At 43.3% G+C, this 144,179-nt stretch overlaps 1 protein-coding gene across 1 annotated transcript; it reads right to left on the reverse strand.

Moving 5' to 3' along the window:
- Nucleotides 1–22,662: 22,662 nt before the first annotated feature.
- On the reverse strand, nucleotides 22,663–78,189 carry LOC147619463 (THUMP domain-containing protein). Its single transcript, XM_086773143.1, has 7 exons — nucleotides 78,033–78,189; nucleotides 77,842–77,958; nucleotides 77,059–77,388; nucleotides 25,178–25,332; nucleotides 24,526–24,649; nucleotides 24,307–24,447; nucleotides 22,663–23,203 (listed from the first exon to the last, which is right to left on the reverse strand). Exons 1-7 carry the CDS (start codon nucleotides 78,099–78,101, stop codon nucleotides 23,114–23,116), a joined length of 1,026 nt encoding a protein of 341 aa, XP_086629269.1. The 5' UTR covers nucleotides 78,102–78,189; the 3' UTR covers nucleotides 22,663–23,113.
- Nucleotides 78,190–144,179: the final 65,990 nt, after the last annotated feature.

The following is a 144,179-nucleotide window of genomic DNA, read 5'->3' on the forward strand; positions in this document are numbered from 1 at the left end:
TCCAAAATATTCCAAATTTGGGAAGAAAGAGCTGGACAAGATGGAAGAGGCAGGTATCATCGTTCCCATTGAGCACTCCAAGTGGTTGTCACCTATAGTAGTGATTCCAAAAAAGAAGCCCAACAAGATCAGGATCTGTGTAGACTTTAGACCCCTAATTTGTGCACAATTAAAGATGGGTTTCCCTTGCATTTCATAGAGCAGGGTTTTGAAAACGTGGCCGACCAAGGGTTCTTGAAGTGCCAGGTATCGGGTCTCCGCCTCTCTCAAAAAAAAATCCCTTCAGAGTAATTTTTTCCATTAAATAAAAAAAACAAAAAATGTTTCTTCCTCCTCACCGACACTCACCTCCTCATCACAACTTGAACACCCCCCCCTTCTCATCAATTCAAGCCAAACAAAAAAAAAACCCTCCTAGTTTTTTTTTTCCATTAGAAGGTAAAAAATACCCCTAGTATTTTTTTTCTTCCAAAAAAAATCCCCCCTCTCAGTTTCCTTTTTCTATTACAAAGAAAAAAGAAAAAATAAAATAAAATAGAAACGCAAAACTTCTCTCTCTCTCTCTCTCTCTCTCTCCCCCCCCCCTCCCTCAACCCACCGACCACCCTCTCACCCCACCGTTCTCACCCTCACCCTCACAGACCACACACTCCCCCACTCCCTCGTCTCTCTCTCTCTCTCTCTCTCTCCCCCCCTCACCTCACTTACCACCCTCTCTAGCACTCACCCCCTCACCTCACCCTCCCCCTTATCTCTTGCCATCCCACCAGCCCCCCCCCCCCCCCCCTCTTCCTCACCGCCGTCAACTCCCCCCCCCTTGGTCGCTCACCCGCCCCCCTCTCTCGCTCGTGACCTCCCTCATCCGCCGTCACCCTCCCCTCTCCTTCTCTCCCCCTTTGTCACCCCACCTTCTTCCCCTCTCACCTATGCGCAACACCCCCCCCCCCTCCCCCCCTGTGCGCACTCACCACCCCCACCCTCTCTTCTCTCCCCTCGTGGGTCACCGCCCCCCCTCTTGTCGACCACCCCTCAGCCCCCCTCTCTCCTCACCCCACTGACCAGCACCCCCCCTTTGTTCACTCACCCGACGACCCAGACCTCACCGGCCCCTCCCCCTCTCGGGTGCAACCCCCCCTCACTCTCTCGTGCGCCAACTCCCCACTCCCCCTGACCAAACCCACCGATAAAAGAAGCACAAGAATTCGGCACACCAACTCAAAGCCCGCATGACTGCAAGCTACCCTCACATGCCAAGAACCGCTCAAGCCATCGGCAAACCCGCACTCTCTCGCTGGCAATCTGGCCACCCCTCCCTGCAATGCAAGCACCCATCGGGCACATCAAGCATGTACCGGCAAGCTCAAAGCATGTTTGATAATCGGCACTACAACTATGCAACCAGAGCACCAAAGGTACAAACCACCACTAGTATGAAGCAACGAGGGAGAAGACACACGACCACCGACATTCAAGCAAGCGCATCTTAACGTAATGCCGATGTTCTCCATTTTTCCCGTGCTAACAACCAATAAGTAAAGAAAGTGATAAGGGGAGCATCGGTCTGGTTGTGCCTACCCCCCCAAGGTCCCCCGGATTGTTGCCCAATGCTTTAGGGTCATGGGCATTGTCTAACATGGAAGAGCTAGGTGTTGTGAACTTCACGCCATGCCAACATGGCATGACCCATTAGTCACCTAGCCCTCCTGACCACTCCCCCCCTTCTCTCTCTCACTCACGCCACCCCCCTCTCTCCTCTGTACTATGCAGCTTCCCATGGCCAACCTGATGTGCTTTCGCTGCTTTTGGAGAATGGGGCTATGGGGGATGCCTTGAATCATCACAATCAGACACCATTGATGTTTGCTTGTTTGCAAGCATGGAAGAGTAGTTTGCATTGAGCTGTGGTGGAAGGGGGAGCTAATTTCCTCATGTTTTGACGCATCCCATGGGAGTACTTGCAGGCACTACACTACATTACACACAGTGGGCACCTCCATTGCCTTTAGATAATCTTGAAGTAGCCTTAGATTTGGGAGCACACCTTTGCATGTTGCAGCTCGAGGTGGATCATCTGAATGTGTTAAAGAGCTTTTGGCATAACACAGCATGTATAGTTCTTCTCAACCCTTTGACTGTAGAGCCCTTGGTATGGCCATCTCCATGATAGTTTATGTGTGGCCTTGACACTGAAGAAAAAGTTCTGTTGGAGGTTACCTTGGCAGATGTTAATGAGGCTTGGGAGAAGTAGATCTTTTTCTATTAATGATAAGTAGATCTTTTATGTATTGGCCATGGCCAAGTTTCATTTTGTATCTTTGTATGCTTGGACTTTGTGCCGAAATTTTTGTCCGGATAGAAGTGGCCAATGATGGTTATTGTTTAGTTGGTTTGTGCTTTTGTTGTGTCAGAGTAACCTTCCTGCCGGATGCTTTGCCTGGGGGATGACAGTGGTAATACATGTAGTGATGGCTTGCTGGATGAAGTGCCCAGGAGCTCTTAGAAATAGCTTGCTGGGGATGAAGTGCCTAGGAGCTCTCAGTTCGATCATTTTTCCACAGCTCGCTTGTGTGGATAAATTTGCCCAGGAGCCTAGTTGAATCATTTTTATTTATTATGTATCTCTCCAGAAGGTTTTCCTTGAAGGATCACTGTATGAGGTATGCCTAGGAGCCTACTTGCCGGATGTTTTGCCTCCTAGAGGCTAGCTTGCCAGAGAACCACCCGTTTTTTTGTTTTTTTTGTGGCATTCACCAAGACGGTGAATTGAGGAGTAGTGGGTGACCTATGGACAAGAAGCTAGGTCCTCCACGCTCCATCAAGAGCCTCCCACCATCACCTCTGATGGCTCCGACTGCCGTCACACCGTGCCGATGCCCTCCGTGGCTTCGATCGTTGTCACCACCGCTGGTGCCCTTCGACATCTTTGACCGCCGTCACCACCGATACCCTCCAATCGCCGCCGTCACTGTCAATGCCCTCCAATGGCTCTGACTACTGGTGCCCCTCCAACATCTCTGACTGCCGTCACTGCTGTAGTGGTGCCCTTCGACATCTCCGATCGGTCGCTGTCACTGTAGTGCCCTTCGACATCTCCGATCGCCGTCATCCCCGGTGCCCTCCAACATTTTCGATATGCATGGCCAACTCCGATAGCACTCATGGAGGCAGCACCCCTCTTCCTTTCTTGAGGCGCAGGGCAAGATCCTCTTAGAGATCCTCTTGAGCACCATCGCCCTTTTCCCGACGAAAGATCTTCCCTCTACACTACATGATGAGGGTTGGGTCTTCGAGGAGGAGGACACCCAAGGAGGAGATAAGGGGAGCACCCTCTCGGCAGTTGAGGGGACTCTCTCTTGTACGAAATTCATTGTAGCACATTCTGGCAGTTGAGACTCTCTCTTGTAGGACATTCATTGTAGCACATTCTAACAGTTGAGACTCTCTCTTGTATCACCTTCACGCTAGCACATTCGGTGGAGAGAACATTATCTGGTGTATGACATTCTCTAGATCCTATATTATGGAGTCTTTGGTGGTGAGTAGTGCGGAGATGGCTGATTCCCGCACATCTCGAGCAGTGGCCAGCTCTGTATATCTTCTTACATCTTCCTTTGTTGCAATCCTAGAAGCTGTGGCTTGAACATTAGCCTCCTTAATTTGCCTTTGCCACTCCTTTGCCAAGCTTTTGGCTGCTAGAGTTAATTGCTGGTGTACATGCTCAAGCACCTGTTGATGGCTAACCAGTATTTGATCTATCTCCATAGACTTTGTCCTTATCACCTCATTGAGGGCTTTCAGTTTCTCAGCATGTGCCTCGTTCAATTGCTCTCTTTATGTTTGAAGGCTTACCACTTTGTTCTGCTTTAGCAATGGATTTAGTAAGTGTGTTGATCTTCCTTGTATATCCGTCTTCCTTTTCTAGGAACGTGGGGCATGTGCTTCCTTTAGCCTACAGTGTATATTGTTCTTCTTTCTCCTTTGGTATATGCCACTTCCTTTTGCAATTGTACCTTGGCTTGTTCTAATCTTGCCTTGAGCTCCTCATCCTCTTTGTTGGTATGGACTATGGTCTTGCTGATTAAATTGTTATTGCCCTCCAAGGTCTCGAGCCTTGCCTCTTGTTCTTCAACTGTCTTTAAACTCTTTAGGATCACTTCTCTAGGTGTGGGACCTACCCCCAACTATTTTCTCCTTAAGCGCTTTCACCTGGTTAGTGGACTCCTGGACTTGTTTCCATAGTTTGGCATTCTTGTCATGCGGCATGTGAGCAGTAAGCAAATGACATCTCCATACCCTTTTCTCTTGGGACCAAATATATGTACTTGTGGAGGCTGAGCCTTCTATTTGGTGCACTAGCAGTGTGTCGAGGCCTTCCATGGTCTCTTCTAGGAAGCTACTAACGTCAAGATTATGTAAGAAGGATCCTTCTTCTATTGTGCCCTCTCGGTCCATTTGCCTCGGTCCATTTGCCTTCACTTACTAGGACTTGGAGTCTTGTCAGTTCTCTTCCTCTTCTCAACTTCTTGAACTTTTGGTTATGCTAAAGTGGCCTCTTCATTCCTTGCACCCTCGTCTATTTGTGGCAATTGTTGTGCTATTGGAGCCTATGTTGCACCAATCTCCATGGAGGTGGGCTGATATGAGATTACGGAGTTGCGGAGTGGTGAAAGGTTTGTGAATACCATATGAGCAGGGTTGGAAGGTGGTGTGTGCTGTGTTGACTCTGGAACGGCACTTGCTGTCAAGGTGATATTCCCTTTTTTTTTTTTGCTTCTTGTTGCTCTAGAACCTGTTGAAAGGATGCGATGTCCTGGGACTACCTCTTCTTCTATACGCTACATTTCTGACTCTTAATTGTTGGAGGCTGCCCCACATCTTTTTGCCTTTCTTTGATTTCTTACCACCCTTTAGCTCTTGAATTAGCTCCTTAGTCTCCTTTAGGACCGCCTGTCCTTGCTGCAGCTCTTTTGATTGCTCCATGGATCCTTCAGCGTACCCCTGCCTCCTGAGTGCCTTGGGGAATGGGAAGATTAGCTGCATGGATGAGTACTTTGGTTAGGAGATATGGATTACACACCTTGGATTGGTGTGACTTGAGGTGATTCTCCATTTCTTGGTGTATATACCAAGCCCAGTCCTCTTGTTTCTCCTCATTGACCTTTGTTATGTGATCAAGAGGGACCATGTTATATCTACCCACTAGCTTTACTTGCATGAGAATTGACATTGGTCTGCAGGATTTCTCTTGTGCTTCATCCCTTATATTCTCGTATTTCACTCCATTCGAGTTAAAGGAAACCCTCTTCCACATGTCCTCCCTTATATTCTCGTATTCCACTCCATTCAAGTTAAAGGAAACCCTCTTCCACATGTCCGCCATGGGTATATGATCAATTGTATATGGACATGTGTCGATATGGGTGGAGGTAACTGCTGCAAAGATTTCCGTATCATTTTCTCTATGATTAGGACCTACTCAGTGTGGATCCATCTGCCTTTGTGACTATACCTCTCTTGGTGTTTCTATCATAAGACTTCACAAATTTTGCACATAGTGTTGGGTTGATGGTGCGGGGGAGGACCTCTGCCATTCTGCCAAGTCCTACCTTCTCCAGCTTGTGTTTGACATCTATATCTTCTAAGATCTTCAAACACTCCGGGCTGTGATACTGGAACATAATCTTCATGTAAGCTGTCTAAATGTCTTTGTGGATGATGGTACCTTGGACTCTCTATGCATACGGCCCAAGGTAAGTGAAATTGGTGCCATGTGGTGCTCTTTTCCTCTTTTCTATTGGTGACCTTGTGGACTAGATACCCCTCAGCCTCCTCTGTTATGGGCTACCACACCTCTAAGAGGGAACTCAATGCATTCACCTAAGGGAAGATAAATAGAACACAACTACCATAGGGAACTTATCGATGCTTTAAACTTAAGTCCCTTGAGGGCTCCAAGATCACTTGTTAAGCTCCAAACCTCCAAGCTCCACCTCCACGTTGTTATGGGCTACCACACCTCCAAGAGGGAACTCAAATCATATCGTTCCTTGGTTTGATAGATCAAGACCACGAGCAATTTTAAGAATCTAACACTGGCCACTATTGCTGGGTCCGAGATACGGCGCCATGCTTGTATCCAATTCAGCATCTATTTTCTTTGTTCCCTTATGTTTGTAAATGTAGCTAGCATGAAGATTGGGAAGTTATAAACAGACATGCGAATCTTGCTGCTTGGCCTCTTGAAATCCCAGAGGTGTCCATCTCCTCTTTAGTGGCATATACAAGAGGGATCAACTCATTGAGTTGGTGCCTTACACATATACATGGCTGTATTCTAGAATTGTTAGGAATTCCCTTCTCCAGTCTAGCTGTATTCCAAAATCTTCCAACTTAGGGTGTGCATCATCTGTGATAATTGTTGCATAGCCCCCTCTTGTGTGGTCTGGGTGAGCTTTCCACCACCTGAGGAAGCAATAACTAATCATAAATGTTACCACTCTGATCTCCAGTAGGTCAGCCAATTGTGGATTGGCTAACTTGGTGTGTCATGCCACGTTAGACCATAAGGTGCCCTCTCTAGCCAAAGGTAGCAGTTCTTCTAATTGTAGGCGAGGTGCTCGGAGAGGGTATGGTACATAATGTTGCTTTGTTGGTGTGACATCAGAGTAGGCCTTTGGTAGAATCCTTCGAGTTGGCTCAAATGGTGTTATTTGCATCAACACCTTAAACATCAGTTTTGGCCTTAGTAGTGGCTTGCCAGCTCTTATGAAGCCTTCATACTCTGCACCAGACAAGGACTCCAAAATCAGTAAAAGCTTCAATATTGTCTTGGGGGAGACTATGATGTACCTCCTGAGTTTGCCATGGGGGAGACAGATGTTAATTCCATTTTGGATTAACAAACATGATTTTCCAATTGAGGACATTAATAAGTGTCATGAAATGGCACTATAAAAGTTATACATTATGAGATATTGGCCACCCAAGACCTAGTTAAGTAAGTTTTGGGCACCCAAGTGTGAATAAGGGCCAAATGTATATAAGGCATTTTCTCATAATGAAAAGACAAAATCCCCTTTTGTGCTATAGAAGAACTCTTCCTTGTGTCTTGAGAGAGATTGAGAGAGAGAGATCATTCTAGCATTGTTCCTCTTCTATGCTTGTATGATTCATGCTTGTGTGGAAGAGTGAGAGAGAAGGATTGCCTTATGCAACGGTGCGAGCGACTCTACGATGACAGCATGGAGGTGGAGGTTGGAGCATAACAAGTGAGCTTGGTGGTTGAGATAAGAGAAGAGAATAGAAGAAAATTCAGCCATCTATCTCTCTTATGTGCTTGTCTAATCTTGTGTGTGTGTTTTCTTACAAGGAGCTCAAGCTCATACTTTCCCCTCTGCATTCTTCTCACTCCTGTCCCTACTAGAATAGCATATACTACTGAGGGAGTGTAGATGGGAGTTGAATGATGTAACCCTACTACTATCAGTTCAGGACTTTCAATAATGTACATGGATCCATTAGAAGTTATTGCTACTATTAATAGCATAGGCATGCTCTTCACTAATGAATGTGCAGAAGTGTGTTCCCCTTGAGGGAAATAGCATATACTCCTAAGGGAGTGTAGGTGGGAGTTGAATGATGTAACCCTATTTCTATCAGTTCAGGACTTTTGGTAATGTACATGGGTCCAATAGAAGTTATTGCTACTGTTAATAGCATAGGCATGCTCCACACTAAAGAATGTGCATAAGGGTGTTCCCCTTGGGAAATAGATGGACCTACTCTATTTATGTAGTTGTATGGCACATAATTGAGATACCCATCACCATAGGTTCTAGTGAGAGATTCAGACATAATGTAGTCATGTGAGGAGGCAGAGGTGCAATTGGAGGTGCAATGTCCACTAGTTTACCGTAAAAGTAAATTCAGGAAACTCACTTGAAACTTATATTTCCTAAATTCCTCTAGAGATTTCTTCCTTAACCTCTATCTTTGCATTTATATTTATGGATGTTGAGCCAAAGCTAGATGAATGAGGTTTCATGGGTGGGGGATCACAGGTGTGGTTCCATATCCCCCTGCCTAGTCTCTTTCAAGAGTTACTCCACTTCCGGCTCATTATATCAATTATATTATGCTAACAGGTTTAGTTCCACTGCCAGTTGTGGGAGAGTGAGAAGCTATGTCTGATCCACCAAATTGGGAGCTACCTTCTAAGGTTCTACCACACAAGTTCATAGAAACACTACCCAAATGAGTCTAAACTAAGCCCAACTATATTAGGCTTAATAGTTTTAGTTCCATTGTTGGCTATTGGAGAGAGAAGCTATGTCTGATCCACCAAATCGGGAGCTACCCAAGGCTTTGATCAATACAGTTCTTAATAACAGCACTTTTTGGCTAGTGGAAAGCTAAGATTTACTCTTCTTCCGACCTCTTCTTCAAAGTAACCAAGGTATCCACTTCTCCACAATTCAATTGCACCTTTGTCAGTCTCAACAAAAGAAAAAGTTAAATGGTTGATCAAATTCAAAAATGGACTGAAATCTTGGAAAGGAGTTACTCTTAGGTCAACAAAGTATTTTCTTGTATACTAGTCTAGAATACCCAAATGTGGTAGTGACAAATTCTACGTGCTCTAGAATTCCAAGGATGCAACATAGTTGGATGTACACAAGATTTTCTTCCCAACCTTGATCCCAAGTAGTTCTCATTGTTATTAGTAACCTACTAACAAGAGGGTGGTTCCTCCTAGCTCAATTGTGATACTCTCATAAAATTTCTTATATGCATGCAAACAATGGATCTACAATCATGCTATTCATGAGCTTAGGTTTTGAAATGAAACCCTAGCAATGGAAATACAAAAAAGTTATATTTTGGGCAAAAAACAATACTTACTAAAAATAACAATCTCAGGAGACTTCACCCAAATGAATATCCTCATGCTCTGTATGACTCAATATAGTTCAAATCCAAGATTCCTAGCCTTTAATGGCCGGAAAAACTTGTTCTAGTCATAAAAGATGGAAAGCACTAGTTCATAAAAAGCTGCCCTAGGGGATCTACCTTCATAGAGTGCTAGAAATATATGTTTTCCATACAGTCTGAATCTGTGGGACTCTTATTCTCAATGAGATTAACTTATAGGCTCACTCCCACACTGATCCGATTACAAATACACTAATTGGAGCCAAGTCAAGGTAGCAAGCCAAAAATAGCTAGTATACCAAGGTTGTTCAGAACAATATCAAACTTATTATGTAGATGCTCCAAGGTGTCACAATCCTATGCTTAGTTTACTAAAGTAGGTTCACAATGAGTGTTCTAGAGCCAAGCATAGAAAACTTACTTCACTTGGCAATTTCTAATTAGCCCACGTAATCTCTCAAAATCTTGTCTCCAACAAAATTGAGTTAACAAGTAGGGGCTTTAGGGTACAAACTAGACTAACTTAGTGCAAAACCTTGTTTGTAATGGAATCTTAGGTTAGAAGTTATAGCTTCAACAAAAATACTCTTTTCCAAGGATTTCAAAGTTCTATAGACACATAAAAAAATTATGTTTTCTACTCTAGATGCAGCTTTTTTACTCTACATGCAACTTTTTCTTGTTCTGTGAGGTGGCAATCTTCATCTATAGGGGTAGCTATCGTTTCATCACATGACATTCACCATAAGTATAGTTTTAGTAATAGAGGTTCTTCCATTTTTAAGTTAGGTTAGCCTAGTGTAAAAATTAGGCACTCGTATATAAGTCATTTTTGACACTAAGCGAGGTATTATCTTCTTTATTCTTACTTTTATGTATGATACTAGATCTTGCTTACTTGATGGATGTAGCTAGTAAGCTTTGTTTGTAGATCTTCCTCTTTCATCAACTTCTTCTTCTTCCCCCACCTTTTATAACCATCACGAAAGCTCTCTTGTTGCCTCCTTCTAGGTATAGAGATCTCTTGCTTCACCCCATTGCTTCACCCCATTGGCAAAGGAGCATATTATAGTGTGATAACATAGTGAGGATGCACAGTATGCTAGGGCCCCCACATTTATATAAGCCTCATTCTAGAAGCGTCTTCACCACGGAACAAGGTTCACTAAGTATTTAGTTCTTCTCCATTCGGACGAGGAACATGGAACATGGGGAAGGGTAAAGAGCCAAGGACTAAGATGTCGTAAACATGCCAATAACTTTAAAGCAAGCCTCAAAGCCAGGCCAACATATTGGAAACCACACAACCCAACTCCATGGGACAAGAAATCCAAAACCCTAAAACATAAGGTTTTATGCAACCACTCCCTTATGTTTTATTGCCATGTGAATATATAGAACACATGCTTACAATTGTGTTTGAAATGGGAAGGGGAGTTCCTATAAACATAATACTTAGAGGCTCTAAGTTGGGAAAAAAAATGAAGCTAATCCGCATCTCAACGATGATGACCAAATTTGGGAAATTGGAGATCCCATTCAATACCTAGAGAAGTTTGATCAAATTTGTGAAGCCATGGGAAGGATTGATGATCCCACCAAGATTTGTTGACTCAAACTTGAAGGAAAAGTAGGCCAGTTAGCTTAGGTCTCTAAACCCACTTGAAAAGGCTAGTTACAAGGCCTTGAGACACACATTCATTGTGGGAGCCCCATTGGACAGATCAATAACCTCAAGCAAGAGGAGGGTGAAACAATATGGGACTACATTACTAGAAGGAAGTATCTCCACAAAACATGAAACCCTCCAATCAAATCCTTAAGATGAATTATCACTTGGTCTTAAGATAAAGAGGCCTCATGTGACCATCTCTACAAGTCTAAACACTAGTTAATGTGAGTGTTGCCAAAATGAGGCAATATACCTAGTAGATAATCTACAAAATAAGGATGTAGACATCATCCACCTGAACCAAGAGATAGGAGATGCATCATATAAAGGATTAATAGCTAAGGGTGCCCAACAATCACTAGCTAGAGTCCTAGTCAAGGACATGAGCATGGATGAGTTGGGAAAAAAATTTCTCAACCGTTTAGGTGGCCAGCAGTGGTCTCATCACAAAAACCCCAAGGCCACCCCTAGCCAATTCCTTAAGTGGGACACCAACATTTATTTCCATGGAGAGATATGGTTTAGTGTGCAATCTGACACCAAAACCATACACGCATGGAGTGTCCAATGTTAGGGCTTAGATAGCAATAATTTTATGCCCATTGGCAATGCCATGGGAACCATTTGTTACCAGAGAAATGTGGCATCATAACCTATGCTCTTGGTGCTAAATTAACCACTATCCCTACTACCCATACCAAATGCTTCTCAACTAGTACATAATCCAATGCCTATTTTTCATAACCCTATATTGAGAGAGATATTACAGAGACTACTGCCACCAATGTCACACCACCACCCAATAGATTCCTCTTGGAACCACACCAATACAATAGTACTTGATGACTTTATTAGTGGACTCCAAGAATCTAGAATAGGAGAGCTATGAGTCATATGAGTAGTCTGATTCACATGGATATCTAGATCAACCCTTAGCCATTGACGATGCCTCCTTTTTGACCCTTATCTCATTCCATACGAAGTCACATGTTACAAATGTGGATTTAAACATGCTTTCAAGGATTGTCCCAACAACAATCACCCTAGTGGCAGGAATATCAATCACTTTGGCTAGCCTAAACTTGTTAAGCATAATACAAGGAGGACTTATTCATGTAGTCCCCCTAAATGCTATCGCAAAGCTCCAAACTAAGATGAGGGAAGTTGCCAAGACTCTAGACTAAGACGAGAGTAGTTGCCAAGACTCTAGACTAAGATGAGGGTAGTTGTCAAGACTCCAGGCTAATACGAGGGTATGTTCCAAGACTCGAGACCAAGACTAAGGCAATTAGTTGCCAAGACTCCAGACCAAGACAAAGGAAGTTTCCAGAAGGAAACATCCAAGGTAGCTAAGAAGTAGAAATCTAAGGCTTTAACCTCAAAGCCAATAGCTAAAGAGCGTGAGCCACAAGCCCCAAAGCCTGTAGTAGCTCCTGAAAAGGCTAAAGGGCCAAAACCAAAGGTTGTAGCAGCTCCTGAAAGGCCAAAGGTTTAAAAGAAGAAAACCTCAAACCAAAGGTGCAAGCCCCAAAGGCTGTAGTAGCTCCTAAAAATGCCAACACTCGGATCTCGTAGGCTGCTTCCGGCTTAGACTAATTGCCATATTCGACCAAAATGGGAATCTTATTGGCAACGCCCTTTGAGAGATAGATATAAGTCAGTCGTTATCTCAGCAAAAGAGATAGCATTAACCTCGGGGATCTTACTAAGGGCATCAGCAAAAACTGATTTGTTGTTCCCCTATGGTAACGGATCTCAAAGTCAAACTCTTGCATGAGGTCAACCCATCTAGCCTTCCGACCCCCTCAGGTCAGGCTGATCACAAATATACTTCAATGAATGGTGATCTGTCCAGACTACAAATCGAGACCTATACAAATAGTGTCTCCAGATTTTCATCACATGGACAACAACCAAAAGCTCCTTTTCTCTAACCTCAAAGCCAATAGCTAAAGAGCCTGAGGGGCAAGCCCCAAAGGCTGTAGTAGCTCCTGAAAAAACGGCTAAAGGGCCAAAACCAAAGGCTATAGTACCTCTTGAAAAGGCCAAAGGTCCAAAAGAAGCAAACCTCAAACTAAAGGAGCAATCCCCAAAGGTTGTACTAGCTCCTAAAACGGCTAAAGGTTCTTGTATGCAAAAATGCAATGTATGATCACTTGTGAAGGACAATGACATCGTGAACATTGAAAGTGATTCTAATGATAGCTTCAAAGTTTCCTCCCTCACATAGTCCATAGGCAATATCCGTCTAAAACTAGCTCTTACCAAAGAGAATAAAATCGATCGGGTATGCAAACCTTCCAAAGAAAGTGAAAGGGTACCCCAACCCCGTGTTGGAGAAGGAGCGACTGAAATGAGCCCAAGCGCTTGTAAGGAAGGTTTTAGGGTGAATAGTACTTGAGCAGGTGGTCCAATACAAACCACTAACCCCACCTGAGTGTATCCCTGACCCCATTCCAGAGTCAATCAAAGAACCAACATTAAGGGAACCTCAAAGTGTGCCAAAGGTTATAGACAACCCCATGACCATTCTTACGAAGTTGGAAAAAGAGCCAGTTTTGGAGCCTTTATCTTTGGAACCTCAAAGTGTGCCAAAGGTGTTATAGACAACCCCATGACCATTCTTACGAAGCTGGAAAAAGAGCCAGTGTTGGAGCCTTTATCTTTGGAACCAATCCAACCATATTCTACATTGCTAGATACAGTGAAGGAGAACTTAGTAGGAGGTGAAAGTCGGCCTTCAATGGGTCATCATAGTAACCATAATATTCTCTCCAATGTGATAGCAAGTGACGACTTCATTTCAATCCCATCAAAGGAACCAACTCTCAGGGAAGTATCAGTGCACAAACCCCTATACAGGATGCTCCAAGTCCACCTCCGAGTGAGTACAACCAAATGAGTATAAATATCACACAAGATACATAGCATGCCTTATAGCCTTCTTATTCTTAGAAGTATGAGTCTTGATGAGTCATCTTTTTTTACAAAGAAGTTCTCAACTTTGGAGAGACGTATCCGCCGACTAGATGACTGGGAATCTAAGAGACCACAGACCTAAGGAAATTCTCAACTTTGGAGAGACTTATCCTACTGGATGATGACTAGGAACATAAGAGACCACATACCTAAAACCGAAGAGGAGGAGGATGAGCCATGCCACCACATTGAGTGCTCTTCTTCCATACCCAAGATAAAAGAACAATCAAAAGTGATCATGAACAAGCTGGGACACTAATTTAAAAGATATTAAATGAATGATGTCTACCTATCATTTATAAAGGCATGAAAGTCTCTGCAATCTTGGATGATGCTACTGGTGTCACCATAATCACCAAGGATTGTTGGGAGGCCTGAGAAAGCCCACCACTCATAGGCATAAGCCTTATGGTCAAGGTTTGCTGAGATGAGAACACAAGCCTAACCTTTGGGCATCCTTCTTGAGGATGCAAAGATCTTAAGGCTACCATTCATTCATGGTGATGGATTTTTTGAGAAGAGGGTCATACACCATGATCCTTGAAAGGCCATACATGAGAGATGTAAGGTTGGTTCTCACAATTGGGAAACTAACCACATTTATATATGTAAGGGTAATCTCCTTAAAAATAAACTTAAAACAAGGAAGGCTCGTCGCATATGGGTCGAGGCATTATCACCAAACGAGTGACACAACCACTTAGACCATGTCATCTGTAGATCTTGTAACAAGATGCTATTTAGTGAAGATGAGAACCAAGAATATGATCACCTCCCAAGGCATGCCCTCTCCGAGGATTGGATTCACATTTTGGCAACCATGGACACTCTTCCATAGAAGCTTGGGACAAGGTTTGCATGATTAGTAGAGATGGTGCCAAAATTGTATTCCATGTTTGTGCTCAACGTATTGAAACAGAACTAACGAGCAAAACCCACTTGCCCTTAAGCTAGAAAGACCACCTAGCTACATGGCCCACCTTAGTTGACATTGGGGCTTGCTATAATGTGTTGCCTTGGGACACCGGACCTCATTAGCCCCTCGTAGCTTCCCACAGCAAACCATTACCATGGTAAAGAATTCCCAATCCATGAACATCAGTTGTTTTGAAGTCGACTTAAAGTATTGGAATAAATCTCTATCTCACAAGTTTTATGTGACCCACAAGTACAATGAAAGAGAGAAAATGAAAGAGAGAAACACCCTTGAGAGGGGATAGATTGTAGCCATTGATGATTGCGTAGTCAATTTTGGTAGAAAAGAACCACCACACTCAAGCTTTCCCATGGAATGGTTTTACCATACTCTTGGTGCATCCCCTTGGTATATGAGGGTACTCCACATACCTACACACATCCCAAGCCTTGTCCTCCACTTATAAGCCATTGCCCTCAGGTAATTGTAACACGCAACACTCCTCTTACCTTGTCTCATATCGACCACATACCTACCCACATCCCAAGCCTTGTCCTCCACTTATAAGCCATTGCCCTTAGGTAATTGTAACACACAACACTCCTCTTACCTTGTCGCATATCGACCACCCCCTCAAACCATTATGGAGATTCAAAACCTTATATCGGCAAACATGAAAGCCACCTCCCAAACGTCAACCTCAATAACCCTTCAGGGAGGTCTCACCAAGAACATGTCAATACCCTAGACGACCCCCTTGTCTGGCTAAGGAAAGTATAATTCCCAAGCAAAAACTTGGCATCCCACCACCATTTAGCTAGAAGCCTATGAGTGGAGATCTTTCAAGCAGAAGCCCATGCAATAGAGTTTTACCCAACCCTTGAGCCTCGTTGGATCCCCATTAATATGTTAGAAGCTCAAGGCTTCTATGGTGGAAACCCAACCCTTCCGTTTGGGGGTCCCAAAAACCTCAGGGACTAACCTCATAGAGCACACCCCATTCTGCAAAGCTAAAGAGAGTCAAGTAGCGGCTCAAATGCTAGCTTGATCTCAACAGCACAATCGACATTTTATTTGTGGGTCCCAAGTAGGTTGTTGTTAGAAGCACAAGGCTTCTACAAGGAAGGGAACCCATTCCAAAGTCAAGAAAAGACACACCACAAGCCTCTGTGTAAAACCACACCATCAAACGGTAGGCTAAAGATGGAATGGAGACTAAAAGCCATGTCTTCAACACCAACCCCAAAGCTTACGCAGAAATGGAGAGCGGTGGGTGTTCCACCTCAACTCATACCAACACCACGTTCTTCCAAGAAGTCAGAGGAGTTCATGGATGTGCCAAGGAGTAAGAGACAATACTTTTCCCATGTGCAGTGGCCTTACCCATCACTATTCTCGTTAAAGAAGGGCCACCCATGGTACCAAAGCCCAAAGAGAGGCATGCACACACTTTTGTGGCCTAAGCGACCCAAGGCTCAAAAAGACCATCATTACCCCCTAACACCCATGTGCGCCATGCCGCAACACTAACTCGGCTGGAGCTGGAAAGACAAAGCTTAATCAAGCATGCCAACAAAGACGATGGTAGTGATGTCAAGGCTTGGTAAGTTGAAGCCTTAAAATCCCATTGTACATTTGTAACGTAGCACCTGTACATACACATTTACTCGAGAATGATTAAAAACTTGAAACCCAAAACAAAACTAAAAATGATAAAAAAACAAAAACATGCGCATGTACCTACATGCACACAGCACATACACCCACCCATGCTGTATGTACACATTCTTGGTTGCACATGATAACATATCCACATACATGCACGCCCCTCTAAAAACTATCCCCCCTCCCCCCTCTCAAAACTGCCCCCCGCCGTCATGCCGTCGCCATAGGCCCTTTAAATTTTTTGCCTATATTTTTTGAAACACCCTTTCCCTTGGAGACACACACACACACACACACACATGCGCATAAATATTAAAAAAATGGTTGGGTATGCCACATGGCAACACAAGCCCAGATTGCCATATCATCATTCCAAAAAAACTTGAAAAAAAATAGGTCTACGTGTGTGCCACAGGGTAATGCAAGCCCATAGTGCCATGTCACCTTTAAAAAACTAAGGCTGTGTGCCATGTGGCAACATAGGCCATGCTTTTGCACATGGCACCAAGTGCCACATAAACTTGAAAAAAAAATAGGGTTGCATATGCCACATGGTAACAAAGGCCAACATTGCCACATGGCATGGGGTTCCAAATCATCACCAAAAAATATTTCTTTTAAAAAGCAATAAAAATATTTAAAAATAGGGTTATGTGTGGTACCATGTGGCAACGTAGGCCATGGTGCCACATGGCAATGAGTACCATGTCATTACAAAAAACAAATCTATAAAAAAACAGGGTTATGCCACATGGTAATGCAGGGCCACGGTGTCATGTGGCACATCACCACTCAAATAAATCTTTAAAAATATTTTTTATTACTTTATTGAGAGAGAGAGAGAGAGAGAGAGAGAGAGAGAGAGGGGGGGGGGTATAAGAGAGAGCATGAAAACTTCTCCCGAGAACAGAACCTAATCAGAGAGAAGCAACGACAACACCACCACAAAGCTGACAAGAATTAATTGGGCTATGCATCTCTCTCCAAGGCATAAAATATTCCTCCAATCATGCTAAAATCAATTGAGTTAGAGATGCCCCAAAGGTTAAGGAAAAGTCGCATGCCATGATTATTGTCTGGCAATCCAACATTTCAACTTGAAACCGTGCAAGCTCTATAATGCTTCACTTCTTTCCGCTCGCCACTGTCATACTTCAAGAAAATAGGGCTGAGTAGCCACCAACATTTCAAAAAGAGGCTCAAGCAATGCCTGGCTCCATTTGGCCCCATGTCCGTGTGCAAGCCACCCGTAGCTCATTACTTACCAACGTACATGCCATACAGGGGTGTCCTAAATTCTTCCATTCTCGTGGATAACCCAACCTCATTCACACCTGCCTTATCGGCCAACCTTGCTACACATCAACACTCAATTCCCTATCTCAAACCATGTGTAAGAAGAAAGCCGACAAATAAGTGTGTTAAATAAAGCAGTGTGTTGGATTTTTCACCGAAACAACACAAGCAGAACTTTTGCCCAATGCCCATATGCATGACTTCTGTAATATACACACGAGCTACATATGGTCATGTAGTGTCTAGACATGTATAGATGGTCATGAAGCCTCTTTCTCTCTTAAGACCGATCACAAATTAATCAATGAGCAATAAATCATCCAATCTCTCAAGTATCTCATGTGGAGATACTTGGTTTTATAGTAAATGTAACCCCGCATTGTCTTTCCTTCCTCTAGTTTGAGATTATAGATTTGTGCAATGGGGCCATCTGGCTCCACTAGGTGAGAATCCCCCACAATGAAAGTGTGTCTCAAGACCTCATAGTTGGCCTTTTCAAGTGGGTTTAGAGACCTAAACCACTAGCCTGCTTGTTATTACGACATTGTGTATTCTCTTGTGGATCCCTTGGGTTTGAGATATTCCTAGCACAACAGTCATTGACTCTTTACCCCTCTTTACCCTTACCCATGTTCCATGATCCTCGTGTTTGAACGGAGAGGAATTGGATCTTGGTTTCATGGTGGTGAATAAGCTTTTATAACGGGCTCCTATAGACTCATGTTTACACTATGTGTGGTTGTTATTAGGTGTTTTATGCAATCCCAACTCAGGATCAACACCAAATGTTTGAAAAACATTGTGGTGTCTGACATGGTTTGAGCACTTACTAAGGGAGTGAACCTTGAGGTTTGTTGTCCTACTCCCACTCCTTTAGCTCTGGACTTATGAGACTGTTGACTCATGCCTTCACACTCATGGCTCACGTGTCCAGACTCATGGCTCACGTATCTAGGCTCCAAGCTTACGTCTGATTTTTGTATGTGAGGCTATGGGCTCATGTATCCTAATCGGAGAGATGGTTTGGCCTAGCTTTTTGAGGTTTTGGGAGCAATTAAGGTTATTAATCTTAATTAATAGTGGTTATGCCACTAGTTTTAATCAAAATCAACTATGTACACAAAGTTAGTGAATTCCTTAAGCTCATGGTAAGACCACTTTATAAAGAACAACGTCATCTCACAACAAATAGGTGTTCATTCGAGTGGGTAAGATGGAAAAGCACATTACAGTAGTAGGTGGTATGTCGGGGGGTTGGACCATGTTAACCTACAAAGTAGTTAGCATAGCACTGGAAACTGAACAAAAGCAGCACTTTAGAGAATTGCTCAACATGGGTAACAAGTAAGTTCCCAACGCAGTTATATGCACTCTTTCTATCTTTAGCTAGGGTGGGGAGTAACATCTTTAGTGTTGTTGTCAAGGAACGGCTTGTTGCCTTTCCTTTTCTTGTTTACTAGCTTAGTATAGTTAAGATGTGTTTTTGTGCTTGTGTTATTTGAACATGGTGTTATGTGGAAAGTATTTTTTATGTTAAAAGCTTGTTTTTTGTTATTTTCTTATGCATTAAAGGGTGGGAAACCTTGTCAATGGGTGTTTTTGTTTGATTTTTCTTTCAATCTTGTGACTAGACTAAAGGCTAGTCTTCAAAATACAGTCTCTACATTAGTTGGCTTGTCTTCACCATCCATAAAGTTTATCCACAAAGTCATGACTTTTCTTCTAGCATTCCATCTAAAAATGTGTTAGTTTCTTGCAGTAGTTCTATATGACGTTTTGGAGCAGTCATGCTTTTTGGTACCTTTGGTTAAACAAGGCTTTTTCACTAGAGTCTTCTCACACTTCATTTTCTAGTCTTCTATCCTTAACTAGCAATGCATCAGTTACTTTGTCCAAAGTAAGATCTGATTGTTCTTGCAAGTTGTTGGATTAAGGATCTCAAGGTATTGAGGTGCATTGTTATGGTGCATTATTAGGGTTTCATTTTGTATCATATCTAATTTTAATAGTTGTAGTTTCAAGAAAACCTTAGAATTTTGAACAAACTTCACACCAAACATTTTTCTAAATTGTCCCACACATCCTTAACACTCTTGGTTAAAGTCCACATGATGAATAAATTGATCAGACATGCTAAGAAAAATGATTAAAAGTGCACGATTATTTTGAAACTCAAAAAAGGATGAGACAGCTTGCTTTACTTGAATTTTGGGGAACACGAGCAACCAAAAAAATTGTTGTTTAATAATCAAATTAGCTTCGGAGTTGTGCCAAGGTCTAAGTCAAATGTTGTGGTCTTCTATTTAGTCTAATGTTGTAGTCTTCTATTTAGTCTAATATATTACCTTAGTCAAGTGATGTGGTCGATTTGGTCCAATTGGATGGTTGCCCTGTGCCAATCCATAATATAACTGCCATGGATACACTATAGAGATAAGTTTGATAGGCTCCTTAGACGTATTGAGAAGATCAATTTTAGATCTATCTTCACTACATTGTGCACCCTTTCTACTGCATGACATATTCCTCAGTCATATTGGGATCATCAATTTCAGATCTATCTTCACTACATTGTGCACCCTTGCTAGTGCATGACATATTTTGTCTCAAAGTCTACCTAGATCGCACCCTACTGAAGCACACGGGTGGGTAGATGGTATTAGTTTATAATTCAACTTCAACAATAATTTAGCATTGTCCTCGATCTCTCTTGCTTTAAGTTTTTTGTCTTGTTGAAGAGCTTGCTATTTGTGTGAACACACAAGTTGTATTTCCTTTACAACTACCACCTAAGAGGATTAGTCGAAGTTTAGAGTGACCCCTCAAAAGAACTTACTTAAGGTTAGTCACGTGGTTTTCTCTACTTGAACCTTGCTACATAGTTAGTGCCCATTCAATAACTCAAAGTAGAGTCAACATCTAGACAAACTCTACAAGAATTGATAGCATTATACTACTATAATTGAGTCCTACTCAACAATAAACAAGAGAGACAATCAAAAGTTGTGCTTCATGAATTCTAGAGTGAATCAACAAAAACATTGGTTAATCAATCCCTAATCAAAAGTACAAATTATAATACAATTGGCACAAGATGTTTTTCTTGTATAGTTTTACATAATGCCAACTATCCATGTAATGTTTTATCTTGTGGTTCACTTAGGCAAGGAACAAATAGGTTCAATGCTTGACTTGGAACACTATCCCCATCATTAGAGCTTTGATGCTCTAGAGGCATTGAGGTGTTGCATTCTAGGAGTGCTTATTAGTTCATATGTAGGCAACCCCATGTAGATTTTTATACTTGAGGATCCGTGATCACCAAAATCATAAGATGGAGTGCTTCAAAAACCTAAAATAAGAGTTCTTCTCCTCAATTAAACCCAAAGTATCAAGGTGTATTGCCCAAGAAAATGTCAAAGCAATATTAAAAGAGTATAGTCAATGTTGTCTCCCAGTAAGATGCGGTGCTCAGTCCAATCCATCTGCCAAGTAACGTAGATCCTTGTAGGCATCTAGAGGAACATCAACCCAATGCAAAATTTGTGAAGATACCAAAACCAACCTTCAAGGTATAGCATGTAATCAAGTGTTTGGTGTTCACATCATTGACCACTCAAATTCACAATATTTTCCTAAAGTTTAGTTGATGTGGTACTCTAGTGGTACCTTTGATATACTTAAGCAATACTAAACCCTACACCCTTCTAAAGGTTTTCTTGGGTTTGATAAAGAACCCAATCAACATGCACTGATGATTTAATTTTTAGCCTAAAATAGATGAGACTTTCCAAGAACAGGGTCTTGTCTAAAAGCAAAACACCTTGCAATTGGGCTTTTGACCTCCAAGTTACAACCAATTTGCGATTGAACATTACGATATACTTTATGATCTTGCCAACGTGACATGGCAATGGGCATGGGTGTGGGTGTGGGTGTGAATGTGTGACAAGGTAGTGCATGTGAGTGTGAATGTGTAACATGGTAGTGGTTATGGGTGTGGATGTGAAGTCACCAACTATCTGTTTTCCATCAGTCAAACCTGTCCTAATCTACCTTCTACCAAGCTTCAATTTATAAGGACGATATTTTCTTGTGCATGGTCCCATTCAATAAAAATGCTCAACATGATACCATCCTCTACGTAGAATCTACTAGCTCTTGGTTGAAAGATGTCTTATGACACCCACAAACTTTCATGCAGGCACTCCTTTATGATTGAAAGTCGTCAATGCATGGAGGCTCTCCTTCAATAAACAGCCATCTTTACATCTCCCCACACATTGCAAGGCCTACTTCATTTTCTCGCCATAATTTGAGAGATGCCATCAATGGATCTCCATCATAAGAGGGCTACTGATTGTGAGGGCTTACATATGGACTTGTCGGTGGAAGAATCATAGATTTCCAAATACTTGGCCACTCAACTCCATAGCTCCTATTCTTGCAAGGCTTTTCAGAGTTCTGTCTTCCATAATAAAACGAGAAGCAATCAACATTATTTGGTCTATGGATTTATGCATAAGCAGGAGATGAAGGTTTTGGCTCTGTTCCCTTAGACCTATTCAGCTTAGCTGTCCTGATACCATCAATATTTATCCACCTTCTTGCTTTGTATCATGTATAACTCCATCTGCAAATGTGTTTCGATGTATCCAACACTGAATTAGCAATTAAGGAGAATTAATATCAAAACATATGTAGCAGTAAATGTGTGAAGGGTTCCTGTGTTTGAAAGTCTCTTTGTTATCTTATTCAGTATATTATTCAAAAAAAACTGAAACAAAGTTTTAATGTTGGCAAAAAAGAAACACTAATTTTTTAGTTAGTTATGCCATGGCGTGAACATAATTTGAAAAAAGCACTAGCATAATGGTACTACCTACCAGACTTTGCATTGAAATTAGCTCATGGTACTGCCTACCAGGCTTTGTATTGAAATTAGATCCTTCAACTTACGAGGTGCAAGAATGGCCTTGCTACACTGTACTACCATCAGCTTTGAGACCAAACAAAACAGGCGGGGCATCCTGTACAAGTTATTGAAGGAAAGCTACACTTTCAAGTTCCACAAGCCAGATAAGTTAGGACATCCGCAAGGCTAGCTATGCGTGCAGGCAGGCATGTGTGATTCCCATCGCCAAACCAGTCACAAACTAGCTAATAAATTGTGCCAGGAGGAGAGACAGATAGATACTAGAGCTGGACAGTACGTAACCTTGTAATTGATAATGCCCATAGTACATAATGGAGTTCAAAATGATCTACATGAGCTCAAAGATTGAGATGACTTGGAGAATCTGCTCATCTAGAAGTTGCACAGGGTGAAATTGGTGTTGAATTGTGAGCCTGCTCGTGAAAACAGTGGAAAACCTCATATATTGTGCTTACAAGCCTTGTACTGATTGTGGAGAGTTACACCTGCCCATTATGAAGTTGGAAGGTGTCAGGCTAGTTCTATGTAGCAGCTCAATTTCATGGCCCATTATAAAACTCATCGGTTTCAAGGCCCCGATACACATGGAGCACTTCATTATTCAAGGCCCCAAATGGCCTCAGCGTGTTGCTCCTTAAAACCTCTACCTGAGTACAAAATTGCAATGCTTGTAATGGCTTAGCAAGTGAGTAATCGTTCATGGGATTAGTGACAGATCTCATGACTCTTGCTTTGGAGTGGTCAACTGCCTTAGGTTGTACTTAGCATACTGTTTGTAGTTGCTCACCACTCCAATCGCACAAATTGTCTGCAAGAAAACAGTGGATCTTCAACTTAGAAAATGTTCACAACCCAAATTCACATCTACACTAGTGTCATCAGCACACAAACCACAAACATGGTTCGACTTATATCACTTGTGAACCAGCACAGGTCAACTCATATCACTTGTATACAAGTAACATCGACCCACCCAACCCAGCCCCTCCCCTCCCTCAAAATGAAAGAATCAGCCCAGAGAGAAAGTGAGCTAGCAATGTTAACAAATTAATGGCAGAAATTAGGCTTCAGCATGAAACACGTCAATAGTTCATTCGTCTGATTCACGTTAGTATGTTCACGTGTAAGTTTTTTGTGTTGTGCTTTGTGGGGTGGAGGTTAAATACCAAAATCTCCTAGGTCTAAGTTACCCTATCCTTCCAGCCTTGAAAAGAAGGGCATCCTCTATTGTTGTGGAGCAAGGGTAGTGCATCTATGGGAAGCTAATATGGAACATCTTGGCCATGGTCTCATCCATACATTTTGGAAGGCCTAGTTAGGATTTAAATGCTCTACACATGGACCAGCGTCTACTGAACATGACCATGTTTTGAAGAGAACCCCAATTGAACCACTGACAAACTCCAATCCTTGACACCACGAAAGATGGGCATTACAGAAGGCCATTGGCAGATGCAGCGGTGGCCCAATGCACCTATGCAAGTCTACATAGGCTCAACAGCAGCAAACTGGCACCATGACATCAGAATGGGCAGGCAAGATGCACTTACAGATGTTGGGCAATCTGCAGCACATGGGCTTCAAGTTGAAAGCCCTGGGGCCATCATTGGGCACCCACATGTAGACAGATTGGGTGCCTAAGTTGGGCACTGTCGAGGCATTAACTGCCCGTGACCTGCCCGTAAAGGGCATATTTTTATCACTTCCAACTCACGCCAGTCCATTTTCCACTTCAGCCTTCCGCAAATCCTCACCACTTGCCCTTCGGAAATACTGCAGCCTGGATCCTTACAGTCACCACTTACCCTTCCCGACTATGCATGCCAATATCAACCAACAAAAAACACACATGCATACATACTCATATTCATTTACTCGGTCGCATGTACACTGCAATTATCTTGGTTGTACCTTCACTACTTGAACTATGATGGTTTTGTCCGGATTCTTAAGATCCACAGAGTGAGGCTGTGCAACTAGTTTTGCCACCGCATTTATTACCTCCATTCTGTCTAAACTTGTGTTAGCTCGTGCTTCATAAACAACTGCAAACTGCACACCCAGAGAGATTATTAGTCAACCTGAAAACCTGTAAGCCAACTGTATTCACAGGCTTTAGGCATTTCCCACCTTCAGTGCTTTACTTTTTTCTGTAATCGGGAAATGCTGTGATAGAAAACGCTCTGCCATCTTCCTCACTTCGTCTGCAGAAGCATAGCATGTGACCTCTACAGGTAGAAACCTTAAACAATACCTGTAGCACACCAAAACTATAATAACAACTTGAAAACCACCAAGATGTCATGTTGCATAGGCAGCTTACCAGGGGTCAGATCCAATAAATGATAACGCAAAAATATCTTCAAAGGTTGATTGACAACCTTAATTTAGGTCAATCACCTCTTCGACAAAAAACAGAGAGAACACATACATGCATATGCACACACACACACACACACACACACACACACACACACCATGTAAGAATGTATGCCCACATGCATTCATACATATATACACGTGCGCATACATCATAGAATGTGTATACATTATGCATGCATGTGAGTGCATATGTATGCATAGGTATGAATGTTACACGCACATATTGTACGTACATACATGCATATGAGAATATATGAATATATGCATGTGAGTGCATACATATGAATGTTACACACACACATATTGTACATACGTGCCTGCATATGTGAATATGTACATTCATGCAACTAGGGACTCTGTTTCTACAAATAAAGACATAAAAAGGCACAGATCCACCCACCTTGTGAGAGGTTTTCTAAAACGTATGCAGTTCTCCATGATCGCTTCCACAACTTGATTAGGTCCCCTTGCAATCACGCCACTCCCTGCATCGTCCTGCAGCATTCGTATGAAGACCACACCAGAACACCCGGTTTCTAGACTTGCGAAACGAGCCTACAACCACCACACCAAAAAACAGGCTTGTATCATACCATAACTACAGAACCCCTCATAAAAATAGGTTTAAATACAGCCCACAAATTAACAGTATCATACAGAGATATCTATTACAACACACCTTGAGTACCACTCATGCACACTGTTCCTATAGCATGATCTTCAGCCCAGAGCTAGGGAAGGTACAAATGAACGCATCTTAATTTCAGTGCTCATTTCAATCAAAGCAACAGGCTCGAGTGCTGTCTAACTAATAACGCACTACTGTTTCTCTTGGAAAAATTGATACACTTTTGCAATAAAAATCTGCTCGAGTATCTACTTGAAGAGAGACAAACATCCCAAGGCAGATGTGCCCCTCTGAACCCCATGGCATCATGATTAAGATGCTATAGCACCATGCAACGGAATTATGCGTAATGAAGGATCCTGTTGCACAAAGTCTCACACCGCCTTCTTTATCCTGAGTTTCGCGAGTCTTTAGCAATCCACTTATTCACTTCAAACTTTAAGAGATGAGAGAGAGAGAGAGAGAGAGAGAGAGAGAGAAAGAAAGAAAGATTTTATTCACGTCTTCCAAAAGACCGAACTCGGCCTATGAGACAAATCGGAGTACCTGAATCCAACAAAATGAAAAAGTACTGAACAAAAAAAGCTGAATCTGGGTGTGCAGGGGATGGAGCTCTACTACTAGGAGAAATGCAAAGCTATATGCATGGAGTATACAATCATGATATGCAACCTAGCTAGCTCCAGCCTGTACCATACTGGGGGTGTCCACAGCTCCCTGAAGAACATGCCTGGGTGTGCTCTGAAGCGAGCCAGTCGCTCCGCATACACCTTATTGGGTCCCAAATTACCCACTGAAGGGCCCCCTCCTATTGCTAGGAGTATTTGCTTTATTATCTTGGAAGAGAGTGAATGCATTCATTCATTCATATCATAATCATTGGAGTCGAGTGTTTCCCTTCAACACAAGGAGCATCTACGCATGAAGCATTCATCCCTACATCAACAAAACACAGAATCCACAACATTCAGCTAGTTGAAGTACATCAGTACCTTGCGTTTTCAGCATACATATAATGTTCAGCATTCACTCATGTCATCGTTTTGCTCAGCCCTACCAGTGAAGGTGAAATGCATTCATTATTCCATTTCAGCATATATTCACAGCCTAGAACAGTCCCAATCAGCCCCTTCTCTCAGCCTCAGATTTGCAGCCTTCCTACATTCCATTGGAAGAGTGCATAGGCTTGAGATCGGTCATCATTGGTGCTTCTACAGCCGTGTACAGTTCAACCCGACTCTTGGTCTTTCAAAGGTCTTGTGTTTGGCTTATCTACAGTCCAAAGTCAGTCCCTACTATTTATATGCCTCTCATGAGCTGGTCGACTAGCTGAAAGCTGGCCGACTACATCATGTCTTGCATAAAATGGATAATGTTGATAATAATATGGTAAAAATGACAAATAAATGCTATAAAATATGAAAAAAATACTGGATGATATTATGAGTCTTCTGCACTGATCTAGATGGCCTACATGCATATGGGATGAATGATATGCAAAATGCAAACATGTTCTGATGCAAACCCTAAGGCTTCTATTGACTTCTATATGCATGAATGATTCTCTCCAAGTGGGTTAAGGGACTTTGACTGACTGACTGACTGATTGACTCTCTAAGGCTGAGAAATGACCTACGTAGCTCGTGCCTGACATATCCTGTACCGAGGATTACAATGGGATCACGGCGTGCGACAAATATCAAATCCTAAAGGTTTCTACTATTGTGCAGTGTTGCACTCATGATGAGCCATCTTGTCACCACGCACTACAGTGCAGAGTGCATATGACATTTCCTCTTGCTTAGCTTGGCGACAAGTTCATGGCTTCCAAGTAGTCCGCCAACAACTGGGGATACTCTTGAAAGAACTCTGTCTAGCCAAGCTGCTTCGTGGATACCTCGATCTTGGAACTTCGTATAGAACTGATGGAGTCTTCAACTAGAACCATGCTTCCAACGATGAAGAAGGATCTGCTCACGCTCAATGACTTCTGATTCATCTACCACGTCTGGCTGCTGTTCACCTGAAACATCAAACACTTCTGGTCCAACATATGGTTTTAGCCAAGAAACATTCAAAACATTATGCATCGTGCAACTGTTAGGCAACTTCAATTTTATGGAGACATCACATATCTTTTTAACTATAGGAAAGAGTCCAAAACTACGGAAAGAAAGCTTGAAACAACGTTTGTCCCCTTGTTTCAATCTCTGTTTCGTGATGCGCAAAAAGACCCTATCCCCTTCCTTGAAGTGGACATCTCGTCTAGACTTATTTGTTTGTCTGTGAAATGAATACTGGCCAGGCTCATAGGGGAGATCATCCTTAAGCAAAATGTCTAATTGAGAAAGGAGATCTGCCAATTGAGGGACTGAAGAAGAAGATGAGACAGTTGTTATCGATGAGATAGAAACTGTCTAAGTATAAATCAATGCTCCTTTCTCTCCCTTGCAGATAGCTCGTCGGACCTAGAGATGAGAAATCAAAGGAATGCCAAGAATGCTCCTATCCCCAAGAATTGTAACAAGCTCAGGAAAACCTTTAGAGATAATAAAAGTGTCTTGCCTCCAATTGGGAATAGGTTCATACTGACAAAACCATTGGATTCCTAAGATCATGTCACACCCCAAAAGAGGAGAGACGATGAAATCTAGCTGGAATGAGACCTTTTGAACCTGAAAAGAAAACTGTTGTGCCCGTTAAGATATGTGGGTGCGGAGATGAGGTGTAAACTCGTCCACCTCCAAATGATAGGGCACTAAGGTACAGCTCATGTTGGTAGCCAACTGGGGAGAGATGACGTCCTCAGAACTGTCCATGTCAAAAAGGACTATGAATTAGCGGCCCTTGGCAGATGCATAAGCTTGGATCACGCTTTTCTATGTGGTTGTAGCCTCACTCTCTTGCTTAGCATCAAGCACCACGGATGGCATGGGATGCATAGAAGGTAAGAGTTGAACCGCATTGGTGGTAGCAGCAATTCTGGAGGAGAGGAAGATACTACGGCAACTGTGGCAGAAGGCTCTTTGGAGGCTTGCTCCGCTTGCCATTTTGGACAATCCTTCTTATCATGCCCAATGGTATGATAGAAAAAACATCTGTTGTCTAACTAGTACTTGCTTTGCTCCTCTGGAGGAAGATATCCTCCAGTGATGCTTGCTTTAGCATTTTCCTCAAGGGTTTTCTTAGGCTTGGGTTTCTTACCCCCTGAACTAGAGCTAGAACTCTTGTCTATCTTAGTGTCTTTAGAAGATGAAGTACCCTTCCCCGGTTGGGGTTTGGTACTAGACTGGGGTTGTTTAGGCTTGCCTCCATTCATTCTCATTTCTTCATTTTAAGCAAGAGTCAAAGCCCGATCATATGTGCTAGTTTCAAAGTTACTAGCTGTGAACCGGATGTTAGAATCTAATCCACGAATGAATTGATCCATCTTGGCTTGCTCAGATAACCCTAACTGTTGTGCTAAAGTTATAACCTTACCGGAAAACTGAAGCACAGGTGACCCATTCTGTCTGTGTCCATAGAACTCATCTGCTAGGTTGGTCAAATACTGGGGAGAGAGAAATCTAGTCTTAAGGTCATGGACAAAGGTATCCCAGCGAAAAGCTGTGACACCTGTGATGTGGCCTGTACGGATACTAGACCAATGCTGCCACCAAGTGACTGCCTCACCCATGAGGTGGGGAGCCGCTACGTGGACTTTGTCTTAAGGATCTATTAGCTTTGCCAATGGAAAATAAGCATTAAACTGATGAATAAATTGATTGACAGCTAAATGATTACACTTACCATCATACTTACTAAAGTTCGGATGACGGTTGTCGATGTCGTGGGATTCTGACTGGCGGCGCCTATGGGTGGGAAAACTGAAGAGAGGTGCTGATGGCCTATGGGCGGGGAAACTAAAGAGAGGTGCTCATACTTCAGATGTATGGCCTCCTTTTCCCATTGGTGTTCACAATTCAAGTAACATGTGCTCTCGATCGAGCTCTCGTTGGTGCTCCCGAGCGGCAAGTTCAGCCTGACGCCAGTCTTCTTCAAGCCTGCATTGGACTTCCTCATAATCCCATCTGTTTGCTTTTTCTTTGCACCATCTGGCTTCATCCTCTCGTCTTTGTTATTCCATCTGAAAGAAGAGGGTGACGAAGTTGGGGATAACTGGAGCAGTGGGTTTTACTGGTATTGCCTCCAAGAGTTGAAGACGCTCCATAAGAAGCTAGTTTTGTGATCGGAGTAGAGCTATGGTATCTGTAGTAGGCGGAAGAGCAAGGTCTTCTTCGGGGAAGACGTCTTCTTGTTGATGTGTACTCTCCTATGTAGACATGTTACTGAAGTCCGTGGTCGTGCTAGAGCAAAGTATGACCATCCAAGCGTGAGACGGTGTGTGTGGACAAGCTGAATCTGATACCAATGTAACATGCAGCAGAATTATGCGTAATGAAGGATCCTATTGCCATAGTCACAAGGAATGGGCATTTTAGGAATCGAGAATGTCGAGAATGGCAGCATCTTCTAGTTCCCATTCCCGTCCCATGTCACTCTATAGTCACAAGGAATGGCCATTCTCAATCTTTTCCGTCCCCGTTTCCATTTCGCATCCCATGTGACTATGCCTGTCGCACAAAGCCTCACATCGCCTTCTTTATCCTGAGTTTCAGGAGTCTTTAGCAATCCACTTTATCACTTCAAACTTTAAGAGATGAGAGAGAGAGATCTATACACCTTATTGGGTCCCAAATTACCCACTGAAGGGCCCTCTCCTATTGCTAGGAGTATCTGCTTTATTATCTTTCAAGAGAGTGAATGGGGACTGACTTTGGACTGTAGATAAGCCAAATGCAAAACCTTTGAAAGACACAGAGTCGAGCTGAACTGTACACGGCTGTAGAAGCACCAATGATAACCAATCTCAAGCCTATGCACTCTTTCCAATGGAATGAAGGAAGGCTGCAAATCTGAGGCTGAGAGAAGGGGCTGATTGGGACTGTTCTAGGCTGTGAATATATGCTGATTGGGACTGTTCTAGGCTGTGAATATATGCTGAAAATGAATGAATGAATGCGTTTTACCTTCACCGGTAGGGCTATAACAAAATGATGATGTGAGTGAATGCTGAAAACTGTTATGTATGCTGAAAACTCAAGGTATTGATGTACTTCTACTAGCTGAACGTTGTGGATGCTGCATTTTGTTGATGTAGGGCTGAATGCTTCATGCATAGATGCTCCTTGTGCTGAAGGGAAACACTTGACTGCGATGATTATGATATGAATGAATGAATGCCAGACTGAGCTATTTATATGCCTCTCATGAGCTGATCGGCTGGCTGAAAGCTAGCCGACTGCATCATGTCTTGCATAAAATACATAATGTTGATAATAATATGGTAAAAATGCCATATAAATGCTATAGAATATGGAAAAAATATTGGATGATGTTCTGAGTCGTCTGCACTGATCTAGATGGCCTATATGCATATGAGATGAATGATATGTGAAAATGTAAACGTGTTCTAATAAAACCCTACGGCTTCTATTGACTTCTATATGCATGAATGATTCTCTCCAAGTGGGTTAAGGGACTTTGACTGACTAACTGACTCTCTAAGGCTAAGGAATGACCTACGTAACTCGTGCCTGACATATCCTGAACCGAGGATTACAATGGGGTCACAGCGTACGACAAATATCAAATCCTAAAGGGTTCTACTGCTGTACAATGTTGCGTTGATGATGAGCCATCTTGTCACCATGCACTACAGTGCAGAGAGCATGTAACATTCCCTCTTGCTTAGCTTGGCGGCAGGTTTATGGCTTACAAGTAGTCCACCAACAACGAGGGGTACTCTTGAAAGAATTCTTCGTCTAGCCAAACTATTTAATTCCTCCTAGCAATGTTGCACTAATTGATGAGCCAGTCGAGCCTAAATTGGCGAATTGGAGTCGTTATCTTATCACCATGCACTACTATGCAGAGTGCATGTGACAGATGCTCATGAAACAAAAAGTGGTATTCACATACCAGGAGATCAAGCAAGCATGAACCAAGAAAGTAGGATGACTGTGGCTTTGGGTTTGTATGTTTATGCATGTTTGCATCGCTTGCATAGATCATCTTCCAAGAAACTCAAGAATCTTGAATACATATTGTTGGAAATCAATGTTGCACCCTCGTTCCTGTCACTATACGAGTCATCGGTTGCTTTATTTTGTAAGCTCCCCTATACGAAGAGTAGCCATTGTGTTGAGCACTCGGACACCCAACAATTCCCAATTTAGACATTGGATATTGGCCATATGTGGCCGGATGGTTAGGAGACGGCCTATGTAGATTTGGTACCCTGCCAAGTATGATGCATGTTGTCAATAAACTAAAGGGAGTGATGTGTGTCTATGTGAACTACCCCACTCAACAACACAAATGCACGAGCGGGAGACAAATATGTAGCACAAAAAATTAGAATTGAACGCATGACTGTAAACTCAGTTTGTGCATATATGAAAGCCCAAGAATTGGAGCAACACGGATTAAACAGACTCTTTATTATGAAAAATAAAGAGTTGTGATTCACTCTGATTTATGGACAGTGTACTAAATACCATAAAAATGCCCAAATTCAAGTGTACGATAAACACTAAACCAAATACACCTGTGTATGCAGTTTGTTGTCTGTTTGTTGTCTGTACAGAAGTTTGAATTACACAAGGTAACCCCTTCTCTTGTAAAAGTATGTGTGGAGATGACTCCTTCAATGTGCTTCAGAACTGGTCACAAATGTGCAAAGTACAAGCTTGCAGAGAGACTCAAGAGAATAGTAGACCTTTCTCACGATTTCTCAAATCAACTACCGCTTCCCTCAGTCCAAAAATCCACCAAATAGAAATATAGATGTATCCGGAACCCTGCATGTAGCAACGGATCCTGGAGGATACACTCCATGAAAGACCCCCTTTAGACATAAGAGTAAGTCAAGAGTGATCAATTCCTTCCCAATCCTGCCTTGACACAACCAAACTCCCACCAAGAGACAATGACTTACTGGTTAGTCCACCACATCAATCTTCCCTATATGATATACCCTCTTACTTCCTCCCATAATTCTAGGGCTACCATAAATATGGCAATCTTGTCCCAAATAGAGATCATGAGACTGTTGTAAGTGTAGCACACTAATCCACGATAATCCTACCTCAAGTAACCCTGTGTCTGTAGCAACTCTGTAACTTGGTAGAACACAATGCTGATCAATACACTTAAATACACCAAGATTTTGATGGAAACATGCTCAATACAAGAAGTAATTTGCTGAATTGACAAGAGACACACAATGAGCTGGAACGGCCGGTCCCTCCCTCAAATAAAGTATATTGAGCCTCAAGTAACCCTGTGTCTGTAGCAACTCTATAACTTGGTAGAATACAATGCTAATCAATACACTTAAATACACTAAGCTTTTGACGGAAACATGCTCAATACAAGAAGTAATTTGCTGAATTGACAAGAGACACACAATGAGCCAGATCGGCCGGCCCCTCCATGAGCCCTCAAGTAAAGTATATTGATCTTGGGAGAATCAAGTACATAGTGTCATGGGCATTACTGACCAGATTTCCATACCAATGCATAGAAATACAGTATTGCAAACAAGTGGTTGTCGGTGTAGATATAATATGCGGAAGCTTCGGAGAAGGATCGGTACTTCAAAACTCAGAAAACAGCACTCTTTTCGCGACGGAATTAACGCACAAACTGAAAGACGATGTGCAGAAAATAGAGAGAGAAGGGGGGAGATGGAGAGGACACAGTATTGGGTCCCAATTACCCTCTGTAGGGCCCCCACCACGGATGGTGTATTTGCTTTATTAGAATGATGTAAATCTGAAACAAATACAAAGTACTTGACCTTTTCTTGGCTGGAAAACCTGCCCTTGACCTTCAGTCCTTCACCCCTTAGCTTTAGCAATGTTCTTGGCTGTCCTGGCCCTTGGTTGCTTGGAGCTCTTGGTGAATTATGAGATGACTACAATGAATTATGGGCTGGGCTTTTATACTACTCCCTTCATGCAGTCGGCTGGCTTCAGGACAGCCCACGACTAGGTATTATTAATAAAGTGTTTTCACACTTGTTTAATTGCTGTCCAGCCTGCACACATATTCTGGGCAGCCCCCCTGGCTGCTGGGCATGCAACGCATGGGTGTGGGACTGCCCCCACACCTGGCCGCCTGCTGTTTAGGGCTTTACTCTCTGTCGGCTGCCTGTCCAGAAGCTCTGGAGCTGGCTGACAGCCCCTCCAGCCCTTGCCTTGGCTGGTGGGCAATATCTTGGGCCCTCCTGGCCCCTTGGGGGTGGTTCTATACCTCCCCCATGCCCATACTAAGTATGCAAATGCAAAACCTTCTTACTGGGGTAGCCCTATGGGCTGGCCCCTTCTCTACATGCAAACCTACATGCCTACAGAGGCCTGGCATCCAGTTGCAAACCAGATACACAGAACATCTGACATCATTCCAGAGGGAGACTCACAGCGCGGACTGGCACTGCTTCTTGTGCAGGACAATGCACACCTGACCTTGGACTCATGTGCAGGACGATGCACACCTGACCTCGGACGACTGAGATGGATCCCTGGCTGACTCGTCTCGGACTGGGCTCACATGGGACCAGTTCACCATCCCAGGTCCTGCACCTTCTGTACAGAAATGTCTACGTGGCATCCAAGTGCGGGATGCACGTGACATCCCCTTCTGCTTAACTTGACGGAAGCTGCATAGCCTCCAAATAATCCGTCAATAAAGCCGGATAGTCGTCGAAAAATTCCTTATCGAGCCATACCGCTTCATGAGTTCCTCGGTCCTGAAACTTCGTGAGGAACTGTCGTAGTCTTCGGCCTGAGCCATGCTTGAAACGGTGCAGAAGAATCTGTTCTGGAACCATTACTTCTGCTTCATCAATGATGTCTGGTTCCGCTTCGTCTTTGACCTCTGAAGGGGGTGGACCTGCATATGGCTTTAACCAACTAACATGAAATACATCGTGCATAGTCCAACTCGGAGGTAGCTTTAACTGCATAGACACCTCATTAATCTTTTTCCGGATGGGGAATGGTCCGAAGCTCCTGAAAGACAACTTTGGGCATCGCTTGGCCACCCGCTTCAATCTTTGCTTCATAATCCGAAGATACACCCAATCTCCTTCCGAAAACTTCATGTCCCTTCGGTCTTTATTGGCCTGTCGAGTGTAGGCCTCTTGCGCTTTAGCCAACCTGTCTTTAACGGACTCTAGGATCTCCTGGTAAGACTCCGTCACTCTGTTCGCCTCGGGTACTGAAGACGAAGTCCTGGTTAACAACGACTGGAAAGGCCTTCCAAACGCTGCCTCATATGGAGTCCTACCAATAGCTGAAGAAAAAGAGTCATTCAGAACAGCTTGAACTAAAGGCAAAAACGATTCCCACTTACCTTGCTGATCGTGGACATAACACTTCAGCACATCAAAGGCCAACTGGTTGTATATCTCTGTCTGGCCATCTGTCTGTGGGTGGAATGCACTGGAAAAATTCAACTTAGTACCAAAATTATCAAACAATGCCCTCCAAAAATGACTGGTAAACTTGGCATCTCGGTCTGACACTATGGTCCTAGGAATCCCACCAATCGGATACCAATGCCGAATGAATAGCTGGGCAACATCCTCGACGGTCACATTGGCCCTGCAAGGAATAAGCATCACAAATTTGCTGAACCTGTCAACAATAGTCAAACACTGTGTATTACGCTTACTCGGACTGGGAGGCAGATTTGTGACAAAGTCCATCGAAATGTCTTGGAAAGGACCCTCAGGAATTGGCAAAGGCTGTAACAACCCTATCTTCTTTCCACAAGGAGCTTTCACCTTTTGACAAATGTCACAGCGTTGTACATATGTAAACACATCACGCCTCATCTTTGGCCAATAGTATTGCCGTTCTAATTTCTCCAGAGTCGAATTCATGCCCCTATGACCACCTGTAATGGCATCATGGGCATCATGGAGAAGAGCTGCCCGGAATGATTTCATGACACACAGTCGGCCTTTGTAGTAAAGCCAACCATCGCGTATCAGAAAATGGCAGGGTCCTGTGGCATCCAATGCCTGTTCCCACTGAGTACCGAATTCCTCGGAATCCGCGTACGTGTGCTTCATGTCTTCTAGTCCTGTACCAACAAGGTCCAGTCTAGTGGTCTGAATCGCAGATACTTGTCCCTCCCTGCTCAAAGCATCGGCCACTGGATTGGCCTTTCCTGGAAGGTACTCAATCATGCCACCGAACTGCTGGAATATCTGACTCCAGCGGTGTTGTCGATCACTCCACTGTGCACTTGGCATCGTCTGAATCCAGCGCAATGCCTGATGGTCAGTGCGGACCTCGAAGTCACGGCCATACAGGAAATGTTTCCAATGTTTCAAGGCCTGAATGACTGCTAGGAGTTCACGATCATAGACGGAGTAATTCTTTTCGGCGGCGGGCAGTAACTTACAAGACATGTAAGCTACTGGATGACCATTCTGTTGCAATACACCTCCAATTGCGATGTTACTCGCATCGGTGATCACCTGAAATGGTTCGTCCCACGAGGCAAGGGCTAAACAAGGCGCTTCTGACAGAGCCACCTTGAGGTTCTGGAATGCCTCCAACGCTCGTGGAGTCATTCGAATCTTTTGCCTCCTTGTTTTCACTCCCTTTAGCAGATCGGTGAGGTCTGCCGAGAGATCAGAAAACTTGTCAATGTGGGTGGAATATGCCTGGCATATACCCACAAATGATCTAATGTCATAAGCAGTCTGAGGTATATGCCTGGCATATACCCACAAATGATCTAATGTCATAAGCAATCACAAATGATCCAACGCTCGTGGAGTCATTCGAATCTTTTGCCTCCTTGTTTTCACTCCCTTTAGCAGATCGGTGAGGTCTGCCGAGAGATCAGAAAACTTGTCAATGTGGGTGGAATATGCCTGGCATATACCCACAAATGATCTAATGTCATAAGCAGTCTGAGGTACTTCCCAGTTAACAATCTCGGCCACTTTAGCCGGATCAAGTCGAATGCCTTCGGCACTGATTATATATCCCAAGTAATGTACCTGGAACAGATAAAATTCTGACTTTTTTTCATTGATATAGAGCTCGTTGCTTTCCAGCAACTTAAGGACTCTCTCCACATCAATGTCATGCTGTTCAACTGTAGCTGAAAATATGAGTATGTCGTCCAGAAATATGAACACACACACTCCAATCAACTCCCGGAAAATACGCATCATCATGCGATTAAATGTAGCTCGGGCGTTCGTCAAACCAAATGGCATGACCACAAATTCATAGTGGGCCCGTTCTGTACGGAAAGCTGTCTTGGGGATGTCCCCCTCAACAATCCGAACCTGGTGGTACCCACTCTTTAAATCCAATTTAGAGAACACCTTGGCTCCATTCAGCCTCTCGAGAATATAGTCGATTCGAGGCATCTGGAATCGGCTCTTGATAGTCAGCTTGTTGAGTGCACGATAATCGACACACAACCGAGAAGACCCATCTTTCTTCTTGACAAATAAGATCGGTGCTGCAAATGGCGACACGCTGGGGCGGATGAAGCCAGCTTGCAACAATTCTTGGAGTTGGCGGTCCAACTCCGATTCCATTGCCTTAGAAAGGCGATACGGAAACTTACTCGGGGGTTCCGAGCCTGGGAGGAGGTCAATCTTGTGATCCTCCGGTCTGGACGGGGGAAGCTGGAAAGGGAGACTGTCCCGAAGAAAAATCTTCTGGAACTTTTCATGGAGAACCGAGTACTTCTCGGAAGCACTGGCCACCGTCTGGGCTGTCTGGACGTAAATCATCGCACATTGTGCGCCTTTCCTGACTGCTCGCTTAGCCTGCAAGTGGCTTATGAGCGGAAAGTTTGGAATACCTGGCTCACACTTAATGGTCACCGGGGTGTTTGACACATTCCGATCAATCTGGAACGTGTGCTTGTCCCACTTGACATCAGGAAGAAACTTGTGAAACCACTGGATACCCAAAATTATGTCTGCTCCTACAAGAGGGGCAACCATAAAGTCACGCACAAACTCTATGCCCTGAATCACTAATTTAGCACCTAGAGCTTCATACTTGACGCTCGTTGTCATACCTGTGCTAAAACCCTCAACTTGTTTGTCCACCGGAGTTAGCTCGAAACGGGCACGCCTAGCGGCCTCTTCCGTGATCACATCCTCCGTGCTGGCGCTGTCAAACAAGACAACGACTCTCTGGCCACCTATGTAACCAAAGGACTTGAGCAATTCGTTGCGCTCATACTCCTGGTCATGGGCGCCCTTCTGCTTATCTTCGAGTTCCCGGCTAATAATTGCTCCAACTGAAGCACCAGGGGTGGAAGAACTAGGGGTAGCCACTGGGGTCTGTGTGGGAGCTGTGCTCACCACGGAAGCTGTGGAGGCGGCGGCGGCCTTTGGAGGCTTCTTCGGACAATCCCGAGAAGTATGTCCTTTTGTGTGACAAAAGTAACATCTACCCTCCTTTCTGTACTGAGCAAGCTCCTCAGCACTCAACTTGCCACCTGTCTTGCCTGCCTCCGCTTTCTGGTCTGGAGTAAGCTTAGACGCATTGTTCGAGTTCTTGGAGCCAGAGGCTCCCGGGCTCTGTCCTGGGGAAGACCCCGTCTGGTTCTGGCTTTTGCCCCCCGAGGCGTTAGCCTTGGGAGAAGCCGGCTGGGAAGTCTTGGGCTTGCCACCATTGTGTTTCATTTCTGCACTCTGCGCAAGCGAGAGTGCATCCTCAAAGGTGGCTGGCCTAAACATACGCACCTCCCATTGGATTTGCGTGTCCAGGCCATACAAAAACTGCCCTTTCTTGTCCGTATCAGATAAGCCTAATTGCAGACACAAGGTCGAAATTCTATTGGCAAACTGAAGGACTGGTTGCGCGTTCTGACGCGCTCCCCTAAACTCGTCTTCGAGTCGCTCAAGGTAGTGGGGCGGTAGAAACCGCTGCTTAAGGTCACGGACGAACTCGTCCCACACATAAGCTGCCATACCTGCTCTGGTGTGGGCATGAGCCTACTGAGTCCACCAAGGAATGGCCTCACCTTCCAAGTACCAACTAGCTAAGACCACTCTGTCAATATCTGTTTTCCTAACTGCGGCAAAGTAAGCTTCAAATTGATGTAACCATGAATACAGAGTAGTGGGATCGAGTTTACCATTATACTTACTGAAATTCATTTTCTCGGGAAAATGATTCGAGGGCGCCGTCGGTGTCAATCTGGCGTCCAAAGCTCTGAGGTAACGCTCGTGTTCCACTCGTCGCATGGCTTCGTCTTCTCGTTGTCGAATCTCCAATGCACGCATCTGCATCTCAAGCAAGGAGCTTGGCTGCGGCTGTGACCCCTCGAGAGGGTCCCTGTGACGAGGATCTGGTATCTGGGGTACGGAAGGAGAGGGAGGAGGAGATGGAAAACGCGACGCTGGAGAGCGAGAACGCTCCTCCAGAGCCAAAATCCGCGCCTTCTGCTCGTCCAACTTGGTTGTCTGGTCTGCGATTGCTCGCATCATCTGCTGGAACATGTCTTGTACACTCAAGCCGGGTGCCCTAGCTGGGCTGCCTGGTGCACTCTGGTCCCATGGTTCTGGTTCTCTCTCGTCGCCAAAGCTCGCCATAGCAGGAATATGCAGTTCCTTTCCGGAACGCAATCTAACCATCGACTATCTGTGTGGGAGACTTCTGGAGGCTTCCGGAGGCTAAAAACCAACCGTCCTTCGAGGGACAGGAGTCACTCCGAAAGGGGTAGTCCACCGGCGTCTAAAAACCAACCACACGAGCGAAAAATTTTCTGGTTTTCTTTGCTGAATCTTTGTCCTTGAAGTAGGCTCTGATACCACTATAATATGCGGAAGCTTCAGAGAAGGATCGGTACTTCAAAACTCAGAAAACAGGAATTAACGCACAAACTGAAAGACGATGTGCAGAAAATAGAGAGAGAAGGGGGGAGATGGAGAGGACACAGTATTGTGTCCCAATTACCCTCTGTAGGGCCCCCACCACGGATGGTGTATTTGCTTTATTAGAATGATGTAAATCTGAAACAAATACAAAGTACTTGACCTTTTCTTGGCTGGAAAACCTGCCCTTGACCTTCAGTCCTTCACCCCTTAGCTTTAGCAATGTTCTTGGCTGTCCTGGCCCTTGGTTGCTTGGAGCTCTTGGTGAATTATGAGATGACTACAATGAATTATGGGCTGGGCTTTTATACTACTCCCTTCATGCAGTCGGCTGGCTTCAGGACAGCCCACGACTAGGTATTATTAATAAAGTGTTTTCACACTTGTTTAATTGCTGTCCAGCCTGCGCACATATTCTGGGCAGCCCCCCTGGCTGCTGGGCATGCAACGCATGGGTGTGGGACTGCCCCCACACCTGGCCGCCTGCTGTTTAGGGCTTTACTCTCTGTCGGCTGCCTGTCCAGAAGCTCTGGAGCTGGCCGACAGCCCCTCCAGCCCTTGCCTTGGCTGGTGGGCAATATCTTGGGCCCTCCTGGCCCCTTGGGGGTGGTTCTATACCTCCCCCATGCCCATACTAAGTATGCAAATGCAAAACCTTCTTACTGGGGTAGCCCTATGGGCTGGCCCCTTCTCTACATGCAAACCTACATGCCTATAGAGGCCTGGCATCCAGTTGCAAACCAGATACACAGAACATCTGACATCATTCCAGAGGGAGACTCACAGCGCGGACTGGCACTGCTTCTTGTGCAGGACAATGCACACCTGACCTTGGACTCATGTGCAGGACGATGCACACCTGACCTCGGACGACTGAGATGGATCCCTGGCTGACTCGTCCTGGACTGGGCTCACATGGGACCAGTTCACCATCCCAGGTCCTGCACCTTCTGTACAGAAATGTCTACGTGGCATCCAAGTGCGGGATGCACGTGACAGTAGACTTGCAACTCACACAACCCTCTCAAGTGCCCATGTTCCTTACCATCAGCTCTCTATTGTTCCACCAACACATGGTAGCAACAATATGCAAGAGAGCACGTAGGACGAGAGAACACTACACAAGGTATGTGATCTTGTGATCCGGTTCCTTCTTCCTACTACTTGCTTCCATATTTAAGCATAAAAGCTTACCAATTGCAAGTAGAGTCGATGGCAGCGGAAGTCTTCGCGATTGGAGTGTTGAAATCTTCGATTCGTCGCAATTCTTCGCGACAAAAGTCTTCAAGAGGATGAAGGAAACCCTGGGAAAGCTTTCTCTATGGTTCAACTTGAGAAAGAAAGGCTGAAATTAGGGTTTTCAGCAAAAAGACCAAAAATTACAACAAGAAAGAGAGTTGTTTTGCTGAATTTCAGTCATTGGGAGTGCGTAGGAGAGTGAATAGCACCCGAAAACGCCCTTGGAAGCTTGGGAAACACCTTGGCAAGCTTGGATATAGAGTTGGGAAGGAGAAAGTGCAAAAAATACAGCCCAAAAGCCCTCATGGAGGCGCCTTATTCTAGAGAGAGAGAGGGAAGAGTGAGGTGGTGAGTTGCCCACTTTAGGTGGCAGGCAGGTGCTTTGTGGAGCAAGCTAGAGAGGACACAAGACTGGTTACTCCCTTTGTACAAAGGGTTTTGTCCATCTCGGGACATTAATGTGTGGTCTGGTCATAATTTATAAGTGAGTTTTGGTCGCCCAAAACTTAATGAAGTGTGTACACACTCACTTATAAATTAGTGCTAATTCCTAACGCTAGGTTTATGACCAATACTTACCACCTATCACATGCCACATAACCATGTCAGCAAACAGTTTCACACGCACAGTTCACGGGCGAGCGTTCCCTTACCCAGAACTACACATTGGTCAAGCAAGCATGAAAACAACATGCAATTTCAATTGCAAGCAAGCACATAAAGATGCTATGCAATGCAGCATTGGTATGGACAATCCCCGTTCATGAGACTATACCAAAATAGACGTACTCCAGGCAAGTACACGAGATACCAGACCCAATGGAACATCAATCCACCAGGCATTTCCGAGCATGTACACAGAGGCACAAGCCCCAAAGCATGCAAATATGTCTGAAGCACATGCGGGCAATCTCTAAAGAACTCTTCATCTACCCATTTAGCATCAATGGGAAGATAGCTCTTAAACTTCACAAGTTAACGCCTGACAACTGTGCCTGCAGCAAGCTTGCGTTCCTTGTGATACACAATCTGCTTTGGCTGCAAGATCTCCTCAAGTTCATCCACTTCTGGTGGATCCTCAATGACCGTTTCACTGGGCTCCGGCCCTACATACTTGCGAAGGAGACACATGAAAAGCATTGTGTATGTGCCAATGACTAGGCAATGCCAATCTGAAAGCCACTTCATTGATCTTCTCAATCACTTGAAAAGGCTCACAGTACATGGTTGCAAGCTGATATGCACCCTCTTTGCCAGGCCTCTTTGCAAGTCTTGCTTTCTCAAGTTTTAGCAATACCCAATTATTCTCTCTAACATCCAATTGCCTTCTATGCTTGTCGGCAGCATTTTTATGCTCGTCTTGTGACCTTGCAATGGCTGTCGGCACCTGAGCAAAAGCAATATATATACCTAGATGAATCCAGGAACATGCCCAAATTCACCTTTTAGGAACGTGCATGTTATATACTCATGGTAGTCAACCCACAAGACTATATAACTATCAACTCCATTATGCATAGTATGGACTAGATACTACGATATCCCCACTAACATCATCAGAGCCCAATAGTGGGTGTAGAACGCAATATCCAAGTCTCTTACATACTCATCAATTGCAAATATCTCATCCTTTGTGCGAAGAATGGGTGGCAAAACCACCTTACCATAAACAATCTCAAATGGAGCCTTTCCCGTAGATGCATGCACCATGTTGTTGTATGTAAATTCCACAAGCTGCAAGTACTTCTCCCAAGAAGACTTGGGATCCGCCACATAACATTTCAAGAGATCCAACACGGCTAAATTTGCAATCTCACTTTGCCCATCCGTTTGAGGGTGATAAGCTGATGAGAAGTCCAATTTGGTGCCCATTGTAACACGCGCAAGCTCTGGGAGTCTTCTTTCAGCCCTAAACACTCCTAGAAACATGCTGATGCAAAACGCAGATATGAAGAGAGAGTAGAGAGAATTATATGCTAGAAATTCATTATATTTATATAGTTCAAAAAGGTACTCTTCTACAGCCCTAGGCTGTCTTCATAAAAAGGGTGATAAACACCAAAATCTGTCCTAGACTAAGGACCCTAAGGATCCACTCCCTAAAGGAATGAATGGTTCAATCTATGAGCACACTTTGCCTTTTATAGGGTTCTTGGACACTTGGTATACTGGCCGACTGCTGGTCGGCCAGTCATTTATGCCTTAAATGCTCTTCAGCGCTGCTCGACTGGATCTCTTCCTTAATCATGATGCGCCTGCAGCCGTCCTGTCCTCTGGTTCAACCGATAGCCTGTCTTTGCTTCTAACGCACTGTCAGGACACGCTCTTCATGCCCTCTAGGCCTTGCTCTGAGTCCACATTTGTCCTCTTCTGTATCTTGTGCTCAAAATCCTAACTCTATCTGGTTCATACTCTTTATTTGGCTGCCTCTTCTGGACCAGCACTTGAGAATGTCCATGGCATCTTTCATGCACATGACATCCCCCTCTGCTTAACTTGATGACGGGATTCCAACCTGTTCTTGGATGACTGTCATCATCCCAATCTTATTCCCGAAGTCCCTCTGTCATCCATCCATCCTTGGCAACCCTTTTCTTGAAAGCCCGGCCCGGTCTCCAAAACCACTGTCTTTGAATAAGATCTATGCATCTGTTCCATCTAGTCCACAATCCATTCCTGTCCTGACTTTGAAACTGTCTTAGTCTTCATTCCTGAGAAATGAGTCTGGCACTCTCACATCACCCCTTGGAGGGTAATCCTCCCTTGGGACCATTGCCTGAGAACCTATCTGGCTCACACGACTGCCATCTAAAACCGGTCTATGGACACATAAAGCGGTAATTCATTCACAAATAACCTGGACTTATTGAGACACACATTCACAGAATCCTCGCTCCCTCGCTCAACAACACATTGGCCCCGAAGTCCGGCGCCCCTTGCGGTATTTCTTTATTGTTAAAAGGTTGGAAATTACAAAGCACAAGTGCAACAAAGCACTCTACTTGCATCAGCTGAATTTTACAAATTCTAGAAGAAATTTGCCAGCATAACTGCACTAAAACTGTTCCATAACATCTCAGAATGAATCCCAACTGACAGGCTCACTTTCATAGGCATCACGCTATCCAATGGAGTCCAAAACATCACAATTCAGCTTGCTGTAATTTTCTGCACAGACCTGTTTTCAGCTCTGTTTTCAGCCCAAAATAACCCTTGTACTGTCCTACAGGACTAAAGCAAGGTCCTACTGCATTTTGGCATCAACCGGGCAACATAACAGCCCAAAAACAGCACTTAAACAGTGCTGAAACAGCATTGTATTGAAGAGGTTATTACCCTCTTCCGTCCCTGCTTTGGTGTAGGAACCAACTACACCTGTTCCTGTTCAAGGAGGCAACTAACCTTTGCATATAAGCATGAAATTCACACAACTGTACCTGATTTTATCTGTTGAGAGCATTTCCATAGTCTGCAAGAGAGAGAAAGAGAGAGAGAGACTGTGGGGAGCAAGCTCAACCCTCAATTCATGAGTTGTAGGGCAAGGGAGTGCACCACCATAGCTGGTTTTCCTGCAACAAAAACCACACGATGGCTGCAAATGAGCCTCCTTTTCCCAAATTCCCACGCTTCCCTCTTCTCAATGAGGAAAATGCACCAAAATTTGACACTTGGCACATTTTTAAGCCTTTTCCACATGCAATCTTCCAGGCTAAAAATCTCCTAACTGGTTTACATTCTCACAACAGTCCTTTGTCAGCTTTTGGTCCCCTTGACATTCCGCACAAACTGACGCGAACACTTTTCAATTCCGACACTGCCAAAAATAGCAGTTCCCTAGATTTTAGGGATGATGTCATCTGCATTCCTTCTGGTCTCCTGACCATCTTTGACCACTATGGTCACTTCAAAATTTGCTTAGAATTCAAGATACATTCACATTTCGGTGGCGGCCACTTACTAGTGTAAACTGGCCTATACCCTCATTCAGTGGCCATGTCCTGGACACTGTCATTCATCTTTCAGTGCAGTTCTCAGGCTTAGCCAACCACTGGTCCAAAGTCCCACTGGTTGACCCATTCTGACATTGCAATGGCCTAAGCCCTTCCAAGAGATCCCGGGGGAAAGCAACAGCAACCAAAGAGAAAGAAAAGAAAAATATATATTTATAAAGAAATGTAAATAAGGAAAACAACTGCAAAAAGTTTCACCTCCTGGTGACACCATCCCCTCTGGCTCTATGGAACACCACCAACAAACCTCTTGGGAGCTCTTCCCGATTCTGTGTTCCTTGCCTTGGGCTTCGTATCCATGTACTTTCCTGTACCTTGGACTTGTACACCATCATATGGGACTGATTCAGTGTTTAGCTTTGCTGAGCCTGATGCTCTGATACCAATGTAACACGCGGAAGCTCTGGGAGTCTTCTTTCAGCCTGGAAACATGCTGATGCAAAACGCAAATATAAAGAGAGAGTAGAGAGAGAGAGGAAATTCAGTATATTTATATAGTACAAAAAGGTACTCTGCTATAGGCTGTCTTCATAAAAAGGGTGATAAACACCAAAATCTGTCTTAGACTAAGGACCCTAAGGATCCACTTCCTAAAGGAATGAATGGTTCAATCTATGAGCACACTTTGCCTTTTATAGCGTTCTTGGACAATTGGTATACTGGCCGACTGCTGGTTGGCCAGTCATTTATGCCTTAAATGCTCTTCAGCGCTGCCTGACTGGATCTCTTCCTTAATCATGATGCGCCTGCGGCCGTCCTGTCCTCTAGTTCAGCCGACCAACTCTGTGAGCAGCCGACAACCTGTCTTTGCTTCTAACGCACTGTCAGGACACCCTCTTCATGCCCTCCAAGCCTTGCTCTGAGTCCACACTTATCCTCTTCTGTATCTTGTGCTCAAAATCCTAACTCTATCTGGTTCATACTCTTTATCTGGCTGCCTCTTCTGGACCAGCACCTGAGAATGTCCATGGCATCTTTCATGCACATGACACCCATGTTATCAAATAAGGCCCGCCAAAAGAGACTTATAGTCCTGGGATCTCTATCCCCCACAATGGACTTCGGCATTCCATGATGCTTGAACACTTGTGCAAGATATATTTTAACCATATGCTCAGCTTTGATGGTCTTTTTGACCGGTAAGAAGTGAGCTTGCTTGCTAAACCTGTCCACAATTGTCCAAATAGCATCATTATCCTATTAGGTCCGCGACAAGTCCATAATGAAATCCATTGTAATACTTTCCCATGGCTACGTGGGAATAGGCAATGGCTGAAGCAAACCTGGTGCCTTTTGCCTATCAAATTTCACCTTTTGACGGGTGATACATGCACGTACATGTGTGCTCTATGTTCTTCCGCATCCCTGGCCAAAAGAAATACTACTCAATCATGTGCGAAGTACGCATTATGCCTCTATGACCAGCATATGGAGGAGCATGGCACTTGTCCAAAACCTTTTGCCTCATGTCAGACCCCACATAGAGGTAATCATCTTTCATAAGATAACCCTCTTGATCACATATGAGGCATGTGCATGACCACCCATCAAATCAGCCCAAATAGTGGTAAAATCAGCATCCGTATGATACAAATCACGCATGGTAGACAAGTCCCCATGAGAGGCAACTGAGATAGCTGCTACATATGGCTTTCGTGACAATGCATCTGCCACTACGTTCTTCTTTCCTGGGGTGTGCTCCTCTCCTGCTCTCTGTACTCAGTGAGTCTACTTTGTGCCACCTCATGTAGCAAGTGATCTCTCTAAGACTACATCGAGGGTCCTTGCAACTGAGCCAATGTGAAAATCAAGACTCTCCAAGATCTCATAGTCCTGAATGAGGTACTTGGGAATATGGGTGTGTGAAGTCCATCCCTGAATCTTCTCTAAACACAGCTGAAAACCAAGGTTAGTCCACAACGAAATCATGAGGTAGTAGGCTAGCTCTCCTCCCAACCGCGGTCCGGCATCCAACCAACTGATTTCCCTTGAGCCAAGGTTAGGTCTTCCTGCACAATCCCAAAGGCCCGTGTCTAACTTTGGTGTTTCATACCACTGAAGCTTGCCCGTAGGCCGCATCTGCACAACTATGTCTCATAATAACCCAAAATCTCACTTATATAGTGATATCCACGCTATAAATAGCTCTCTCGCTATAAAAGGCCATTAAGCTTGTTTTATCAATCCAAGAACCTGTCAAAATATGCAGCGGAGATGATGACAAAATCTGAGAACACGAGTAAGTGCACTGCAGAAAAACAAAGCAATGGAGAAGGAGAGAGAGAGGCGTGTAACTCTGCTCTATATACGCAATAAAATCTTGAATAACTAATACAATAAGCGGGGGGGCCATGGGGCCATTTTATATGGCCCCACATGTGCAGTCGGCCAGCAGTAGGACAGCCGACAGCAGCAAAATAACACCCGACTTGCATAAATGGTAGTCGGCCAGCTACAGAGAAAGATAAGGAGCCGCAAAACCAGTCGGCTATCACCTGGACCACTCAAGACAGTAGGAAAAAATATGGAGAGTGGGGAAAAATGAGAAAACACCTAAATCAAGCGAGCACACCCACAACAGAGGCCCTGGTGTAAATATATAGACAGGAGATGACTGCTAACACCCCCTCTCAGCTCCTGGATGTGAAACCAACCCCAGGGAGCTGGAGTGCCGCCGGAGCAAAGCTTGAGATAGAGACTTCGTGAAGAGGTCCACTACACTGTCCTCCGTCGAACAAAACTCTAGCAAGATGTCATCAGAAACGATCTTTTCACGAACAAAATGCCTCTGGATGACCATGGGTTCCTCCAGTGGACACCCAATCTTGCCGAGTAACCTCTGCAACCTCACCCCCTCGCAAGCAGCACCACAAGCAGCCCGGTACTCTGCCTTTGTCGACGACAAGGCGATAGATGGCTGCCTCTTACTGCTCCATAAAACTGCTCCTGAGCCAAGGAAAAAACTGTAGCCTGATGTCAAGGTCCTCGTGTCTGGCTCTCCTCCCCAATCTGAGTCACTCCATCCGTGGAGTCTGACTCCATCTATCAATCCCCCTCCTGTGTAAAAGAGTCCAAGATCCTTCGCATGATGCAGAAACCCAAGATACCCAATCCTGCCTCCCAAAGAGTCCTCTGCAAACATGAGCTCAACAGCCTCATCAGGAAGCTCCCATCCAATATGGTATCCAACAACCAGATCAATGAACCATTCTGCTTCCCAGTCAAGGAGGCATCATACTACTCACAAGGATCAACAACTGTTACGGTGGGATGCCAAGTCCTAGAAACCTGCGGAAGACCACTCAAGGCCTTCGAAAACCTGTAACCAACCCCCTTTGAATCCGGAACCACAAAGCCTGGAGAATGTGCAACATCCACCTCCACCTACAAGTAATCAACTGCCACCTGCCTGGCCTTCCAATAGGTCCCCGTGGAAAGAACTTCCTCATCTACAGGAGTTTCTTTGTCCGGAATGCTACGAGACATCAGAGCATAGGTTACCTGTAAAGTTTCCTCTGACTGACGAACACAAGAACTACCAACATCTGTACTGGAAAGTTCCTGCCAATTGCTACCATCTTTTAGTAAGCTATCCACCATCTGGTCCTGGAAAGCCCGCACCTGCAGCGTATCCACACTTAAGTGGCCATTACCAGACTGCCACTCATTACAAAGGGTGCTGAAAGTTTGTAAACTCCATTCTCCACTCTGCCTTCCCAAACTACCTGGCTTGTTGCCTTGTCCCGGAGAGCAACAAAATGCTCATCAAACTCCACCCGTACGCCAGTCTTGACTCTTGCAAACCTGATACACTGACAACAGATGAAAACCAAGTGACGGAACATACAACACCTGGGAGGAATGCTTCCCCCCTCTGCCATCAGGAACTATCTCCAACTTGCCCTCACTGTGAATTGGGATAGTGGATGTATCCCGAGTAAGAATGTGACTAGAATACCTGCAGAGATCTTGTAAATCTGAACGGGAAGGAGTCATGTGCCTGGAAGCACCACTGTCTAGAATCCACTCCCGAGTATCCATAGCGGAGAGTCCTTCAACCTCCTCCCTGCACGAAGAAAATGAAACATCAGTGTCCATAACCTCCATGTGCACAAAAGCTGGAGTCTTCTCGGTTGCTGTTGTTGAGGTTTCGGCACCCTTCTCGGTGCTCCGCTTGGGACACTGCCTCCAATAGTGGCCTTTCTCGCCACAATCATTACAGGTCCTCTCTACCTTCAGTTTCTCACGGTCTGGGTCGACATCTTCTCAGAAGACTTCTCCGATGAAGCCTTCCCTTTACCCTTGTTGTTACAACCTTTCAACCGTTGGCCAGTTAAGGCCTCCGAACCGCCGCCATGTGGAGGGTTCGAGAATCTTTCCTCTTGGTCCAAGACCATGGGCACAAGCTCCTCCCATGTGATGGTGCTAAGCCTGCCACTGGTAATCAAAGAAGAGTAGAATGCTGAGTACTGAGAGGGCAAATGCGACAGCAACGTGATGGCCATATCCTCTGATGATATCTCCTTTCCCAGCCTGAAGAACTTCCTGCTGAAGAGCCTGCAGCTTGTTAATGTGCTCCCGCATCGTCAATGACTTTGCAGGATTCATAACTCGCATCTGTACTTCCAAGGAAATCCTCTTCATGGGCGATACCCTCTTATAGAGAGAAGCCAAATGCTGCCATATACCTCTGGCCAGCATCATATGCTTGATATGATTGATTACCTGCAGTGTGCAGTTGAGAAAAATGAAAGAACAGACCCTGGCATTGACACGATCCGCCTCGCGTTCTTTCTGAATCGAGGGTAACTCCCCTTCCTCTACCTCCGGCCGTGGAACCCCAACAACAATGAAATCAACAAGGTCGTAAGACTCCAGAACAGGTTCCATCATTACCTTCCAGATGCCGTAGTTATTCCTGTCCAACTGACGGTCCACTGGGAATGTGGGGAGTGTCGGGATCTTCACATGCCTCTCAGCCATCTCAAGTAAATCTGCCATTGCGGGGGTGTAACTGAAAAGGGTGGGTGGGTGGGAAAAATGAAGAACTTAAACCTGCAAGTGGCTGTCCAGCAAATCAACCCGCCTTCCTCTTGCTTCTCCTCTTCCCAGACGGTCCAAAACAGTCAGAATATGCAACGGAGATGATGACAAAATCTGAGAACACAAGAGCAATGGAGAAGGAGAGAGAGAGGCGTGTAACTCTGCTCTATACACATTAGAAAATCCCGAATAACTGATACAATAAGTGGGGGGACCATGGGGCCATTTTATATGGCCCCACATGTGCAGTCGGCCAACTCCAGTCTGTCGGCCACCACACATGTGGAGTCGGCCAGCTACAGAGAAAGATAAGGAGCAGCAAAACCAATCGACTATCACCTGGACCACTCTGGACAGCCTACCACACCTAGTAAAAATAGGCTAAAATATGGAGAGTGGGGAAAAATGAGAAAGCACCTAAATCGGGCGCGCACACCCACAACAAAGGCCCTGGTGTAAATATACAAACAGGAGATGATTGCGAACAGAACCCTAGCCGAGTATTAGCCTGTTGAAGGCTAGGGCTAGCACAAGCATGCAGCTACTACCTTGTGTCAGAGCCGACTCATCATGCACACTCACGTGTCACAATAGCTCTCCAATCACATAATGTAACCGAGGTAGCAGGGCCGACACTTTAGTCACCCCTTACCTTCTAACTGGAATAATGGAAATATGAAGCTCTTTATAAAACAAGGCACATTTAATGAACATTTATTACAAATCTTTTTTGGGGGACTACCCGGGTAGAGGGCCCATGTGTCATGGCCCTGTGAAAATGGAACAGCACAAGTGTGGGCATGGTGGTTGCTGAGCCAAAATATTAAAAGATTCACATTTGGGGTGCCCGGACAAATGAGAATGATGTGTGGATAGTTCATATGTGAAGGGGGACAAAAACATTAATGTTTTTAATGTTTTATTGAAGGTTGCCCCTAGGCCTTAGTGGCCCCTAGGGAACTTTAATGATTATTAAAGTTGGGGCCCTAGGATAAGTTTGGAGAGGGGGCAACTCCACTTTTGGAGTGCATGCCTCTCTCACCTCACTCTCTCTCTTGCTTTTGGGAGGCGTGTAACATACGTGCATGTTGCAAGCGTGGAGAGCAGGAGGAAGCAAGTCGACTGGTTTTCTGCTATTGGAATTTTCTGTGCAAAACGGGTCGTACAATTCAGCCGTACAGCTCTGTACGGACAGGCTGCTGCAGGTACACCTACTGGTACAGACTGCCCTGACAGAAGCTGAAGACAAGTACAGTACTTCTGCTGCAGGTACAGTGTACGGACAGCTGTATGGACAGAGCAGGTAGTACTGGCGGCACTAGACAAGGCAGGTGCTGGCGGCGCTGGACAGAATTGGTACAGGCGCCCGCTGACTGGCTGAGCAGGTACAGTCGGGTACAGAGACTGGATTCAGGCAGTGCAGGCAGGTATAGTGCCACGTGGACTGCTGGAACAGGCTGTACGGATTGGTACAGTGCAGATTTTCTGGTCTGTACAAACAGGTACAGCACTGAGGTGGATGCAAGGAGGAAGGTACAAACAAGTACACCCACACGTGTGAAGCAGAGTTGTTGAAACAAGTGTCTGGTACAGTCACTTCCTCCGGTGTGCAGATCCACGAGCTGATTTTGGTAAGCTCTGAATTTGTTCATCTACCTTGCTTTCCATTAGCTTATGTCTGCTGCAGATTTGTGCTATCTGGCCCCTTGTGAGAGGAGGGGTATGGCAGATTGAAAAGGGTGGAAACAGAGATTGGACAGTGAATGTATGTTTGTGCTGAGTTGTTGAATCATGTGCATGAGATATGCCAGATGTATGCTCAAGGCTGTCCTGCTGAATGGTCTTGGCTGATCAGAGGGAAGCACAGAGTGTTGCTTTGAGACACAGATCTGTGTGTGTGAATCCTCTGTGCTAAGAGGTACTGTAGGCTGCCAGATTGGACATACAAGTGTATTCTCTTGGCTGGTTTTGTTGTACTCAGCCTTACATATTTTTGAAATTGAATAAAGAAATACCGCAAGGGGCGCCAAGCTTTGGGGCCAACAGGTGTCGTTCTATTTCTAGATTTGGGGCACTCTAGCTCCAATCTATTTTGTTTTCATATCTAGACTACAAGTGGAAGGGTGACTGCTAGTCTACCGCACTTTGGTTTCTACCAGAGGCCGGTTTCAAGGTTCCGTTGCCGGGACCAATCATCAACTTTCTCAAGGGGGTGAGCTCGTGGTTGCCTCGAGGAAAGTCATCGCTGAAAAATTCAGCAACATGTCTGATATAGAAGATGAGTACTTTTATCATGAAGAGGACGAGCAAGAGACCTCTCCTGAGAAAAATGCATCTAAGGATATTTTTGCAGGAGAACAGGCTGCAGATGATGAGCATTATGAGGATGTAACATAGCCAGAAGATGTACTTGGTAAAGAGGATGATGATGCTCGGTTTAAAGATCGTTTGGCTAGTGTTATGGATGTATTTATGCAGCTCACACAAAGTGAGAAGTTTGCTGAATTTATGAGATCCCGTACAGAGCCCGAAAAGAAGAAGAAGAAGGTGCGTTCTAAGAACCTTCCTCAGGGTCATAGTGGTGCCATCCCACAGGAACCATCTTTTGGCCAGTTTCCGAACATGCAGCATGCTTATGGTGCTAATTCTCAGAGTTCCTTCTTTGGACAGCCATCTATTCCTCAGCAGACTATGCATCCAGGTTATTTTGGTGGTGGCTCTGTGTTTCAATCTACGACTGGGGGTTATCCTCAGGGAGGCATGGGTATGCCAGGGCCTTTTGGAGCTAATTTTCAGCCTGGTATGCAGGGAATATGTATGGTGGTATGCAGTCCGGTATGCAAGGAAATATGTTTGGGGGCATGCAACCTGGAATGCAAGCAAATATGTATGGTGGCATGCAGCCAGGTATGCATAATGGAATGTTTGGAAACATGGCTGGAATGTATGGCATGCCAGGTGTGGGAATGGGTAATGTTGACCCTATGATGGGCATGAATGTTGGGGGCAGCAATCTTGCGAAGCCACTTCCCTATGATAATCTAACGCCTATGGAAAAGACGAAGGATTATAAGGAAGGGGGAGCTGCTATGAAGTTTGATACATTCAGTGGAGCCAAAGATAAATTAAAAGCACTTACCTTTTTACAATAGTTTGATGCTGCTTTTTCTGGTGGGAATTACACAGAGTCCTCTAAAGTGAGGAAAGCTGCCACTTTTCTCAAAGGCAATGCTTTGCAGTGGTGGTCTACTCTTCTTCTGCAGGGCATAGCACCCACTACTTGGGTACAATTTAAACAGGTTTTCTCTTCTGTATGGCTCACATCTACATTTGAGGTGGATGTTATGACTGCATGGCACAAGTTGGATGCTTCAAAATGTGAAAATTTGGAAGATTATAACAAGAAGTTTTGGGGAGCTTTACTCCCAGTGACTTCTTATCGTGCAATGCCATTGTCTGAGCAGGTAGAGAAGTATTGTTGTGGGCTGCCCAAAGAGGTGCGAGATTATTGTATCAAGACTCGAGTAACGAACAAGACTCGAGTAACGAACATGTCACAGATGATTGAAAATGCTATGACAGCTAATGCGTTACTCACTGGAGGATCATCTGGGTTTAAAGGCAGTAAGAACTCGAGCAAGAAAGCTGAAAAATCTAGGCATGCTTCTCGTGATGCTAAAGGGTCTTCAGAGACGAGGTATAAGAAGTTGCCAATGCCCAAGAGAACTTCTGAGGAGAGACAGGCTTTGAGAGATGCTCGGAAATGTTTTTACTGTACTGAAGAGGGACATATGTCATTTAATTGTCCCAAGAGAAAGTCCCAAAAGGACTCTGACAATAAAGGAGAGCCCAAGTCAAAGAAACCAAAACCTTCTGCAGGGTTAGTTCCTGATCTTGTGGGGGAACAGCCAGGTGGTGAAGAGACAGAGTTGTGCAGGGCATGGGGCAAAGTGAGAGATCAGAATGCCTTGATATTCTTTGACACAGGTGCTAGAGCCAACTTCATTTCACCAATTTGGCTGGCCGATTGGGGATTCGTGCAGAGGAGATGGGGTCGTTATATGAGACTAACATGGCTTGTCCAGGGTATGCAGAACCCGTTACTCCTATCATTGGGAAGCTCCGGCTTCATTTGCAGGGTTATGTGGACAGCGAAGAGTTTTTCATCATGCCTCTAGATGGCTGTGATGTTTTGTTGGGTATGCCATGGTGCCACAGAGTACATGCGGTGGTGGATACAGATAATAGGAAAATCACTCTGACTCATAGAGGGAAAGAACATGTATTGGATGTAAAACTTAAAGGGGAATCTGTTCCTATTGTATCCGCTTCGGCAATTTCATCAGTAATGAAAAAGCATCTTTCTGCGTACTTGATTTATGTAAAGGATGCACAAGATGATGAGTCTAAGTCTAATTTGTCTATGTTAGATAAGGACAGGACTGATTTCTTATGTGGGTTCCAAGATTGTTTTTCCGAGTCATTGCCAGGGGAACTTCCCCCGGAGAGGCTAGAAGATCATGCCATTGATCTAATTCCTCGTAGTACTCCACCAAATAGACCGCCGTACCGTGTTAGTGCAGCCCAACAGGAAGAGATTATGAGTCAAGTGCAGGAGCTTTTGAATAAAGGGTTGATACAGCCTAGCTCATAACCCTTTTGCTCACCTGTACTCTTAGTGCAAAAGAAGGATGGTTCTTGGCGCATGTGTATTGATTACAGGGCGCTGAACAAGAATACCATCAAGAATCGATTCCCCATACCAAGGATCAATGACATTTTGGACCGCTTACAGGGCTCCACAGTCTTTAGTCATATTGACTTGAAAAGCGGGTATCATCAGATATATATTAGACCCGAGGATGTGCATAAGACAGCATTCCGAACCACGTTTGGGTTGTATGAGTTTTTGGTTATGCCCTTTGGTTTGACAAATGCGCCTGCCACATTTAACATAATGATGGATAGGATTTTCAGACCTCATAGAGCGTTTGTGGGCACATTCTTTGATGATATGATTGTGCATTCACAAACTGAGGAAGAGCATAGAAGGCATATGTCCATTGTGTTTGCAGAACTCAGGAACCATAGGCTGGTTGTTAATGGCAAGAAGAGTGAGTTTTCTTGCAAGAGATACATTTCTTGGGACATACTGTGTCTAAGCATGGAGTCCGTATGGATCCAGCGAAGGTGGAAGCAATTCTTAATTGGCCAGATTTGAGGACACTCTTTGATGAAGAACAACCACAAAGTAGAGCACAAGCTCCTCTACTTTACAGGGCCATGTTGTTACAGGGCAACATGGACATGTGATAGCCTATGAGAGTAGAATATTACAAGATGCCGAGAAGCATTTACAGGTTTATGAGAAATAGATGTTGGCTGTAATTCACGCTCTTTCTACATGAAAACACTATTTGCTTGGGGCTGATTTCACTGTGCAGACAGATCATCAGACTTTGCGTTATTTCCTCACGCAAACTAAGCTTTCAGAGAAGCATATGCGATGGGCAAACTTTTTATCTATGTTTCACTTCCAGATTGTGCATGTGGAAGGCAAAAAGAATGTTGTGGCAGATGCTTTGTCACGCAAGCCACAGGTCTCTGCAGTTTCACTTGCTTATCATCATGAGCTTGATGAAATGAAAGAGCAGTATGCCCATGATGAGGCCTTTGCTAGGGTGTATGATCAGATGTCTGAGGGTCAGCGGCATGAGCATTATACTCTCAGAGATGGATTTTTATTGATGCATGGCAGACTGTGTGTTACCAGGCCATTGCGACTCAAGGTTATGATTGAAAGTCATGCTCCACCGTATGCAGGTCATAGAGGTATTGACGCCATGGTGAAAGCAGTGGAGACTTTCTTTAATTGGCCAACTTTGAGAAGAGATGTTGATGCCTTTGTGAGGCAATGCATCGTATGTTAGAAGGTAAAGTTTGACCGTCAAAAGACACCAGGGTTACTACAGCCTTTACCTATTCCAGATAGACCTTGGGAGAGCATTGCCATGGATTTTATATTTGATCTTCCACAGACACAAACGGGCAATGATGGCATTTGGACTATCATATGCAAGTTCAGTAAGCAGGCTCCCTAGGGTGCTACGTGAACATTTACCTTCATGATCCCTTATTTGATGGGCCTTGAGCATGTTGTGAGCCCAAGTCCAAGGGACAGGTTGCCAAGCACCGTCTAGGTCATCAGGGCTTCGTCCAATCGTGCATGTGGCACATGTCTTTTGTAACCCTCTTTACAAGGTATGATGTTGTACAAGCCTAGTGCTAAGTGGACACTTACTAGACCTATGGTCGGATGTCTGGATTGCCAAGTCTAGGGTTGAGTGCTTGCCCAAGTTGTGAAAGCCACATTGTCGTGTTGTCACTAGCAATGGTCATTTAGGGATCATGGTGGCTGTTGTCAAAAACCCCATAGAATCTCCTCGTAGAACGTTCCTGATACGAGACTCGAAACTTGCAAACAAATCAAACAAACAAGAAGGGGGTGCAGGCTTGACTCACCTCCCAACCACGACAGCCGTGGGCAAGCCACAAGACTTGGCTGTCCCCACCGAGCCACGAGCTGAGCTAACTAGATGGACGTACCAGACCAATCTCTACCTCGTGACGTCCCATACCGCCACGAAGCTACCCTTGCGGGCCTTGAGACTGCTGCCGGCCTCAGCTGCATGAAGCAGGTGCACGTCTGCACTAGATCCAGGCTCCTGACCATAGAGCTCTCACAAATCACGCGAGACTCTATATGACTAATGACTAACCTTGGCCACCCTTTTATAGGCTCTTGGCCGGTCATCGGGCGTCCACACTTGGGCGCCCGTCCGTCCATACTGGGGTGCCCGCCCGTTAGTCTATCCCTAACTCAGCTCGCCAATCAGTCTGCCTAGATCCAAGCTTCCCCAAACCTCGAAGCTAGCCTTGTGTGCGTGTAGCACACAGTAGGTACACATTGTGCACATGACGTACTCCCCTTCCTCTAAGAGCTCACTCTTGAGCTCACTAAAAAGCCAAGGTAATCTCTGTGAAGAGTAGTCAATGTCTCCCATGTAGAGTCCTCAACATGATCCTTCCACTTAATCTTGTATTCCGTGATAAGCGTATTACGCAATCTTCTTTCACGAAATCCAAGAATCTTTTCAGGTTCGTGTGAAACAAATGTCATGTCCTCGACATCTATGATTTCTTGAGGAGTAACTAACTGGTCTGTTCCACCCAGTACTTCCTTAAGTCTACTGACATGAAATACAGGATGAACTTTCACATGAGAAGGCAAATCCAATTCATATGCAACTGAACCAATCCGTCGTGTAATACGAAATGGTCCACAGTATCTAGGGGATAATTTCGGAGATCGACCTGTCCGTAAAGTCTCGGAATCTTTCGAAACTCGCAAATACACCATCGTTCCTTCAGAGAACTCTCTGGGTGAACGATGTCTATTAGAATAAAATCTGTCTCGGTCTTAAGCACTTCTAATAGATTCCTTCGCAACTTGTAACATTTCTTGCATATCTTGCAAAAAATTACGTGCTGCATCATGCTGAAGTCCTGAGAATCCTACTGTAACAGGTAATCTAGGTTGAAAACCATACATAAGCATGAAAGGACTAAAACCTGTACTCGTATGCTTAGTACTGCTATATGCAAATTCTAACATAGAAAGATAATCCTCCCATGAATTCTGTCTTTTGGATACATATGCTCGAAGCATATCCTCCAAAATCTGATTCACTCTTTCAGACTGGCCATCAGATTGATGATATGAGCAACTCGAATTCAAAGCTGTTTCCAACTTCTCAAAAACAAGTTTCCAAAAATCAGAAACTTAGAGTCCCTATCACTGACTATGTCCTGCGGTACACAATTGCTCGATAAACTGCCGTGCTAATTGCGTAGCTGTAATGGTCTTCCGGGTTCGTAAAAATCTAGCCATTTTTGTCAAGCGATCTACCACAACCCAAATAGAATCGTGGCCTTGATGTGTTCTTGGTAATCCGGTAATAAAATCCATGGAAATACTTTCCCATTTATTACTTGGGATTTGCAAAGGATGCAACAACCCAGCCAGTCTAAAGCGTTCAGCTTTATTTGATTGACAAACTTGACACTTGAGAACATAATCTTCTACATATCCTTTCATCTTTGGCCAATAAAAAGTGTGTTTCACTAATGATAATGTCTTGCGTATCCCAGGGTGTCCGACAGAAGAGACGTCGTGACACTAGGACCGAATGTCCGGGATCTATGGTACACAAATTTTGTCATTACGGAATAGTAAACCATTCCGAATTATCCACTAGCCTGTAATATGCGGAAGCTTCGGAGAAGGATCGGTACTTCAAAACTCAGAAATCAGCACTCTTTTCGCGACGGAATTAACGCACAAACTGAAAGACGATGTGCAGAAAATAGAGAGAGAAAGGGGAGATGGAGAGGACACAGTATTGGGTCCCAATTACCCTCTGTAGGGCCCCCACCACGGATGGTGTATTTGCTTTATTAGAATGATGTAAATCTGAAAACAAATACAAAGTACTTGACCTTTTCTTGGCTGGAAAACCTGCCCTTGACCTTCAGTCCTTCACCCTTTGCTTTAGCAATGTTCTTGGCTGTCCTGGCCCTTGTTTGCTTGGAGCACCTGGTGAATTATGAGATAAATGAAATGATCTATGTCTTGGGTATTTATACCCTCTACTATATGCAGTCGGCCAGCTACTAAAGAGCCTCACGACTAGGTCTTTGGAAAAAGTGTAAATAAATGGTTTCACACCATTCAATGGGCTGGGCATCTTGCGCATGAACCAAGAAGAGTACCCCTGACTGCTGGACAGCCCTGCGCAAGGGTACTGTACTGCTGGGCAGCCTGTGTGGGCTGTCCCACACTTGGCTGACAGCCATTCTAGACCTTGTTGCCCAGTCGGCTGGCTGTCCCAAGGCCCTAAGGCTGGCCGACAGCCCCTTCCAGCCTGTCACATGGCTGGTGGGCACAGCCGGGGCCCTCCTGGCCCCTTGGGGGCGGGTCTACACCTCCCCCATGCCCACATCAATGGTCTTGGGGTAGCCCTTTGGGCTGGCCCCATCTCTACATGCAAAACTACATGCCTACAGAGGCCTGGCATCCAGTTGCAAACCAGATACACAGAACATCTGACATCATTCCAGAGGGAGACTCACAGCGCGGACTGGCACTGCTTCATGTGCAGGACAGTGCACACCTGACCTTGGACTCATGTGCAGGACAATGCACACCTGACCTCGGACGACTGAGATGGATCCCTGGCTGACTCGTCCTGGACTGGGCTCACATGGGACCAGTTCACCATCCCAGGTCCTGCACCTTCTGTACAGAAATGTCTACGTGGCATCCAAGTGCGGGATGCACGTGACATCCCCTTCTGCTTAACTTGACGGAAGCTGCATAGCCTCCAAATAATCCGTCAATAAAGCCGGATAGTCTTCGAAAAATTCTTTGTCGAGCCATACCGCTTCATGAGTTCCTCGGTCTTGAAACTTCGTGAGAAACTGTCGTAGTCTTTGGCCTGAGCCATGTTTGAAACGGTGCAGAAGGATCTGTTCTGGAACCATTACTTCTGCTTCATTAATGATGTCTGGTTCCGCTTCGTCTTTGACCTCTGAAGGGGGTGGACCTGCATATGGCTTTAACCAACTGACATGGAATACATCGTGCATAGTCCAACTCGGAGGTAGCTTTAACTGCATAGACACCTCATTAATCTTTTTCCGGATGGGAAATGGTCCGAAGCTCCTGAAAGACAACTTTGGGCATCGCTTGCCCACCTGCTTCAATCTTTGCTTCATTATCCGAAGATACACCCAATCTCCTTCCGAAAACTTCATGTCCCTTCGGTCTTTATTGGCCTGTCGAGTGTAGGCCTCTTGCGCTTTAGCCAATCTGTCTTTAACGGACTCTAGGATCTCCTGGTAAGTCTCCGTCACTCTGTTCGCCTCCGGTACTGAAGACGAAGTCCTGGTTAACAACGACTGGAAAGGCCTTCCAAACGCTGCCTCATATGGAGTCCTGCCAATAGCTGAAGAAAAAGAGTCATTCAAAACAGCTTGAACTAAAGGCAAAAACGATTCCCACTTACCTTGTTGATCGTGGACATAACACTTCAGCACATCAAAGGCCAACTGGTTGTATATCTCTGTCTGGCCATCTGTCTGTGGGTGGAATGCACTGGAAAAATTCAACTTAGTACCAAAATTATCAAACAATGCCCTCCAAAAATGACTGGTAAACTTGGCATCTCGGTCTGACACTATGGTCCTAGGAATCCCACCGATCGGGTACCAATGCCGAATAAAAACCCTGCTCTGCGCACCCTCGCTCCCCCCCCCTCCTCGCCCCCTTTTTTCCTTCCGCCCCTCGCTTGCTCCCCTCTGCTCGCCGCTGCGCCCCCCCTCTCCTTCCTCGCTGCTGCGCCGCCCCCCCTCCTTCCTCGCCGCTGCGCCCCCCACCACTGGTTCTTGAGACGGGCCCCTCAGCAACTTCAGTGGTGGCCAGAGCAGCTGGGCTACCTTCGGTCAGAGTGTTGGTATCTGACATCTCCTCCCTTCCTAAGGTCATTCAGCTACCTAGGATAGGGGGGGGGTGGATAGATCAGAGAGTGGAGTTCTCGGGGCTCCCGAATCAGTGCTTCATTTGCAGACAGGTCGGTCATTTGGCCAAGGCCTGCCCTCGCAGGAGACCTCGGCCCTCACCACAGCAGCAGGCCACGGATGGCCCGCCCACAGATTCGACTCGGCAGGCTGCCTCAGGGACACCTGCTCAGGCCACAGAGACCTCGGAGTGGCAGCCTGGACAGGGGCGCCGTCGAGGGAGACAGCCACAGCAGCACGCCCAGGTACCGCTGTAGCAACAGCCACAGTCTCAGCCTCACTGGGTTCCCGTGAGGAACAGATTTGCTCCCCTTCAGGAGGAGACCCCTGCAACGACCGAGGACCAGGAGATGCCAGCTCCCCCTCCTTCACCTCCCCCACACCCATCCCCTCCCACCGCCTCGCTTCCACCTTCGCCTCCTCCCGCCCCCGCTCCGGTCTCGGCAGCGGCTCCCTCTCCTCCTCCCTCGCCTCCCCCTCCTCCCCCTCCGCCCGCCTCGCCTTCCCGGGAGGTCCTGGCAGCTCCCTGGCGCTCACCTGCAGTCCGGAGGGCGCTGAGCACTGACCTCGCTCGAGCATCACAGAGGAGACCTATGCCGATTAGGGCCTCACGGATTTCATCTATCCGCAGTCGGCTGAGCCGCCTCGGCATTCGACAGCGCTCGGCGGCGTTTGATTATACCTTCACACGGCTTTTTGGAGCAGAGGGCCCCCATGAGCCAGCACCCATCCGAGTGCATGTAGTGATACCTCCGGCCCGCGGGGAGGAGGCACTAGACTCAGCGGTGGCCTTCTCGTTCCCTCTATGTGGACCTTGTGACCGGGAGTGGACTCTAGAGCTCGCTCTCAGCACGTTGAAGACTCAGGCAGTTGAGTTTTCTCATCACATGAGCGATTTGGAGGTTACAGATGTGCTAGGCCGACTTTGGGAGTTGGCTCATTTTGTCTTGGATCCCGGGGGTGTGGATACATCCGGGATTCGGCATTTGGTCGTGCGCATAGTTGCAGATTTGGCACGCGACCCAGGATATGTGAGTATTCACGAGGTTACTATGTCAGAGCAGGAGGCAGTCGCCATGGGTCACAGCCACTGGCGCCTGATCCGGGATTCTTGCAGTACACCGGGTGGGCAGACTCGCAGCCGTTCGGATGGGGACTACTCTCCATCCAAGCCGCTTGCGAAGGCCCGCCGTACGGCTGAGACAGCATCCACCTCAGTAGGACATCCATGAGGATCATCTCATGGAATGTACAGGGCCTTGGCGGAGCACACTTTATACGCTATCGAGGCTGCTTGAGGCAGGAGCTACAGAGATGCCTGGTTGGTGGCAGCATTGACATTCTGATGATGCAGGAGCACCACTTGGGTGAGAGCAGGATCCGGAGATATGGTTCGGTGATGCCTGGTAGATGGGACACTTTCTGGTCTGCAGGGTTTGGTCCTTTGGGTGGACAGGGAGGAGTATGCATGGTTATTGCAGATGCATGGCGGCAGGCCATTGTGGATCGAGGGATCATTGTGCCTGGTAGAGCACAGTATGTCATTCTGAGGATGCATGATGAGCTATTGGGTGTGCTCAACATCTATGCGCCCAATCATGCTAGTGCCAGAGCAGAGTTCTGGACTCAGGTTACGGATGCATTGCCAGAGGCCGCACATTGGTGTGTTGGGGGAGACTTCAACATGCTTGAGGACCCGGCAGATAGGGTGGGAGGCAGTCATGTTACAGTGCACGGCACGGAGCTTGCAGCTTGGGACCGGTTTTGTATGACACTGAGGATCACTGATGCATGGCAGCATGGGGCTTTCTCCCGGTCTCAGGACAGTCTTAGTTTCTCTCGGTCGGATCGCCGGCAGGGAGGGACTAATCTATCTCGGATTGATCGCTTTTATGTGGGCGATTGGTTGGGGGAGCGAGGGGGCTCCGTCGGCATTCTTGCTGGCACCTCATTTTCAGATCATGCGCCAGTTATACTGACTTTGGAGGAGGGGACACGAGAGCCCAGCTTGCAGTTGAGGATCCCAGAGAGGGTACTTGCAGACCCCAGTCTCGCTGAGGACATTGAGAGGATCTGGCATGATAGTCAGTGCTCTGACCAGGATGCAGCGGGCCAGTGTGCCCAGGGACTCATTGATCTTAGCTCTTTTCTACACGCTGCAGCTTTGACACGACTGGGAGAGATTCGCGAGCGGGAGCAACGGCTGAGACGCAGCCTTGCTTCGCTACAGCGCCTTCAGGAGCAGCAGCCTGCATGTGAGTGGGTGGCGTCCCAGCTGAGCCAGGCACGCCAGGAGGTTAGAGAGGCAGAGGAGCAGAGACATGAGTTTTACTATCGTCGTCAGGCCTCTCAGTGGACGCAGCTTGGTGATAGAGTGACTGGGGAGTTTTTTGAGATCACTGGACCCCGTCATGCGCGAGCAGGGGTTCGCCAGCTTGGTAGACCGGATGGATCGATAGCTACTGAGCTCGGGGAGATCAGAGCCATTGCCACTGCTTTTTATCGTGACTTGCTTTCAGCGAAGCCAGCCACTGAGGATCGAGATGTATGCAGACAGACTGTGTGGGCCCATGTGCAGAGGAGGGTCACAGACCATATGCGCACAGTTCTAGGTGCGCCTCTGTCAAAGATTGAGCTTGCCGAGGCCTTGAGGGTCCTGCCGCGACATAGTTGCCCAGGGGAGGACGGATTGACGCCGGCCTTTTTTATGCGCTATTGGGACCTTTTGGGGCCAGGCCTCCGCAGGGGCTTTCAGCATGTTTTGGACACTGGGGTGATGCCGCAGAGCTTTTCAGAGGGCTTGATCTATCTTATCCCCAAGGGGGAGGGAGTATCGGATGACATTCGGCATTGGAGGCCTATTACGATCCTCAATACTGTATACAAGGTCTTGGCAAAGGCCTTGAGTTTGAGGATCCAGCCCTTCCTGGGGGAGTTGATTCATGCTACTCAGACAGGATTTGTCAAGGAGCGCAGTATCCTTGACAACATCTTTACTTTCTGGGAGGCGACGGCCCGAGCTAGGTTTCTTGGCGAGGACTTGGTCGTGATGCTTCTCGATTTTGAGAAGGCATACGATAGAGTTGATTGGGGATTCTTAGAGGGCACTATGCTACGCCTGGGCTTTGAGCCAGGATGGATCAGAGGGGTGGCAGCTTTGTATTCCACAGCTCGCAGCCAGGTGCTGATTGCAGGAGGTCGGGGGCCGAGTTTTGAGCTGACCAGATCAGTCCGTCAGGGGTGTCCTCTCGCCCCTTTCCTTTTTCTCTTCTTTGCGGAGGCTATGAGTATGTATTTGACGGCAGAGGAGGTTGGTTTGAGAGGACTTCAGCTCCCAGTCCGGGGGGAGGATTTGCTTGATGCTGAGTTTGCAGACGACACGGGCTTATTTTTGCATGGCCAAGAGGCCAATCTTACTCGGGCAGAGCAGTCGCTCCAGGTTTTTAGTGCAGCTTCGGGAGCATTGATCAATTGGCGCAAGACAGTGGCCTTTTGGATCAGTAGTGCTCCCACTCCGGCATGGAGTCCGGACCCCGGTTTTAGATGGATTCCTCCCGGCACAGCAGTGCGGTATTTGGGATGCCAGATTGGCCTCGATTTGTCACCTGAGCAGCAGATTGCCCCGCATCTTCTGAGCATTCGGAAGAAGCTATTGTATTGGAGTACAGCTCGACTATCCTTGGCTGGGAGGGTGGTGGTGGCAAATCAGGTGCTGTTAGCGACTATGTGGTACATTACGTCTTGCTGGATTTTCTCGAGCTCTTGCATCAGCCAGGTACAGAGGCTGATCAGGAACTTTCTGTGGTCTGGGCGGGACGGTCAGCCAGCTCGGGCAAAGGTTGCATGGGCAGTTATTACACTTCCGCTGGCTCAGGGCGGTTTGGGCATTATAGATCCAGTCGATCAGAGTAGAGCCTTATTGGGGAAGCTTATTGTTCGGGGGTTGCTTCCAGGCGCTGAGCCTTGGAAAGAGCTCCTCTTGCAGCGACTGCAGGCCCGGGCGCCTCCTGCAAGGGATACTTGGGCACCAGAGATTCGCTGGATATTCATAGAGATGAGGAGGACAGGCCTCAGTAGAGGATGGGAGGACAGATTTGCTTTGAGTATCCTGAGAGCTTGGGAGCTACTGAGACCGGGGCTCTCTCAGCGGCCTCCGTCTTGTGTTGAGGAGCGGGCCAGGCAGCCGCTCATCTGGAGCCCAGCGGTTCGTACAGAGCAGGGTCATATGCTGGGTTCTCGGCCTCGTCTAGCCTGGGGACCTTTAGCGGCAGGCCCAGCTCGTAGTTTTGGAGACTGGCAGGCTTTCTGCAGTCTACCAGAGGAGACCCAGGTGGAGAGGCTGAGTCACTTCAGAGGGGGGTTGATTATGAGGGATGATATTCAGGAGGCACTTACAGAGGAGTGGTTCACACCTCTCGAGCCAGTGGCCCCACGGTGGATGGGTGCCTTCACACAGTTGGAGATCCTGATTGCTGTCAGAGCTAGCACTGAGGATGGCAGATGCCTCTATTATGAGATTCAGGATGAGGGCCGACTCCAGAGAGTGGAGGTGGAGTCGCCTTTGGTTGCAGAGTGCACCTTTCAGAGGATTCGGGTAGTGGCTGCCGCTTCTCGGAAGTGGCATATTGACCCCGACCCTGCTGACGTGCTCCCGGATTGGCGTATATGGGCATATGCAGCGCGCCCCTTGGCCCGGCTACAGTGGGACCCCGGAGAGTACGAGTGGCATGATCCTTATGCATCCCTTGAGGCCACAGAGATCACATTTTTTCAGTATACTGTTCGGCTGGGACGGCATATTTTGACGGCGAGGAGGACGGTTTCTCCAGCGGCAGCGGGGCATTGGCGATTGCAGGGACTATCACAGGAGTTCCTGGAGGATTTCTGGGCTCGGCTCTGGGCTAGTCGACAGGCCCGCAGGATCTCGGCTTTTCAGTGGCTGGTCGCCCACAGGGGCTCAGCAGTTGGCACTTGGCTTGTTTACAGCGGTCTTCCGGCGGCCTGCGTCCGATGCGGCCACCCTATGGAGACACAGAGACATTGCCTTTGGGACTGCCCTCAGGCACAGCAGATTTGGCTGCGGATGCTGCGTATTCTAGCCCCCCTCTCTCCAGAGGGTATGTTTACGTGGGGTGCCGCTGCTTGGTCGACTTCGTCAGGGCCTGCTATGGGCTATGAGATGGAGCAGGGCAGTCAGGCCATCAGATTTATTAGGGGCCAGCCTCGCCTGGTTCCGGCACCGGATTTCTCGTCCGCCAGCTGGACACAGGAGAGGGATTTACGATGGGAGCTCCTCAGCAGCCTCACCATCTGGTTCACCTGGAGGGCCCGGTGCTTCACGGCCTTTGAGGGGAGATTAGAGCCACCAGCAGAGACTGTTCGGGGGATTTGGCAGGAGTTGATCCACACCCTGCGAGGACAGTACGACCGCATCCGGGGAGACTCGGATGAGGCGATTTTACGGCGCCAGGCCTTTCATACCACTTGGCGCTGTGGCCCTTTCTACACCCTACACACGGGATCCCCCCGTTGGCACTACAGGCCACCTGTTTGGCTCTTTCCCCCCCCCATTGTATGATTTAGCCGCTCAGTCCTTTAGGCTGATGCTTGTATTTTGCAGCACCTAGGGAGAGTCTCCCGGGCTGCCATGATGTATTCACTGCTCTTCTCTCTGTTAGGAGCAGGAGAGATCTCTTTTGTAGCCCTACGGGCGTTTTTTACATAACTAATGAAAGGATCTTTTCTCGGAAAAAAAAAATGCCGAATAAATAGCGGGGCAACATCCTCGGCGGTCACATTGGCCCTGCAAGGAATAAGCATAACAAATTTGCTGAACCTATCAACAATAGTTAAACACTGTGTATTACGCTTACTCGGACTGGGAGGCAGATTTGTGACAAAGTCCATTGAAATGTCTTGGAAAGGACCCTCAGGAATTGGCAAAGGCTCTAACAACCCTATCTTCTTTCCACGAGGAGCTTTCACCTTTTGACAAATGTCATAGCGTTGTACATATGTAAACACATCACGCCTCATCTTTGGCCAATAGTATTGCCGTTCTAATTTCTCCAGGGTCGAATTCATGCCCCTATGACCACCTGTAATGGCGTCATGGGCATCATGGAGAAGAGCTGCCCGGAATGATTTCATGACACACAGTCGGCCTTTGTAGAAAAGCCAACCATCGCGTATCAGAAAATGGCATGGTCCTGTGGCATCCAATGCCTGTTCCCACTGAGTACCGAATTCCTCGGAATCCGCGTACGTGTGCTTCATGTCGTCTAGTCCTGTACCAACAAGGTCAAGTCTAGTGGTCTGAATCGCAGATACTTGTCCCTTCCTGCTCAAAGCATCGGCCACTGGATTGGCCTTTCCTGGAAGGTACTCAATCATGCCACCGAACTGCTGGAATATCTGACTCCAGTGATGTTGTCGATCACTCCACTGTGCACTTGGCATCGTCTGAATCCAGCGCAATGCCTGATGGTCAGTGCGGACCTCGAAGTCACGGCCATACAGGAAATGTTTCCAATGTTTCGAGGCCTGTATAACTGCTAGGAGTTCACGATCATAGACTGAGTAGTTCTTTTCGGCGGGCAGTAACTTACGAGACATGTAAGCTACTGGATGACCATTCTGTTGCAATACACCTCCAATTGCGATGTTACTCGCATCGGTGATCACCTGAAATGGTTCGTCCCACGAGGCAAGGGCTAAACAAGGCGCTTCTGACAAAGCCACCTTGAGGTTCTGGAATGCCTCCAACGCTCGTGGAGTCATTCGAATCTTTTGCCTCCTTGTTTTCACTCCCTTTAGCAGATCGGTGAGGTCTGCCGAGAGATCAGAAAACTTGTCAATGTGGGTGGAATATGCCTGGCATATACCCACAAATGATCTAATGTCATAAGCAGTCTGAGGTACTTCCCAGTTAACAATCTCGGCCACTTTAGCCGGATCAAGTCGAATGCCTTCGGCACTGATTATATATCCCAAGTAATGTACCTGGAACAGATAAAATTCTGACTTCTTTTCATTGACATAGAGCTCGTTGCTTTCCAGCAACTTAAGGACTTTCTCCACATCAATGTCATGCTGCTCAACTGTAGCTGAAAATATGAGTATGTCGTCCAGAAATATGAACACACACACTCCAATCAACTCCCGGAAAACACGCATCATCATGCGGTTAAATGTAGCTGGGGCGTTCGTCAAACCAAATGGCATGACCACAAATTCATAGTGGGCCCTTTCTGTACGGAAAGCTGTCTTGGGGATGTCCCCCTCAACAATCCGAACCTGGTGGTACCCACTCTTTAAATCCAATTTAGAGAACACCTTAGCTCCATTCAGCCTCTCGAGAATATAGTCAATTCGAGGCATCGGGAATCGGCTCTTGATAGTCAGTTTGTTGAGTGCACGATAATCGACACACAACCGAGAAGACCCATCTTTCTTCTTGACAAATAAGATCGGTGCTGCAAATGGCGACACGCTGGGGCGGATGAAGCCAGCTTGCAACAATTCTTGGAGTTGGCGGTCCAACTCCGATTCCATTGCCTTAGAAAGGCGATACGGAAACTTGCTCGGGGGTTCCGAGCCTGGGAGGAGGTCAATCTTGTGATCCTCCGGTCTGGACGGGGGAAGCTGGGGAGGGAGACTGTCCCGAAGAAAAATCTTCTGGAACTTTTCATGGAGAACCGAGTACTTCTCGGAAGCACTGGCCACCGTCTGGGCTGTCTGGATGTAAATCATCGCACACTGTGCACCTTTCCTGACTGCTCGCTTAGCCTGCAAGTGGCTTATGAGCGGAAAGTTTGGAATACCTGGCTCACACTTAATGGTCACCGGGGTGTTTGACACATTCCGATCAATCTGGAACGTGTGCTTGTCCCACTTGACATCAGGAAGAAACTTGTGAAACCACTGGATACCCAAAATTATGTCTGCTCCTACAAGAGGGGCAACCATAAAGTCACGCACAAACTCTATGCCCTGAATTACTAACTTAGCACCTAGAGCTTCATACTTGACGCTCGTTGTCATACCTGTGCTAAAACCCTCAACTTGTTTGTCCACCGGAGTTAGCTCGAAACGGGCACGCCTAGCAGCCTCTTCCGTAATCACATCCTCCGTGCTGCCGCTGTCAAACAAGACGACTCCTCTCTGGCCACCTATGTTGTCACGTGCACACCAGTCAGGTGTACAGTGACATGGCTTCATTCTAGCATCATTAGCATCATCAGATATCATCAGGTATTTTACCAGTATTTATTCAGGTATTTTTATGCATTTATGAGGCAGCCGACTGGTATTTTATGAGTATTTTATGGGGATATGAGCTGGCCGACTGCATTAGTGCTGGCCGACCAGCCCTCTCATGGACATATATATAGGCGCCTCTATATTCAGCATTCAGCACCTCATCCAGTCAGTCAACAGGCTCAGCAGGAAGCGCATCATCACCTTCATGCGTTTTCAGCCTGGCATCATCAGCATACAGTAGCAGCATCATCACAAGTACCATTCAGCCCATGGTGCTCTAACGCATCATCATTGGCAGCAGTTACAGCATTCAGATTAACGCATCCAGCATCTTCATCAGTAAACGCATCTTCATCAGCAGTCGTCCTCAGCAAACACAGCCCCATTCAGTTCAGTCAGCCCATCAGTGCTGCGTTTCATCATCAGGACAGCATTCAGCATCATAATCAGCAGTTCATCCCGCATTTCCAGCATATAGTCAGCATATTCAGCAGCACAGATCCAGTTGGATCTCATTGTAACCGCATTCATTCATTTAATATAGCTGCACTGCATTGACACAGACTTGTCTATCTCTTGTATATCTGTTTGTCTCTTAAATATCATTAAGTGCAGTTAAGTGTAGACTAAGGTTGTGATTACTACGGTCATCATCCGCTGCATATCACATTGGTACCAGAGCGTCACAGGGTAGCCAGCCTTAGAGCATGTTCATTCCATCAGTCATTCAGTCAGTCATCATTTTTATCGCTTCCGCACAGTTAAACCCAGTTCTCAAAATTTTGCAAGCCACCCTTAGGGATTTTCCCTTAGGTCTGCATCAGTAACCCATCCATCTGCATTCTTGCACAGCATATAGGGTTGCACATGGTTTGCACAGCAGTCATCCTAGCAGTCATCTTAGCAGTCAGTCCTGCATACATGTTACCCATGAACTCTCCGGGAAGAAGGACATCCATCATCAAAGGAGCACATAAGTTTGGACTTCAACTGGCAGCAGGGAGTTTCTCTTCCACAGACGACGGAAGTTTGCTCCAACATTCGCCTCAGGAGGTTCAGAGCTTCAGGTACGACGGAGATGGTAGATGAAAGGTTTCCAGGAACAGGTCAGGGGTGACTCAGGTATTTGCCATTCAGTTCCCGCAGTACATAGAGTCTTGGCTCAAGGATTTCACTCCTGCAGACGGCCTCAGTCCCAGCAGAAGCCAGAAGGGGGCAGTGGTTCGGAGGAGAAGGATCGCAGAAGAGTCGAAGGTTGCCAGGTATACACCCAGCAACAGTTTAGCAGCGGGGAATGTCACGTGCACACCAGTCAGGTGTACAGTGACATGGCTTCATTCTAGCATCATTAGCATCATCAGATATCATCAGGTATTTTACCAGTATTTATTCAGGTATTTTTATGCATTTATGAGGCAGCCGACTGGTATTTTATGAGTATTTTATGGGGATATGAGCTGGCCGACTGCATTAGTGCTGGCCGACCAGCCCTCTCATGGACATATATATAGGCGCCTCTATATTCAGCATTCAGCACCTCATCCAGTCAGTCAACAGGCTCAGCAGGAAGCGCATCATCACCTTCATGCGTTTTCAGCCTGGCATCATCAGCATACAGTAGCAGCATCATCACAAGTACCATTCAGCCCATGGTGCTCTAACGCATCATCATTGGCAGCAGTTACAGCATTCAGATTAACGCATCCAGCATCTTCATCAGTAAACGCATCTTCATCAGCAGTCGTCCTCAGCAAACGCAGCCCCATTCAGTTCAGTCAGCCCATCAGTGCTGCGTTTCATCATCAGGACAGCATTCAGCATCATAATCAGCAGTTCATCCCGCATTTCCAGCATATAGTCAGCATATTCAGCAGCACAGATCCAGTTGGATCTCATTGTAACCGCATTCATTCATTTAATATAGCTACACTGCATTGACACAGACTTGTCTATCTCTTGTATATCTGTTTGTCTCTTAAATATCATTAAGTGCAGTTAAGTGTAGACTAAGGTTGTGATTACTACGGTCATCATCCGCTGCATATCACATATGTAGCCAAAGGACTTGAGCAATTCGTTGCGCTCATACTCCTGGTCATGGGCGCCCTTCTGCTTATCTTCGAGCTCCCGACTAATAATTGCTCCAACTGAAGCACCGGGGGTTGAAGAACTAGGGGTAGCCACTGGGGTCTGTGTGGGAGCTGTGCTCACCACGGAAGCTGTGGAGGCGGCGGCGGCCTTTGGAGGCTTCTTCGGACAATCCCGAGAAGTATGTCCTTTTGTGTGACAAAAGTAACATCTACCCTCCTTCCTGTACTGAGCAAGCTCCTCAGCACTCAACTTGCCACCTGTCTTGCCTGCCTCCGCTTTCTGGTCTGGAGTAAGCTTAGACGCATTGTTCGAGTTCTTGGAGCCAGAGGCTCCCGGGCTCTGTCCTAGGGAAGACCCCGTCTGGTTCTGGCTTTTGCCCCCCGAGGCGTTAGCCTTGGGAGAAGCCGGCTGGGAAGTCTTGGGCTTGCCACCATTGTGTTTCATTTCTGCACTCTGCGCAAGCGAGAGTGCGTCCTCAAAGGTGGCTGGTCTAAACATACGCACCTCCCATTGGATTTGCGTGTCCAGGCCATACAAAAACTGCCCTTTCTTGTCCGAATCAGATAAGCCTAATTGCAGACACAAGGTCGAAATTCTATTGGCAAACTGAAGGACTGGTTGCGCGTTCTGACGCGCACCCCTGAACTCGTCTTCGAGTCGCTCAAGGTAGTGGGGCGGTAAAAACCGCTGCTTAAGGTCACGGACGAACTCGTCCCACCCATAAGCTGCCATACCTGATCTGGTGTGGGCATGAGCCCACTGAGTCCACCAAGGAATGGCCTCACCTTCCAAGTACCAACTGGCTAAGATCACTTTGTCAATATCTGATTTCCTAACTGCGGCAAAGTAAGCTTCAAATTGATGTAACCATGAATAAAGAGTAGTGGGATCGAGTTTACCATTATACTTACTGAAATTCATTTTCTCGGGAAAATGATTCGAGGGCGCCGCCGGTGTCAATCTGGCGTCCAAAGCTCTGAGGTAACGCTCGTGTTCCACTCGTCGCATGGCGTCGTCTTCGCGTTGTCGAATCTCCAATGCGCGCATCTGCATCTCAAGCAAGGAGCTTGGTTGCGGCTGTGACCCCTCGAGAGGGTCCCTGTGAGACGAGGATCTGGTATCTGGGGTACGGAAGGAGAGGGAGGAGGAGATGGAAAACGCGACGCTGGAGAGCGAGAACGCTCCTCCAGAGCCAAAATCCGCGCCTTCTGCTCATCCAACTTGGTTGTCTGGTCTGCGATTGCTCGCATCATCTGCTGGAACATGTCTGTTACACTCAAGCCGGGTGCCCTAGCTGGGCTGCCTGGTGCACTCTGGTCCCATGGTTCTGGTTCTCTCTCGTCGCCAAAGCTCGCCATAGTGGGAAAATGCAATTCCTTTCCGGAACGCAATCTGACCATCCACTATCTGTGTGGGAGACTTCCGGAGGCTTCCGGAGGCTAAAAACCAACCGTCCTTCGAGGGACAGGAGTCACTCCGAAAGGGGTAGTCCACCGGCGTCTAAAAACCAACCACACGAGCGAAAAAAAATTTTGGTTTTCTTTGCTGAATCTTTGTCCTTGAAGTGAGCTCTGATACCACTGTAATATGCGGAAGCTTCAGAGAAGGATCGGTACTTCAAAACTCAGAAATCAGCACTCTTTTCGCGACGGAATTAACGCACAAACTGAAAGACGATGTGCAGAAAATAGAGAGAGAAAGGGGAGATGGAGAGGACACAGTATTGGGTCCCAATTACCCTCTGTAGGGCCCCCACCACAGATGGTGTATTTGCTTTATTAGAATGATGTAAATCTGAAAACAAATACAAAGTACTTGACCTTTTCTTGGCTGGAAAACCTGCCCTTGACCTTCAGTCCTTCACCCCTTTGCTTTAGCAATGTTCTTGGCTGTCCTGGCCCTTGTTTGCTTGGAGCACTCGGTGAATTATGAGATAAATGAAATGATCTATGTCTTGGGTATTTATACCCTCTACTATATGCAGTCGGCCAGCTACTAAAGAGCCTCACGACTAGGTCTTTGGAAAAAGTGTAAATAAATGGTTTCACACCATTCAATGGGCTGGGCATCTTGCGCATGAACCAAGAAGAGTACCCCTGACTGCTGGACAGCCCTGCGCAAGGGTACTGTACTGCTGGGCAGCCTGTGTGGGCTGTCCCACACTTGGCTGACAGCCATTCTAGACCTTGTTGCCCAGTCGGCTGGCTGTCCCAAGGCCCTAAGGCTGGCCGACAGCCCCTTCCAGCCTGTCACATGGCTGGTGGGCACAGCCAGGGCCCTCCTGGCCCCTTGGGGGCGGGTCTACACCTCCCCCATGCCCACATCAATGGTCTTGGGGTAGCCCTTTGGGCTGGCCCCTTCTCTACATGCAAAACTACATGCCTACAGAGGCCTGGCATCCAGTTGCAAACCAGATACACAGAACATCTGACATCATTCCAGAGGGAGACTCACAGCGCGGACTGGCACTGCTTCATGTGCAGGACAGTGCACACCTGACCTTGGACTCATGTGCAGGACAACGCACACCTGACCTCGGACGACTGAGATGGATCCCTGGCTAACTCGTCCCGGACTGGGCTCACATGGGACCAGTTCACCATCCCAGGTCCTGCACCTTCTGTACAGAAATGTCTACGTGGCATCCAAGTGCGGGATGCACGTGACATAGCCTCTTGCAGCCTGAATGGTAGGCTTGTTAGTCATCAAGTCTTGGTCAATCAATGAGCTCCCATCCTGGATCTTCTGCCAAAATGGACCAAAATAACTATCAGTCTTGCAAAGCCCTCTCAATGACTAAAAGAAGTCAGTAGAAATCTCGATGAACAACAAAGTATTCACCTCTCTAATTCGACTAAGCGCATCTGCAACACTATTCATAGACTCTTTTCGATAACGAATCTCAAAATCAAAATCTTGCATTAACTCAGCCCAACGAGCTTTCCTTCCTCTCAAATCATCTGCATCACACACATACTTGATTGACTGATGATCAGTCAATACCACAAACTTGGAGCCATATAAATAATGTCTCCAAACCTTGAGTGTGAATCATAGCATAAAGCTCCATCTCAAGGGTTGGCCAACGAGATTGAGTGTCGTCTAGCTTTTTACTTTCAAAAGCAACAGGTCTACCATCTTAAAATAAAGCAGCCCCGATGGCATAGTCACTGGCATCAATTTCAAGAACATAAGGTCGACTAGGATCGGGTAATGCTAAGATAGGTGCTTCCTTGACTTCATCTTTCAAAAGTCGGAAGGCCATATCTAAATCGTTATTCCAAGTGATAGGCTGATTTGACTTACATCCACGATCTTTCAATAAGTCGGTCATCGGTAGTGTGAGCTTACAGTACTCCCGCACAAATCTGAAGAAAAACAACAAAACCGAGAAAAGAATGAAGTTGTTTCACTGCCAGTCCAGAACCTTCTGAACTCGGCCATAGTCAATGCTCAATCCATCTCTAGTGATCTTGTGTCCCAAGTAAATGATGTCTACTTAATTTAGCATATAGTCGATTCTGTCTTAAAATAGATAAGACAATCGTGAGGTGTCTAACATGATCCTCAAGATTACGACTATATATCAAAATATCATCCAGGAACACAACCACAAATTTTTTCAAATATTCACGAAAAAGATCGTTCATCATTTGCTGGAAAGTGGCTGGAGCATTGGTTAACCCAAAAGGTAATACGAGAAACTCGTAATGGCCATACCTAGTCCGAAAGGCGGTTCGTTCGGCATGCTTTTCATAAATATGTATCGACATCCAGGAACACAACCACAAATTTTTTCAAATATTCACGAAAAAAATCGTTCATCATTTGCTAAAAAGTGGCTGGAGCATTGGTTAACCCAAAAGATAATACGAGAAACTCGTAATGGCCATACCTAGTCCGAAAGGCGGTTCGTTCGACATGCCTTTCATGAATACGTATCTGGTGATAGCCAGTACGTAAATCTATCTTCGTGAAATATTTCGCTCCTGCTAACCGGTCAATCAGGTCATCTGATCTAGGGAGAGGATAACGGTTCTTAATTATCAGCTTGTTCAATCTCTTGTAATCTATACACATTCTCCAGGTGTTGTCCTTCTTTCTCCTAAGCAACACATGTACACCCCAAGGTGATTTACTTGGACGGATCTGGCCCATCCTCAAATAATCTTCGAGTTGTTTAGCCAACTCATCTTCCTTAGCTTGACTCGTCCTGTAAGGTGGAATACTAACAGGATGAGCACCAGGGATCAAGTCAATACAATGATCTACTGCCCTTTCAAGTGGTAGGCCCGATGGCAATTCATTAGGAAATACATCTTGAAACGAATCAAGTATCTTCTGTAATTCTTTGCTTTCAAATACACTTAATTCATTGACATCTATAAAAGGTATGAGAAATGAAGAAAGTGAGATCAATACACAATGAAAAGCGGTATACAAAGAAGAATCCATTATATTTCCAAAATCAATTGTATTTACAAGAGGTCCCTGAGAGGGATGTATACAATCACCTAAAATACTATACTGGGTGTTCCTATGTTGAAAATAAAATATATGACTAGACCAATCTATCTGGACTTGAAGAGTCTTAAACCACTCAATCCCTAATAACAAGTCTACATGTTCTAGGTGCATAATATAGCATTCCAGAGTATCTTTGTAGTCCTGAATCCGGATTGGTAGCATCTCCACCTTTTGATTCCATACTTGCCGACCCGCAGGTATGTCTAGAAGAATGTGGATTCTATGGCCATCCACTTCTCTATAACTTGGAGAAGATCATGCAAGCCAAAAACTTTAGAGTTGAACAAACAATCAGAACATCTACTAGGGCGAGAAAGTACAGTAATTGACATACCTGTCAAAAACAACTGGTTAGCTGCCTTTGGCTTGGGTCCTGCGTTGGTCTTTGCACCCTTTTGCTTCGCGCAATCGTTACGCATGTGTCCTTGTTCTTCGCAGATGAAGCAACGCCCCTCCTCCTTGAGCTTCAAAGCTTTAAGGAGACGTTTCTTCTTCACTGGTGTCGAACTTGAATTCTTCAAAGGTTGTCCGAAGACTTTCCTTCAGTGGTGTTAGCCATTGGTGCGGAGAACTTTCTTTTGTGCTTGTTCCCCTGCTCGATAACAGGTTTAGACTTAGAAGAGACCATTGTATCATCATAGATACGAGCTGAATGAATGGCCTCGTCCAAAGCATTTGTTATTCTTAACCTGTAAACGGTATGAGTCGAGTAAACCGGCTACGAAGAACCCCAAAAGAGTTGTGGGATCCATCTTCGTAGCTTTCATCTGCAAGTCCCTAAATTTCTGGAGGTAGACCTCATAAGTGAGGTGCTGCGAGGTCATAGTCAAAGCTGTAAACCGGGCAACAACATCTTAATCATCCTCTTTCTTGAGGAATTCTTTCTTGAAGACATCTTCGAATTGTGCCCAAGTCGTTGGCTTAGGATTGAGTTCCTTCCACCAAAGCAAAGCTTTGCCTGAGAGGAAACCTGCTGCTAACTGGATCTTTTTTCCATCGTCATATGGATGGAACTGAAAATGGACTTGCCACTTATGTAGCCACCCGAAAGAGTAGATAGAGTAGTGGTCAAAAGAGAGATGGAGTTCTGCAAAGCCTGCATCTGCGCGGCAATTTGTACTTGACGTTCCGAAGAAGAAGCTTCGAGACCAACTTTAAACTCTTGGAAATTTGATTTTGACACATAATTGTCGAAAAGATCGGCATCGATGTCTTCCGTAGCCGGCAGGCCTTCGCGTTCGATAAGGGGCTCCAACTCGGATTCTTGGGTCGACATCTTGAAGAGGGCAAGGGAAGGGCAGCTCCCGGGAAAGTCAAACCACTATACACAGGGCGGCCAGCAGCAGATCAACAGGGCAGCTGTATGGACAGCAAACGCACCTCTACAGGGCAGCCCAAACAGTCCCAAATCAGGGACATATCAGGTAGACCAACACCAAAGCAAGATTGTCACCTGAACCTCAAAGTCCCAATCTTCAGAGCCCACTATCCTAGTGTATGGGTTAAGGCATCATCAAGGCCTGCTTGGGAATCAGCACGAGATTCAGAATATACAATTGAACTAACTTTCAGTCCCCCTTGTCTTGGCTCACATCCCTTTTCACTAAACATAAAATACGATTTTATTCTCAGGCTCAATACGGAACCGTCCCTACACTTTTTTTAATAAATTTATTTTCTTTTTCTTTTCCTTTTTTTTCTCTTTCTTTTTTTCTTTTTTCTTTTTTTTGGGGGGGGGAGGGGGGGGGGTGATGTGTAGTCAGGCAGAGACAGAGACGGTTCTATATGCAGGCTTACATGAACTTTGTAAACAAGTAATGTGTTTCTTTTCCAAGCATAGTTATTCAAGGAGTGGAGAGAACACACACCTGTTTCTTATCTCTCAGCTCCGCTATCTCTTCCTCTAGTAAGGAGTCGATATTTTCCCCCTTTGATGAGGCCTTTGAGTCATTTGTACTTGCATTCTCATTTGCATTATCTGCTTCCGTCTCAGACTCGCCAGAACTCAAAGATGCCTCATCATCGTTTGAAACTAGAGCTTTGGCAACACCTTTGAGAGAAGGTTCACTAGAAGCTGGACTGTTGTTAGAAGTCTTCTGCTGATCTGTGTCTGAGCTGGGTTTCTCTTCCGAAACCTTCAAAGCCTTTTGTTGATCTGTGTCTGAGCCCGGTTTCTCTTGACCTAGTTTGTCATAAAACTGTGTTTTCCAAATAAAAGTTACAAAAAAGCTTGCAGAAGAAAAAGAAGATATATGCTGAAATTCAATATAATTAGATTATAAGCCAATTTTCTTGATAAATGTCAACAATAAAATTTTTGAAAAAATCTGAAACTATGCTGTAAATTTTTTCCCTTCATATCAATGGTATAATGACCAGAAAAAGAGCATTCTGAAATGTTTTTTACATTTGTATGAATGATGAGAAACAAACTTGGAGATTCATACCCAAAACAGATTTAGAAAATGATGAGAATCCCCCCTACACACACACACACACACACACACACACACACACACATATATATATATATATAGAGAGAGAGAGAGAGAGAGAGAAATTGGGGGCAGGATATAGGGGTTGGAAAGATAACAGCACGAAAATTATTCTACTTAATCTTTCGAGAAATAAAAATTGCAGTACTTTCTGACCCGTTCCACAAGCTGGATCGCTTCTCTGCAGCTTGGGCGCTCCCTTCCACCATCGCAGGTTACCAAGAAGCCCTGCAGACCCGACCGAAGCTCCAAGCCCCTCTTTCTCTTGGCACTCTGAAACAAAACAGCTATGGTGAAAAAGAAGCTCGGAGCCTGCAGCAAAGAAAATGAGCGTAAAGAAGACGCACATGAGACAAGTACTTGGAAGGCCGCTTCCTGCCGTGGCCTTGCCCGGATGCCTTCGCAGGGCTCGCCATAGAGTGTGGCTAGGTTAGCTCCCTTAATGGAGAGAGCAGTATTTGGGGAAAAACAAAGATAAAAGAAAAATCTCAAATTATATATACTAGTATGGAACCCGCGCGTTGCTGCGGGTAGGTAGAGTTCTAGAAAAAATAGGCTTAGTTTCTCCAATTTAGGTCATGTTTTAAGTAAACACAATACATTATTTCAAGTGACTTCATATATACATATCTCAAAATAACATCCATGTCTCGTAGATTTATAGCGAAAACAAAAATATCATAGAGTAATGTAGCATACGAAGATGCAAAAAAGGACCAATATTACATATTCTCAAAATGCACCACAAAATACGTATTCTCAGTCAGTAATGTCAGAATCAACAAATTGAATTCTTCTCTTATGAGAAGGATCATTCATTTGTCTCCTCACAATACGCTCTCTATTGTAAAGCGGTGATCCATCCCGCACATGCTCTACTATCGATGAATGCAAAGGACCTGCACAAATGAAACAACGATAAATCAAATCTCAAAAGGACTTGCATATAAACGACACATAACGACACATAAAATCTCAAAAAAACTTATAATAGAAAAACATAATCAAAATTACCTCGTACAATAGAACATCGAGTGGATGGTACATGAGGAGCTCTAGTATAAAACCCATAACGAATACCAATGGTCATGATGGATGTAAGAAACAACCAGTCATCGGGTATTGAATACCCCTCAAATGATACAAAGCATCTGTTCATCTCTCTCCAAAACAAATAGACACCCCACTCCTCATCAGGAACACCGATCCCGTACATCTCGATGCCTTTGTCGACAACTCTTACCATAAACGTATCAATGTCATGCAATATCCTAAAATCAAAGCATAACAAATAGGTTATACAATTATTTATATATAGGTTCAAAAAATATTTATACAATGTCTAACAATTACACTTATACTTACCCATCCCTATAAGCATCAGTCACAATCCCTGCTACGTGACCTACAGTAATAGGAGCTGACCATAGCGGTGGCTCTGTACAGATAGACATCAGTATAGAATGTCATGTTCCATACTTTGTAATCAAGAAAAGTTATGCAAATATAGAGAATAACTCATCTACTATCCTTGACAAAGGCATGTCCAATGTAAAGGTAATCTTAGACATGTCTGTCAAAACATAAACAACAAAAATAGGTACTTTTACCATGGACAAATATGTATAAGAAAAGAAATCACAACAAAATTAATCAAATTGCAGAACTTAAATAAGAAACCTGACTTGTCACTCTGAAGTCATCAAGATCTCCTTATAAACAATATTGTTTATTGTAGGTGTATACTTTGAAGATCATCAAATGAACACTCCACATTAGCGTTATCCTCAAGTAACACCTTCACAGCATGAGGAGCTCTTGATAACACGATATACAATTGCCCATGAGTAAACACTGGAGTCACCAAATACAACCCCAAGACATTTAGGGTTTGGCCTTGTGATTTGTTTATTGACATGCCAAATGCCAGCCGCACGGAAAACTGTCTCCGTCTCATGGTGAATGGTAGTTGGGCCTCGCTGCATATAAAGGTAATCCGTGGAAGAAATACTCTTTCACCAACTTTAGTACCCGTGATGATTTCAGTCTCCAAGACTTTAGAGTGAAAGGCCTTACATATCATCCGTGTACTATTACAGAGTCCACGTCTTGGATCCAAGTTACGAAGCAAAATAACAGGAGCTTCTAACTTTAAAACCAAGCAGTGAGGTGGATATCTGCCCCAAAGGTCGATTGTGTTCAAAAATTCTGTGGAATATAAGAATGAATTTTCATCATTTTCAAGAATTGAATCTGCACTGAAATATTGCTTAGACTCACCAGGCATTGCATCCAAAGCTGTCTTATTCACAATATCCACTTGATTGTTTATCGGAGCAAGAATAGCACGCTCACTAAAGTATGAAGCATATGTCGTAGATAGTGATAGCCAATTCAGAGTATACCCAATGTACCAAGTCTTTAAGAGTCGATCTTTGCAAGACCATATTACTTGGTAGTGTCATCGTATTATTATCGCTACAATCCACTCCATTCCCAATATTCATGACCCACTGCTTGATTGAATACCCATATTTCCAGTTAACTTTAGAACTTTGATAGAGTTCCATAGAAAGGAACGACACAATGCTGCATTAACAATATCCTCACGTCTTCCCTTCATAATAACAGGCAAGATTTGTCTAAAATCTCCCCCCATTAATACAACCTTTCCACCAAATGGCTTATCTGAGAATAATACATCTTGTAAGCTCCTATCCAATGCTTCAAAAGCATAACGATGAATCATTGGAGCCTCATCCCAAATAATGAGCTTACAAACTCTCAAAACCTCAGTAAGTTGTCCATGTACAGGGATTTTGCAAGTTGAAGAATTGTTTAGCTCCAGAGGTATCTTGAATCTAGAATGTGCAGTATGTTCATTCTCGCCAAGAGTAGAGAATCAATACCTGACGATGCAGTGGCCAAAGCAACATACCCTTGTCCACGTACTCGCGCAAGCAAGCAGTTATACAAATAGGTCTTGCCCGATCCCCCCGGACCATCTAGGAAAAAAATGTCACCTGCATCTGTCGCAATTGCATGCATTACAGCATCGAAAGCAACACGCTGGCTATCTGTTAATGTTGACTCCATAGCACTTGACAGGTTAGATTGTTCGACAGTATCAAAAGATCTCTCTTCCAAAAGCAATCTATTTTCACCCAAGACTTCCAAATCAGTTCTGTTTAGTTCAGGCATTCCTTCAAAATCTACCAATGTCCGTCTCTGAGCACGAAGAATTTCTTCTAAATGTAGTAGTGCATGAGTTTCAGCTAATTGTTCAATACCAATAAACTGACCCCTGCTTCTCGATAACTGGTATAGAAAATCTTCTATCATTTCTTCTCGAAATCTCTTCCACAATATTCCTGGACAGGAATGCATGCATATACTCTCTCTCTCTCTCTCTCTCTCTCACACACACACACACACACACATGTACGCATATACACTAATATAAACGCACACTCTCTCCTCCCACACAAACTATCTCCTACGTAGAAATTATCTGCCTCTCTCACTCACTCTCTCTCTCTCTCTCTCTCTCTCTCTCTCACACACACACACACACACACACATGTACACACCGTACATACACTAATGAAAACACACACTATCTCCTCCCACACAAACTATCTCCTACATAGAAATTCTCAGCCTCTCTCTCTTTCTCTCTCTCTCTCTCACACACACACACACATGTACACACCGCACATACACTAATGAAAACACACACTATCTCCTCCCACACAAACTATCTCCTACATAGAAATTCTTAGCCTCTCTCTCTCTCTCTCTCTCTCTCTCTCTCTGTCTCTCTCTCATGCACACACACACACACTCTCTCTTCACGCACACTCTCAAATGCGAAACTCTCTCTCTCTCTCTCTCTCTCTCTCTCTCTCTTACACTCACACACATGTACACATATGCACATGTACTAATGCAAACACACACTCTTTCCCCCTACACACTCTCACACATAGACTTCCATGTCTCTGTCTCTCTCTGTGTTTCTCTCTCTCCCCTCCACTCACACACACACATGCTATCTCTCTTCTCACACACACTCCCACATATAGAAACTCTCTCTCTCTCTCTCTCTCTCTCTCTCTCTCTCACACACACACACACACACACACAAATACATTCATGCACACACACAAACACACTTCTTTCTCATGCACACGTGCACACACACACACACATACACACACTCTCTCTCTCTCACAAACACACACCCACATACACTAATGAAAACACACACTATCTCCTCCCACACAAACTATCTCCTACATAGAAATTCTCAGCCTCTCTCTCTCTCTCTCTCTCTCTCTCTCTCTCACACACACACACACACACACTCTCTCTCTCTCTCTCTCTCTCTCTCTCTCTCTCTCTCTCTCTCTCTTCACGCACACTCTCTCACATAGAAACTCTCATGCACACACACACACTCTCTCTCTCTCATGCACACACACACACATACACTCTCTCTCTTCACGCACACTCTCTCACATAGAAACTCTCTCTCTCTCTCTCTCTCTCTCTCACACACACACACACACACTTAAATAGATTTACACATATATATAATTTTAATTAATTAAATTTTAGATTAAATTTTAATGGTAGGGATGAGTGGTGAGGTGTCCTCACTCTCAAATAAATGCATCTTTCATGTAATCTCTCTCTCTCTCTCTCACACACACACACACACATGTACACTATTTATATATACATGCTTACATACCTATAGATACACATACATACATAATATATATAAGTGTGTGTATCTATAGGTATGTAAGCATGTATACAAAGATTTCATTGAAAGATGTGAGATGAGATCTTCTTAGATTCAAATTCAAAATTGCTTTGGAAGATGTGAGATTTGGCTCCTCCTCACGCTTTAAGGAGGAGTGGCCATTTTGAAATAGGCCCCCTCCTTTGCCCACGTGGAGGGAGGGCCACTCTCCCTTAATCCTGTATAGATATTCTCATTCTCTCTCTCTCTCTCTCTCTCTCTCTCTCTCTCTCTCTCTCTTTTGACAATTTACATCTAATCATGACATCTTAATTCTACTAATATATTATATCATGACATCTTAATCCTATTAATATATTATATCATTATATAATATTAATATAGATCCTATTAATATATTATATCATTATATAATATTACTATAGATCTTATTAATATATTATATCATGAGTCTCTCTCTAGTGTGCAAAAAAAAAAGACTGATGGACAAAAATCTTAAACACCTCTTCTGTGGCCTATCTAAATACACACCTTCTACAAAGGATTATCTCGCGGCCTCTCCAAATACACGTCTTCTCCACCCTTCTACAAATGCTCTATCAGTCTCATCAAAAGTGAAGAGGAGGTGATTAATCAAGCGTAAGGATATAATATATTAATATAGATCCTATTAATATATATAATATATTAATAGGATCTAGATTAATACTATATCATGATATAATATATTATAGGATTAAGATGTCATGATATAATATTAATTATCATGACATCTTAGGATTAAGATGTCATGATAATTAATATTACATCATGACATAATATATTAATAGAATTAAGATGTTGTGATATTAATTGGATTAAGATGTCATGACATCTTAATCCTATTAATATCATGACAAAGATGTCATGATGTCCTTCATGTCATGATATTAATATGATTAAATAGGATTAAGATGTCATGACATCTAATCCTATTAATATATGTAGCATTTATATAGTAGTGATGTAAGGATGTAGGCTAATAATGGGCCAAGACACTTTTTCCCTCTTTAGGAGGTTTTTTCCCTCAAGCGTATGTACATACACTTATGAGTGTGTAAGTGACCTTATCAACCTTTAGTTCCCTTATTCTCATCAATCTACTTTCAATGGTGTGCTTCTATCTATATCTCCTTGCTTGCTATATCTATGTGTGTGTTGCTACACTGACCTCCACTTCAACAATTAGTACTAGAGCAAGTTCTCTTGGCTCTCACCCCCTTGTCGTCGTCTCCTCCAATTGCTCTTTCAATTGTCTCAACTTGAGCTATCCTCTTAGGTGGAGAAACGGGATGCTGTAAGATTTTCGTAGGAATCCTGAGAGAGTGTCAGTTCAAACTGTTTTTGTTCAATTTTGGGTTTTATACGCAACAACAGGAACATTTGGTGTGCAAATAGTGTCGTTATCATCTTCAAAATTATCATCGATTTTTGCATTCTTGCTAAGTATCATTTTCACACTGTACAAATTTGTCATACACTTTGTAAGTTTCCATCGTCAACTATGATCTATTGGCAGCCATTTCGGTTGCCTTTAGTGGACATTGACAGTACTTACAGATAGTTGGGGTATTTGCATTATGTGTCAGAGATTATGCAGGTCGAATGGCAAGCAATGGGATGCTTTCTATTGATGATGAGACCAACAACTACCCATTGTGGTCCTATATGATGCGCCATGTATTGGTCACCAAAGGGCTTTGGAATCTTGTTATTGGCATTAAGGCATGTCTTGCCTCGTCAGAACAATTAGCATACTTTAGGTACTTTTGATGGTGATACAAGTTCTAATGTAATTGTGGCATCCGCCTCCATACCTCCCATAGTAGAACAAGCCATGTGGGATGGCAAGGATGCACAAGCAAGTGCACTTTCAATGAAAAGAAGCATTATTTCTCATATTCACACATATAAAAATGGGAAACATGCTTGGGATGCACTTGATGCACTTTACCAAGTGTGTAATGAGGCATGTGTAGCCTACTTGCGCACAAGAAGTTAGAGTCCAACCATATGAATGAGGGAGATTTAATGGATGAGTTCCTCACAAGGATTAAAGATCTCCGGGGGGTAATGAGGCCTATCCAGATAGTTCTTTGGTATCTACTGTTCTCATAGCTCTATTGGATTCATACCACGGTTTTGCATCTACACTAATGCCCTTACTTTTTATGAGTTGGCTGCAATGCTTTTGTAAGAAGAGAAATCTCAATAAAACTAAACTAGTATGTGTGTGGAAGATCAGGCATTTGCTATGCCAGTCAAAAAGATAAAGGCAAAGCCTTTTCTCAGGGTGACTAGAAGCCAAAGGTAGAATCAACCTAGTATTCTGGAAAGGATGCTAAGAAGGGGGGTGATAAGCCTAAGAAGAAAGGCAAATGCAACTATTATCGGAAGCTATGCCATCACATCAATGAATGCAAAAAAAGGCTGGAGAAGGAGAAGAAGAAAGAGTTAGGCATGGCTGATGCATCAGAAGTGCTAAGAAGAAAGAATCAGTGAACTATGCACAGGATGATTGGGCATTCATTGTGCACTGCAATTATGATCCTTCTTCTATGGCATATGTATGTAAGTGAGATAAATCATGCTTGGTACTTTGATAGTGGTGCTAGCAAGTACATCACTTCTCAATGTGATTTATTTTCCTCACTCGAGTCTTCTCCTCAAGGAGGAACAGTTACATGTACAAACAACTCCTCATATCCAATGAAAGGAGTTGGTAAGGTTGTTCTCATTACAGCAAATGGTGGGACAATCACTCTCTCATGAGTCTTATTAACGCTAGGCATCAAGAAGAATTGTTAGTCTCTATCATTGCTAGGGTAGGCCTAGTGGTGGTCAAATTTATTAATGGCATGTGTATAGTTCATGACCAAAGTGTTGGAGACATCACTGTGTTTTTTGGTACTCTAAGGCATGGGCTTTATAGGCTAGACAAGTATGAGAGAAATCTTCTTGAGTTACTACCACACATGCTATGAGTGACGCGGAGCTATGGCATGCCACGCTTTGGTCACTTGAATTTTGGTAGTTTGTTACGCCTTAAAAGGCAAAAGATGGTGTCAAAGTTGCCAAAGCTTGAGGCCCCCATCAAACATATATGTGAAGGGAGCAAGATGTAACAAGCATCATTTCCAAAAGATGGATCTGTTAGGGCTGTTAGAAATTATAGCTTATACATAGTGATGTATGTGGTCCCATGAGGACACCGTCAATTAGGGGATATCGCTACTTTGTGACTTTTATTGATGACTACACCAGGCACACCTAGGTATATCTGCCGTTAAAGGAAAAGGCAGCCACAAAGAGGATTTTGGTGAGTAGAGATGTTTTTGTTGAGAACTTAGTTTAGCCCATGCTTTTATATAAAAAACAACAAAATGTATGCTCACAGGACACCTTTGATACACTCCTACCCTTGTACAATGCTAGGCAGCCATATGTGCAGCAAATGAATTCTCAAAAAGGTGCTACAAATCAAGCCATACTGGTTGAAAATTAGCTCGAAATTTAGCCCACATATTAGCATATTGATGAGGCAATTATGGATGATGCAGTGGATGAGGAGAGGGAAGCCATACGAGCATCCAAGAGTATGCCAAAATGATGGTAAGGGAAAGCAAATTAGCTACTCCTTTACCTAGTAGGACACGTGTATGTTCTCATCGTACATCTTATTCTTTTGTGGATTATGCTCTTGTTGCTAATATATGCAATGAAGAGGAACTTGTTTCCTTTGAGAAAGCATAGGAAAAAGATAATTGAATGTAGGCCATAAGCTGATGGTAGCGTTGACAAGGCAAGGCTTGTTGTAGGGTTATGCTTGAGAGAAGGGCATAGAATATGATGAGAATTTTGCACCCATGTCTCGTATGACTATGATTAGGTATATTATTGCATTGGTAGTGCATCATGGTTGGAATGTACATCAATGGGATATCAAAACTGCCTTCTTAAATGGTGACTTGCATGAGGAGGTTTATGTATCTCAGCCTTATGGTTTTGTTGAGAAGGGGCAAGAGTCTAAAGTATGTAGGTTACGAAAAGCTTTATATGGCTTTAAGAAGCCTCCCACAACATGGCTTGAGAAGATAAACACATTCTTGGTTGTAAATGGTTTTTTACTGAGAGTACCCTCTATGTAAAGAGAAGTAAAGATTGTTTTTTGGTCATCGTTTTATACATTGATGGCATGCTACTCACAAGCCCTAATGAGAAGAAGATTTTAGCCTTCAAGGCTAAATTACATGTATCATTTGAGATGACATATTCGGGCTCGTTGCATTATTATTTCTAATCCTAAACACATAAAGCATAGGAAAACAATGAATGTGCATATTGTCTATTACTACAAGGAACAAAAATGATTAAGCAAAACCTAATCTATTACTATTTGAGCTTGCAAGGGGCCTACCAATTCTATCATTTTCTTAATCCTACCAGAGACCTATGCATAACCAACTCTGATACCATGTTAGAATGCATGGATCTAGGTATGTCTCTGGTGGATTGAGGTGTGTAAAAGTGGATTAACATCAACATCTTGACATACAAGAAATGCAAGAAAAGAGATTAAGGCTAATGATAAATTTAATGATAAACTAGAGCAAAGTGACAAGAGGTTTGTCAAAAAACTCACTCATGAATCCATTAGGTAGAGTGCCTTTTATAGGCTTTAGTACATCTCCATTAGTCATTAAACATGGCCCATAAGCTTGCTTAATCATCACCTAATATTTTATAGATTTGAGCATCATCTCCCTTGAAGTGAGCACCCATGAAGAATCTCTTCCCACTTGTTCTAAGGAACCTACTTTTGGCTCCACATGGGCTGGACATTCCACCTACTTTTGGCCTCCAAATGGGCTCGTAGGCCATTCCACCTTTTTCTCATCCTTTGGGCTCCTTTTAACCCTTTGAGAGAGAGAGAATAAAGAGAGGGGGAAAGAAAATACACTAAGGAGAATTTGATAAAGCTTGATGCAAGAGATACGGATAATATTATTTAATTAATGTTACAAACCAAACTAATAGTGTCATCGTAGCAAGTGCATTTCGATAAGGAGATTTGATGGCAATCTAGGTAGATAGAGGATGTCATGCACATACAAGGGTGCACTATTGTAGTTAATATCTCTATATACGAGACATGAAAGAGAGGAGCCACCATTAGACTATATAGGGTCTCCTAGTGGGTGGCAATATACTAGTTTGGTTGATCCAACAAGTTGACTAACCATATCAACTACATGGGTACCTGAACCAACCCCACAACCCAAGAACAAGGTGTCTTGGTGAAAATCTCCTTAATCTACCCAAGAGTGTGGCCAATCAGCCCCCGCACTAACATACATCATACTTGGCATGGTGCTGTGTCCGCATTTGGCATGGCTCTCTACTCCTCTAATTGTCACTCCCTCACATAAGCAAGCAAGTAAACATGTGTAGAAGCAAATAATAAAAGGGTTTAGAATAAGCATGCATAAGCTTAAGAAAAGCAAGAGCTCAATAGACTAATGGGAGAGTGTGTTGTATAATGATTAATATACAAATTGACTAATCGCTCTCTACTCCTCTAATTCTCACTCCCTCACATAAGCAAGTAAGTAAGCATGTGTAGAAGCAAATAATAAAAGGGTTTAGAATAAGCATGCATAAGCTTAAGAAAAGATAGACTAATGGGAGAGTGTGTTGTATAATGAGAGGAAATTGACTAATATACAAATTTGGTGTGTCCACACTTAGAGTAAGTGTGTCCACCATAGAGTGCCCAAAACAAAGATGTGAGATCCACACTTTAGTAACTCTCCTCTTTGGATAATGAAACATATAGCAAGCATCTTTATAGATTCGACTCTGCTTATAAACAATAAAAGTAACAAAGTAGCTATCAAGTAAGTGCCTTGCTATTATTCGAAGAAGGTAACTAATACATTTATATTGCATTTATAAGTGGAATTAGGGCTAAAATAAGTTGAAAATGTATTGAGCAAAGCCCTTAGACCCCATGTTAACTATTAGACAATTAACATATCCCCCTTCCTGGATCCCATCCTTGGGTCATTGGTGAGCATTGCCATATGATCTGAAGTTCTTCATAAAGCCTTGACGAGTGAGGAAGTTGCCAGCCCTTTTCATCCAAGGGTTGTGATGCCAAAATCTTATTTTTGCCAGGTCCCTAAAGGTAACCAATTTGTGACCATGAAAGTGTATGACTTTATCATATATACATAGTTGTTGATGAAATATGGGGCCTTTGTTGATGTTGAAGAAGAGCCCTTCCCTGTTTAACCAAAATGTCATGGTACCATGTTGAGGGTAATGATGATGATAATCAAAGAATCAGAAAGTTGACAAGCACTGAAGGGTCAATGACCTTGCCTTTAAACTTGTTGATGAAATCTTTCATGATTTATATCATCTCCTTGCTATGGAAAGTATGGAAAATTGTATGGATCAGCTGTACCATTCTTCATTTGCAAGTACACTCTCCAAGGACATCGCCAAATGATTGGCATATAGAGGAAATCAATACTCTTTACTGTTGGAGATTGGCAATAAATTTTTCAACACTCTGGATCCTTTAAAAAGGGAACTATCCAAGCTAGTTGAAGCCCCTTATCCTAACCTATAATGTAGAGTCAAGCGGCTAGAAGTCTCTTCTTATATAAGGTAGGTTGTTGGCTTTCTAGACTGTGAAAAAAATTTAAGCCTTCTTTTCTAAATCTTCCAAGGGTAAAATATCATTATTTTTTGTGAGGCTTTTGGGGAGATGATTACCTTGGAGTTTTAATTCTTTCTTAGAAGCATCTCTTTGATCTCTGACTCCATGAATGCTTGAAGCTTAACCACTGGTATATCTTATATAGTACCTACATCCATAAGTTCTAGCTCCATCACAACTCATAGAGATGGTGACTAAAAGACAAGTAATTTGTGGATCATCAATGCGCCTGAGGATTCTTGGATACCATCATGTGGAGAAGAAGGTGGTGAAATAAACAAGTTAGTTGGAGGTGAAGTGTTAGTGGGAGATTTAATAGTGGATGTTGATGGATGTGAAGGGTTTTTGAGTTGGCTAAATTCTTAAAGTAAAGTAGAGATATCATGCATTGAGAGCTCAATAGGGTAGATAACATGTAGGTCCTCTATAGTAGATTTTCTATTTAAGGCCATGGTTGATATATGTTGGTGTACTCTGCTATAAATTATAATGATACCCATAAGGTGATATACAGAAATTGCACATTGGTACGATATGCACTAGTGTTATTTACGTTTTGCCATGCTAATTCAATAAGCCATATCATGGTGTTAGAGATAATGGTAGAATTAGTGGGGAAATCCAACCCTTCAATTGTAGTCATTTCTACAAAGCAGCCTTCACATGAGAAGTTTTGTGAATGTTGGAGTATCGTACACCATGGTGTTAGAGATAATGGTAGAATCAGTGGGGAAATCTAGCTATTCAATTAATCCAAACCTTCAATTGTAGTCATTTCTACAAATCCTTCTTCACATGAGAAGTTTGGTGAATGTTGGAGTATTGTACACCATCCCAAGATATTGGGAGCAATGGGGTGTAAAGGTATGAAGTAGATATCTAGAGGATAACAAAATGAGGTGCGGTAGCCCATAACATTTTTGGCATCGCTGCTCTGCTGAGGAAACACCATTGTTTCTTCCATCCTCTTAAAGCTCCAACTCCCATTATGCAATATTCACTATTGCCTTTGCATTTGTTGGTAGGTGTATTGTGAAGAAATTGTATAGATAAGGTTTGAACGGTAGAGAAGGAATTATAATACTTCTAGAAAATCGTGTGTTGGAAGTGTGGGTGAGTACAATAGTACCTAGAGGAAAGCTACACTTAGTTTTACATTCAATTTTGCTATTTTCTGCCACCAATTCCTACAACATGAGCTAGCAGTTGGTGACACGTAGTGTATTGTTTTTTCTAAAAATCACAAAAACTACAAAAAAGGAGCTATTAGTTGTATTCATGTCTTGCATTGCACTCCTAATCCTTGGCACAACCTTTCTAGATCGATTGGATAGGGAAATCACCCTCTAACCATGATTCTATCGACACGTTTGTAAACACGTGAAAGTGCAAGAAACCGTTCATGACGTGAACCATAACTTGCTATTTCATGACGTGAAACACTTTTCGCAAAATCAACATCGGGAATCTCAGGATTACTTTACTAAAATTAGGGTGCCTTATCTTGACACATCTGACACAACAAAATAGAAAAAACTTATCTCGTGAAATAGCAGCGAAGCACTTCATGACGTGAACAACATTATGTTTCACGGTATGAAGCATAACTTACTTCACGACGTGAACCATAACTTGCTACTTCACGGGTTAACCCTTCACGTACTAACGCTTCACGTGTTAGCAGTTCACGAAATAACCTTTCTCCCCACCACGAAGTGCAAGTTCACGAATTAAGGGTTGTTAGAGACCGGAGGTAAGAGAGTACCCTAATTGCACCATTAGATTCTATCCGACTCATATTAAAGTAATTTTGAGCTGAAAATTCGAAACGTGAAACACAAGTTGCCGCCACAGCATGAAAAACAGTTCACGATATAAACTGCAGTCTGTTACTTTCACGACGTGAACCATTGTCTGTTGTTTCACCGAGATCTGCTATTTCACGACCAGAAAAGTTAGTTCGGCAGAAAACCAGGTGAAACGGTTGGAGTAGTGATTTCGCATGTTGAAAAACATTCTCATGCACTTGAGGTCCGGGGGAAAACTCATTAGAGACAACCTTACCCCCGCCGATGACAGTGCAATAAATCACCTAGGTTCTTCCAACCAAAAAAGTGTTGGCTCAGGCCGCTCAGCGAGCACTCAATTGAGTGTTTCAGCTTGGAGGAATTTGACCACCATAAAAACAAGTAGTGAGGAATCCATGGAGGAAGGGCTAAAATTCTCTCGCCTTGGAGAGGAAGAAAAACCCTCTTCTCCTGCAAGATCCAGTGTAGGACATGGTCTAAGACCGGATTTACCAACCCAACTTTCTGGCCCCATGAATGCCAACACAATGAGGATTAGTGGGATGACCTCCAGGGTTAGAAGGGTTAAGGATAGCACCGCTAGGATAGGTCAAGTCTTCTTCCCCACATCAGAGGAAATAGAAACGGACTTAAAGAGGGTGAGGTAGAGTGACAATTACGGCTATTGAGCTTAAGAAAACAAGAGCTCGATACACAAAGAACAAGGGCAGAACAAAGGGAAATAGAGGATTTGAATCCATTTCAACCCACGTGGTAAAGAACCAGAAACATCTAGAAATGTCACTGATAGCATGTGGATGGGAATATCAGAAGGAGTGATACCAACTCTAGAACCCATCAAAATGAGGAATCAAGGGCTGATGAAAGCCTTGAAACACAAGAAGAGGAGGACAACCTACTTAGGACCCCTACAAGAGGTGAGGATCGTCTCTATATAAGAGAGGATATACAAGAAATGATCAATGATCCCACGTTCTTGTAAACCATGGAACTCCCAATCCAATTGAATAGAATAACCTATCTAGGAAGAGAACCCGGTCTAGGTAGGGGGGAGTAGCTCCGCGAAGGCCAATTGTGGATCCCAACGCAGATCTAAACGTAGTCACAAGGGCGAATCTGCTGAATATGGCCACGAAAATGGGCCGAGGTATGGTTAGGGAGCTAGACATTGCCCTGGAATCTAGACCATCTCAAATGAAGCCACATATTATTTCAAAGCTTGTGCAAAATTCTTGGGAGATGGGGACCCGATCCAACTTGTAGAGGTCTTTGAGTCTACCTGTGAAACATGTGGGCCAGTGAGTGACGTAACCATGATACATGTTTTTTCCCTGACCCTAGAAGGGAAGGCTCACCAATGGTATCAAACACTAAAACTTGAGGATAAAGTCGACTTAAAATGTGTTCATACCGAGATTTTCTCAAAGTGGTGATAGATGGAGCCTTGTGGCTCAGCTCCACAATATCAAGCAAAAGGAAAATGAGTCGATGTGGGATTATGTTTCTCGACTCAAGCACGTGAATTCAAGATGCAAGTTGAGGGAAAGGCTAACTGGTGATTAGTTATTGCCTTGCTTTTGGAGAGGGGTCCGAGATCATAAGATGCATGATTATCTAATGTTAGCCCGAGCGGCTACTCTAGATACTTGCTATAAGCTAGCAATTGAATATGAGGACAATATGCTTGAGTTGCCCTGCAACCAGAAGATTCCAAGATAACTTTAGTAGTGTTGCCTTTGTCGCCACATGTTCTACCCCCACAGCCCCACCACAAGCTTAAATCAACCGGATGTTGATTGAGGATCCCTTGGATGAGAGAGAAATCATGCGCGAGTTAGAAGTCAATAATGACTACTACGAGGAGCCCACGGAGATCACACCAGAGTATTATGTTATGTAGAACAACACACGAGTACCAGTGTTTCAAACCACGGTATAATAGAAAGGAAAAGACATAAACTCAAGGGGACCCATACAATGTTTTCATTGTAATAGAAAGGAAAAGACATAAACTCAACTGGTGAGAAGGGGACCCATACAATGTTTTCATTGTAATAGACCTCATCAAGTAGCGGAGTGTCCTCTAAAGAATGTGGTTAATGCTGGCACAGACCAACGTTATGCCTACACTTTCATGTGTGAAGTGTGGTGTATCATTTTTTATCAAAGACTAGCCATACCAGGCGAGTGGTTCTGCTTCTACTTCTAACCATGCTACTATTAGGACTATAAGTGTGCAACCTGGAAATATCACGTCACTGAATGTCCTGACACGGTTTATGGAATCAATTACGAAGATCGTCGATCAAACAAATTGATTTATTTATTTATATCTATATTAACTGATAAATAGATACTATATACTATTGGATGATTTGCAAGTGAAACAAGTGGACAAAGGGAAAAACCCAAGTGGTGTTACAACCTCTAAGACTGGGAGAAGAAGAATAGTGAAAAACGTAGACAAGGGAGATACCATGGTCATAATTCAGGATGGATCCAAAGAAGATACCATTAACACTAGATACCATGGTCATAATTCAGGATGGATCCAAAGAAGATACCATTAACACTAGATCCACCCAATTAAAGGAAGAAGGTGACCAAGTGCCGAAATAGGATGGGCATGCCCAAATAACTACAAGGGAGAGACCAACAACCCCTAAGGGGATTGGAGAATATCTAAATGCTGAAGAAGAAATAAGGAATCTTGAAGAATCTAAGGCCTTGGTTGAGAAGTGTCAATGCAATCACGAAGCCAAAGTTAAAGGCTAACTGGGCTAGGGATACATTGTATTCAAGAACTGAGCTATTAAAGGAAAAGAGATTGGACATGCCTACTCCAATCCCAGAAGAGTCTGAGGAAGGGACTCAAAGTGACCTCATAGCAAGAATGTTTGAGGAAGCAGATCAAGATTTGTCAATCCATTCATTCCCTTGCCATATTGTTCACAATTGTCAAAATGCCACTAGGACCATTGCTACGCAACACACTGGCATTGTGGGCAGATGTCAAGGACTAGGTAGAAGGAAGATTGAACCTAGTCTACACTAGAGAGGAGAGCCAGTCACCTCTGGCAGGAGAAAAACCTAGTACATGAGGAAGAAGGAACACCTAGATTCGTCAAAATACATGTCAACCAATTGGGCCGGTATTATGAGAGTGATGATACAAATGCCACAATTCCAATCCACCATAATGGGTACCAAGCATTGGCTATCCTAGATGGAGGCACAGGTGTGACCATTATTACCAAATTTTCACTACAGAGGAGAGCCAGTCACCTCTTGCAGAGAAAAACCTAGTACATGAGGAAGAAGGAACACCTAGATTCGTCAAAATACCTTCCAACCAATTGGGTCGATATTATGAGAGTGATGATACAAATTCCACAATTCCAATCCACCATAACGGGTACCAAGCATTGGCTATCGTGGATGGAGGCATAGGTGTGACCATTATTACCAAATGATGTTGGGAAAATGGAGGAAAACCAGAATTAGAAATGGTAGACGGAACATCCTCAAGACTAATGGGGCTGTTGAAAAATACTAGGGTTAAGGTCTTTTTGTTCCGCTACACCATTATACATTTGTTGTACGGACTTTCTGCGCTAGCCAGATTCGTATGCCATTATCTTGGGTAGACCCTTCATGAGGGAAGCCAAATTGGTGCATGATTGGGAGTTAGATTAGGTGTATGCTCGAAAGGATTCACAGATTCTAAAAATCGAATTGCATACGTGGAAGGAACACCCCATGGAAGGGAAATTGTTTGGAAATGATTCAGTCACCATAGAGCAAACCACATCCTTACAAGTGTGTCAACCAGTTTAGAAGAATTCACAAGAAGAGGAAGAGGCCATAATTTACGCATCGCTTCCACCTCTAGATTTTAGTAAAAATTGGATGTACGTGCTTGCCACAATAGATGTGTTACCCCTAAAAAAAGGAACCCAATATGTTGAATCAGGAAACATTTCTATCACCTCAGTGCGCATGGTAGATGTGCAACCAAGAGAAGAGGAAACAAAGGATGAAGCCTCCAACATAGAGGGGTCTGGATCACAAGGCCACAAATAGCACCCAATGCCTCACGAGGTGGCGTAAACAAAAGAGGTATATCACCGAAAAAATTCCCTACTACGAAGTTAACCCATGGACGCCCAGTGCCTAAGATATCTCGTGGTCACTAAGTACACAAGGAGTTTTCTAAGAACTGGGGTGAGGAGTTGAGTAAGATAACCCTAGAAGAAAAACGAGAGGAAAATGCTATGCCACAAGAGCCAGAAATGCCTAAACTCACTAAGGCCAGACATAGAAAATGAAATAAGGCTGGCTGAAGATGAGCGCGAGGCAAAAAGGCGATGGCTCGAACGAGAGATGAGGATGACGATAAGCCAGACCTACTCTCAGTGTGCCGGACCATTTCAAAATATACACTATTGATGAACGAAAGGTGGTCGAATTGACGGATAAAAGAGTAAAGGAAGGTGGCCAATCCACGTCTTAGGATGGTCTAGTTGAAATTAAGGAGGCTGATATTTGAGAGCCAGGGGAGGACACCAAACCTGTCTACATTGCTAAAGACTTAACTTTGGTGGGCGGTTGAAGAAGAAGAGCTCCTTACTCTCTTAAAAGAATTCAAGGACTATTTTGCTTCGAAATACATGAAAATGAAGGGTGTACGACCCGAGGTGGTTCAACACACTATCTTGATCATGGAAGGATCGAGAACATCCAGGCAAAAACCATATCAGATGAATCCAAAATATGAGGCATGTCTAAAGAGGAAATTGATAACTCATTGCTGCGGATTTTATCTATGAAATTGAGTACACATATTGGCTTTCACCAATCGTGATTGTGCCAAATAAAAATGGAAAATTGAGAGTCTATGTTGATCTCAAAAAGGTCAATGCAACTACTAGGAAAGATCACTACTCACTGCCATATACAAAACATGTATTAGAATGGGTAGGAGGTGAAAAAACCTACAACTTTTTAGATGGGGTTTCAGGCTATAATCAGGTGTCCATAGCACCAAAAGACCAACACAAGATGACTTTCAATAAGATGTGGGGGATATATGCTTATAAGGTTATGCCTTTTGGCCTCACCAATGCTCCGGTAACTTTCCACAACTGTGTGCACGGCCTTCAAGGACTACTTGCAAAAGTGGCTGGAGGTATTCATTTCTATATGTGTGCACACTCACGCTCGACTGAGCACTTGGCTTGCTTGAGGAAGGTGTTTGAGAGATGTCAATTATATTGTATATCCTTAAACCCTTTAAAGTGTCAATTTTGGGTCAAGCACGGTGTAATCTTAGGGCACATTGTGTTTAAAAATGGTATTTCCAGTGATGAGAGCAAGGTAATATTCATCTTGGAATTACCCCCACCAACTAACTACAAAGGTGTACAATGGTTTATGGGCCATGTTGGGTATTATCGACACTTCATTATTTTCTATGCTGAAATTGCTAAGCCATTGTGTAGACTTCTCATTGTCTTTGAATGGACTAAGGAATGCTAAGAGGCCTATAATAAGTTGAAGAATGCACTAGCTAGTGCACCAATCCTGAGACCACCCAATTGGGATAATGTATTCCATGTGCATATCGATGCATCAAACTTTGCTATAGGATGAGTTTTGACGCAACCTGGGGAATTCAAATTGGATTACCCAGTTTGCTTTGCCAATCGTCAATTAAATGATGCAAAAGTAAACTACACCACCACTGAGCATGAAGGGTTGGCCATGCTTTATACTGTAAAGAAATATTGACATTACTTACTAGGCAACAAATTTTTATTCTTTGTGAAACATTAGGCCCTATTAAATCTGGTGAACAAGCCTTACACCACAAGAAGAATCACACAATGGTTGCTTCCACTCATGGAATTCGACTTTACGGTCACGGTGAGAAAAGGAACATAACATGTTTTGGTGGACCATATGTCTAGAATTCTTAGTGCAAAATTGGCAAAATAGGCATTGATGATGACCTTCCAGATGCTTGTCTATTCAAACTTGACATGGTGCCTGAGTGGAGTGAGGAAATATCCGACTATCTAGCTCATGGGTTTCCACAAGATCGACCCTTAAACAAAGATAAGATGTGTCAGCTTATTAAGCTGGCGACACCTTATCAATTGATTGCTAGAGAATTATATAAGCTAGGCAAGGGCGATATCCTCATGAGATGTGTGCAAGAAGATGAGGTTGTCATGATCTTAGAAGAAGCACACGTAGGAATAGCCAAAGGACATTTTGTTGGAGAAGTTATAGCTTGCAAAGTGCTTCAAGCACGCTTAAACAAACTCTCTCTAGAGGCAACTAATGCACAGGTTTGCAATGTGCATCCATCTGTTACACAAACAATAAGACTTTTGAATTAAAAATCTCAATAAGAAATAATCCCTTGGTCAGGAAGGTGTTTGTTATGCCTGTAGGAACAATGGAAGAGGAAATGCTTCTTGGACGATCCTCGATTTGCGCTAGTAGTAGCTGCCACTTCCAATGGGAAAAATAGGAAGTAGAACTCAATGATGGAAAGGACACCATCACCATGCCATTATGGAGTCCATTGAATAAGGAAAATAGGCAGTGGCATACAACATGGAGTCTCCAATACCACGAAAAACAGAAGGCTTAACAGAACAAGCATCCACATCGAAAGATCATCCCTCTTTAAGAGAACTAATGCAAAGGCAGCAAAGGTATCCAGGAAAAAAATAGTGGGTTCCAAAAGCCCAACTTCAAGCACAAGGATACTATGACACAAACAAAACCTCATGGGTATCAAGGCAAAAAAGCCATGCTACAAGCAAGAGACAAGGACAGGAAGTTGTATTCCAAGCATGCACACAACTCAACATTCAACAACGGTGGGTTTGAAAAGACTTACTAGCAGTACATGGCTATTATCAAGGAAATAAAACGGTATGGGTACCAAAAACCAATCCAAAACTCAAATTTGCATGTACCTCTAGAAAAACAAAAGAGAGCCATAAGCACAGATGGGACCAAGTCCCAGCTAAATCAACTGGTAAGGAAGCACCAAAGTTGGTCTCTGCAGAAAAAAACAAGTTCAACTAAGTAAACAAGGGAGTGCGACACCACCAATGCCATCCACCAATGAGAAAAAGCTGAACCAGGCTGTCGACCAAGGTAAGGGAGATGTGCACTCACATGCACAGGAAGCAAAATAGGTTCACCCCAGTACTCCTCCATTAGATGGAAGGAAAAATCAAAAGTTATCACTCAGAACTTAAGCAGTTGCAACAACACATACCCAAAGACTCCAAAGTACACCATTGATTTCCATGGCAATAAAAGGAAGGAGAATGACGAGGAGTACCCAGTTCCATGGGTACAAGGTAAAGGGGTATGCTTTTCATCCCGTGAAACATGTTCATTCATTTCATGTATACGTTTCTACTCCTCAGAATGCATGACATATGGCCTTGGAGTGTTTGCACATATAGAAAACCATAGGGTATCAATATTTGCATGCATAAGGGTACAAGTTGTTTCATGTCGTGAACCGGTTCAAGCTATTTCACATCCTGAATCACTCAGGACTGTTTCACGTCGTGAACCGGCTCATGCCAGTTCATGCCGTGAAGCGGTAAAAAAAACCTCCACGAATTGTAGGCAGACACGTGGCATACCCAATAAGATGGATGCAGGGTCGACGGCTAGATCATAAATACATCTTTTTTTCCTTTTTTTGTCATTTTTCATTGACTAGATATAATCGCTTCTCGGCATCATCATCTTCATCGTCTTCTAAAGTGCATTATCGTCTTCTAAAGTGCATTATCGTCAGTGTTCTTCCTCACTTGGTTGCTTGCAATCGTCGATTCTCATGTAGGAGCTCCTCACACACTTTCTTTTCATAAAATCATTGGTGAACCATGGAAACCATCTCTGCGCTTATGTACACATTGCCTACATTTGTGCCTTTTCTTGTTTTCATCTTGTCATTCCATCATCACTCAAAGTGACATCACCCACCAAATCTCATCATAAATGCATACAAGAATGGCCCGTGAAATAACAATCTGCTATTTCACAGAGTCAACTAATTGCTAAAATTATATTTCTTACACCATATGCTACCCCTCAACACTTATTCAACACTGATAATCGTCACAACACAACCTGCTATTTCATGAATTAACAACTGCTCCTTCACGGGTTAAGCCCCTCACGACTTTACACTTAATGCTTTAACCTTTCAAGGGGTAAGCTTTCATGAATTAACCTTTCACGTTCTAACCCTTCACGGGTTAACACCTTACAGATTAACCTTTCACGCACAACTACTTCACGCTCGGCCATTTCACGGCTTGCTTACTTCATGGATTATGACTAATTCCTGACAAACACTAATTCACACACATCCCTTCTTGATTCATTGCTCACCACACTAACACTCTTCTGATCATACACCCATGCATAAAAATCACTAACACACACATACTATAAAAAAAAAGAAAAAGAAAAAGGAGGACCACGAGCTCCTACTAGTCATAATAAATGATGACTGATGTTCTTTTCACATGTCATAGATGGCCTCCTCCGCTACTTTCGAACTAGAGGTTGTTAATCCTATTTTGGATTAACAAGTATGCTCCTCCAATTGAGGACATTAATAAGTGTCATGTAAAGGCACTATAAAAGTTATACATTATGAGATATTGGCTACCCACCAAGGCCTTAGTTAAGTAAGTTTTGAGCACCCAAGTGTGAATAAGGGCCAAATGTATATAAGGCATTTTCTCATAAAAATGAATAGACACAATCCCCCTTTGTGCTATTGAGAGCTCTTCTTTATGTCTTGAGAGAGATTGAGAGAGAGCATTCTAGCACTTGTGCCTCTTCTATGCTTGTATGTTGCATGCTTGTGTTGGAGAGTGAGAGAGAGTGATTGCCTTATGTGATGGTGCGAGCGACTCTACAGGGTGACAACATGGAGGTGGAGCCTTAGGTGAATGCATTGAGTTCCCTCTTGGAGGTGTGGTAGCTCTCTTCCAAGACCACTCCACCGCACAAATACACAACAAACACAACCAATTTCTCACGATTTTTCACTTCCACACAAATCCAAGCTTACTTGTTAAGCTCCAAACCTCCAAGCTCCACCTCCATGCTATCACCGTAGAGTCGTTCACACCGTCGCATAAGGCAATCACTCTCTCTCACTATCCCACACAAGCATGAAACATACAACCATAGAAGAGGCACAAATTCTAGAATGCTCTCTCTTACTCTCTCTTAAGACACAAAGAAGAGCTCTTAATAGCACAAAGGGGGATTGTGTCTTTTCATTATCACAAAATGCATTATATACATTTGGCTCTTATTCACACTTGGGTGCCCAAAACTTACTTAACTAAAGCCTTGGGTGGCCAATATCTCATAATGTATAACTTTTATAGTGCCTTTTCATGACACTTATTAATGTCCTCAATTGGAGGAGCATACTTGTTAATCGAAAATGAGATTAACATCCCCCCCTACCTGATGTAGCTTCTATTCGCAGAACTTGTGAAAGACCTAGTCACCAAACTCATGACGGTAGAAGTTTCGGCGTGATCGAAGCTTTTTGAGGGCTCTTCTGAATGCTAAGTGTGAATGCCAGATCCCTATGTCCACCATGTTCTTGAATGTGACATGCACGTATGCATGCATGTATGTAGGAAGACACTGTAGCAGGCGATGGTAGTACAACATCATACCCCTATCAGATAGACCTTGATTCATGTCGAATTACAGTTGTTTAGCTTCATATCCATCATATGGCTCTTTGGATTGATCAATCAGGACCACGAGCAATTTTAAGAATCTAACATTGGCCACGATTGCTGGGTCCGGGATATGACACCATGCCTGTATCCAAGTGAGCATCTGTTTTCTTTACTCCTGTATGTCTGTAAAGGTTGCTGGCATGAAGATTGGGAAGTTGTAATAGACATGCGAGTCACGTTGCTGTCTCCTGAAACTCCAGTGGAGTCCATCTTCTCTTTAGTGGCATGTCAACTCGTTGAGTTGGTGGTGCACACATATAGACATGGTTGTATTCTGGAATTGTTAAGAATTCCTTTCTCTAGTTCGGCTGTATTCCAAAATCCTCTAACTTGGGATGTGCATCATCTGTGATGATAGTTGCATAGCCCCCTTGTGTGTGGACTGGGTGAGCTTTCCTCCACCTCTGAAAGCAATAACTGATCATGAAGGTAACTATTCGGATTTCCAGCAGGTCGGCTAATTGTGGATTGGCTAATTTTGTCTATCGTGCCACATTAGACCACAATGTACCCTCTCGAGCCAAAGGGAGTAGTTCTTCTAAATCTGGGGGGTGAGGTGCTCATAGAGGGTATGGTACATAATTTTGTTTTGTTGCGTGACCTTGGAGTAGGCCTTAGGTAGAATTCTTTGAGTTGGCTCAAATGGTGTTATTTGCATTACCACCTTGAACATCAGCTTCGATTTTAACAGTGGATTGCTAGCTCGAATGAAGCCTTCATATTTTCCATTAGACAATGACTCCAAAACTGTATCATCAGTAAAAGCTTCAATATTGTCTTGGGGGATAGTATGGCGTACCTCCTGAGGTTGTCGTTGGGGAGGCGGGTGAGGTGTCAATATCTCCTCGGGGGCGAGAGGGTTAGTGGGAAAATCTATAAGTTGAGGAATGAGAGTAGAAAAGATGCAGTCGGCCTGAGACTTGTTAGTAGGTAGGGCATTAGGATAGGGATTAAGTAGGTTACTAAGCGACATTAGAAGGGTAAGTAGAGATGGAAGATGAAGATGGTGTCTCTTCTCTTCCTGACCATGACTTGAGTTGGGAGGTGGGTGGTTAGGTTTGTGAGATTTCATAAAATCTTGAAGGTCAGGGATATCCTTAGGATTTATGTTAGGATATTCAATATGGGTGGCACAAAAGTGTAAAGTACACTGGTTAACATGGATTCTAAATGTTTGTAGATATTATAGTATAGATTTAGAATTCTGAAAGGGTGATATAAAGAAGACTCACATAAGTTTAAATGCTGGTGAGTATTGTAGACTTCTAGCCACCCATGGCTTATAATCCATTGATAACTTTGTGTTGCCACCTCGTAGTTGGCCGGTGTCTCGGGAATATCATATGGAACAAACAGGTTTAATTTTTTGACACTGTTGTCTAAATTTTTTAAAGTTTTGTAGTACCCGACACCAACTACGAAGGTTCAACACAATAGGGTGTAATGGATAAAAGTAGATATCATGTGGATTAGTTAATACTATATCTCCCCGCAAAATTCCCATTATGATAGTGGGGTTAGTGTATCACGCTTAGTATTCTGCTTAATGAGGGTTAGTTCACCTAGGCCTAGGTCCTCAAACAGATTTATATCATATTGAAGTAAGGAGAGGGTTAGTGTAGACAAAAATAGAGTAAGAGTTTGAGGAGGGGCCCGAGGGGTTACTGGCAAAACTGACCTATCTCCGAGGCTCACTCAAGGAGCAGGCGCATTTCATCCATAGGCTCTTGTCTTTGATTGCAGTCTTGTATTGCCAATTGGCATTCTAATTCTTGTAGATGGGAGTCATTGGTGCTGAGGAGGTTTGATATGGTTGTTTCGTGGACCATCCGTGCAGTATCCAACTCCTCGAAGCACCTTGTTGCATCCTCTAGGGCACATCTGGTAGTAGCCTCTCTTTCTTGAGCCTCTGTGATTCTCTACAGTCTTTCGGGAGCCAGTCTTTTGCTGTCTCGTAAGTGTTGGGTGACTTGTGCCATTGCCTCTCGGTGTGCTATCTCCATCCTTTACATTTCAATTTGATTAGCACTAATGGCATCATTAAGGGCTCTCACCTTCTCTGCACATGTGCCTTGTTTGTTTATTCCCTTTCTTGTTGTAAGTGAGTAGCCCTGCTTTTTGCTTCCTTTAAACTTGAGGATAACTGTTGGATCTAGCTTTGTAGCTCTTTTTCTTTGGCCATGGACTAATATCCCACAAGGCTTTCATAAGCAATGAGTTCGAAAAGATTTACTAGCGCAAGGATACTACCAAGGCAATACGATAGTGTGGGTACCCAAACCCCACTTTAGTCACAAAGCAGTTCTGGTGTTGGTAACAAAGGAAAGAGTAGTAAAAGCATATAGCATCAACTCCTAACCAATGCTGAAATTGCATCGACATTGGTGTGGAGGAAGAAGACAACTCAACAAGATGGGTTGGGGATTGCTAAAGTAATATTAGTAACCACTTCCATCACAGAGCTGAACAAGGACCCTAAAGGTAGAAACAAAGAAGTTCAGCAAAGGGACATGGATAAAAGACCCCAACCATAGGACCTAGTAATAACATGGTTCGGTTGGGTGGAAGGAAGAATCAAAAACTCCCACAGTGAGCTAAAATGCCTGCAGCAACACTTACCCCCCCACCAGAAGTGCCAAGGTGTCACCTTGGTTTTCATAGCAATAAAAGATGAAGGTATCCATTTGTTGCCCAATGTGGATACAAGGTGAACTAGGTATCATTCACTCATTTAATGCATGTTTGAATGCCTAAGCATGAAGGGAAAAATAGACGGTATCAATCTTGCACATTCATAATCCAAAAAAGTTAACGCAGTGAACTGATCCAAAAATGTTCACGCTGTGAACTGGTTCAAAATGGTTCACGCCGTGAATTGGTTCAAAAAAATTCATGCCGTGAAACGTGGTCATTTCTCATGGGCCAATCGAAAGACGCCACGTGGCTTTCTTCATTAAGGCAGCCACCCTGTCCGATGACTACGTTTTAAAATAAAAAATTCTTTCCTTTCTTGTCATTTCGCATCGTGTGTCCATTGCTACATGCTTAGAGCTCCCATTTCCAATCATCGTTTATCGTCTTCCCCGGATTTTCCAACCATAATCGACAGTCATCATCGATTAAGGTGGGATCTTGGTCCATTTCTCATTTCCTTTTCGTATTCTTTTCCTTTTTTATATTGATTTTAATTTTTATGTTTAATCAATATCTTCTCGTTAACAATCTTGTACATTAGTATCACCCGATTCGGTGGTTATTCTAAATAATTCCTTACGGTATCATCACTTGCATGCATCACATCTTTTGACAAAAACATAAAAAATGATACAATAATAAAAATCTGCACCTTCACGCTTCACTGAAGTTTCACGGGACTACACAAACTTGCAATTTCATGAAACCACTGTAGTCTCATGGAACCTCATGTCATGGAACCTCATTTCACAAAACCACATCTCACGGGATTCCGTTTCACGGATCTTCCTTTCATGTAACCACCTTGCACAGGACTACACAAACCTACAGTTTCACAAAACCACTATAGTCTCACACGAAACTTGATCTCACAAAACCACATCTCACAGGATTTTGTTTCACGGAACTCCCTTTTACGAAACCAGCTTTCACGGAACTCCCTTTTACGAAACCAGCTTTCACGGAACATCATTTCACAAAACTCACTCTCACAGGATTCCATTTCATAGAACTCCCTTTCACGAAACCACCTTTCACGGAACATCATGGAACCACATCTCATGAAACTCCCTTTCACGTAACCACCTTTCACGGAACCTCATTTCACGAAACCACCTTTCATGTGACAACTTCTCACCACCTACAGGTTCACAGGACTACTAAGATCCTACACCTTTATGCCACAACATTCACCTCTCAATTAACACACCTCACTTCTCATCTTAACTAACCGGTTTACCATTAACAAAAGAAAAAAGAAAAAAAGAAATGGTACCTACCCCACTAGTCTGGAGTCTGATGTAATTTTCATGTACAGATAATGTCCTCGAAAATAGAAGCTATAGAGACCCCAACAGCCACCCAAGCCAGCACTACAGGCTCCCCAGCAAGTCCGAAGAAGAAACCAAGGCAGGTACCAAAACCAAATTACTTGTTAGTTTTGCTAAAGGCTTCAAGCAAGAGAAAGGTGTGGACTTTGATGAGATCTTTTCTCCTGTAGATGACCACACTCAGATGTGTCCTTGGACTTATGGGGGCAACACAGGATATGGAGCTTATGCAGATGGATGTCAAGACAACATTCTTACATGGTGATCTTCATGAAGAGATTTACATGGTACAGCCAGAAGGTTTTGTTGAAAAGGGCAAAGAGCATATGGTTTACAAATTGAAAAAGAGCCTCTATGGTCTCAAGCAAGCACCTTGACAATGGTATCACAAGTTTGATGCTTTCATATGGTCCCAAGGTTTCAGAAGAAGTGAAATAGATCATTGCCTCTACACTAAAAAGGCTAAGGATGGTAGTCTTATACTTCTGGTACTCTATGTGAATGATATGCAATTGGCTAGCAAGAACACTTATGAGTTGGATGCATTAAAGGCCAGTTTACATGCAGCCTTTGACATGAAGTATTTGGGACATGCCGGTCATATTCTTGGTATGCGTATTACGCGTGATCGGAGTACGAAACTTCTTTGGCTTTCTCAGAAGGAGTATGTTACTAAAGTCTTGTGCATAGCTTCAATATGGAGGGGGGAAGGCATTGAGTACTCCATTTCTTCCATATGTAAAAACTAAGTCGGAATGACAGTCCTAAATTTGATGAGGAGAGGGCCATGATGGCCAAAGTTCCTTATGCATCAACATGGGGCAGTCTTATGTATGCCATGATAGCTACTAGACCGGACATTGCATTTACACTAGGAGTTGTTAGCCAGTACATGGCTGATCAAAGAAAGAGACATTGGGACGCGGTTAAGTGCATCATGAGGTATATGAAGTGTTAAAATACAAGCAAAGTGATGAGATATGGTGGATCAAATGCAAGAATCAACATCATTAGCAAAGTGATTAGATGATGATTAAGATAAGATTTGTGAGCTGATAGCTTAATATAGGCATGGATACTCAAAAACCAACAAATTACTCATTAGGCCAATGCCTCAATTTATTCAAGTTTGTCCATGATCTACTCCACTAATTTGTTCCTTGATTTGTGCCACCTCCCCTACATCTGGGGGGACACCTCATCCTTGATTCACTCCACCTCTTCACTTTTCCCAGAATATCTCCACACATCCTAGAACTTCTCATGCTACCCTTTATTCTCTCCTAGTAGATAGTTCTCACCTTTTCACCGCTACTCACTCATTTACAGACTCTCTTTTATAGCCTCTTGCTAAGGGCTTGTTCCCACACACACCCATTCACTTGTATATTTCAACACCTCCCCTCAAGTGAATAATCCTAGCACACCTGGACCGTATACCAAGTTTCCCTCTTACTTGGTAGCCCGCGACCAGTGCCTCAAGTCCCTAACTCATAGTCCTGTTGACACTCTCTCTCTATGTGTCCAAGGGTACTACAAGTGCCCATGACCTTGACTAAAGTGTTCACACATACATCTACCACATGGCCTACATCATCGGTGGCTCAGAGGTGGTTTTACTCTCTTGGGGCAGGTTACATTGGGTTGTGCGGTTTCTCTCTCTCTTCCTTATAGATTTTCACATGGCTCCTCACTTCTTGGAGCCTCACGTCTTCTCTTATCTTCAGTCTTCTTGTTGTGGCAGCTTCTCTTCATGCATCCATGTCTTCCTTCAATGCTTCATCTAGCTCTTCTTTTTGGTGTTGATCCTCCTCTTAAAAAGAGATGTTCTTCTTCTTTCATGGCTGGGGCCACGAGCTTGACCTTCAGCTCTTGCTCCATGTGAGCAACATGTTTTAATGTATTGTTGACAGTTCTTTTATGCTTTTGATGTTTATCTTGTGTCATTTTTTTAATTATGCAATGCAAACCCAAATCTATGTGGGAGGTCTTACCTCTTGCCTTATTCTGGACAAGGGTAGTGTCTGATCCCATATTTACAATGATGTAATCACCCATGTGTGCCCAATACATAATGCATATATCATTCATCGTTATGCACATTCCCCAATGCAACACTGGCTATGAATAACTTGAATTTGAGTGTGATTTGCAGGCATTAACCAAGGGGCAAATGCAAGATGATGATTACAATAGATTTATCAACATAAATTCACCAAAAATTACATAAAGCCAAGTGTAGTTGAACTGTACTGAATGGTTGGAGTATCAAACCATCTCCGAATTGCAATCTGAAGTGATAAGGATTTGTATAAGATACCCAATGGTAAATTTGAACTCTCAATTGTACCAAAATATAGTGATTAGTGCTGATTAATCTCACTGATTAGTAAAATAATCCCATGTTTTGTGTGTAGAAAATAGAGTGTGCAGGGAGGCTAGATCTGGGGCCTTAGAGTTCAAATGAGCTCAACTCCTTTCAAAATCATCAATAGAAATTAGTCTAGTGGAGGATCAAGCAAGAAACAAAAGATTTGACCAAATATTGATTTCTTAATCTCTGTTTTACCAAAGTCACTTGTAGATTTGATGCAAAGCTTGATGCCACTTCTCCTTGAGAAATTTCACAAATCTGACATCACCAGCATGTAGAGACCCTTGAGAACCCCTGGGGCCAAGAGGAATTAGACCAACTCACCTTGTTCAAGTGTAGATCTAGGTTTTTCTTCTAGAAATAGGCACCTGTAGATTCATAAAATTGGGCAGCTACGAACAGGGGTTTGGCGCACCGATTAGATAAGCTGAATCTTGGGCAAAGTGGTTATGTTTTCCTAGAAGCATTTACCCTAATGTTAATCCTAGAGGGAGATCAAGCCCCTCCACTAGATGGGGGTGCAAAGAGCTTGTTGAAAAAGACTTAAAAAAATGATTCTCTTAATCCTAATTATTAAGATGACTAGCAAAATAAATAAGCTCATAAATTGGATGGATCCTAGGATGCCATGTTAAAATGCAAGCAAAGTGATGAGCTATGGTGGATCAAATGCAAGAATCAACATCATTAGCAAAGTGATTAGATAATGATTAAGATAAGATTAGTGATGAGCAATTAACTGATAGCTTAATGTAGGCATGGATACTCAAAAACCAGCAAATTACTCATTAGGCCAATGCCTCAATTTATACAAGTTTGCCCATGATCTGCTCCACTGATTTGTTCCTTGATTTGTGCCACCTCCCCTACATTTGGGCGGACACCTCATCCTCCTTGATTCACTCCACCTTTTTTTCTTGATTCTCTCCACCTCTTCACTTTTCCCAGAATATCTCCACACATCCTAGAACTTCTCATGCTACCCTTTATTCTCTCCTACGAGATAGTTCTCACCTTTTCACCGCTACTCACTCATTTACAGACTCTCTTTTATAGCCTCTTGCTAAGGGCTTGTTCCCACACACACCCATTCACTTGTATATTTCAACACCTCCCCTCAAGTGAATAATCCTAGCACACAAGTGAATAATCCTAGCACACCTGGACCGTATACCAAGTTTCCCTCTTACTTGGTAGCCCGCGACCAGTGCCTCAAGTCCCTAACTCATAGTCCTGTTGACACTCTCTCTCTATGTGTCCAAGGGTACTACAAGTGCCCGTGACCTTGACTAAAGTGTTCACACATACATCTACCACATGGCCTACATCATCGGTGGCTCAGAGGTGGTTTTACTCTCTTGGGGCAGGTTACATTGGGTTGTGGGGTTTCTCTCTCTCTTCCTTATAGATTTTCACATGGCTCCTCACTTCTTGGAGCCTCACGTCTTCTCTTGTCTTCAGTCTTCTTGTTGTGGCAGCTTCTCTTCACGCATCCATGTCTTCCTTCAATGCTTCATCTAGCTCTTCTTTTTGGTGTTGATCCTCCTCTTAAAAAGAGATGTTCTTCTTCTTTCATGGCTGGGGCCACGAGCTTGACCTTCAGCTCTTGCTCCATGTGAGCAACATGTTTTAATGTATTGTTGACAGTTCTTTTATGCTTTTGATGTTTATCTTGTGTCATTTTTTTAATTATGCAATGCAAACCCAAATCTATGTGGGAGGTCTTACCTCTTGCCTTATTCTGGACAAGGGTAGTGTTTGATCCCATATTTACAATGATGTAATCACCCATGTGTGTCCAATACATAATGCATATAGCATTCATTGTTATGCACATTCCCCAATGCAACATTGGCTGTGAATAACTTGAATTTGAGTGTGATTTGCAGGCATTAACCAAGGGGCAAATGCAAGATGATGATTATAATAGATTTATCAACATAAATTCACCAAAAATTACATAAAGCCAAGTGTAGCTGAACTGTACTGAATGGTTGGAGTATCAAACCATCTCCGAATTGCAATCTTAAGTGATAAGGATTTGTATCAGATACCCAATGGTAAATTTGAACTCTCAATTGTACCAAAATATAGTGATTAGTGCTGATTAATTTCACTGATTAGTAAAATAATCCCATGTTTTGTGTGTAGAAAATAGAGTGTGCAGGGAGGCTAGATCTGGGGCCTTAGAGTTCAAATGAGCTCAACTCCTTTCAAAGTCATCAATAGAAATTAGTCTAGTGGAGGATCAAGCAAGAAACAAAAGATTTGACCAAATATTGATTTCTTAATCTCTGTTTTACCAAAGTCACTTGTAGATTTGATGTAAAGCTTGATGCCACTTCTCCTTGAGAAATTTCACAAATCTGACATCACCACCATGTAGAGACCCTTGAAAACCCCTGGGGCCAAGACGAATTAGACCAACTCACCTTGTTCAAGTGTAGATCTAGGTTTTTCTTCTAGAAATAGGCGCCTGTAGATTCATAAAATTGGGCAGCTACGAGCAGGGGTTTGGCGCACCGATTAGATAAGCTGAATCTTGGGCAAAGTGGTTATGTTTTCCTAGAAGCATTTACCCTAATGTTAATCCTAGAGGGAGATCAAGCCCCTCCACTAGATGGGGGTGCAAAGAGCTTGTTGAAAAAGACTTTAAAAAATGATTCTCTTAATCCTAATTAATAAGATGATTAGCAAGATAAATAAGCTCATAAATTGGATGGATCCTAAGCTAGGCTCTGATGCCATGTTAAAATGCAAGCAAAGTGATGAGCTATGGTGGATCAAATGTAAGAATCAACATCACTAGCAAAGTGATTAGATAATGATTAAGATAAGATTAGTGATGAGCAATTAACTGATAGCTTAATGTAGGCATGGATACTAAAAAACCAGCAAATTACTCATTAGGCCAATGCCTCAATTTATACAAGTTTGCCCATGATCTGCTCCACTGATTTGTTCCTTGATTTGTGCCACCTCCCCTACATCTGGGCGGACACCTCATCCTCCTTGATTCACTCCACCTTTTTTTCTTGATTCTCTCCACCTCTTCACTTTTCCCAGAATATCTCCACACATCCTAGAACTTCTCATGCTACCCTTTATTCTCTCCCAATAGATACCTCTCACCTTTTCACTGCTACTCACTCATTTTACAGACTCTCTTTTATAGCCTCTTGCTAAGGGCTTGTTCCCGCACACACCCATTCACTTGTATATTTCAACACCTCCCCTCAAGTGAATAATCCTAGCCCACCTGGACCGTATACCAAGTTTCCCTCTTACTTGGTAGCCCGCGACCAGTGCCTCAAGTCCCTAACTCATAGTCCTGTTGACACTCGCTCTCTATGTGTCCAAGGGTACTACAAGTGCCCGTGACCTTGACTAAAGTGTTCACACATACATCTACCACATGGCCTACATCATCGGTGGCTCAGAGGTGGTGTTACTCTCTTGGGGCAGGTTACATTGGGTTGTGGGGTTTCTCTCTCTCTTCCTTATAGATTTTCACATGGCTCCTCACTTCTTGGAGCCTCACGTCTTCTCTTGTCTTCAGTCTTCTTATTGTGGCAGCTTCTCTTCACGCATCCATGTCTTCCTTCAATGCTTCATCTAGCTCTTCTTTTTGGTATCGATCCTCCTCTTAAAAAGAGATGTTCTTCTTCTTTCATGGCTGGGGCCACGAGCTTGACCTTTAGCTCTTGCTCCATGTGAGCAACATGTTTTAATGTATTGTTGACAGTTCTTTTATGCTTTTGATGTTTATCTTGTGTCATTTTTTTAATTATGCAATGCAAACCCAAATCTATGTGGGAGGTCTTACCTCTTGCCTTATTCTGGACAAGGGTAGTGTCTGATCCCATATTTACAATGATGTAATCACCCATGTGTGCCCAATACATAATGCATATAGCATTCATTGTTATGCACATTCCCCAATGCAACACTGGCTATGAATAACTTGAATTTGAGTGTGATTTGCAGGCATTAACCAAGGGGCAAATGCAAGATGATGATTACAATAGATTTATCAACATAAATTCACCAAAAATTACATAAAGCCAAGTGTAGCTGAACTGTACCGAATGGTTGGAGTATCAAACCATCTTTGAATTGCAATCTGAAGTGATAAGGATTTGTATAAGATACCCAATGGTAAATTTGAACTCTCAATTGCACCAAAATATAGTGATTAGTGCTGATTAATCTCACTGATTAGTAAAATAATCCCATGTTTTGTGTGTAGAAAACAGAGTGTGCAGGGAGGCCAGATCTAGGGCCTTAGAGTCCAAATGAGCTCAACTCCTTTCAAAGTCATCAATAGAGGTTAGTCTAGTAGAGGATCAAGCCAAGAAACAAAAGATTTGACCAAATATTGATTTCTTAATCTCTGTTTTACCAAAGTCACTTGTAGATTTGATGCAAAGCTTGATGCCACTTCTCCTTGAGAAATTTCACAAATCTGACATCACCAGCATGTAGAGACCCTTGAAAACCCCTGGGGCCAAGAGGAAATAGACCAATTCACCTTGTTCAAGTGTAGATCTAGGTTTTTCTTCTAGAAATAGGCACCTGTAGATTCATAAAATTGGGCAGCTCTACGAGCAGGGGTTTGGCGCGCCGATTAGATAAGCTGAATCTTGGGCAAAGTGGCTATGTTTTCCTAGAAGCATTTATCCTAATGTTAATCCGAGAGGGAGATCAAGCCCCTCCACTAGATGGGGGTGCAAAGAGCTTGTTGAAAAAGACTTAAAAAATGATTATCTCTTAATTCTAATTAATAGGATGATTAGCAAGATAAATAAGCTCATAAATTGGATGGATCCTAAGCTAGGCTCTGATGCCATGTTAAAATGCAAGCAAAGTGATGAGCTATGGTGGATCAAATGCAAGAATCAACATCATTAGCAAAGTGATTAGATAATGATTAAGATAAGATTAGTGATGAGCAATTAACTGATAGCTTAATGTAGGCATGGATACTAAAAAACCAGCAAATTACTCATTAGGCCAATGCCTCAATTTATACAAGTTTGCCCATGATCTGCTCCACTGATTTGTTCCTTGATTTGTGCCACCTCCCCTACATCTAAGCGGACACCTCATCCTCCTTGATTCACTCCACCTTTTTTTCTTGATTCTCTCCACCTCTTCACTTTTTCCAGAATATCTCCACACATCCTAAAACTTCTCATGCTACCCTTTATTCTCTCCCAATAGATACCTCTCACCTTTTCACTGCTACTCACTCATTTTACAGACTCTCTTTTATAGCCTCTTGCTAAGGGCTTGTTCCTGCACACACCCATTCACTTGTATATTTCAACACCTCCCTCAAGTGAATAATCCTAGCACACTTGGACCCTATACCAAGTTTCCCTCTTACTTGGTAGCCCGCGACCAATGCCTTAAGTTCCTAACTCATAGTCTTTGACACTCTCTCTCTATGTGTCCAAGGGTACTACAAGTGCCCGTGACCTTGACTAAAGTGTTCACACATACATCTACCACATGGCCTACATCATCGGTGGCTCAGAGGTGGTTTTACTCTCTTGGGGCAGGTTACATTGGGTTGTGGGGTTTCTCTCTCTCTTCCTTATAGATTTTCACATGGCTCCTCACTTCTTGGAGCCTCACATCTTCTCTTGTCTTCAGTCTTCTTGTTGTGGCAGCTTCTCTTCACGCATCCATGTCTTCGTTCAATGCTTCATCTAGCTCTTCTTTTTGGTGTTGATCCTCCTCTTAAAAAGAGATGTTCTTCTTCTTTCATGGCTGGGGCCACGAGCTTGACCTTCAACTCTTGCTCCATGTGAGTAACATGTTTTAATGTATTGTTGACAGTTCTTTTATGCTTTTGATGTTTATCTTGTGTCATTTTTTTTAATTATACAATGCAAACCCCTGGTTGGCCTTTTTTTCTTCGTCTCCTTTCGCCACCACCTACAGCCAGCCGCCGCCTCACAACTTCTCTGGCCTTTGCTCGCTGCAGTCGGCCAGTTACCTTCAACGCTTTCCTTCAATGCCTTCTCCATGTTACCGGCCTTCACTCGCCTCCTGCTTCTCTTCCCCAGGCTCTCGCCTCCTTTTGGCCGCCTACCCAACCTTAACTGCAGGCGCCTACCCAACCTTAACTGCAGGCGCCTCAGCCTTCTTCTTTGCTTTCAGCTCTGCAGCCAACCTTTGCCTTCGCCTATAACCGCCACCTACGTTGGCCACAACAGCGCCACTACGCTTACACCCCTATGCTTGAGGCCACAAGCCTCGGCGCCTGCACCCCTACGCTTGAGGCCACATGCTTCCTTTCAGCTCAAATATGAACCCAACCTCCTTTCCCAGCCCTTCGTTTCAAATCACCAGCAGTAGCTAGCCATGGTGCACTTGACAGAGTCTATGCCCCAACTGTGGTCTGTTTCGCAAGGTTTATGGGTCAGTGCCTTCCCAAGCATAGAGATCCGTGTCCACTTGTGCTGGAAAGATGGTGTCAATTTCCTCAGGATGCAGGGACAACCCTTCACAAAAACCGACCTCTAGAGAAGGTGGTAGAGGAAGGAGTGCTTCCTCACTAAAATATGGCATTGGTTCTATGGGAAGGTTAAGCAGACAATTTCGATTTTGGAACTGCGCAATATAGGTACTCATATTGATCCAATATTGACATGTTGAGGCTTGGGGAAGGAGGGCTTGCAAGATCGGTGGTTGCAAGTCATTTAAACTTGCATCCCTCCATTGTTGTGCTTGAACCTCCTCAGGTAATCTACGTTGATTTGGTCCTCTCTCTGGTATTCTCACATTAAGAAGATTATGGCGTTGGGGTGTAATTCCCACAATTTGCTTCACTAAGCTCGTGCCATATCGTCTAAAGTAAGAGCGGCATATCCAACAAATATGTGAAGCTTCTCCTAATACGAGTCGTGCACACTCTTGACAATGTGGAAATGGGTGATGCTGTTGATAGAATAACGTGACAAAGTGATGCCCACAGCAATTTTCACCTAAGGGAGCATAGAAGTACCTAGAATGTGTTTGAAACGGAGGAGCACTATAACCCCCGTGATGATCAGGTCGAGTACTATCAGGGTCAATGCATGGTGGACATGTATCTCGCCACATATTGTCTACAGGTCCTCATCTTTGTGGAGCATGTGGCGGTAACCATAAAACAGAGGAATGTAATACCTTTTCTCCTCTAGTCACAAACCAACCCACAAAAAAGTGGTGCCAAGCCTATGCTTGGAACTTTACCCATACCACACAGGAATGTACTCGCATTGCAAGAATGAGATAGGCAATTTTGTGACTCGATGGATATGACATTATTCCTATACGAATGGTACAACCACGTGACCTTTTAGATGTTTTGTACTATGGGGATGCTACTCCACAAGCTTTATCATGTCAAAAGGGTGGTGTTTCTACCCTACACAACCCACTTTCAAAATCTTCTCTTGAAGCTCCAACACAAATGATGTGGCATGGCATTTTGGAAGCCAAATCGCTGTTGCCCCCTCATAATAGCCTTGTGCTTTAAGAACATGTTTTGGGACCCATCGAGTAACAATCTGAGGTTTAGGCTTGGAAAAGATGTGCTTTTTAGGAGGCTTAGCAACTGGACTAGATGGTACAAGTTTGTACGCGTCTTTGGGTAGCCAAATTGATAATTCCTTCTTGCCTGGCCTTCTTTGAGCAGCAACTAGAGTAGTTGGAACATGCCAGCCATGTCCACATCATTTGTTTTGGAGCTTCAAGAGCAGATTTTGAGAGTGGGTTGTGTAAGGTAGAAACATTACCCTTTTAACACGATAAAGCTCGTGGATTAGCAGAGACTTCCTCTACTTGCAGTGCTGTTGTGGATGTATCCCTATAGTACAAATCATCTAGAAGGTCACGTGGTTGTACCATTCGTATAGGAATAATATCATATCCATCTGAGTCACAAAATTGAATTGGCTTAGGTAAAGCACAGGTCGATAATGTTGCAAGGACATGACTCCATTCTAGTGGATCAATTAAATGCTCAGGGAAGGGTTGTGGAATGTATGCTTCATCTGATACACTTCGATTACCCTTAAGTCTCTCAGTGTTGAAATCCCTACATGAGGCTCCACACATCCACAGATCTTCTCGCCCGTCTGACAATGTAACTCTTGAGCCCTCAGATGAAGCAGAATCAAACTCATCTATTGGAGACCTTGTTACATCACGATAAGAGTGATTCCTTAGGTTGACCCTTGTGATGACAGAATCATGTCGGAGGTACAAATAATTGTATCCCCAATCTTGAATCATTTGAAATTGTCGCATGAATGGTCTACCCAATATCACTTCATAGTTTGGATGCTCTCCAAAATCCACTACTGCAAAGGTGTGCTCATATTCAATCCCACATGTGGTTACCAATATGTTCTCAAGCAGCCCAAGGGGATGTTCTAAGCTTCCATCTACTAGCTGCAAGTGCATCCTGGTACTCCTAATAGCTGGTTTGCCCCACTTTTCCCAAATGGACCTTGTCACAATGCCCACTCCTGCACCACTATCAAGTATTGCAGTTGAAACTACTTTTCGCACTTCTAATGGGAGGGTCGCATTTCCCTGATCGTCCTCACAAAATTTTCCTACTTTGTTGATAGGAGCTGGCATAACATGCTTTGTCTCAGGGTGTATAGTACACTCATGGTGACCCTTTTGTAGCAATACCTGCTTTGACAAACATGTGGCAATTTCATTCCACAACTCAGGTCGAATTTTTATCAAGTCAAGCAAAGGTAAGGTACAAGCCACTGGTGCTGACAAAATAGCCTGCATGATACTCATATCCTTCTCCTTTGTCAACCTTTTATGCATGGAGGGTATCCTCAAGGTTTGAGAACAGTTCTCATATTCTCCCAGATATGATGGTAAGGTTTTCATTGTATGCTTACTTCTAGGAGAAACAATTGTTTGAACTTCCTCCTGGATGCTTGGGCATCCAAAGTTGTTTTTCGTGCCCCTGGTAAAATCCACCTCAGAGAATGGAGGTGAACTAATAGAGGACATGTTCTCATTAACTTTCTCATGAACTGCAGCCCACATCTCATTTGCCATGTCCTCATTAGCATCAATAACTTCATCATTGCATGGGAAGACAAGGCTAGGTGGTGGCAGAATACCTCCTTTCAATTGGGTGTCAATTGGTGCAGACCTTTCGCTATATGAGCTTGTGAAATGAGCTCACTTTTCATTTCCCAACTTGATGACACTTTTGGTATGGTTTCTAATGTTGGCTTAAGAGAGGTTGGGCCCCGAGGAATAGGTGGTGGTGGTCCCTCAAGTATTGTCTGAGCTTCCCTAATGAGTTGCTGATGTACAGCTAGATTGATCTTCTCCTCACGAGGGTTTGGGTATTCTTGAAGCTTCTTGGGTAGCTCAGATAAAGCTGCAATGCGACTTCTATGAGCATCAATGATGGCATCTAGAGTCTCATTCACTTTATCCACAAAAACAAAACCCCCAGAACTATCCTCGGTCGTACTAGTTTCATCTTGTTTAGCACTAGGCCCAGGTTGAGGTTGATGTTCCTCATGCACTTCTTGGGATGTAAAAGTTTGATCCCTCATGTTTTGTTTAGAGGCCTCTTGAGAACTAGTGGATGCACTTTTAGTTTGCTTGTTTCGGTTCTTCTTCCTCCTAGTGGTCTTTTTTCTATTGTCCACTAGATTTGCCTTTGCATTCCTAGTTCGAGGTGTCTCATCAGTCTGTATTTCTGCATTTCGTGTCTGTGATCTAGTCATGACTCTAAGTGGCACGACATCCTCATTCTCTGATGAAGGTGGAGATGGAACTGCCCCTACAAGGTTGAGTGAGACCTTTGGTTGAGAGGTGCCTTCCTCATGTGGTTTCAGCAGACAATCTTTTGGGAAGTGTTCTACACAACACCCTAGACAATATCTTTCAATTGGTGGAAACTGTTGTACTGTTGTATTGGATCGAGATGCTTGCCTTGAGCGATGTGGACAATCACGAGCCCAATGGGGTTCTCCGCACTCATAACAGGGGCCCATTGGTTTGGCCTCTACTTTCCTTGGCTGCCATTGACCTGAGGGGCCTGGAGTCCTAGGTTGGTAGCCGCCTAGCAACATCAAAGAGTTTTGTTCCCCTAGTTGAGCCTCCAGTGCTTGGCTTGGGTATGCGGGACTTTCAAAGAGATTTTCTTTGGATGAATATGATGCGTATTCCTCCTCCACATAGCCTGGGTTTACCAAGTCTTTACACATATTTGAATTGTCGTAGTCAACAACCCTCACAGGAGCAGTCCCAGGAGCAGGAGGTTGGGCACCAAGAACAGGTCGTGCTTGCTCTTGTGCCATCGGTGGCTTACATTCAAAATTAGTGTACTGTTGATACATTTGTGGAGCCACTCCTCCCCTTGGCTGGTCACGCTCCTGTCTCATTCTTGCACTGCGAGTACATTCCTGTGTGGTATGGGTAAAGTTCCAAGCACAGGCTTGGCACCACTTCTTTGTGGGTTGGTTTGTGACTAGAGGAGAAAAGGTATTACATTCCTCTGTTTTATGGTTACTGCCACATGCTCCACAAAGATGAGGACCTGTAGGTATTACACTCCTCATTCTCTGCTGCTGTTGTTGTGGCTGCATGGGTGGACGATAGGTCTGTCCCAATCTCCTTAGTACTAGGTTAGCTATCTGGTCTAGATTTACTAGCGCGCTAGACCCTGAACTTTGGTCATCACCCCACTGATCTCTAGTTTTCACCTCTGGGCCAGAACCATCTTGGAATTTGAAGTTATCGGTGAAATCCATAGCATCATGGCAACACTCATTGAAATTTGTATGCTTCTTCGCATAGAGATGTGTATGCAGTGTTGAATTTTTGAGTCCTTTTAAGAAGAGAGAAATTAATCGACTTTGGGCGGGCTTCTCATCTTCTGGGCAATGATTAATGTACTACTTCATTCTATTTACACAGTCTCTAACACTCTCATTCTCGCCTTGCTTGAAAGAGTAGATGTGTGCTACCGTGTCATGTTAAATTCCCATCAAGGAAAAAGCAGCAATGAATCTCTCTTCCAAAACTCGTAAAGAAGATTTGTCTGAAGCCTCTAATGCCTGAAACCAAGCAAGGGCTTTTCTTTCAAGAGTGAGTCCAAATCCTTCAATTTGAGTATGCTTGTCAGCCACTTGCTCAGCTCGAACTGCTGCTACATGGTCATATGGATCTCCCGACCTTTCATACTTCTTTACCAGTTTCTGAAGAGTTGATGGCCTTAATTGTCTTGAATACTCATCATAGGGCCTACGGCCTCTCACTCTCAGTGGGAATTGTTCCTCTCTTTGGTAAGATGGTCCACGTGCATCCAAAATTGGTGTAGGTCTCCTATTACCAGCCTCACCAAACCCCTCCAAAGATCTTGTCACCCGCATTTTAGGAGGTGCATTAATGGGAGGCCTAGTTGGCTCCCCTCTCCTCCGATTGTCATAGTGAGAAAGATGTTGTGGTGGTGTGACCGGTGGTCGCACATTTGGTGTAGGGCTATATCTTGGTGCTAGAGTTGGGCTACTAGCAGTGGTCTACTTTGATGTTGAAGGTCCCTCTCTAGTGAACTCTCGTAGGGGAGGAGCAACAGTTTCTCCAAGAAAGGCTGTCTCTCCTGGTTTGGCTGTATTTGTTGAGAACACTTCCATGAATAATGGTTGTCCTTTCCACGTGAGCTCCCGAATCTCTTTCCAATCTAAGGTTCGGTATTCATTGGCCCATTTATCAATTATTCGGTTCATGTGTCCTGCAAGCTTCTCAACTACCACCACCAGTGCTAGAGGAAGATCTAGCTCTGGCAATTTAGTTGTGGCATAATATCCCTCTAACGAGTCCTTATAGACCTCTTGAAGTGGGTCATCCTGTAAGACCTTTGTCATTGGAATTTGTCGTACAAACTCCCATTGGTTCTTAGCCCCCTGATCCATTTTGCTCTTGCCTTTCCTATCCCTTTCCAAATTTAGATCTACAAGAAGTAAATCATCTATGGATGGCTTTGAGGACTGGGCATTGGAGGGTCCAGGCATGTCCGGCTCAATGAGCCAGTCATCTCTAGACTCCCTTGCGTTGGAAAGCTTCGATAAGTCAAAGAACTCGGTTTTAGAGAGCTCCCCTAATTTGTCTACATTTTCTGGATGGTAGGTGACTTCGTAGTAGCGAACACCATCTCCACCCATGTACATGTTACCCTGGTCATTGATTAGAGGTGCTCTATCAAGTTCTGAGAAAATGTCTGTGATCTTAACAAGATACCGTTGTTGTGGATCCCTAAAGATCTCAGCTCCCTGAGCATTCGTGTAGACATATTGGAGTCTCACATTGAGTGTTAACCCCATGGTGTCGGCTTCAAATGGATTAAAGGATCTTGTGGGTGTTCTATTTGGGGCTAAGGAAAGACTATTTGTCGGCCCTAGATTGTCCATGGACAATGAACTAGTTGTTCTGGAAAAGGTATCAGATTGGGATTCAGAAAGGGTTTCAGCAATATCTGCCAAATTTCCTACCGATTGGGTCCCACTTTCCTGCATAGGTACTCTAGAAGGTGCCCTAGGCCCTATGGCAGAATCTATAAGACGTCCCGACCGCAAGTGCATAAGGTCAGATTTTTTTTTGGGTGTTTTATGTGTTTTTGTTTTGTTTGTTTTGTCTTTGTTTGTTTTTTTAAATAAATAAATAAATAAATATATATTTATTACCCTACTGATCTCTAAATGCAACTAAAATGAACATGTGTATACCTATCTTATTTATTTTATTTTATTTTTATTTTATTTGATTTTTTTTAAAAATGATTTCATGTTTTTACTTTTTTTTAAAACTAATAAATTTCGTACCAATTACAAAAAATATGAATTATGCTAAAAAATACTAATTATGCACACAATTTACAGAAATTCTAAAAAAAATGCAAGCTACTTTAATTATGCAAAATTTTACAAAAAATTAAGAAATGAAAAATGGACTCAAAATACAAAAATAAAAATTGTTTTTCTTTTTTTTAAAAATATTTTTTAAAATTTTTTTTCCTTTCTTTCTATTCTCTCTTTTTTTCGCTTTTCTCTCTTTTTTCTCTTTTTTTTCTTTATATATATATATATATATATATATATATATATAAATTATATATATATATATATATATTTATTGTTTTGTTGTTTTTTATTTATTTATTATTATTATTTTATTAAAAAAATACAAAAACATGAAAAATTAATAAAAAAAATAAAAAAATATGAAATGCACCAACCTTATCCTTCACAGCCTCGCGCCGTTCTGTGCGCCTCACCGCTCGCCGGCGTCTTCAATGCACCGCTTTCTCTCTTCACCGCTCCTTCGCTCGGCCACCTGGCCTCCTCCACACGCTTTTGCCAACAGCCTCTACAGCCCTCTCAACTCCATGTCTTCCGCCTCAGCTGCCTTCGCTGATGCTACACGGCCGCCTTCTTGCCTCCACTTCCACTTCGCGTGCCTGCAGCCTGCTTCTCTTGTAGCTAGTGGCGCTTCAGCCGCCTCCAATGCTTCCCACAGCCCTTCGCCGGCTTTGCTTGCGCCTACTCCACTTCAACTGAGACGCCCACTGTGCTCGATGCAGACGACGCCTTCCACTCCACACTGTCGCGTCAGTTGTTGCAGACGCCCCCCACAGCACTCGATGCAGACGACACCCCCCACTGCAGCGCTCGATGCAAACGACGCCCCCCACTGCAGCGCTCGATGCAGGCTCTTTCACGTCAACGTATAAATATATAAATATATAAATAAATAAATAAATAAATAAATAAATATATATATATATATATATATATATAAATTCAACTCTGCTCCTCGCTTTCAGCTGGCCGCCCAACAGCCACACTTCAATGCATATATAAATATATATATAAATATATATATTTCCTTGCTACGCCTCCAACAGTGTGTGTGTGTGTGTGTGTGTGTGTGTATATATATATATATATATATATATATATATATATATATATTAAAAAGTCGCCTCCAAAGATCTTGTTAGATGATGGAAGGAAATTTTCACGTCACAAAGCCCTCCCAACCGCAACACAAAAACACAAATGTTAGTGTTTTAGTTGATTAGTAACAAAAGGTATGCCAAAAAATTACAAAAACAGAAAGCACTTAAACCTAATTAATGGCGGGATTTCTCTACCGCAATGGGGTTTTAATTTTTTTTTGCTTCTAATCAAAAAATAGAAAACACACAAGGCGCCCTTGAGATCACACACTCAATGCCCTTGCAAACTCTACTCTAATCTACCCTAATCCACGATTTTGCAATCAATGGAGCACTTAGTAAGAAGTAATGGTTAACACCCTTCACTAACTTAGGTGTGCGTTCCGCGGCAGCGGCGCCATTGTTTGGGACATCATAGCATAGCAGAGGCTACACTCCAACCCACACACTTTGTCAATCCGTGAATGCAACCCCGTTAGCGCATAGAGGCTATCCGGAATGGGAGAAGATTAGTTAACCACACACTAATGACTTCTAGTCCTACTCAATCCTTCTTCAACACTCAAGCAATCAATCTAACATAATCAAAGCATCAAGATTAGGCTACAGTTAAGCATAAAAATGCAACTTATGCAAAGAATCTAACATGCAAAGAGCTATCACACAAGCCTCAACTACACATCATTTCATGCACAAGCTTCAGCACATGCACTCTACAATTCACAAATCAGATTTTAGCATCAAAACATCATTAAGAAATCTAGATTAGCAAGTGTGTAGACCAAAACCTCATATCATTGAAAATGTAGAGAATAGAGAGTACAAGATTGAAGCAAGAATGGAGATGGAGAGCCTTGGGAGAGCACATGAGAAGGAGCTATGGAGCAAGCTCTCTCTATGAGCCTCTCAACCAAATGACCAAAGAGTCCTCTCTAGCTCTCAAATGAGCCACTTTTTATACAAAAACTCTAGAACTCCCAAAAGTTCCTATGTGGGATTATTGTCAAGCCCTCTCCCACATTCATCTACAACTTGGAATTCTTTACAAGAGCCCTAAGTGTCTTTTTTGTTGCATCCTTGCATTGATCTTCATTTGTCATGCAACAAAACCCAAATCTATGTGGGAGGTCTTACCTCTTGCCTTATTCTGGACAAGGGTAGTGTCTGATCCCATATTTACAATGATGTAATCACCCATGTGTGCCCAATACATAATGCATATAGCATTCATTGTTATGCACATTCCCCAATGCAACACTGGCTGTGAATAACTTGAATTTGAGTGTGAATTTGCAGGCATTAACCAAGGGGCAAATGCAAGATGATGATTACAATAGATTTATCAACATAAATTCACCAAAAATTACATAAAGCCAAGTGTAGCTGAACTGTACTGAATGGTTGGAGTATCAAACCATCTCCGAATTGCAATCTGAGGTGATAAGGATTTGTATCAGATACCCAATGGTAAATTTGAACTCTCAATTGCACCAATTAATAGTGATTAGTGCTGATTAATCTCACTGATTAGTAAAATAATCCCATGTTTTGTGTGTAGAAAACAGAGTGTGCAGGGAGGCCAGATCTGGGGCCTTAGAGTCCAAATGAGCTCAACTCCTTTCAAAGTCATCAATAGAAATTAGTCTAGTAGAGGATCAAGCCAAGAAACAAAAGATTTGACCAAATATTGATTTCTTAATCTCTGTTTTACCAAAGTCACTTGTAGATTTGATGCAAAGCTTGATGCCACTTCTCCTTGAGAAATTTCACAAATCTGACATCACCACCATGTAGAGACCCTTGAAAACCCCTGGGGCCAAGAGGAATTAGACCAATTCACCTTGTTCAAGTGTAGATCTAGGTTTTTCTTCTAGAAATAGGCACCGGTGGATTCATAAAATTGGGCAACTATGAGCAGGGGTTTCGCACGCCGATTAGATAAGTTGAATCTTGGGCAAAGTGGCTATGTTTTCCTAGAAGCATTTACCCTAATGTTAATCCTAGAGGGAGATCAAGCCCCTCCACTAGATGGGGGTGCAAAGAGCTTGTTGAAAAAGACTTAAAAAATGATTATCTCTTAATCCTAATTAATAGGATGATTAGCAAGATAAAGAAGCTCATAAATTGGATGGATCCTAAGCTAGGCTCTGATGCCATGTTAAAATGCAAGCAAAGTGATGAGCTATGGTGGATCAAATGCAAGAATCAACATCATTAGCAAAGTGATTAGACGATGATTAAGATGAGATTAGTGATGAGCAATTAACTGATAGCTTAATGTAGGCATGGATACTTAAAAACCAGCAAATTACTCATTAGGCCAATGCCTCAATTTATACAAGTTTGTCCATGATCTGCTCCACTGATTTGTTCCTTCATTTGTGCCACCTCCCCTACATCTGGGCGGACACCTCATCCTCCTTGATTCACTCCACCTTTTTTTCTTGATTCTCTCCAACCACCTCTTCACTTTTCCCAGAATATCTCCACACATCCTAGAACTTCTCATGCTACCCTTTATTCTCTCCCAATAGATACCTCTCACCTTTTCACTGCTACTCACTCATTTTACAGACTCTCTTTTACAGTCTCTTGCTAAGGCTTGTTCCCGCACACACCCATTCACTTGTATATCTCAACACCTCCCCTCAAGTGAGTAATCCTAGCACACCTGGACCCTATACCAAGTTTTCCTCTTACTTGGTAGCCCGCGACCAGTGCCTCAAGTCCCTAACTCATAGTCTTTGACACTCTCTCTCTATGTGTCCCAGGGTACTACAAGTGCCCGTGACCTTGACTAAAGTGCTCACACATACATCTACCACATGGCCTACATCATCGGTGGCTCAGAGGTGGTTTTACTCTCTTGGGGCAGGTTACATTGGGTTGTGGGGTTTCTCTCTCTCTTCCTTACAGATTTTCACATGGCTCCTCACTTCTTGGAGCCTCACGTCTTCTCTTGTCTTCAGTCTTCTTGTTGTGGCAGCTTCTCTTCACGCATCCATGTCTTCCTTCAATGCTTCATCTAGCTCTTCTTTTCGGTGTTGATCCTTCTATTAAAAAGAGATGTTCTTCTTCTTTCATGGGGCCACGAGCTTGACCTTCAGCTCTTGCTCCATGCGAGCAACATGTTTTAATGTATTGTTGACAATTCTTTTGTGCTTTTGATGTTTATCTTGTGTCATTTTTTTAATTATGCAATGCAAACCCAAATCTATGTGGGAGGTCTTACCTCTTGCCTTATTCAGGACAAGGGTAGTGTGTCTGATCCCATTTTTCTAAGAGGTTGTTCACATGCAAAGAAAAAAAAATGTGAAACTAAAAAATGCTATCGTCTTAGGTCTTGTCCATCAATATGTGTAGTTTGGGCATCATCACATGTGTCAAAATCTTCATACTGTAAACTTATAACATGCTTGCATCAAATACATCTTCATCAAAGTGTGCATTGACACATAAGTCCTTAACCAGATCATCAAAGGACTTATCATCAAAAAATTTATCACCAAATATTGTGATCAAGAAGGAGCACTACTCCAAAAATGCCTACGTAAAAACCTTTGTAAAAGCAGCCAAATGAGCACGTGATAAACAATCATCTCACTACCAATCTCTCAAACAAAAAATTATTGTGAAAAAATCCTACTTCCTACAAAAAGTGCTTGTAACTAGCCTCTGGGATCGATAATGCACCCAAGCTAGAAATTCACCCCTCTTGTCTCTACAAAAAGTGTGATGTAATTAGCCTCTGAGGCCATATGATGCACTCAAGTTGAAATTCATAGCCAAAGTAGCATAAAGGCCAAAGTAGCCTAGCACAAGGGGAGAGAGAGGAAGAGTGAAAGCCTAAAAATTGTACCCAATCTTCCATTAAGGGGGGGAACTGCCAAATCAGCACATGGGCCAAAGTTGCTCATAGAACATAGGGGAATGTAGAAAGTAAAGTCAAACAAGACTTTGTAACCAGCATCCAACCACCTTGAGTAGCCCAAAGATTTGGCACCAAGGGGGGGTGTTGAGAAATGTGGTGCCAAAGAGCACAAGGAAAATATGGACTGAGTGTGAGAAGCCACATCACCAAGTGAGAATTATCCCACATGCAAGAGAAAGGCCATGTTGTACTCTCCTCATATAAGAGGAGGACATTTCAAACAATGAAATACAAGCATAACATCTCAAGCCTTTTTATGAGTACAAGTTTCCATCTTGTAACCTAACTGAACTTGAGTCTAAACCTTAATTTGCACACACTCATGATGATTTTTCTTCATTTCTATCCACCTTAGATTAGTATTGTCATTAGTGTAGGATTAAGTTATGATTAGGTAAATGTCTTGTTATTAGGAAGATGTTTTGTCTTTAGGAGAGCTTGATCCCCATGATTCTCAACATATGCAATACACCCAAACACTTTCAAGTGAGACACATCCGGTCTTATGCTTGTAAACTTATGTTCAGGAGTCATACCATGAATAGCTGCAATGAGTGTCTTGTTCATAATGTACATAGCAGTTGCTACTGCTTCTGTCCAAAAGTAATGTGGCATATTCTTTTCAGCCATCAAGGCACGTGCCACCTTTGTAATGTGCCTGTTTTTCCTTTCTGCAACACCATTCTGTTGTGGAGTGTACCTACACGTAAACTGCCTCTTGATTCCCTACTTTCTTAGGAAATTGCTGAACTCATTGGAGAAATATTCTCTCCCACCATCTGATCTTAGGCATTTTATTTGCATGCCTTTTTTCTTCTTGACCAAGGCTTTAAATCTCTGAAAGTGAGCAAACACCTCACTTTTCTCCTTCATGAAATAAACCCACACTTTCTTAGTGTGGTCACATCAATGAATGTAACATAGTACCTGCAACCTGCAATTATTACAGTCTTGGTCGGTCCCCATACATCTGAATGTATGACATCCAATGGCCTTGCACTAACATGCTTTTCATGTGGGAAAGCATGTTTGGCCTACTTACCAAGTTGGCATACTTCACATACCTTATGCATACTGTCAGGTAAAAATCTGAAAGGTGTTTTGAGCTAGTGTACATATGGGATGCGTGGTGTGCGAATAAACTTTGCCTTGAATGCCTTGGCAAATGTACCGAGTGGGTTGTTTTACGTTTTTTTTTAACGAGCTCTTGGTGATGCGCGCATGTGAAAGTGTTACACGGGAACCCCAAATGTGATGATGGTTGGTCAATCTGGGCTGATTCTGGATGCAAAGATGGCGCTCCATTTTTAGTAAACATGTGAAGAGGTTGGCAGAGAATGGGGCAATGGTCGTGTTTTGGTAATAATGATGCTGTTGATTATGAGCTGTGGGCAGCTCTTGTCATGTTTTTGTGTGGGTGCCGCACGTGAACCTGAAGCACAAGATAAAGAAAGGTTGGTGGTGGCCATCATTGAAGCTTTAAAAAAATATATAAAAATGATATCCACGTGGCCAATAATTTTGGAGACCACGTGGAAGCCTTTGTTTGCTGCCAGCATGAGGTTTAAGAAGGTTGGCGAAGCGTGGACGCGAGGAAGAAGTGGAGTCGGGTTGTAAAAAGGAAGTTGGCTGCTTTGTGCAGGGGGGCTCTCAGGGACGTGAAGGCCTGGCTCTAGTGAGTCTGCAGAGAGACGCAGACAAGGTGAGAGTGTTGCCGCTTGTGGGAGAGAGCCTGGAGCGTGCGACCAGAGGGTGGCTTTTTGCTCGGGTGACCGTGCAGAGGTTGATGAGTAGGTGCAGAGGGCCAGGCAAGAGCTGGGGAGCCGCCTTGGTGATGAGAAGCGTTGGGTACGTCAGCGAAAGAGGTAGCAGTCTGCAGGCACTGCAGAGAGGGAGCCGCCAGAAGGAGTCGCCGGTGACAGTGAAGAGAGTGTGGCCTTTTGTTTGTTGTGTGTGGCTAGGTGCAGCCGCAAGCACACGGGGATGCTTCTCTTGGAGCTGCAGCGCAGCAGGGCAGGGGAGTAGCATGGACAGCTGGCTGGCGAGGGACTGTAAGGAAGCCGTCTCAAGTGTCACTGGCACGTAAAGCAGCTGCAGAGGTGGCTGGTAGTGCTGAAGACAGGTGCGAAGGGCCGGTACCATAAGAGCCTACAAGGGCAGATGGCAGTGAAGCAGAGAAGAGAGGGGACAGAGTGAAGCAGTGAAGGAGGGTTGCTGGTGGGGCGCCCTCTGAAGAGAAGCAGTGCCTTGGGTGTTTTGTGTTGGCTGCAGTAGAGGTGCTGATGTGTGGGCTGGAGACAGGTGGGGCTCACCTACGACACTTGGCAGGCAGCAGCTGGACAAAGAGTAGCCAGGCTACAGAGAAAGGAGGGTTGCTGGTGGGGCGCCCTTTGAAGAGAAGCAGAGACCGGGAGAGAGGCTTGGTTGTCAGACACAAGGGTGGATTCCCTTGGCAGTAAATCCAGGCTAGAGTCTTGGTTTTTGGTGAAATTGCTGAGTTTGTACAGTGTGGATGGTGCTGTGTATGTTTTTACTGAATGATCATTTGTCTATCGTGGTTTTGAGCTATCTTTCTGGTGTGGGTGGGTGGTGAAGTGAGAGAAGTGTTCCAGCCTGTGGTGGCTGGTGTTGCCCCCGTTGGTGTTAGTGTTTCCGAAGTTGGGAGGTGAAGGGCTATAGAGGCATGGTCTTTTTTTCTTGTTTTCACCTCACACATACCATCAACCTTAAACTTTGGCAAATGTGCAACAATATTTTGGGCCTACATAAACTTCAGTTGTTGCTGTACATTCACATGACCAATGCGCTTGTGCCATATGTCAATATCTGCAATGACACCTGTTCCATGTGCAAACATGGCTGCCTTTATCTCAAGCATGTTCACATCCAAAGTAAACATCCTGCCATTTTTGTTACCCTTTGCATCTAAGCGACACTTATTTTTGAAGTCTTCCACAAAACATTCTTGAGAATTAAACCTCACTTGTAGACCCTGCTCAACCATCTGTCCAACACAGAAACCAAGTTCTTTGTAATATTCAAAACATGAAGTACATCAGCCAAGTACTTCATTTTGCCATCCTGCATAGACAATGGCACTTTACCAACATGCACAATGGGATGCACAGTATCATCACCTGTTTCTACATAACTTGGTTTTTTCATTTTTTGCATATCTCTAAACCACTTAGCATGACTGGTCATGTGGTTAGAGGTGCTAGAATCCACATACCATATATATTGAGATCTTACCACATCCTTGTTATGAAACCAAGCATGTGTTGTATCACAAACAGCTGCTCACTTCCATCATCACCTCCATGTTTGCTAAATGATGCATAGTTGCCTTGCTGCAACTTCCCACTTTGAATGTCATTCTGCTTTTTGTAGCAGTTCTTTGCCATATGTCCTGGTTTGCCATGTTAATAGCACTCTATGCTATTTGCATTTTGATTTCTTTGCCAACCACCTCGGCCTATTTGGCTCCCCCTGCCTCTAGACTAGCCTCTTCCACCTATGTATGACTGCTGTTGTGAATCATTGGATTATTGTTGTCCATAATTTTGATTTCCTTGTCGGCCACCACCTTGGACTCGACCACGGCCTCTACCTCTGCCTCTGCCTGAATTAGAGTAGAAGTTGTGTTCCGATGTGTTCTTGCTTTGTGAAGAAGACTCCTCACCTAAAGCCTTTTCTTCTATGATTAACATAGATATCAAGTCTTGAAAGTTGGGAATATTCTCCCTAGCTACAATGGAGGTCTTGAATTGCTTGTACTCTTTGCCAAGCCCATTCAAACAGACACTCACCAAATCATCCTTCTCCATTGATATATTGATAGACCTAAGGGATTCAACAATGCCCTTGATCTTTAAGGCATATTCATTGATGGAGATGCTTTTCTTTTCCACAGTATGCAACTCTTGCTTTAACTGTAACTTCCTTGCCTTTGTGTTAGTCTGGAACATTTGTACCAGATTCTGCCAATGCAACTGTTGGAGTGTTTGCATCCTGTAGGTGTCCTATCATAGTGTTTGTGACACTAATTGAAAGCCAGTACTACATGACTTTTCTTGCACCTTGATTCCAATCCTTGAATGCCTTTATATCTACAAGAGTGGCATTCTTCTCAAATAACTTTGGAGGCTCCTCATTGTCTCCTTCTACATAATCCCAAAATCCTTTACCCATTAGGAAATTGGTCATTTGAAATTCCAGGCATGGAAGTTATTCTTATCCAGCTTCTCACCAACAATCTAATTAATTATATCAGACATGTTTTCCTGTAGCAATCAAATAACCTGCAAACAAACAACTTCTGTATACAACCTGCAATACAGCAGTATCTCCTCTGTAATTGCTTGCACAACAGGCGGTACTTTAGCACAGCCTGTGTCTCACCAAATGTGACCAGAGTACATGTACATACACCCAGTATATCAACAATACATGTGCAAACCCTGTCTACACTTCCAAAATGCACTGTTGCACTGCAATAACCAGATTTTGAGCAGAAACAGTTCTCTACCAGAACACTGTTCAAAAATACCCTACAGGGATGAAATGGGGCCTGTAAACACGCCCAAAATGTGAATCTTGCTGAAAAAAATCATCCAATAAGATAGTATACCTGCCTTGTAGCTCTGCTCTCGAAGACAACTTCTCAATCAGAGATGTGTAGCTCCTAGAGCTACTGAGGGGGTGTTGTACCTAAACCAAGAAGGGAAAAGAGATGATGATGCTCTTACTTGTGTAGTACTGCTTCCTTCATTGCTTGTTCTTGCCTCTTGCTTGCCTTCTTAGCTCTCACACAAACCAAGATTTGATACCATAAAGAGAATGTGGGGGAGAGGGAGAGCTTCAAACCCTAGCAAGCAAACACACACACACAAGAGATAGCAAGACACAAGAGAGAGATGGATAGCTAAATTTTCTTCTATATTCTTCTTTTCTAACCAACATAACATAAAGATAAGAGTACACACTATATGGGTTAGTACTCAACTACTACAACATACAAGGATCGATCCATAATGTGAACTCGACTAAATGAGCTTGCGCTATAACTATGCCAGTCTCTAGTAATCCAAAATGGTTATCACACATCTTGTTATCCCATTGGCCGCATATTACCCATAATCTCACCAACCATGCCAGTGATGTAGATGCGGAAGCTATCACCCAACCATGCCAGTGATGTAGATACGGAAGCTATCACCCAAGCGGGTCATCAATATCCGCGTAGCACTAGTTGAGCTCGATATCTCAACAAAAACCCCCTCATGTGACATATCGTTGGAAAGTTCTTGAAGAGTAGGTTTTAAATCCACATCCTCCAACAACTTTTGAGTTGGTATACTCAAGATACACCAAAAAGTATATGGAGAAGAAAATTCCCAAAGTAATGGGATTTTTGCAAACTTCTAATATGGTCGTTCTTGCAAGCTGTCATAGTAGACATCACATGCTTCATGGCAAACAAATGATCTGTATGTCCTTCATTGCTAGATGATGCACAATTTCTATGTTTTTATCTACTACCACGAACATCATTTTGCTTTTTGTAGCAATCTCTAGCCATATGTCCAAGTGTTCCATAATAATGACACTTAATGCCATGCATATTTTGCTGTTGTGGTTGCCAACGACCTCTACCATGAGATCCAAACCTCCCTCTAGCATGAGGGTAAAAACCTCTACCACCACGTGCACCAACAAATGATGGTTGTGAATCTTGTTGTTGTTGTGGTGGCCTATCATGCCAACCACATCCACCTGCACGTCCTCCCAAACTAGATCTCCCCCTGCCTCTAGCATCTCTATGAGTGTAGAATGCTTGGTCCCTTGCATGTCCTTTGGTACTAAGCACCAAAAACCAAGTTTCATCACCTCCACAAGTTTCATCTCCTCCACAATAAGAAAAGAGAATAACTCATCAAAATCTAGGGAGTCTCCACCTCTAACCTTGATAGATCTTTCAAATGCTTTGTAATCCTTGCCCAACCATTCAATGTTATGGCAACCAAATCATCATCTTCCATGGTGGGGCCACCAATAGATGCAAGCGCATCAGCACTTTCTTTAATCTCTTGCACATAATCATTTATGCTCATGTTGTTTCAAGTCACACCATATATCTTTTGCTTCATTTGCATATTCTTTGGTTGTGTAGTTGTATCATACAACTTCACCAATATATCCCAGCATCATTGGGATTATGTGTATCTTGAATATGGCATAACATGGTATTTGTCACACAAATTAAGAAATAATGGAGCACTTTGAAATCCCTATCTGTCTAATCCTATAAGTTGGGTGGGTGTTCCATTCACTGGGGGAACCCTTGGCTCTGTCTCCTCACATGTCACCAAATTCCAAAGCCCTTTTCCTTTAAGAAAGTTTGTCTTGTGGCACTTCCAAATCCAGAAGTTGTGTCTATCAAGATTTTCCCCAACAATCTTGTCTGGACTGTCACTCATTTTTCTATGCATAATGTTCATTGAGTATTACAAATAATAAACTCAAACACACATACATACATACATATACTCACCAATGTTGTCCGCACATTCTAGAATTTTCATGTCGATAAAATACAGAACTCAAAACCACTGTTTGCATAAGCTAAAAATATAGGACTTAAAACCACTCTTTGCATAAGTTGAAAATAACTTGGCACCACTCACAAAATCTGAGAAACACATCCAAAAAAATCCTCAACTTTTCGAAACACTCCAATGAACTCACACTTTGCATACAAGTTCACCCAAGTAGCATTTGAGCTTGACTATGTATGAACAGTCCACTATGACCTATTATGATAGGTTTTGCTGAGCCTTCCAATCCTTCAAATAACTCAGAAATGATCAAACCAAGTGTAAATCATATATATTTGTGTCCATATATCCTACATGTTGCATATGGGAATCATCTAAACTCATTACACTTGCCAAAAGTTGTTCTTTGTTTTGATGTAAACCTATAAATAGTGATTAATTATCACTAATCTTACTCTGATTGCTTCAAATAAGATCCAAATTAAAGGCCTAGGCATTCATTATCTCCGTATGATGTTTATCCACCCCGTGTAAAAGGAATTTGACCAATTCTGAGTAATGTGAGAGTAATTGCTTAATTTAGTGATGCCCTGTTTCATTAATTACACTATACAACCCTATTAAGTTTTCTTAATCTATCCCCTTCTTGCTCAATGTGCTCAACCAAGTGTTGTAAAAGCTTCTCCACATCAATATGCATATTTTTTCTAAGCTTCATATGTATTCAAACCACTCATATGGCTCTAGAGGGCATCAAACATGTGAGAAAAAATATGCATATTTTTTCTAAGCTTCATGTATTCAAACCACTCATATGGCTCTAGAGGGCATCAAACATGTGAGAAAATGTCAAAAAACTGCTCCATGGACCTGTCCAATCAGTGTCGCCTACTCCTAGGGATTTTTTGATATGATGTAATCATCAATGATCTCGTGGGTGGTTGGCTTAGCTTTGACCTTAGGTATGCTCACAAGTGTGCAATGCTTCCTATTTGTGCATAAATGGGCTCCAATGGCATAAAATTTGGGGATATACTCTGTGTTTTTGTGAAGCTTCTAAAACAGTAATTTTCCCTCGTGTGTACAAAGCATAGATTTACTTCAAAATCAAGTTGGGGTTTGTATACAAGTTGCTATTGCATTCACCAATGCCACATCTTCTAATAGTAGAGGTGGCTATTCCACTAGAGGTAGAGGAAGAGGTAGAGCTTAACTCCATTCAATGTTATTACTATAAAAAATATGAACATTTTGAGAGAGATTGCAGAGGAAAAAGCAAGCTGGTCTAAAGGGGAAATCAGTCAGCTATGTTGAAGATGGAAGCTCTCAAATCTTCACAAATGCCAACATTTTTCTCTCTATTGAAGAGATCAAAGAGGCCAACCATGTAGACCATGGCAGCAAGCAAGAACTATGATGGATTGATAGTGGGAAAAGCTCCCACATGACTTCCCATGCTAAATAATTATCTAAATTGGATTCTACTCATAATGGTTTGATTTACACTACAGACAACATATTCTAATTCTATCATAGGTAAAGGAGAAGTTTCCTTTGAGCTAAACACATGGGAAAGGAAGCATCTTAGAGATGTTCTCTTGGTGTCTTCACTCACCACCCAAGAACTTACTCTCCGTTGTATAGATGGTGGATAAAGGCTTTAAAGTGTAATTTGAAGGTTAGTAATGCTTGATCAGAGATCCTCAACATAGCTACAAGGTCGTCAAGAGAGGTCAAAAGCATGGCAAACTCTTTAACTTGAGTGGATCAGTAGCAAAACTGTCAGAGCAATGCAAGCTAATAGGTCAACCTCCTTACATTCCTCAAAATTATGGCATAAAAGGTATAGTCACCTTAATTTCAACTCGAGGGGTTCACTATAAGTAAACACTCTATATCACGTGCGTTCAAGGCCTATTTTAAAAATCCCTTATCTGTGAATTTTTCATAAATAAAACATACCCTTTTTCTATTCAACCTGTGATGAATACCCCCTTTTAAATGGTACCCCTTTTCTATTCAACCTGTGAATACCCCCTTTAAACCCCCTTTAAATGGTACCCTTTTGTATGTAAAAAATGTATAAAAAAAGGATTTTAAAAATCCCTTCTGTTGAACCCACATGCTAGGCTTACATATTTATGAGTGACACCCCCCACCCCCACCCCCCCACCCCGAGAATTTCAATAGTATGTGTCTCCTAAAATCAAAAGGCATGGTTTTGGGCATACCATCTCTACAAAAAGTTGATAAAGTACATGAAGCCTATTGCATTGGAAAGCAGTCTAGATTACCCTTTTTTAGAAGCACAAGTAGAGAAAGAGGAGTTCTTGATATCATTCACATAGATGTCTGTGAATCCACCCACTCCTTCCCTTGGTGGCAATGCATACTATGTTTCCTTCATAGATAATTACTCTAGATACACGGGGTTTTCTTCACAAAGTCCAAAGCTGAAGTATTCAAAATTTTCAAAGAGTTTCATGTTATGGGTCAGAGCATGACAGGTAAAAGAATCAAGGTCCTCAGGTCAAACAACGGAGGAGAATACCTCTCAAAAGACTTCAGCAACAAGTACCTTCTTGAGCATGTGATAAGAAGACAATTGACCTATAGCTATACACCTGAAAAAAATAGAGTTGCTGCTGAGAGGAAGAACAGAGTCTTGTTTGAGTTAGCCAAGTGTATGCTAAAGGAGAAGAACCGAGAACCAACACTAATTGGGTTGAAGCTATCAGCACGTCATGCTACCGGACGAGCAGATCCCCAACTAAAGAACTCCAAGGCATCACCCCATATGAAGCCTTTCATGGACTTAAGACTCATGTACATCATCTCAAAATATTTGGTTAACATGTTTTTTATTTTGTTTTACAGGTCTGAGTCAGCTATTGGAATTAGCTGTCAATCCAGTAACTAGATCAACTGTCAATCACATCAGTTGATCTAGTCAGTCGGTGTGGTAGAGCTGATTGGATCAGCTCTACTGTAGCTAGCTTCCAACCTATAGAGTCTATTAGAGTTAGCTGTCTAAGGGCAGGTGAATCAGATTTAGGATGGTTGGATCTCCACTGCTTTTGATGAATCTTGTTGGATCAAAGATTGGGTTTGGGTTAATGGAGTTAAGCTAGTGAATGGTTCAGCTAGGGCCCTGTATGCAAAGCTAAGGAGAGGACACTTGAATGTGGAGTATTGCAATAGAATCTGGAAGGTAAACTAGCGCCCAGGCTGCTAGAAAAAGAGGTGGAAAGAGCTGTGGGAGGGTGAGATTCCTATTAAATTCTAGGTGTTTTTATGGAGAGTTTACATGTGGGCTCTACCTATTGGAGAAAAGCTATCACAAAAGAACATAACCAGTGGTTGTTGTCCTAGATGCAAATTTGCTTTAAAGGATGATAAACATGCTTTTTGGAGCTGCCCAATCATCAGAGGTGCTTGGAAAAAATTAATAAAATGGGTACAACATAGGTTGGGATTTCAGACAGGATTGGTTATTGGGAAAATGGTATGTTGTTACTGAGGGAACAAAAGTTCTATTCAACATTATCAGGACCTGCTGCCTATGGGAAATCTGGACTTCTAGGAATTGTGTCAGATGGATGTACAATTGTGATGATGTAGTAGATGAGAACTTTGATGTTGGACGCACGTCGTGTACCACTTCAGCTCTATGCATTTTTCTTGTTCACAAGGTAGGCATCAATGCATATAATCCCTCTATGCATGTATAATGTAGGTGTGAACACACCCCAAATAAAGTGGGCATGTGGGTGGAAAAGGGATTTAGGGTTGGCCCACAACCCTAGCCCTTGGTGAACCCTATATAAAGGGTAGTAGGCTTCACTTTTTGTAACACAACACTTGAGGGTGAAGGTTAAGCCAACTTTGGAGTAGCTCAAATAGAAGGTAATATAGAAGCTTTCATTACATCTTATGTTCTTGCTCTCTCTCATATATGTGGCTCTCTCTTGCCACCATCAACTATTACTTCCATTGTGCATACTCCCCATTATTTTGACATGGTATGAGAGCCTTGCAATGGCTAAGTTCCCCTTTAATCCCTTTTTCTTTCTCTCTCACTATCATAAGCCATTCATATCCTCATCAAGAAGGACGGTGGTAGAAGAAGGTGAGAAGCAAAAAAGCGTCAAGAAGGAAGGCAACAAAAGAGCATCATCAAAGTGGAGATTCCATCATCATCAACAAGTTCGTGAAGCTTGGAAGAAGAAGAAGAAGACAACCATCATTGGCAAGAAGGAGAAGAGGAAGAGGAGGAGGAAAAAGAGGAAAAAGAAAAAATGTTGTAAGTTCCATCCATGCGTTTTTTTTTTCTGTCTATGTTTTTCGTCGATGATTCTCTTTGAAGCGTTGGAGCGGTGAAGAAGAGATAGGGAGCAGGCAGGGGAGTGAGCTTCGAAGCTGTGTCTCCTTAGCTCCACAACAAAAGGAGGAGGAAGCAAGTCATTAAAAAAAAAACGCAACCGTGCATTTCTTTCCGTCCGTTCGTCGATTCTGCCGTTGCCTTCCGTCGATGGGTTCTATTGCCGTCCGTCAGATGGCTACAACACTTCCAAGAGCAAGGCCAACAAGATTGTCTTTGCTTAAATAGTTTGGCAAGCAACATTTGCAGCGCATCACGAAAAAAAAAAACCAACCCTTCCAATGGTCTTTAAACCCTTTTATAAGGTTTTTTGAAAACCTTATAAAAAAACCAACCCTTCCAAAGGTCTTTAAACCTTTTTATAACGTTTTTTTTAAAACCTTTCCCTCTACGGTTTTTCAAATGGTTTTCAACCAAGCATTCAAAGGGCTTTTTTTTCCTCATTTCTTTCAAGCTTGAAGCAAGTGGAAGAAGAAATTATTTTTTGCTGTTCTCGCTTGGGAAGTGGAAGGCATGCACAATTTTTGAAACCAAGCTAAACTCGGTGCATCAAACATGAAATCCGATCCTAAATTTTTTTTTATGAACTCATATGCATGGAAGTCATCTACTAAATTTTTTTTATGAACTCATATGCATGGAAGTCATCTACTATATTGTAATGGAGTTAGACACTGCCCTTGTGTTGATAAACAAGTGGTAAGACCTCTCCTAAATCAATGTTCACATTGGTGTATATATTTATGCATCATGATGAAGTGGAAGGTGGAAGCAAGAAGCATATTGAGGAGCACATGCATAAGCTATTGAAACATGGGTGGCAGTCATGTGTTAGTCTATGCAAACTAGACTAAAGAAGCTAGCATAATTGGAAGGAGACATGTACGCATGAAACGTCTCTACCATGAGAAAGGATTGGACAAGCACGAAGATGTAACTAATTAAGCCAATGTAATGAAGAATGGTACGTCCAAATCCAACTTGAAGATTGTCTTCTCCAAGAAGATGGTTTCATCAAAGCGAAGGAGCAACAAGGGTGGTGCATGAAACCACTATGGAAGAGATGGTACCAAAGATGTTACTAAGGTTGAGGGGAATTTTGGAAGTTCCTTACATGATAAGCAACTCTTCTAGTTGAGGAGTGAAGCATGTTTGCTAGAATTGGGAGTGAACCACATTTCTCTATAACTCATCACTTTTGTAAAAGCCTAATCTATAAGCCATGGTTTACTTCTTTAATATAATTTTTGAAGAAGCTCAAGGAGTCCTCAAATTTGTTATAAAACTCGACAAATGCGAGGTTGTCACATAGAAGAAAACTTGACAAATGCGAGGTTGTCAAGCATAAGAAAACACAAAGAGTAACAATTCATTTGAGGTAACATTTTAATTTTTTAAAAGTTTTATTTACAAGTTGAAGCGATTATTTCTAAGTAAATTATTGGTATTTGTTATGCAGGTCAAATTAGAGTATCATGAAACTTTGAGTTGGATTTTCAACCGTATAGATATTCCTACAATCATTGATAAATCAAGAGAAAGTGCAAAGGTTATTGGAATTTTTTTTTGGAAATAGAAACCAAATAGAGATAAATTGGATCCTAAGTTTAAGGTGATGCTTCCCAGTCGTTTGGAAAGAGTACATGTGTGCACTCTTCACACCCTTTTTTCTAGGATAGTTGAGAAGCTTGTCCATTATACCTTGGATTTTCTTGGAAGATGTCACCCAAAGTAAAAAGAAAAAGGACTATTAAAGCACTGGATTATGTGCTTTCAAGCATCCCTTTGCATGGAGGGAAAGTCAAAATTATAGTTGACACAAAAAAAAAATATCTACCAATAATCAAGTGCCTGTTGAGGTAAGCATTGGTGGGGTTAAAGCAAGAAGATTCTTGTCAAACCATTAACCACTTGGAAAAAAAGATAATGAAAAGAAGAGGAAGTACTTGGAAAGATAAAGAAAATAAGAGGAAGCACACCTAGCAAGTACGAGTTATGGAAATTGGTGCATAATAAAGTTAAGGACCATGACAAAACAATGGATGTTTAGGAACAAGGAAAGGAGATGTGTGGAAGTCACTCAACAAAATATTTCAATTGTGACCAAAATTTTTTATAGAAACATCAGAATTTTAAGAGGTGAACATTATTTGGTTGCTTTTAGAAAATCAATGAAAGAAGCATGGTCTGACTATGCATAACGCATTACATGGTATAATACTTCACATAATTCTTATGACATTTCATTATTAGCATTCAAATATGCATAATTTTCTAACTATGGCATTTAAACATGTTTACAACACATTCTTTGCAACATCTTCCATGGTTTTTAAAGTAGTATGGAAGTCGCACTATCAAGCCTGTGGAGCATTCTTTCATCACACTTGACATGAAGGAGGGTGTCAACAAGCAAACAATTTAAAAGAAGTTTTTGAATGGTTTTACAAAAGAATTAGGCCCCAAATATGTAACAAGGAAGAGGCAAAGAATTCTAAATCTTCGCAAGCATGCAGAGTTACACAAAAACAATAAAGACAAGAAGTATATCAAAATTCAAATGCATTACAAAAGCATGTTGAATGGAGAACATCAAAAGTATTTAGTAATAGAAGATTGATTGATGTGACAAATCCAATACAAGATGCGAGCTAATAAGGGTAAAATGTGAATCACTAGATGTGGGATTCTGTAAGTGTTCGCTTTCTTTTTGTACGAAAACCCACTTGACATGGACTTGTCGTGGTTGTCTACTATTTTGAAGAAGCTTCAGCTTGAACATGTAATTGCAATGCTCTGATTCTCTTCCTTATCGATGTACCTTATCATGTAATTCTTTCCAAAATCTGTAAGTTGTTTTGGATCCTTTATTCCTAATGCAAGAGCATAAGTCATATAAGAAAGAAAATATCCCACTCTAGAAGATTATAACCCATCAGCATATCCAAAAATCTGTAAAGCTTTGTTCTTCTCGAAAAGCATGATGCAATCAGATTTAAAAGGTATAGGAGAGCCATGAAGAAATGTGGATAGTCCCTTGATCAAAATCATGCTAAGCTCTACATGTTTTTAAAACTTGTGAAATTAGCAATTTTGAACTATAATAGTATTTTATATAGTTTAACAAGATTGTGTCCTTTCCTTGAACTTTTTCTCTCTTCCCTCCTGCTTGAAGGAGAAATAAATTCATCACATTCAACACTAAGTTGCAAATAAACATAAGTTAGTATTACAAATATCATAAAACAAGTAAAAACTATTGAATTATTCTTAAAAGCTTTTTGAATTACCTTTGGATTTTCATCTGAAACTAAGATATGATCCTTCCATAAGTCAATTGAGCTCTTTTCTTGGCAATCCTTATCGTTTTTGTAGGAGAGTCATTTTTAAGAAACTTAGGGGAACCCTAGTCATTTGCTAGCTGGGCGCCTTGGTCGTTCTTGAATGTCCGCTATGACCACCTTCGCCCCATTTTCCACGACCACCTTCCCCTCAAGCCCGCTCACAAACCCAAGACAACAACAAGAGATTAATTGAGATTAATTTGCTAAGTTAATCTCATAATTAATGCTACAGAGCTTCCCCATTTTCCACGACCACCTTCCCCTCAAGCCCGCTCACAAACCCAAGACAACAACAAGAGATTAATTGAGATTAATTTGCTAAGTTAATCTCATAATTAATGCTACAGAGCATGTTAATCTCGTGGAAGCACCTCCATGATTGGAGCATGATCCTTTATGTCTTCTTCTTAAGGTCTTCCTACTGCAACATTTGTTGGTGCATAAAGTCTTCTTGAGGACTTCATAATGCATTGAAAATTTATGAAGTTGGATGCCTTTACTTCCATGATTTTTTGAGTTTCCATGTGTTAGGCTAAATCTGTTTATCTTCCTTAGCCACCATGAATTTTATATGGATTGAAATCAATTTTGGTTAAGGATATAGAGGTGGATTTAGGTTAACACTTGACATACCCAATGGGTTGGGCATCAAGTGAGCAAAAATTGGACCCACATCTCTACTTCTTGTTTGGGTAGGTTGGTTGCAATCAAATATATAGTCCAAATGGCTAATTTAGTTTTTTTTTTTTTAGTGTTGTCTTTCTATATGAACTACTACTTGCATGTCTATATGAACAAAGGAATAAGTTATTATATATTGTTTTTGAATGAATTGGGATAAGATCCCCACTCTAGAATAGGTTCATAATCATTCGTTCTCAAGTATATCCTCCCTATAATCTAAAAAATATGAATTTTGGCCACAAAATCACATTTAATGTGGGATGAGAAAAGGAGGAAGAGCCATAAGGGCTTAGATTATTGAAGATGAAATTGCTATGAGATTGGTAAAAATAAAACCACATCATTTGAATTACTAACCCTAGATCTTGGTCCCACATCCTTGCCTCTAGGTCTTCAGAAACCCAAATTGCTCTTGCAAGGATTCCACTTGAACAATATCTTTAATATAATTACAGGCACTCCATAACTTTCTTCCCAAAAAAAGATATATATTTTATCCTTTTCGATGTTGTCTTTCATCTGTTGAGTCTTCAAGTGCACTAACCTTATCCTTTACCACACAAAGCTACTTTTAGAGTGTGACATTAGTCTCCACTAATCAACTACAAGCTTTTCTCAAATTATTATAATGACATTTTTGAAGGCTTTTCCTTTACCTTCAAAGCCTTTAGTTCTTTCATCTGCTAAATATTCTTCTCAATCTACTTCTCGAAAATTTTCTCAATTTCAATAAGTCCCTTGTTGGATATCTCTCTTGATTGTTATATAATAAAATCTCACAAGCATGGACTTGACCCTAGTCTTATGAAATATCTACCTCATCCAAAGGATCCAGCTTCAATGTGTTGTATTTTGTCTTTGATAGTATTTTGTCTTTGATAGTGCTACATGAAAACAAACCCGCTTGAGTTGTGTAATCCTAGGCCTTATAGAGTATCTATATAAGATAAATATGATGAATACTTTATTCTCTTCTTCCCTCTTCTGTTCTATTGGAGTCTTTAGGTAAATTGGTTCTTGACATTCAGCCTTTGCTACACTAAGCTACTTCTACAAGGCAACATTAGTCTCCATGATTTGTGATAATATTTTATTATTATAGAATGTTTTTTTTGGAGGATTTGCCTTTAACTTTTAGGGCCTTCAATTTGTTGGTTCATTATTATCCTTTTTAGAACATCTGCTCCTCCTCCATTTAATCAATTTCAATGAACTCCTTATTGGAAATCTCCAAAGTAGCCATTTGTCCTTACATAACTTAAAGCTTCGGAGCATGAACTGAAAGATCTACTTCATGTGAAGGATCTAGCTGTAAAGTGTAGGAGCATCAACTTGTGGCCTATCGGATTTTCCTTTTACACTACTACCACTTGAGTTGCACAATCCTTTATGAATTCATAAGTTGTATAGTGGAAGTGGTGGTGGAGGAGGATCTCCAAAATATGCTTCGTTCTATAGTTATAGACTTTCTAATCTTTTTTCTTTTACACTACCTTTTACTTAGCAATGTCAACATGAAAACCATTCGTGGTGTTTGATGCTAAAGGGAGATGGAATCTTGGATTAGAAAGAAGGATTGTTGGATTGACTTGCTGTGCTATGGATTTAGATCTATTACCACACATTCCACCATCTATATCATCATCCACTCTCATGATTTTGCAAGTCCTTAGTGTGTACTAAATCTCCATAATCTTTTATAGCTTTTGAGAATATTATGAAAAATAATTCCTCAAGATACAATATTCCTTGAAGAGATTTTTTAAATAGAATCAAACTCTTTGTAGAAAGTTGAGAGCCCTTTACTTCCTTGTTGTAAGCTTGAACATTGATTGTGGATAGTGGTAGTAGCCTCTCAAGAGAATGCGGGGGAGAGGGAGAGCTTCAGTTCCTTGCAAGAAAAACACACACACACACACACACACACACACACACAAGAGAGAGCAAGACACGAGAGATGGATGGCTGAATTTTCTTCTCTTCTCTACAACCATATTACTAAAAAGATAAGAGTACATACTATATGGGAAATTACTCTCCTACAATAGCACACAAATGGTCGGTCCATAGTGTAAACCCGACTATATGAGCTAGCGTTATAACTATGCCATAATTCTAGTACTCCAAAGTAGATGTCACACAGCGTGTCATCCACCGTTGGTGGCATATTAACCATAATCTCGCTAATCAAGCTGGTGGCATAAGTGCAAAAGCTATCACCCACACGGGGGGTCATCAATGTCCACCACAGCAATAGTTGAGCTCGATATCTCAACACTTCGCTCAACTCCAATCACTGCACTCTAAGTAAGCTCTTAAACTTGTGGAGCTTCTCTGTGCCCCCAATGCCTTTGTGAAGATGTGAGCCACTTAATCCTCTGTGCTGACATATACCACATCTACATCACCTCCTAGAACTTTCTCCCTCACAAAGTGATAATGCACCTCAATGTGCTTCATTCTAGTATGGTATATTGGGTTTCTACCAACTCTATGCTACTCATGTTGTCACAATAAATGAAAATTGCCCTATCTACCGGCTCACCCATATCACCAATAAGTAGCTTCTGAAACCAATCTACCTCACAAGCTGCCATAGAAACACCCATGTACTCTACCTCTCTATACTCGACAAAGCAACTGTTGGTTGTTTCTTACTGCTCTCCAACTCATAGTGGCACTCCCAAATGAAAACATAAAGCTACGGGTACACCTCCTGTCTATTAAGAGACTAAGGTTTTGTAAAAGGTGAAGAGAAGTGTGTGTGTGTGAATGGACTTATGGTCCACTAGCTCACCTATTTAAAGGTGGAGCTAGAAGGCATTTTGTATGGAGCAAGAAGCCTAGTTGTATTTTAAGCAACTTAATAAGCAAGATATTTTCTTGTATTTTGTGACTCTCTCCTCCACATAGTTGATCTAGCATGAGCACCACGAAATCTTATCATGGTATCAGAGCTTTGGTTGATTAGGCCCTTTTGTGGTGCAGAATAGGTCAAATCTATCACCTTTTCTTGTGTGGAGCTGAACCTCCTACCAGTGGAGGAGCTCTAGCAGCTCGTGGAGGCAACAACTTGCCAAGCTCTCATCAGGGAAAATGTAGAGGATAGTCGGGCGCACACGTTCGTATAGCCAATCGACAAAAAGCCTCATACATTGATGCGGCATTGCCGCCTGTGTAGGCCGGCGCATGTTCTGGCTGCCGTCGATGTCGTACAGAAATACGACGCTTGCAGCTCATCACAAGTCACGTGGGCTTAGGGCTTTTGAAGCCCATAGTCTCAGGACTCTACAGCTTGAATTTCAACACTAATGGTGCATTGACGCGTCTGCTACAGTGAAAAAACCAGGGCTACCCTCTTGAAAACCATTGAAGCTCACTATTAAAGCTTCAAAATCAAGTTTTTTCTTGCTCTAATCCTCTCCTCTTTGCTCTAATCACCTAAGTGATCTTGTGAGGCTTGTTGCTAATCCTATTTCTGAGTTTGAAGTGGTGGCCATACACCATGAGGTATTCATGAGCCTCATACTCATCAAACTCCATCATCAACATCATTTTCAAGTGGACAAAGCTTTTCAAAGTGTGCTTATAAAGCACCAATAGTGTTGATTAACACTAATAAGGTTACTAATCCAACAAAGGAGAGTTATTCCAAAGTGTTTTTAAACACTAAGAGTGATCTTAAACACTAATGGTGAATCTAATCACCAATGCAAGTGTCATTAGATGCTAGAAATGTGCTCTTAAGCACTAATTATGTTTTTAAACACTAATGGTGATCTTAATCACCAAACAAAGTGTTGCTTAACACTAATGTGGTCTTAACCATCAAAGGAGGAGGTCTTTAACACTAAGGAGGCTCTTCTTCATCAACATTGGAGACCGAGCACACACCATAAGTGCCACATTATAAGTCTTCATCGTCAACCTGCTTCTATGCTTACCTTGGCAAGCTTCCAAGGAGAAATGATGCAACCATATGCCATTGTCTTCATCCCATAAGCCAAAGGATTGAAGTTTTCTAGGTTTT

The sequence above is a fragment of the Cibotium barometz genome, chromosome 33, assembly GCF_041138505.1.
Source record: "Cibotium barometz isolate CiBa-2024 chromosome 33, ASM4113850v1, whole genome shotgun sequence".
NCBI classification, from domain to species: Eukaryota; Viridiplantae; Streptophyta; class Polypodiopsida; order Cyatheales; family Cibotiaceae; genus Cibotium; species Cibotium barometz.

Coding starts and splice junctions, on each gene's coding strand:
- LOC147619463 (XM_086773143.1), bottom strand. CDS start 78,101: ATGGCGAGCCCTGCGAAGGCATCCGGGCAAGGCCACGGCAGGAAGCGG. Junction 77,959..78,032: donor CTTCCAAGTACTTGTCTCAT/GTGCGTCTTCTT, acceptor GTTTTGTTTCAG/AGTGCCAAGAGAAAGAGGGG. Junction 25,333..77,058: donor AGCTGAGAGATAAGAAACAG/GTGTGTGTTCTC, acceptor TGGTGGTTGTAG/GCTCGTTTCGCAAGTCTAGA.